We start from the raw sequence: 143,053 nt of genomic DNA, 5'->3' as shown, positions 1-143,053 counted from the left end.
AATATCTCAAAAACGTATTCATATTTGGCACGAGTGTCCACTTGGGCTCAGGCACAGTGACCCTCACAAAATGCTGTTTGGGCCGTTAGTGAACGCAGTATCTCCACAACACCTTGAGGGAATTTCTTCAAATTTGGTGAAAACATTCACGTGGACTCCAAGTCAAACTGGTTTGATTTTAGTGGCTAAAGGTCAGATATCAAAGGTCAAGTCTATGGTGACCTACCAAAAGATAAAAGTTTGGCCTTGTGAATGCAACATCTTGAGAACTCCTCAAGGGAATCCCTTCAAATTAGGCATAAAAATTCACTTAGGCTCGTGCAAGAGTTAATTAGATTTCAGGCGTCACGCAATGAGGGAATTTCTTCAAATTTGGTATAAATGTTCACTTGGATTCAAAGACAAAGTGATTTGATTTTGGTAGTCAAAGGTTGAGCTCACAATAATTTAACAAAAGATAATTTGGGGTTTGTGAGCGCAATATCTTGAGAACAATTCAAACATTTTGCATTCATGTCCACTTGGACTCAAGGATGAACTGATCAAATTGGTGCTCAAAGGTCAAGGCCACTTCAGAAAACAAGACTTAATGATAATTGATAATATCAATAAGATTTCAAACAAATTGTTAATTTTTATATGATTATTGCTAAACAGACATGTAACCTGTAACCTGTAACCTGTAACTAGTGGCAGAGGCAAACAACCACTCTAGTTCAGCCATTCTGGTTCTTCACTAATGGTCTAATATACTGAACATCAGTGGGCATGGTCAGTTTCCTGTTGCCATAGAAACTGAAAGAGTATCAGCAGCGAGTCATGATCAGAATTCCATTGAGAAAGTGCTGTACATATTTTTCACATAGGAGAAAAAAAACGAGGCTGAAGTAATCCCAAATACAGATGAGAGTGCGTTTGTGTGAGTTTGAAAGGAAATGGATGGTGCAATATTTACCGTTTTTATCAGCTCTCCGTAAAATCTGCAGTGAGAGATAGAAAAAAAAGAGGGTGTCAACAAAGGTTTCACATCATCAAAGTTAAAGCAGTGTGTGTGTGTGAGAGAGAGTGTGTGTGTGTCTGTTTGTGTCTGTGTGTGTGTGAGAGGATCATCGATCACACTCAAAAGCAGCGTGTCATTAAATTATTGATAGAGCTGTCCCACAGTCCAGAGGAGATGAAAGGCAGAGTGGCAATGACCACATCAGCTTTAAAAGGCTCAAACCACCAACCTCAAAATAGCATTGCCCACTTTCTCTTCTCGTCATGTTTGCACTTGTGAAACAGAATCCGAACAGGCTCTGGATATATTTACTTATCGCCGCCTGCAGGTTAAATCTGACTGAATGATCTTTTGTGGTAATTGAATAATCAGTCTTTGCTGCTCCTTTTGTTGTCCAGTTCCCAAACACACCCACTCCCGGTCTCAGCTGTTACCTGTTACTCATCTTTCATTCATCACCCGTCAATTGACTTCAGTACAATGTTTATTCATCTCTACAGGGCCACTGAGCAGCTAAGTAAGGAGTGAATGAATACACTGCTTATCAAGTCCCAAATATGTCCAAATTTCTTTATCCAGAACTGCAGCTATTGATTGGTCGATCAATAAGCAAGTAATCGGCGATAAGTAATAAGTAATTTAAGTCCATCTTCAAGCAAATGCACTGTAGCTTTTCAATTGTCTTTGACTATGTTAGGTTACTTATCGAGATTTATGAGACTGCTGAGGCTTGAGGACAATTTTCACTGTCTCTGTGAAGTTTTATGGACCAAACAGTAAATCTATTAAGATAATAATCTGTAGATTAATTTATAGTGAAAGATTTAATCAATTGCAGCCTTATGTACTCCTCCACAGCACTGCTCTTCTTCCTGTTCTTAACTGATACAAATGACATTTACGTTTCAGATAGCCCCTCACACTGATAACTCAGCTGGGTCTCATCATATCATCTCATTCTAATTAACTTGTTTAACCTTCATTAATGAGGTAAATTAATTAATTAAACTAATATTAGGAATGGATTTTTGCCTCTATTAGACTTGCTTGGAAAAGTGGAACCACAACAGCATCAAAATAATAAAGAAAAAACACACAGAGACACAACACATGCAACCAGGACGTAAGAAATGTATGGAGCTATATGACACACAGCAGACTGAGGCTGCAAGAAATAGAAGAAGCAACACTCTGCGGACCAGCTCGCCTCTGAAGAAGACAAGCAGTGGTTTTGTTCACTGTCAGTCAGTGCTGGAGGATGAAGCCCCTGTTCAACATCAGTGAGACATCTGATGTGTTGGATACGACTTCACACCTTTAATAAATCTCTGCTCCCATGAGTACATCCCCTCCTGTCTCTTTCAAACACTGAAGGCAGCCAACAGGTTTATGGCGGAGATATGTGTGGGAATGAGGGGGGATATAATTAGGTAGCAGATACAAGCAATGGCATAAAGCAAGGGAGAGAAAGCTCAAAAGGCAGAAACACTGGAAGATAGCTCCACAGATACGTATTTATCATAAGACTTTACAGTGAATCCCCAGCTTAGCCTACCAACAACAAATGTCCAACTTTTTTCGATTTAAATGTCTGTATATTTTTGCCTAATTTAATCTGATTTGGCCTGTTAAGGTTATCACCCTGACTTCTATCAAATGAGAGGTCTTCCACCATTTTATTAACTTGACATTTGGTTTTCAACAATTACACATTTCCCAGATAACCAGCCACCCATTTAAATCTCTGGTCAGGCTTGTCAAATTAATTTACTACAAGGAACCCTCTGAACCCTGCATACATTACACATACATATTAACTCAGGTGTTAAAAAACCTTCAGCAAATCTCTAAATTCACTGACAGAGATTTTAAAATTAAAATTAATTGCTTTCTATGAAATCAATAAGATGAAATTATAGTTTTACATTTTTTTTCTGCTACCACAGGCAATAAATTATTCTGGAATGAAGTCCTTAATAAGATTTAAGTTTCTGAACTTAATCAAAAATCAAAAGGTGCGCGGTTACCTCAGCGTTAATAGTGAGTATCAATTCATCTTGTTAAACATTAAACATTGTTTTACTTACATCAATGAAGATCGACATTCCCTTCTTTAGCTCCATTTGAGCGCTGGGCTCCTGAGACACGGACTGAACCTCCTCTGAGCAATCCATCATGACAGATGTGGCTTCACTGATGAGCTGCAGAGGAATGTGTCCACTGAACCTCTCTGATCACTCACTGGCGAGAAACAGCGACTCTGTGCTGCTGTCTGCCAATCTCCCACAATAAAACACCCAACTTCCGGGATTTAGTTTCACAATGAACTTTTTAAAAATAGCCTACTGTGATTTTTTTTTTTTTTAATTCTGCAGTACTTTCACTCCCACGTGATGAAACACGAATACTAATTTCACAACTCGAGAGGTATTCGTCAAACTAAGCCAACACACGTCGATGCTACATGCCCAGGCTTTTATTTTGACAGAATTCCTGTATTAGGGCGAACGGTCTGTATCTGTGTATATTGACACAGTCATGGTCAGCTGCTGCTGCTGCTGCTGCAATGAGTCCTGACCTGATATCCCCCTGGTAAAATAAACTTCCAACAACAGATTTCCTGAAATGACTTCCATGACAGAAACTAAATCTCTAATTTATTAACATGTTTAGAGACCGACCATGACCACAGTCCAATGAGCAACACAAATGGTCCTATGCATAAGTGCACAGATATAGGGCTATATATAGCTGAACTTTTTGTTAAAAGTCACAAAGGCTAATAAAAGGTCATTTCAGCCTGACTGAAATGAATCATTCATAATGTGTTCTCCATGCCCCCAGACATGTAAAAATGTGATCTGGAACATCTGTGACATTTTTAAGTGGAAGATAAAGACCAACCTTGTAAATATTTTAGCAAGGTTAGTCTCATGGGGCTTTTCAAGTTGGCACTTGCTCAGCCACTGTTCACATTTGTTCTCTTATTATCATCACACCATTAGGAATTTATTTAACATGACATTTTAGCTGATTTTTTTATTTTGAAGATGGAATTCATTAATTAAACAAAATATCAGTATTAGAGTTAGATGTGGCAAAATAGACTTGACTTGTGAAACTACATTTTCGGTTTATAAACCCAAAATTTAAAATGTCATTAATTAGATAAATGTGCATTATAGCTTGACGTAAGTTTGTCCCAAATGTAGGCTACAATAAGGATGTTTTGATTTGCACTCAATTAAACCTGATAATTAATTTGATTGTCAACTGTTAAATGTTTCTACACAGGTGGGGACAGTCCTCACATAAATTAGCTATATAGTGAAAGACATTACTATTGTTTGTAAAACTGTGTAACAGTTCCATCTAGTGGAGTGCTGTGAGATCACACAAATGTACATCTTCAACATAGAGCACAGACAAATCATCTTAATGCTGTTAAAGCTTTTAATATCATCAGAAGTCTTGGAGATGAATGAAACAGCTTTGTAAAAAGCCTTACAGCAGAGGCTACATAAAGTTTTTAAGGACTACCACCTAAAGAGTTTCTTTACCCACAGCTGGGAGAGCCAGGGGCTGAGTGGTGGTGGATGCATGAATGCACTCATTGTCTGCTTCACTCCCCTCATTATGAATTTATGGTAAGTACGCCAAGCAGGGATATTGCCCTCAAGCTATGATATTATACCGTATGCTATGCTCAGAGAAATAAAGAAGATTGTGTGTATGAGAATATCAAACTCTTTTGGATATATGAATCCTGTACAAGGTAAGCAAAATGTCACAATTTCTTTAATCAAAAAAAATATTCTTGTGACTTGTCTTCCTGAATCATGCCTCAACATTTATGTTCATACAACTTGTTTCCACAGTTTAAATTGACTTATTTGCTCTTAAACATTGAGCTTGTTCTTTATCTAAGTATTTCCATAGCCTATAATTCTTCTTGTAGCCTACTATATTTCTCTTTTAAATTTTTTTTCTTTATTTACAATTTCACTCATTTATTTCACCACTTAAGATTTTTTAGATTCTACATTAACATATTAGCAGCATTATATTTTGAGGAAAGTAACTGAGCAGAACTACTCACTCAACACTCAAGTAAACTCTTATGCTGTATGAGTTTATAAACCAACTACTGAGCTCAGTAGGCTACATATTATAACCCAAGAGTAGGCTATAATAATAACAATAAGTTGTAATTATAACAATATACAACAAGTGGTAGTATTAGTAATAATAATAATGTTTGTAATAACAATAACTGTGAAAATTCACACAACAGCAATTAATTGTCCACTGTCTCCACTGTTATTGATATTTCTTGTGAACGCTAAATAAATCATTCACCCCAAGTAGGCCTATCATGGTTTGGGGATGCGGTAATCAACAACTGTCGGTTGCATAATAGTTGGCCCTGCTCATGTGGCAGCGCTGAGGCGGACTGACTGACCGCAGGAACCGCGCATGCAAAGACAATTGATCCAAAACAAACTGAATCTGTCGCGGAGTGAGTCAGTCTCGCGACGACCGGCGGGATCTCTCTGATTGGTCCGCGAGGCGCAACGGTCGGTCACGTGGGCTGAGGTTACTTGGCATTCTGGAACACAAACAGTGTTCGGTGTGAGGAGCTCGAGCGGCGGCAGCAGCGGAGGAAAGGCAACAACAACACGCAGCGGACCGACAACCAAGCAAACTGCGACTTCATACTCGACTTTTGCTTCCCGTCTGCCGCTCTGTTGTCCGGGAGGAGAGGAGCTGAAGGCCGGCGTCAGTCTCTGATATGATGCAGCTGAGGACTTTATCCACACGGCGAGCTAGTTAGCTAACGACGGGAGTAAGTTAGCCGTGCAGTGATTTATGCTAGTGTGTTAACGTTAGCTGGACGGCGTTGTTGTTGTTGTCATAAAAAGTTGATGTCTGTGAATCAAGCCTGCGTCTAAACAAGTGTCGGATTGATTCGTCAGAGTGCTCGCAGCTCGTCTCTTTGCTGCCTCCATCCACTGACTCTGCACTGTCCTGGAGCGGAGGGGTGACAACTCTGAATATGGCGAGTGTTTCAGACAGAGACTACAAAACTGGCACCCTTAAGTCGTCGGACTGGCACGTTGCCCAGTTAGTGTACCCAAGATAAACACTGTTAAACTGGACAGTTCATGTTATGGCCAAGGAGAGTGACGGATTTCATCTTTATGTCTCACGACACAGTTGCTCTCAAAGTTGCAGAGCAATGGGTCGCCACTGCTGAAGCCATCTCCTTAAAACTTTATAAAAACTTGCCTCTGTTAAGGTCAAACAATTTGACACTGCAAGACATGGACTTGCACTGGATGTGAAGACTGTCTGACAACTTCTAACATCACAGCTGTCTCCAGGTGGGACACTTCACCAGAGACCCCTGCTGCCGGTCCTCAGAGCTGGATTGAGGGCCAACATGTCGGTGTCAGGGGCCACCACGACCGTGCAGCTCTTCACCAAGCTGGTCAAGCACGCTGTGGGCAAGGCGCAGATTCAGCTGAACCGCTGGCTGCAGAGGACTGCCACAGAGGACTGTGACAAGATCGACATCCTGATATGCAGCGCTTTCGACGAGAGGGGGGTCGGCACAGGGAAGTCGGATGGAGACCCCGAGGTCATCAGTGACACGGGAGGAGGGACGACCTTCGCCAGCGGTGGAGAGTTCAGACATCCGTGCTGTATCACCACCTTCTGCTTCAAGAGCGCCCTGCTGGCATGCATCCTGACTGCCGTGTGCTTCTCCTCGGTCGCCCTGGTGCGCCAGTACCTCAAGGACCTGCTGCTCTGGGTGGAGAGCTTGGACAGCCTTGTTGGGGCCATGCTGTTCATCGTTGGTTTGATTATTGTGTCGTTTCCATGTGGATGGGGATATATTGTTCTCAATGTGGCAGCTGGCTACCTCTACGGCTTTGTGCTAGGCATGGGACTTGTCATGGTGGGAGTTTTAATAGGGACTTTTGTGGCACACCTGGTGTGTAAACGCTTATTAACTGACTGGGTGTTGAACAAGGTTGGAAACAGTGAACAGCTCAGCGCTGTCATACGAGTGGTGGAGGGAGGAAGTGGACTCAAAGTTGTGGCCTTAGCGAGACTCACCCCCATACCTTTTGGGCTTCAAAATGCAGTTTTCTCGGTAAGTATGAAAAACACTATGATCACCTTTTCATTCTCAGTTAAAAAAAACATTAAATGTGTAATTTCTGTTATAAAATCATCCACTCTCTGCAGTGGACCAGCCAGGAGCAGAGCTCATTAACCTACTGGAGGACAGTTCAACAAAACCTGTGACCTTTTTGATAAAGAGAAAAAAGAAAAAGAAAGCACATTGTTAGGCCAGTTGGGCCAGTCGGCCACATGGGAAATCAGGTCTAACCAGAAACTTGTCTACCTGCGTATCCCCGTGTATCGTCCCCAGTCAGCCAGTCCCCTGAGAAAGAAAACTCATTCCTCTTGTAGATGGAGGAAACTGCTGCTGCTGCTGTGAAATGGGTTCTACTGAAGCCTAAGGACATCAATTATTATATCATAAGTGTCACATTTTTAAGTCAGAGTTTGGATTTTAATATTTAGGGAAATGTTTGCTCTGATTTCCGTATGGCCTTGTGATGTTACAGTCATCGAGACTAAATCATGGACATTTTTTTCCCTCTTGAAAGTAAATCAGAAGGCATTGGTTAAAGCAACAAACAGCATGTGACCTACATTATGAAACTAAGTAGTATCAGGATATTGCTTTCAGCTGCACTCCCACACTTAACCTGAGGCCCTTGACCTTCATGCATGGCATGAATAATTTAAACTGGCTTATTACCCTTCACAGTCAACTCATTGATACCTCCAAATGGGAAAAGCCTTGAGGGATGTCTTACTGTATTGTAGAAAATCAGCTGGGGGGTTACGCAACATGAAACATGTTATGCTGGTCGAAATTGAATGATTAATGAAGAATACTGACCCCGGGGTGAACTTGATGTTATGCACTCGGGCTTAGGTCTCCAGAGTACAAGTCATACTGCAAAATAAAAATAAAAAGGCCCTCAATACAACAATATCATGTGACAAACAATATCTTTCTCATGCTGCTGGAGTTGTCTTAAAATATCAGATTTTCAGATATTTTAACAAAATATAAATGTTTCCTAAAATGGTAACAGGGGATAAATTAGATTATCACAGAGTACTGGTCAAGTAACAACAGCAAAACAGCATCAGGTTTTGTTATGTACTCTACGTAAGTCATTGCAGAAGAATGTACATGACATATCTTTTCATCAGTTAACGAACATTTTGACCTGATATGAATCTGATCAGCATCCGCCTAAATACATTTTCAGTCAGTGTGCAGTGTTTTATCACAAAGTTTGCACAAAGTTGAAGTAGGCACATGGTGAAATTGACTTTCATAAGGCAAGTAGTTTGGAAATACGTCCAAGGATAGATTTAGCAAAAAGGACAAAGTTCAGTTTACACTAGTTGAGTTTGAATTCAGCCTACTTTGTTCTGCCTCCTAATGCTGGAGGCAGAACGCACATTATAAAACTACTGACATGTCAGAAAGCAGGGGGAGTGACCTGCAGCTGAAGCCATCTATCTTCGTATGCTGTATTTCACTGATTCAGTTTACGTGAATGGTAACATTTCTTTTACTATTCACTTCTGCTGTTTTGCACAACGTCTATGAAATAATGTTTGGTGAGAAAAAAAATAAAGTAGTGCTGTAGGAAAAACTGTAGCACAAACATTCAGCAGTAGATGCAAAGGGAGGGAGTGGGTGGGGGAGGGAGGAGGGTGGGGTGCTTGAAAGGCATTTACAGCCTAAAGCACGAAGGAGTTGATGCACAGGCCTGAGGCAGGAAAAAGAAAAAGAAGATGACGTGTGTTTCACAAGCACAGTAATTGCATGCTGCAAAACCAGTCAGTCTCCAAGAATGACTGATTTACTTCGACATTTCCCCACCACATGGAGATTGGTTACATGGCTTTGGCTTTTGACAGTTTTGTTTACACACGAATAAACACTCCAACAAAGGCACCACTTTGTTTGGTTCATTCAAATCTTGAGCTCTGTCCGAGCTGTATGTTTCCAGCTCTGGTAAAGTCATAGTAAATGTAAAGCCACGGTAAAGCCATAGTGTCTAGAGGTTTATTTTTTTACCCCATTTTCTACCATTCAACATGCATGAGGAAGCAAGACCTACTTCAAAGTAACATTACCCAAAACAACAACAAAACCTCACACAGTAATTATTAAAGAGGTGAGTGAACACCTCTCTGTTGACTACAGAAACTTGACATCAAATATTTTACATGTAATATTCAGTGTGGTGTTTTGTTGTGTAGGATTGGAGATGTTTCTATTTTATCTACATCAAGATGGAGTACACATTTATATAACATGACAGCAGCCGTCAGGTAAGTGAAGACAGTAGTAACATGAGATCACCCCAGGAAACAGCCGACTGTAGGTACAGGAACCACAGGCTGTCAGCCTTTGTGCTGCTCTCCTGTACTGACTGACCGACGAGTCTCAAATTCAGGCTGTAACATAAGAGTTGAGCAGTGAGCTGTCATTTGAATAAGATGCCAGAGACAATGGCGTTCTTTATGTTTAACGTGTTGGCATTGCAAATCAATGTTTGTTTTAAATAGAGGGCTGAAGGAACTTGTCTTTCCACAAGTTAATTATTTCATACTGCTGCGGGGTGATTTTAGTATTGAATTTCAACTCCCGTATTTAACAAGTTTGTGGTGTTAAAAATGAATGATTGTTGTGTATTAGTCCCTCGCTGTGGGCAGCAGTTTACCTGTAGAAAGACTTCTCTTTTTCTGGACAGGACATGAAAGTGTAGCAGATGGTTTTCTTTTGCTTGAATGACTTAAATGGCTTCTGTTTGTCATTGGTTGGTACTTTAGGCAGCATGGTTAGGACATAGCTCTGTGTCCAGAGATTGAAATAACCCCCTCCTGCCAGGATCTGGGCTGAAGCTGTAATAGTAGTCACAACATTGAACCTCACTGTGACGCTCTGGAGAGGTGAAAATTAGGTGTCAAAGTCAAAGGGACAGATTTTTTACACTGTTGCCCAGCTGCTGCCATCGCTGTCACTGCCATTATTGGTGCCCCTCAATCGGTTTGTCACTCTCGATTATAAGAAGAGGCTATTGGACTGTCTGGTAAAAAAAAAAAATACTGCTTTTTGTACAGGGAAAAAGCTTCACCTAAAAGGATGTCAGCTTTCAAGCAGCTCCAACCCAATTGCTACAAAAGTGGGTCAGGTGTTGTTGTTTGCCAGTTTGCAGTTTGACTCATTGTCATCACTTCTGAGATTGCTCCTTGTGATATATTTTTTAGGTTTACAGACAGGCATATGCATTTTTTCTCTATGAATTATTTTTTTCTGAGTTGATTGGCTCATACAATTTTGAAATCTCATCGAGTCCTGACTTACATGTCATCATATCATTTTGTCTGCTATCTGTAGTTAAACTAATTGTACCTCGGTCATTACATAATTTATGAGGATGATACTAATATGAGAGTTTAAAAATCATATTTATTTTCTTTGCACACCTGTAATGTAGATATTTTTGAGGAGTCCCTTAAATTTTTTCATAATATTGAGCTAATACATCTGAACACAAAATACAATATTATAGTTATATTATAGCCCCTGCAAACCGAATGGTGTATGGTGGAACTGTTTCTAAATGAAACTTTGCCGTTTTTGTTCTTCCATTTCACGTTGTTTATTGGCTGACATACACTCAGGTAACAATACATATACAACTGCAGCCTTCTTTTATATTCTAGAAAGCTACTAACTAAACCAAGGATGGTTTCGGTCGCAGAAACAGGAGAAAATCAGGCCGTTGACTCATCGCACAAACCCGAGTGTGAAACTGTTTCTTTCTAGCCGGAGCGGTAAATGGCTGAGTGTAGTCTTCACCAGGGAGTTTAGCCGACCCTGCCAGAAGCAGGCTAATAAGCTGAATCCCTCTCTCCACCTGCCTCCTATGCTTCGGTTTCATTTCCTGGCTTGTAAAGGGGTTTCAAACCCAGCTCGGACTTTAACTTTACCTTGTAATTCATCGTACCTGGGGGTTCATCATCAAGGTGAGCTGATATACGTAGTATCTTTATGGTCTTATTCGCTATAATAAAAGGTCGACCTAACCGTGGGTGGGTGCTTTGTAGGCCTGTACTGGCTCATGGTGGAGTTATGTGTTGTCTGTTGTGCCCTTGGTAAGCACTTTCTGTGGATGAGGCTACATTTCACTGTGCCCCCCAACCAACTGCTTCTTCCTCTCGAAGTGGCTGGCGCTACATTATAGCGGGTAACCTAAAACGACACAGAGACTGCAGCGGTTAGCAAAACAATGGGACAGCTCAGGAAAAATGGTTGTGAATCCTGTAAGGACCTAGTAGACATATCTGAATCCCCACATGTATTTTATTACAGCTTTGTGACCTTTATCAGTGCTGACTGGTGAGGCTCCACTGCTCTGCTGTCATAATGAGCTGATGAAGCAGTTGGGGAATTTATCAGATGATTTATTGGACCTTAACTACGCACACATATGTTGGTTCAGGACTGAATTAACACCCTGTGCTTCGCCCTTTATTACCGAGTGTAAAGCCTGCATGTGTCCAGATAAAAAGGGAAGATCACGGTGGCAATCCTGAAATGTACTACGCAGTCAAAAACACCTTATGTACTGTTTTGTTTACAAGCACAAACTTAGACCTGCATTGCTGCTTCTCTGGATAAATCAGGTCAAGCCTAGGATGGGAGGTTTTTTCACTTGAATTTGCAGATTATCTTGATACATGGGCTCGCAGAAACGAGGAGGAGGTTCAGTGGGAATTCTCTACGTGGTTATAAAAATACCAACGACCAGCCCTTCCCACGTATCTAAGGCAGCTGCATACGCTGGATGCCTCGATGGGGAAGAGAAGAGACTTCAGAGGACATATGCTTCACAACTCAGGGTTGATGGCTCAGAGAAAGAGAGTGCATTCCTCTTTTCTTGTTCCCCAGCTCTCACGGGCTCACATGCCATGTATCAGAGATCAGCTGAAGGCGTTTTGACTGTGTTGACACACACTGTGGACACATCAGCGCTGATCTTTCAAGGAGAAAGAAAGGCACGACTATTTCTGAGGAGAAATTCTCCATGGTACAGACAGAGAAAAAACAATGACATCAGCGCGACTAACCAGGTTTTGATCGAGCTAGTTTTGATAACGTGCTCTGTGAGGTGTAACTGTGGATCTTATCAGTGCGTCATGTGATACCAGGACAGGACAGGGTTTAGGATTTATCACTGTGAAGGGGGGGGGGGGGGGGGGGGGGGGGGGTTGTAGCACCAATGTTTTTCAGCCCTGATAACGTTTTGGCACAGACAGTGTCTTGCAGCAACACACCACAGCCCCTGACAGGCCGCTATCAGCCACAGCGTAGTCACGGTGCACACGGTGCCAAGGTCACATCCTCACACAGCCAACACAGACACACATCAGCGTATGTCATCACTTAATCAAAGGATCAAAGGTGGCTGCTAAGCAAGCACTTGTTTTTTTATTTAGGCGTGTGTGTACCAAGATATGAGATGAGACACTGACCGAGGTGTGTGATTAGTTAAAGGTGGTACATGTAGTCTGTTTACCGGTCTGAGCAGGATTTTACGCTGTGTTTGTTGAGGGTTGTTTTTGATGATTTGACCTCGGATTTCTCAAAAATACCAGTGTAGTTCTTAATCTCTTGGGAGTAACCAACATCATTTAACGATGAGCTAAGATAATTTGACTGGATTCATAGAAGTGATCCCTGCCTTAGTTGGAAGGGATTAAATTTGCTTCATAAGGCTGCAGAATGATGGATTTATGATTTGACTATTTGATTAACACTGCTAAAATGTTCTGTAAAATACCTTCATTCCTTCCTGTCCCGCTCTAGTGAGGTACAGTCTATAGGCACATTTCTGGAGTTGTGATCTCTAGCAAAGTGAAGATTTTCACTCTCTCTGTTCAATGATTTTGATCAAATAAAACAAAGTTTTAAACATGCTTCTTATCGCTCTCGTTTCCCCTTCAAGATCACAGATGTGTCCTTGCCAAACTACCTGGTGGCCTCCTCTGTGGGTCTGTTGCCCACCCAGCTTCTCAACTCCTACCTGGGCACCACGCTCCGCACCATGGAGGATGTCATCGCTGAGCAGAGCATCAGTGGCTACTTTGTGTTCAGCCTGCAGGTGAGTGGCTTATGTCGATAAGTTGACTTTGAGGAAATAACACACACACAAGACATCGCCCCCGGGTATCACATTTTGCTTTGTCTGGAAAGGTCAAACTCAGACAGGAGAGCACTAGTTGCTACAGTTCATGTGCATCAGACAGCTGCAGGTTTTCAGGATTCTTTAACTCCTCCTGAGATTATTGAGCGAACCTACAGAATTACTACTGACAGTTTTCACCTACTGAACAGCATGGTCCAGTTTTTTTTTAAAGATCCCTTTACATATCCTGCATGAGTTAGATTATGCAGCAGATCTTTGGCACATTTATTGACACTGGCAACAGAAAAAAACATGCCCTTTATTGACTCAACCCAAAAAGCCTCTGCCACCCAAACACAAGAGGCCACACACAGAAGTCTCCTAAGTATGTAAGTAAGTAAAGTTTATTTATATAGCACCTTTCACAGATAAAAATCACAAAGTGCTTTACAAGAAAATAAATACAACTTTTAAAAGACATAAAAATTACAATGAATAAAACAATACATGAAATTGAATCAGATCAGAAATGTAAGAGGACGCTTGATCGTGTTGTAGTCGTCTCTACAGTCTGTACTACTATAGGTGTATACACACCTGTTCCTTGTTCTTTGTCCCGTAAAGGATGTTATTTAAAAAACCTGTCCACATTCTCACAATAGTGAGAAGGAATGAATAGCACGCCCTCACATACCCTAACACACCCTTCCCTTACCGGTAAATGTTGTGTCCGTTAGATCCGTGTGTGTTCTCGTAAGGAACACAAACCTTTTTAATTACAAACGGAAAAAACCTTACGTATGTGTGCAAAATATGCCTGCAATGCCGTCTAGCTGCAAAGGTTCATTTCAAGCTGTCACATCACCCCCCTGACACCTGTTCAGCTCCATTTAATCCTCACCAGCACTCAGGGATCAGGGGTGGCATCTGTGTGAAGTTCACAGAGGTCAAGGGTCAGTTTAAAATGAAGTGAGTATCAGTGTGTCATGCAGAACTGAAATCCTCTTGCTCCAAAGTGACAACTGATCTTACTCAAACAGAAGGGTTTTTTTTTTTTTAAACATATGCGGTGGGAAGCTCCCATCTGGAGGAGCTGATATGGCCCAGTTATCTCTTACTGCTGTTTGTATGTACGGTATATCCAACCAGGATACAAATACAAACATTGATTTTTTTCCCATGGCTTTTTAAAAATGTTTTTAGATTTTGTGACCTGATATGGTTGCACACACAACCTATCTACATTTAATAAATCTCTAAAATGTATTAATTATTACTCAACTCAAGTTTAGTCTTTTTCTTTAAGAAAAGCTAAGCTAATGAGCTTTTGGCAGTAACCTAATTTATTTTGTAGAGATATGAGAAGGGTGTCAATCTTATTATTTAACAATTGGTATGACAGCAATGTTGAACAAATGTTAAATCAACATGATGAGTTTGATGCAGTGTTTAACGAGGATTTAAAGAATGGGAATAAGAGAGCACTGCTATCATATTGGGTGTTGGCGTTGGTACTGGCAAATGCCTTGAGTTTAGGGTGTTGTTAATGCAGTGCAGTAGATTCTGAGAGTTGGTGCATTTCCTAGTTATTTTTCTTCTTGTCCCAGAGATATATTTATTTGGAGAGCAAAACATTAGGTACACCTGAGAGTACGGGGCAGTTCAAGTCAGCCGCTACTACACACATCAGATAGACTGGAAAGCAATTTTGAAAATGATGTGGTTCTTCTGTGTTGTGCAGATCGTCATCAGCATCGGCCTGATGTTCTACGTCGTGCACCGGGCTCAGGTAGAGCTCAACGCAGCCATCGCCGCCTGCCAGATGGAGCTGAAGTCATCGCACATGAACGGCTCCTCCACCAATCACAGCAGCTTCACCTACTGCAGCAAGAGGGCGACGGCTGGCAGCGGAAACTGCATTAATGTGGTGTGACCTTTAAACGCTACATGTGATGTAGTAGCTCCTAAAACCGAACTTTATAAGACTGCGTTGTTCAAGGGAACCCGCCGAGTTTAGACAGCGTCCAAAACTCGTCAGTGGTGAGTTATTTCATCACTCCTGTGAGAAAAAACCCTGAATGCATCATAAGTCTTTAGTTTTTACATTTTATTTTACAAGTGTGGGACCACACACCTTTGAAGAAATGGTGTTAATGACATGGTGTTAATGCGGGATATCATTGTGGAGTATTCTTTATATTATTATAATTATTATTATTTTCATCAAGGTACTTCTTCAAGGTACTTCATTTACTCTGTTACAGGAGATGTCAATGAAAAATGATGATGTTCAGAGATATCAGAAGTGGCTTGAATGAGTGAGTGAGTCATTAAAAAAAAAACTAGCTCGGCATTAACTGCCTGCTAACACTATGAATGTGCAATCTGGAGCTTTCTAGAGAACCAAGGAATTGTTTTGTAATTTTAGTGTCAAAAGAATGGTAAGCTATGCACCTTTATCTCATACTACATCTGTTTTTTTGTTTAGATTCAGGAAAATCTAGGATTTGTTTGTTGACATCCAGTGCTAATTTAAGATATAAATAATAAGGGCATTATGAATATTTTTGAAAGATTTGGCTTTTTGAGTCCAGTTAATTTTTTTTTTTTAAGTGTCTTATTTTTGGACTACAGAGGGAGGGAACAAGCTCTCAGTGAGCACTACAGGCCTCTCCGACCGTGCGATTTCTGCTTGCCTACGATCACGTCAGCTGATTTGGCCTCGTCTGCCCGGAGATCATTTTAGTACTTCTGCAGTTTTGAGAGGAGCAGCAGGGGAGCAGAGCAGATTTCACAGCAGGAAACTCAGGAACGTTTTTCTGCCAGGAAAGTTGAAGTGCAGCGTGAGCGGCTCCTCGGTAGCACAGTCACATGTCCTGAAAGAGTCCCAAACTGAAATGATACTGAGACAAGCTTTCCTGTAAATGTTAATGATTCATTTGGTTTTTACATTACCTTCTTTTCTTTTCTCTTTTCTTTTGGTGGTGAGATTATCCATTAGGGTTATTACATAGTTCTTGCTTCAAATGATAGTTTTGACGATGCTGTGCAATACATCGGTGATGAAATGGCATGAATGTCATATTTCAGTGCTGAAACCAAACTAATCAGAAATGCTCTCATGCATAAAATATAACACAAACCTAAGTCTGTGTTTTTTTTAGGTTTTACTTACATTATAGGCAAGTAAGCTAGATGAGATCAAGAGGCTCTTATTTTTTATGTGCCATAATTTGATAAAGCTTATCCGACGCCATGACACTGGCCCCACCTGAGCTGAGGCTACATGTGACTTATGACTTACTTAATTTTATTACTTAATGTTGTTGATAATTATAGAAATGACCTGTGAAGATTTTCTTTTGTGTTCTAGCTCTTAATAATACATCAACAAAGCTCTCGTGCTGTAGGTTGGTTTGCACAGTCCACCACAACAGACAAACATTGTTTTCATACACATACGTTAAACTGGGAAGGGGTTTGGTTGGTCAGGAGGTGAAACAGATGTCTCTTAGAAGCTGACAATCAAACACAACATGGACACTAAGTGATGAATGTGATAATAACTTTTTATTTTTACATGAATTATTGTGATGCTGCTCCTCAGGCAAAAGTCTGATTGAGGAATAATAAGGGCTCCTATTTGAAATATCCATCTTTCTGTCCCTGTATTTGTTCACGAAAGTCTGTTTTGTATCACTGGCACAACTTTTTCATTTTCATTTTGATATTATGTAATATGTCCCACTCTTTTATTTTATGCCAGATTTCATGTTTGCCCGAACACATTCCATGCTGTCAGTCCCCTGAAATCTGTTGTGTTGTGTTCATGTTAAATGTTGGTTGAAAGGGCCCCTTCCTGTCTGAATTTAGCAATAATGTTTGAAAGTCAACAGCAAAAAAGAATATAGTATATATATATATATACACACACACACAGTATGATAGAAGTCCTACCAATAAGATCTCTAACTAAGTGTTTGGGAGCTTCTCTCAGTTCCAGTGTTAAAGATCGACTTGTAAGCATTTATTTTTCTTTTATAAAGGTAAAACAGAAAAAAACTGCATTGAATTGTTAGCTGATCCATGTCCCACTGTAAGGTTGAGTGTCAACATTCCCAGGTTTGTGTTACAGTGTCCAACCTGCCTTTTACCTCCTTCTGCCTCTGACGGACATTTCTGCGTTGCCTAAGATCTGGAAGAGACTCACCAACATCTGTGATCAGAACAGCTTTTTCCAGCTTTGTAGCACTTTCTTTGGAGAGTCCCCAAACCTACCAACCCTCCACTCCTGTCACATGAAAATCGTCTAAGTCATGTCGAAACATTTTTCCAGTGTCTTACTTGAATTGAAAGTTTACGTAGAGAGCGATGAGTGTGTTTTATGGCTGCAGGCTTTATGAAATGTACTCACTACTCTCACCTTTTCAAGGCATGGAAATGATTTTTTCTTTTAGGTTTTTTTTTTTTTGATGAGAAAATGTTGTAAATACTCAAGGCTTTCACCTGACAGCAGTGTCTCTACTTTCCAAACAAAGTGTGAAGTGTGTGTAGCTGTTCTGCTCAGAAGTGGGGGAAAAAGCGGACATTATGCCATGTTTAATGCAAAAATTAAATACAGTAAAACTTGATGGGCCACCGTGGAAAACACTTCATAATAAATTAGCATCTCGACTGGGATTTTGAAAAAAAAAAAAAAGATTGTGGAAAAATGAGCAGTTTTACAGCAAATGCTTTGGTTCTTTCTAGGTGGGCTCTACTTAACTTAGATTTAGTTATGCAACAACTGATTCCTAAGGGAAGTATATTTCATAGATACCCACACAAGACCTGAATCTGGGATGTAACTGCACATCTGAACTGTTATAGAGGAGTAAAGTGTGAGATCATTAACTCAAGGGGGCAAATTAAAGGTCAAGTTTGGTGCTATGAAATGCAATACTTCCCCATCTGTATCAAGTGCATTACACATATACTGTATTTTGTAATACAGAGAATTTTACAGTGTATAAATATTGATATTTATCGCTGTACGATGCCTGTTCAGTGTTATTTATGAGAGAGAAAATAAAACCTGTCAGACTTTGTTACAAAATGTTGGGTTGGGTCTTTTATGATTGATGTTTTGTTTTTTTGTTTTTTTTATACCTCCTTCTAGATGCTTCAACATAGAAATCCACACTTGTGACTTGTTTTGGCCAATTAGTATATAAAAGTACATACAATTAGTATAAACGGTGTGCCCAGTGCAAATATTAACTCTTGGCAGAATCTCACTAATACATATTCATAAGACCTGATCTTAAGGGGCACTCAACCAGTTTTACACATTATGTGCAGCAGCATTACTCTGTGTGTTGCTCATCCTGCAAACACGGTTATATAATGTTAACTGTTGCTCAGGAGGAGGCCTTAGAAAATTATATTAAATGCAAACTGGTGCAGAGAAATGTTTGATGATGTTTTTGGATACTCACAACTGAATGTTTCAACCTCCTTGGCGTTCATTTTTTCAGTCCATTTTTTAGTTTTAGTCTTTTGCGAGTCTCCCCAACCCTGTGGAAATGGAATATTAAATCACAGGAGAACCCCTTCAGTGTAGAAACGTACAGTCCACTCCTGTTTCTTTGAATAATTTACTGCAGAGGACACCTTATGTAATACAGAGTGAATTCCCATCCTTACTTGCCTTTACTTAAGTTTCTGCCGACCTTGTTATTTAAGATGGAAAAAGCCACCTAAGGTAATTGGTATCGGTGGGAAACTCTGACTTCTCGCAGAGATGTGTGGAAAAGCTTCCACTAACTCGACACTATCTTTAAGCTGCCAAACATTTCATAACCCCCAAACACACGCACATCATAACCTCACCCCACATCTTGGCATCTTGGAGTCTGGCTTCATCCCTCACTCTTCCAAAGTGACAGGAAGACAAAATATTCTTGCTCAGAAGGTTTCCCCTTACCTTGCAAACCTCTAAATAACTGTCAGTCCTCAAATATGCAGCAGAAGCGGCAGCAGCACTGCATGGCCAGAAATAATGCTGGCTTCTGGGGCAGTTTGTCACAGCGATTTTGAAGTGAAGTAGTGATGGATGTGGCGGTGGTGATGTAGAGTGGAGCACCACTTACGCTTGCCCTTGCCTTGCCTGTGACAAACTATCTGCACAGGGGGGGTGGAGGGTGTTTGTGCGATAGACATGGTTCAGATAGATTTTTTTGCTTGTGATCGGAGCCTGAGCCCCGGCCAGAGTCCATCATCAGTCCAACAGTCACAGGCCCAGACGGCTCATGCATTTTTATTGCATTGTCTTTTTTTTAAAAAAAAAGGAGCTGCAGCACAGATTCACCCACTGCTCTTCACACAACACGCCAATCTCTCCAGGGCCGGGGTCAGATCTGTGTCCGATCCATCATCGTCCAACCCTGCCTCAAAGGACAAATCTCATCCCAGAGCCTCCCCGCCAGCGTGCAGATACGTCCACACAAAACCAAGAACATTCATTTTGACGGGCCCTCAAATGAAAAGCCCTGGCTCTCATTGAGGGCTACGCTTTTGGAGGGAAAGCTCCAAAAATACATCTGTGAGGCTGTTGGTGCTTGAAAACACATCTGAGAGTGGAATTATAAAAAAATAAAAATAAAAAAGAGAGAGAAAAGAAGCAGGGTGAGTGAGATTGTCTTGGAATACATCCACGCCGCCCTCTGAAGGGAAACTTGTGGTGCGGATGTTTATGGATTTGTGGAGGAGGGAAACGTTGATGGGCCGCTGGCAGAGGGATCTTTGCTCAAGGCGGACGGAAAGATCACATGACTGCCGTCTTGGCCCGGACAGCTGTTGCCTCCATCTGTACCATCTATGACCTGCTGCTCTCCTCCTCCTGCTGTAGTGTGAAACCGCTCAGTGCACAAGTAGGGCAAAGCAGTGCACCTCTGGAAAAGCCTGGGAAGCAATTTATTTTCATATGCTTAACTAATGCATAAGTAATGCATTACTCATGATGATTTAATGCGTGAATTAATGCAGAATCTATCATGAATTCTTTTTGCTCACCATTAAAAGACTGTCATCTCTATGAGTTGATGTGAGAAGTAAAAATGTAATTGATTATCAGTTAATGACTTCTAGTTCAAGTATTTTTTATATACTTCCAAATTTGCTGAAATGCAATTCAATAGAAAGAAAGCAGAGCAGAGCAGAGAGCTGGATGGAAACATGAAAGAGTGCCTTTGTAAAAAAAAAAAAAAAAAAAAAAAAAAGGTGGTTACATGCAAATTTCTGCATATTGCTTCAAGATAAAAGCAGCTTTATATTGACTTATGATTTCTGTTAGTCAGCATTCATTTATTCATTATCCATTAAGCAGCAAGCACCCAGTCACATAAACCCACAGTGACTTTATTATCCCTCATAATGAGCAACAGGAATGCATGTTACAACCTGTTTTTAATGCATGCATTAATATATCATGTGATGCATTAATTAAGCATATGATATGACTTGCTACAAAGTGTAACCTCAATATACTGTGTTAGATTAATGTTTCATTTCTTATATTTCAGAATGTGTGCTGCAATCCTGCTCATCAATTTGGTGCTTTGTTGACATTGACTTTCCTTTTCCCTTGTTCAGGGTTATTTTTCTTTTCCTCATTAAAATCAAACATGCAGAAAAGTATTGATGTTGAAAGCCTTTGCTCCAAACTGTGTGTGCATATTAGCTAAAGGCAACAATACACACAAACAAGGGAGTACTTTATGTTTTCTATCCTTTAAAGTCTGTGCATGAACAAATATATATTCCCTTTCCTTTCCAAAACGTCACCCACAGAGAAATCCACAGAGAATTGGGGATTTGGGACTTACAGATTGTAAGTTTTAGGTGAACTCATTAGAGCTTGACAGATTCTGTCCATGTGTCCTTGCTGATCAGGAACCAGGGAGCGGGGGGACAAACAAGGGAGGGAGGGACGTTTCTGATGATGCCTGCTCCCAGGGAGGAGTCACATCTGTGTCCTCTCCTGAGGTCAGCTCTTCTTTACTGTGTGACTGTGCTGTTAAAAAAAAAAACAACAACTCTGCTGTCTGCTCACAAAACAAACATGAAAACACACTCTTAGACTTGAAGGGTGCATAACAGAGGGAGGTGAAGGAGACGTCTTGACAGTATGTTGGCAGGGGCCGTGAGGAGGTTTTTGTTCTTTTTGGCCGTGAGGAGGTTACCGCTGGTTGCCAACAGGGAGGTAACTGTTGGTTAACTTGTTTTAACCAACAGTTACTTCCCTGTTGTTTCAATCTAACAGGCCCTTTGTCACGAGACATTTTACATTATGCAACTGAAAAACCACACATGCTCCACTAATAAAACTAATTCAGTCTATTCATAAGGGCTGTACTACATTTAGCTTCAATACTGTCAAAACATTTTTAAGGGGCTCACTCATTGACCTAAATAGCACAGAGCCTGCTCTCTAGTGGTCAGATGCCGATATTACATTCAGCTTCACAAAAGTGTTTCCTGTAAGGAGCGTTTCACACTTTCACACACAGGGTTGTAAAAAGTAAAAGAGTTCAACATATATTCAATTGTTACTATCAATGCCATTAATTCCTATGTGACAAGAGGCCTGCTGCTGTTACTGACTTTATTTTTTGAAATGCAGTTCACAGAACAGTTACCTCACCATTTTCCAAGATCGAGAATAATTTTTTTGGTCGAACTTAAATACTCCCCAAAACAGAAAATAGAAATTTGAACATAATTTCCATGTGCAGACGAAGACAGGTGATGTACTAAATAAAAACTGCAGATTAACATTCTAGTTAAATTGCCATCTCAATTCAATTCAATGCAATTCAATGATTTCAATGTCAGCTATAAATAATATTCTAAAAACTGTCAAACACTGATATTTTAAATGTTCTTTCCATATTTATTTTTATATTCTGTATTAGCAGAGTTGAGCAAGAGATATTAGAAAATCAAATCAAAATATAAAATTTACAGGCAACAGACATCAGGTGAAGTAAGGACATCAGCATCTCTCTGCGGCCTGAGCCCACTGGCACTTTTAATTCTGACCTGACACACTAGTCCAGCTGCTCTAAGACAAAAGCTTTGACTTTCATGTTTGAGCTTGTTTAGTGCATTTCTACCCGGCAGAGAAACTACAGTAGATTCCCCAGTGATCACTGGTGTAACGTCCACAGTCCAGCTTCTCCAGCCCCACCAGGGCCATGTGGTCGGGGGCCAGACGTGGCACTCCGTCTTTGGTTGCTGGGCGAAAGTAAACCCGGTCGAAGCGGCAGCGACTGACGTAGGGAACGGTCTTGTTGTTGTTGGCTTTGGTGTCCCAGGTGTAGCGGCAGTGCTCCTGCTTGCCCAGTTGCTCCCACACATCACAAACAGTGGAGGGCAGGCCCACCTTGGCCACCTGAGATGAAGCCCAAATCAGATATTACCAAGTATGTACACACACTGCAGTTACATGTATGGACTCAAGTGCACTGACTGCATGTGACTGGAGAGACAAATGACTAACCTCAGGGTCCCTCAAGTTTGTGTCCCCTCCAAACAGGACGGTGACATCATCAGACGCCTCCCTCATCCTCTGCATCACCACTCGTAGCTGCTTCATCCGCTCCTCTCCGTGGCCCTTGCAGCTCTCAAAGTGGGACGTCATCAGACAAAACCTCTGGCCTTTGAAATCCACCTGTTTGCAAGGAAGGAAGAGAGTGTGAGGTTTACATCTAGTTATGGCACACTGAGTTGAATGATTTGGGGGCATTTGGACGAGTGTCTGTGCACAAACCTGAGCTACGAGCAGATTCCTCATCATCTGGGTGGTGGGGTAAGTTACTGTCTCGCTCTCCACCAGTTTGACTCGAGACCTCTTCAGCATCATCCCAGTGAAGTAACCTTCTTCACCACCTGCTCAGTGCAGAGAGGAGAAGAAGCAGTTTGAGCTACTGTAGTAGTAGCAGTAGCAGGGCATGTGTGCCGTTTGTGTCGACCATTTTACCATATTGTGTCCTACTTATTTCAGACATGGACACTGCCTTGTGAAATTCTGTTCCTAGATAATTAAAAAAGTACCTTCAATGATCAGGTAGCTGACCGCCCGTTTCTTCAGGTAATTGACGTAGGGTGGTATGAGCTCCTGTAGGAGCACCACATCAGGAGTGTATCTGCATTAGAAGAAGAACAAATAAAATACAAATAGTATTGGCCTTCCCTGTGAAGCTTTGAGGTACACGGTACCTCCAGGGGCACTGCTACACAACTGACCTCTGAGTTTAATCATGAATTCTTTGGCCCCCCTCACCCCAAGTAATGAGATATCAAAGATTAAAGAATAATAGTGAAGAAACATCGGCTTACAAGACTAAATAGGAGCACAGGCCTCTGGCACGCTCTGCAAGGTTGTCTGTATCAAGTCCGTCCACATTCCAGGAGATGACAGACAGTTTACCATCATCTTCCTCCGAGGGCTTGCGTGTGGAGGCAGGACTGTCCGCAGTCAAATCTATGCTGGAAATTTTTCAGAGATTTTAAATTCAGAATTATGGCCCACAACAGAGGAAAACGGAGCAGTGCAGTGATATAAATGTGGACAGTGACCCAAGGGAAGAGAGATGACTCACCAAACCTTTGTAGGTTTTTCCTCAACCTTCTGCTTCTTGGTTTTAGGGCTGCTGTCCTCCTCTGGAAAGTCTGCTTCAAACACTCTCTCCATGTCTGCTTCAAAGAATGAATTCAAAGCTCTCTGAAACACAAGTGACAGGAAAGATTAACTCTGGGCAAACTGCGTGAAATGTCAATGCTATCGAAAGCAGATGTTAAACATGATGGACTGACTCTGTCTTGGAGGTTGAACTAATCAGTGAAATTAACTGCACCAGTGTTGGAAATCATAGTGGCCACGACGAGCTATAAGAAGGTCTCTCTGTCACATCTGAGAGGCCTGTTGGTGTGACTACAACTTTACCTCCATCTCCCATTCATTTTCAGCCAGATAGCACTGAGCCACGGCGCTGTCAGTCCCCGCTATTTGAGCAAACTCATCGCAGAGACGAGCTCTGTTTTCTTCCACGTTAGACACCGAGGGTTTGTCCGACTCGGAGGTAGACGCCATCTTGTCAAACCACAAAATTCGCTTTAAAAGAAAAAAAAGAAAGGAAAAAAGAAAAGAAAGAAGAGTAAATCAATACGCAATCATTGCCCCCATGTTTTGTTGTTGTCTGCAAGGTATCCCCGGTGTACCAGTAAAAGGCTTCCGGGTGGAGTTGCTAATTAGCCGCGCGTGCTAACTAAAACAAACCCGAGCGCATCATGATTAAGATATACGAGTCATTTCCATCATGTATTGCAAATAACACATTAATCTTAATGATTGAGTTCAGCTTTAAGTTACATTCGCTAAAAACAAACAACACGAAGAAGAATAAGAAGTTTTACCCGGACGATTAATCGAACGCTGCGACTTCCGGTGTGAAGTAAACACAAGTTTGACATTGGTGTCGCGTAGTAGGGTTGAAAATGGTTTCTCTGTCCTTAAATTCGCTAAAACAAATAATGAGAGCCATGGTCGACAACCCAGGCTTCGACAGAGTGCTGCGTAAGGTAAAGAGACACATATGCTGCCACATTTTATGACCATTTTAAGATTTTTTGTGTGCGCAAACCAGTGCAATGAAGCTACTTACTGGAAAATGTTCCCCAGTGTCGTTTTGTCATACATCGCTACTTTGTGTTTATTCCCTTAGGTGGACGTGTTGTCTGCCACCCCGGGTAAGGTGGTGTGTGAGATGCGGGTAGAGGAGGAGCACACCAACCGGGGAGGCACGCTGCACGGCGGGCTGACGGCCACCCTGGTCGATGTCATCTCCACCATGGCGATCATGTACAGTGACCGGGGGGCGCCGGGGGTCAGCGTGGACATGAACATAACGTGAGTCTGTCCAGCAGTGTAAACCTCAATAATTATCTGGATGTATTCGCACGGTATCACCTGGTGTCATATACCCTCTATGTGATTTAAAAATGAACTTATTGATTGAGCACTACCTCCGAGTCCTACCACTACTTCCTGAACTTAATGCTGCACCTTTATTTCATGTCTTACATGATTGGACAAACTGATTAATCCAGGTCCTACTTTGTTGTCCTACTCGGACACACCTGGATTAATCAGTATGTCCAATAATGTAAGACATGAAATAAAGGTGCAGCATTAAGTTCAGGAAGTAGTGGAGCTGTGCATAGAGCCCATTCACACCCATCTTCAACTGTATTAACTGTTTCTTCTCAGTCCTCTGTCTAATATTTAATTAAGAAAGAATGGCCCCAGTAACCCTGTAAATGTGTGATCTCTGTCTGTCTTGAGATCATGGCAGATTTATCTCCGGTGACCTTGTTCAGTGTTTAAACCCAATCACAATAAAAGATTAACTTAATAAACTACAACTGACTGAGAAAAAAAATGTCTTTGTATTTCAGATATATGAATGCAGCCAAGATAGGAGAGGACGTACTCATCACTGCTCAGGTTCTGAAGCAAGGACGGACGCTGGCGTTTGCCACCGTAGACCTCACCAACAAGGCCACAGGGAAGCTCATTGCACAAGGAAGACATACTAAACACCTTGGCGGCAGCTAATCTGTCCCCGATCTGTGCCTGTTTGTAAATCACATTATCATATTTGTACTGTCAAGAAGAGACTGAGTGAAGATCTCAACTGTAAATAGTTTGTAAACACTCAGCCTTTTCACACTGTAAAAGAAGAACATAGTTATCAGTAGTGGGTGCCACAACTCCATAATACAACTCACTGGTAGCTACTAACTGGACCTGCGCTGTGTTGTTTTGGCTCTTGCATATTTGTCATTAATCCTGATCTAACTATGGCATTAATTGGTTCATGCACATGCAATAAAACAAATGGACAAAGAAATGCTTTCAGAATTTGCACTGTATTGGGATATGCTCAGCAGTATTGATTTGAGAATCATCAACAGAAAAAACCCAGAAGTTACACGCCTTATAACCTTTCAATTGAACACACTGAATCAACAATGAGCAAAATTATATGTACTATGTACTTCTTATTCTTTGACGAGCAAGCCTGCAGAACCCAATTTTAATTTGATGAGCATGGCAGGAAATTATCTTAATTTTACTAGGTCAAATTAAAACAAAACAAAACAAATCAGCTTTTAGCAGTTTTTGTTAGGTATGTTAAACATTAAATCTGTCACCACATTTCAGTTTCTCACCAACCCACATCCCAAATAAAACAAAACATAGAACATCAGATTTCAGTAGCTTAAATGAATAGTGCATGAACGGCTTGAACGGTGACAATGACCTTCAACATCTAACAACATGTCTCAACTGCGTGTACAATGCCTTTCAAGTCACTCGAGATTTTAGCAAAGGCCTGCCTAGCATGTTTCAGAGGAAAGCAAATGACACCAAAACATCTTTTTAAAGTCCAGCAAAAAAACTAAGGCGGTTTATAAGAAGCAATTCCTACACCATATGATTTGACAAATATTGTTCATCTTGTTATCTTTGCGTATACAGGTGTTAAAACACCTATTCACACCTGTCCTTGGTCAAAAGATTGTGTAAAGTTGTTCTAGAAACCCCAATGACATTACAAACAAGCTTTAACAATCCTTTCTTATGACAACAAGGATATAAAACACGTCCATCTGAGAACCACCGTGAAGACCTGGGTACTGTTTGTTCCTGTTTTGATGCAACATAAAGAGTTCCTTCAATGACCGGTGCTGTTGACAGTGCGGCTCCAAGAGAACAACCAACCACTCAAAATCAATGTTCGTGCAGGTTCAAATAAACAAAAATGAATGAGTGAGTAGGAGGGAATGGACAGGGAGAAAAAAAATGGGGGAACCAACAAAAATGGCAGAGAGAAGAGTGGGAACATTGGGAGCGTGAGGGGGGAAAAAAAACAAGGATGGGAACTGAATCAGCTTCAGGTCAGGGAGGGGAGAACGAGTAGGTAACAAAAAAGGAGAGATCCAAGCACAAGTTCAAATCTTTGAAAAGGAAAACGGGTGGAGATGAGTACATCAATTTGCTTCTGAAGGCTTAGGCAGGAGGGAGGGGACAGGCTTTTCCCTATGTGGCTGGGTGGAGCAAGAAGCCTTAATCAGGCATGTATGGGCGGAGGTGATCCTCGATGTCTCCCACACCCCAGCAGGTCAGCTGGTCCTGGGGCAAGTACAGGCAGAGGCTGCACAACTTGAAAACTGTGGCCTTGGTTTTAGGAGTCTGCAAGAGAGATGGACAGACAACACCTGTGGTAAGATCTGTCTGACACTGCATGAGGTTTCAGCCGTTTGAATCTGTTACAACAAGACTTTTGGCGAACCGACTAACCTGTAAGTGCTGTCTATCCATGAAGAGAAATACAGACTGACTTGGGTTGTTCATGACCATTCCAGCCTTGTCCTTGCGACCCAAAGCATGCAAGCACTGCTTCTCGTAGTCTCCATGATGAAATTCAAACTTGGCCTGTCAGAGGAAAGACGTGTGCACAAGAGTGAAATATTGTTGACATCCATACTAGGGCTGGGTGATACATTTCCATATCTAATCCATATATATATATATATATATATAAATATAAAATACAATTAACTGGATTAATCTTTCTTTTTTTGCACTATGCACTATGTGTGTAGTGTCTTTAAAGGACAATTTCAGGCACATTTAACATGGGGCTGTAGTTTCCTAATATTTTAGGTCTAAAAGAATGAATCTGAAGATTTTTTTAAATGTCTCCTGTTACGCAGTAGTTCTGTCTGAGTGTCCCCACATCGCCACAGCAGCGTATAATGGAGCAGACGGATCTTTGGCTGTTTACATCCCACAAAACTGCAATTTTTTCACAGACAACGTCAGATGGCTATTCAAACATACACCGAGGGGTTTGTTCATTTCAAGAACGTGGACTTGTTTGTAAACTGAGCTGTAATACCGAGTCTAGCGCAAGAGTCAAGTTGACACGCTCCTGTTTGTTTTATCAACAAAGGAGTTTCATCTCAGAGGCACGATGTTTTTGTAGCAGTAACAGTAATTCTGGCTATTGTTTATTCTACCTGTAAACATACTGAGCGCGTCAACTTGACTCTCACGTGAGAATTTGTATTCTGACGTTGTCTGTGAAAACAAATTGCAGTTTTGTGGGATGTAAATAGCTTAAACAGCATATTAAGCGTAAGATTGGTCAGCTCCCATTATACGCTGCTCTGGCGATGTGGGGACAGACAGAACTGCTGCAAAACAGGAGCAATTAAAAAGAAAGTTTTCATATTCACTTTTAGACCTAAAATATTAGGAATCTATAGCTCCAGGTTGAATTAGCCTGGAATTGTCCTTTAATGCGACTGAGTCTTTGTGTCTGTTTTAAATCATGATACATTTTGAGGGGGGGAAATCTGCTCAAGTTGGGACTATGTATGTGTTTTTGTCCATTTTGCTCTACACTGATCCAGATTTACAACCTCATGGAGAACACCTGTTGCAGTGGAGTAAAAAACAGGCTCCTGACATCTGTGTAATCTGGTAACAAGGTGTCAAGTTCTGACCTGAACAGGCCTGAAGGGTTCATCATCGGCCCCCTTCCATCTGGAGAACAGCAGACAGACAATCTTCTCAATATCGTTGCGCGGCCAGAGGATGAAGTCCATCTCCTGCGTGCAGCCTATCACATCCTATGTTGACACGAGGGGGGAAAAAAAAAGAGATAATGTATTGACATAACTAAGTGTCTTCTACAACACATTGCATCTTCAGATGATTCACCGTCTTACCCTTCTCATTGACTGGTATCGGGGCGCGTGTAGTTGCACAACGTCTTTTTGCAGGAGCTCTATGGAACTCTCGAGAGAGTAGCTCGAATCCCGCACACCTCGTAGGATGTTTTCTTCATAGTTGTTGGTCATCACTGGCACCACTTCAGCTACCTCGAAAAGTGCAGACTTCTTCTTCTGCAAAGACAAAAAAGAGAACAACAAGACAAACCACAAACATTAGTTTTTGTTAGACTTGATATGGTAAAGACAGAGTCTGAGTGGGACATTTTAAATATGTATACAGGATGGGGTCAACAATGTGTCAAGAACTGTGATCTTTCATTTTGCTGACAAACCTTTTCCTTGAAAACGAAGGCTATATAAATCTTGAAGTCAAACTGATCAGCCAAAGATTCCCTTTTCTTCCGAAGTTGAGCTCGAAGTCGATTTCGTGTTTGATTTCTTCGTGAAGTTGGGTCCCCCATGGTTAGATTTTGATGGCAATGTTCTTCTCGCGCAGAATATTTTGGCTACACTCTCGAGTTTTGTACTTATACGTTGGATAAAGGATGGAGTTAGCTACCCTTTGCAGAGACGACCCATGGAACAACGCTTGGCTAGATCTGTGAAATACCTACAAACTACCAACTGAAAAGGTCAAGAAATCAGAAACAAGACTAAGTCATTTTAGTTTTTTTTTGTAACAGGGCAGCGTTGAGGAGGGGAATGATCAACAGGCTAAGACTACATCTCCTTATTACTTGATCAGAAATCCATGTTTTAAGACATGACTTTTAATCCAAATGAGTTTTTTTTTTCAACCTGCCATTGACAACGGATTACAACGAGGATTTTTAAATGAAACAGCAACTCAAATCTGACTAACTTTGAATCTGAAAAATGATACTGAAATCAACAGAAACGACTGCTACTATAAAAACCCATACCGGCAATATATATTTATTTTATTTTTTTTTGCTAGTGAATTTGAGGACTACAGAGACTAGCAAGCAGACAAATATCCTATTGTTTGGGTCATTTCAAAGTCCCTCATCCCTCATGGCTGTCGTTTTGTGTTTGTTTTCTCTGTAGAGACTGCGTTATGTGCGTGTTTACAGAAGGATCGGGGATACAGACGAACATGGCAGGTAAATACAGATGCCAGGAGATGTTGGCACCGGGTAACATCGAAGACTACTACGAAAGTAACTTGACATTTCCTTGACTTTTTTTTTTTTTTTTTTTGACTTTACAGCCACTCATGTGGCCCACGGCCCGCGGTGCTGCCACTGCTGATAGTCATGATGTGGGCGTATTTTTAGCACACTAGCTAAGGTGAGCTAGCAAGCTAATGTAGGCATTCAACTTTTTCCCCGACACTAACTAGTAGTGATCCAACGATATAGCTACATCTTATCTTCTGACTGATTGGCTTAATTGAGGCCTATGTGTGGTTTGGCTAAGCTAGCGTACAGTCATCTTTCCACGCGTTTACATCTTCTCGCTTGGTTCAATGTGACTGCCAGTGCTGTGAGAGTCACGAAGCCGTGCAGCGTTGACTGACTGACTGACTAACTGGTTGTGCTCGTACTCGGCATTTTTTTTTCTTTTTAGCGAGGTATATTTTTTTGCTTCAGTCGTGTCTTGTCAACAACAACAACTTCACTTCATCGACAAAAACTCAGCCAGAGAAAAATCAGTAGCCACGTTTGAGAATGGCGAAATAAACGTTGAGCTTTGTAAAAAAAAAAAAAAATCTCGTCGTTTTTTTTCTTCCACGCCTGAAGTTTCGAGGTGTTTTCTGCGCTTGTTTTTCTTTCTCTTCTTTTTTCCTCAGTCGTCACAACCTCCGACTCGCCCTGCCGCATGCCATGTCAAGATAAATCGACAATCCAGCTGAAATCCTCCGTTCTTTCAGTCGACGAGTGGCGCTTTCTGTCTCCCGGCGGGCCCATATTTAACGGCGAGTCGTCCAACGTTTTTCCGTTTGGTTTCTTTGTGTGTTTTCGGGCAGCTACTAATAACGGCACACACACACACACAACTGGTCGGTCGGTCCACAGCCTCCCCAAAATGGCTGCGCACACAGTCAGTCAACTACAAAGATGTGACGTCGGTTGACATGTGACCGCACGAGGAAAAAAACAACAGCCTTGCGTCTTTTTATTTTTTATTTTTTATGCTTTATTCCTTTTCATTTAATTATTTTTTGTTTAGCTATTTATTTCTATGTTAGCTTTTGTATTCTTTACAGGTTTCTCTGGTTCATTTCTTCTTTTACTTTGATTGTAACTTTATCTCTTTTGTGTATATCTTCTCTTGTTGTGTTGTTCGTCTTGCCTATGCACCTTGAATATGAAATAAAGACATCTAGATATACATATAATGTATTGCTGTGTTTGATATAAATAAAGGGGAAGAAAACACAAAAAAATAACAGCATGGAAAAAAAGAAAAAAAACCCCTCCTCGTCAGTGAGTGGCGCCTTTACCACGTGACCTGGTGGGCGTATTTAAGCCCCTGGCGCGAGATCTGCACGGAAGAGAATAAGGCATTAACAGAAACGAGCTGGTCTTCGTCCACGGTAAGTTGGTTTTTAAACGTCTTTATGTTATGTTATGTTATTGTCTTAATTTAGTGCTGCCCCCACCTACTGTAGATTAAGTATTACTATTAGTTAACACGGTGATGGCCCAGCTCTGGCACGGTTAGTTTTTAACGTTAACGTCAGATGTTAAACATGGTCAACAACATGTAGCCGCGGACGGAGGGAGGCAGCACAAAAGGCCATCCGAGACTAGTCTTTTTAATCAGTTATGGAGATTGAATTAACGTAAAACAAAACAAAACAACATGTTTTATGTAGCGTTTAAAATTTGACGACGTTGAGCTGTCGTTAAACTACGGTAACTTAGCTTATTCTGGCCGCATTTAAACTAAAGCTTACTTTAAACTAGGCTATTTTCGATTGGCATAACAAAACCATTTATCCATCTGTGGTTTTTTAATTTAATTTATGTTGATAATTTCCCCATTAGGTGTCTAAAAACAAAATGAGTGTCAGCGGAAAGCCAAAACGCAGCCACCAGAGGTCTAATGAGAATATAAAGGTGAGTAATGATTTGCTCTCTGATCATGTTGAGGTTTGATTTTCAACAGGTGATATGATGTCTTAACCAAGCAGGCCACTGTGCATGTGATTGACAACTAGAAGATTTAATCATTTGCAGGCGAGGCTGCCATGATGGAAGCAGCTGTATCGGAAGAAGGCACCATGTTCAGTTTAGCTGCTTGGGGTTCAGGTTTCTGGTCATTTCATGATGGGAGCAGGTTATATTCTTGCTTAGACGGAGGTGATACCTGCAGTGTATTAAGGTTGCATTGTAATGCAAGGGAAATCTGACTAAACAAGTAGGCTATGAGTTGTGGTGTTGGACTTTAATGGCTACAAAAATATCAGACAGTATTTTAATTTGCTTTCTATATGGCTGTGTTAAGTAGTTTAACACATTGCCTGCCTTCCCACAGCTCACAATCACAAACAGATTAGCCTTGTAGGCATGGCTAGCAGTGTTAGTGAAGCTGCAGCCAAACATTAACAAACTGTGCTTGTTGGCTGCTCTGTAATGAGCCTCGAAGAGAAACTTTCCCACGGCTGTTGAAAAACTTTGGGCCCTGCCCCTGTTTCCCACACCTGTGGGCCTATTGCACATGGCAGCAGTGTTGTTAAGCCACTTCACTTATGCCCTCTACCATGGTGACAGTGTAACTAAAGTAAAGCGTGCAAAGTGATGCTAAGCCCTGGTGAATAGAGGCTTTGAAAATGAGAACACAGGTCATGGTAGTTTCCCGTGTGACTCAGCCTTGAGTTTCTGAAGACTTGTTTGGGACGGTGTTGGGATGTTCCCTTTGTTTTACAATTTTAATCTGATTTGTGATCTAGTCAGATAGACGGTATCATTAACTTTTAGCCTTTTTCTTTTTTCTTCCAGACCTTTTTCACACCATCTGAAAAAGCAATGGGCCCCCCCAGGCAAACCCTGCAGACCCTTCAACTCTCAGCTGCCAACAAGGATATGGGGAGGTCAGCTCAGGTATGTAGTGACTGGACAGCAGAACAACAATTTGATTCAGATATTTCTGTAACAGTTGGTATAGAAGTATTTCTACCGACTGAACAGCGCTCCATAGTCATCTTGTGTCTTTAAATAATAAAAACTTTTCCCTGTTTAGGCAGGGAAGGTCATCCCCAAAAGGAAACAGTGGAGCTCAGAGCAAAGTAGAGGTCCCAAGAGGGTGAAAGTAGAGGTCAAATCCACTCAGACAGAGGCAACTCAGTGTTTAACAGATGGCATGTCCACTGAAGCATATGAACTTATGGTCAAAGGTAGGTGGGACTGCTAATCGGTGAGTTAATCACAAAATGATGGGGTCTGAGCCGTTCACTTTATCTTGACCTTCAACCTTCTGCTGTTGTAGAAACACCCCCTTCCACCTACTGGAAAGAGGTCGCAGAGGAGCGACGGAAAGCCTTGTACAACGTGCTGCAGGAGAACGAGAAGGTGAGTTAATGACTGAGAGGCAGCTAATGTTTAGCTGCTAGTTGAGCTGTTCCCACGCTCCTGTCAACCTTAGTTGGCTCCAGTACAGCTGGCACTGGATTTTAAAGTAACTCTGCACCCAAGTACACACATTGTACACACAACTTTAAAATAAATTATTCTGACGGTGCCAGTCCTGCTGGACTTGAGCTTGTTTTCTTTACAGTGGCTTTTGGGAGGCGTTGGAAATTTTGAAGTTGGGCCTTAACAACTTATTTTTTTTACTTTGTTTACATTAACTGAACTCCTGTCCATGATGCTTAAATATATATTTTTTTTCTGTTTCTTGAACCAGTTGCACAAAGACATCGAGGCCAAAGATGAACAGATCACAAAACTTCAGAGTGAGAACGGAGAGTTGCAAGAGCTGGCGCAGCATGTACAATACATGGCTGATATGATTGAGGTGAGATTCAAAACACAACGTTATTGTGTTTATTGATCACTAAAGTGTATGTATGGCACATAATTTTTCAGTAGTATATCTTTTTGTGTGACATGAACTATTAATGAGACATGGCCTAGGGGCGTATGCATAAGTAAATCCAGCGATCAGTAAACACGGGCAATAACACTGGGTGATGCTTTGGTACTTGATGTAAACTTCATGTCTTTTCTTTTTATAGAGGCTGACCGGGAAGTGCCCAGACAATCTGGAGGAACTCAAAGACATTGCGCTTGACGTGGACGAGGATGAAGTGGCGGGTCAGAGTGAAGATGAAGACTCTGATTACGATCAGAGTGACGCAGAGGAAGATGAGATCTCAGACCATGAACAAGCAGACGCCTCAGGAGAGGATTAACTGGCGATTCTTGCATGTCATGGGACGTTGATTGTTCTATACAAAAAGCCAGGCCAGTGGCTTTTAGCACAGTGTGTATTTGACGGCAACAAAGTAATTTTATGTTCAGACTGTGAAGTGTTAATTTTAAGCATTGAATACAAACAGATTTTTATTTTTCACTGCTTTTTGTTTTTTGCTAAACTTATTAATTCTCAGTCAAGAGAAATGTTAAACCAACCTTTCATGGAAGACATTTTGATTTTGTGCATGGTAAACCTAGAAAAAAGATGCAGGTTCTTTTTCACTCGTGCTGGATGTTTTGTTTGGAGGCTTGAGGCAGTATGTGGCCTTCAAGAGGTTTTTTTGTTTACTGTAAAAAATGTACAATATTGTATCGCAGCTATGTGTATAAAGCATCTGTAAAATAAAACGCCTGCTTTTTAAAAAAACAAAGCGATTGTCTTGTGACTTCAAGTCAAACCATGAAGTGCTAAAATAAAATCTTACCACTGGATATCTAAATCAAAGCAAAACAATGCTGTAACAGTATAGTGCCTGTTCATGTCTGCCAAAAATATTTTTTATAATTGTGTAATCCAATCAGCCAGACAAAAAATAACCCAAAATAAAATATCCACAAGTTTTTTTTTTAATTATGCAAAAATAAAATTTATTGCAACTTTTGATGAGCAGAAGAAACACTGCTAACCACAATGGAGAGAGTAGTATGCAACTAAAAGGATGAGCACTGAAGCTATTGACCACAGAAATGGATGAAGTTCAACTTTAGCAAAAGTGTACAAGTTATTCTTAAAACCAGTCTCTAATAATGTGCACATTTTGCCAACTTGTACTTTGTGGTGATTAGGAATTGAACAAATCAATTTAACACTGGTCAACTGCAAGTTTGTAGAAAGGAAAAAAAAAAAATACACATGCTGGTTGAGTGGGTGAATTAGATACTAGACCAGAATACTGTTGCTGTACTTAAAATGTGGACAATGTTTTGCAAAAGGTTGTATAGAAAAAAAAAAACATAACACCTTCAGCTTTTAGTAACAACTTCACACATTTACAGATTATAATACAAAAGAAAAAATACATTTCATAAAAATATTACCGCTTGTTTTTAACATTATGGCTTTTGGACTGTGCAGTTAGAACCAAATGTGGCTAGATTCATATATTAAGGGTTTGTCTCGTTTAAGTTGTGCTTCTAAATATAAGTCTGAGTATTCTGGCCAAAATGCAAATGTTGTATTGAAAATACATTCTCCAATGAATTATGAGTTTTTATTATTAAAAGACAATTTTAAAATTAATTTTGCCTTTGGTTACAGTAAAATCTAAGTAATAAAGTAACATCTCTAATATAGGACGTCCCTTTCCGTTTGGGACCTTTAAGGGAAAAGAAATCTATAACACTATTAGACTATGAGCAAATCTTTATCCTTCCAAAATAATAATTCATCTAATATAATTCTTTCAAAATAAACTCCAATTAAAGTTAAGCATGAAAATATGGTAATAACACAGAGGCCTCTTTAAACAAACTATATTTCAAGTCCTGGACCTGATCCAAAATAGAACATAAATATACAATTCATTTACATAACAATGTCATCTGCACTATTACAGTATAATTCCAAAGAATATTAGAATTACATGGAGTAAATAATAAATAAGATGTGAGAAGTTTTATTGTCTCACTAGACTCAGTAGTACAGTTACAATGAGAAGAGTTGGAATTATAAGCGTACCCCGGGTCTGTGTTCCCACAGTGCAGACCCAAGAAGTACCGAACAGAACACTTCATTCTGCAGATTCTCATTATAAAAGCTTAATTTCTATTGGTGCTATTAGCTCACATACTGTATGAATGTGCAGTTAGCCCAAAGTGAGGCTACACCTATAGGATCCTCCTCTGTCTCCTCTCTGTACAGTTATTGAGAAAGTGCATTCTCACGCGCCCCAGCTGAATTTATTGCCCTCGACCGGCTCCACACCTGGTAGGAAAAATACATTTACAAAAGCAAGTATTTGTAGGAACCCGCCTGCTCGACCGCAACAAGGCTCAAATGGTCAAGGCTGACTTTATCAAATGTCTTCTTGTGTCAGCTATGTACAGAAAAATTGCACTTGTTCAACTGCGAGTATGAAGAAACTCAGACATGAACTGCTGAGACAGTGAACCTCGAGCGCTCAGTTGTTCCTTTCTCTCCACTGAGGTCTAAATCCATTCAAGACTGTAAACTGCTCTTTACCCACTTTACGTCACTTACTCCAAGAAGCCATTCTCCACCTATTAATGGTCCTCCCGGCCACATAACACACACTTTCGACCATACAAGAATCCCTGAAACTCAAAATGGAACGTACTAGAAAACACAACTTAAAAATACATTTTTGAATACAACCACATATATTACACCGGCTGTGTAAAATATGCCATATTTACATGCCATACAACAGTGCAAATCATCCAAAAGCACCAAATAAACATCTCTAATGCAAAACCACCGACTTTAAACATGTGGTAAACAGTGATTATACAAAGATCATAGTTAAGTATATTGCGTGACACAACGGACTCTGTAACAGCCAAGGTGACGATTAATCAGTGAGTAAGTGATAACAAGTGTTGTGTGCGAGTGGTGGCTAGCTTGTTGACAGAGGTTGTGTGAGGGGTGAAGATGCATTGCTCAAATTCCCAGTTTTCTTTGGAGCAGCTTCCAGCGGCTTCAGTGTCCAGTCAAATTCATGCTCTCGACTTAAAACTCACCGTGACCAGTCTGCCTGGCTCAGAAAGCAGGGGGACGAGGGGTGGGCGTGGGGGTGTGGGGTTGTGCGAAATTGGAGGTGAAGGTGTGTAGGTATATGCGTGCGTGTATGTGTGTCTTTGTGGTTAAGACAGTTTGTTTGGTGTTAGTTCCTTTTAGGAGGCAGTATCAGTAAGAACAGTGATCTAAAGCGGCTGCGTGGAGATCTAGAGGTCGCAGATCAATAAACTGATCAGTCACTAACAGTGCAGTGGGGGTGTCGAGCTGAGGAGGCAGTGCGTCCCCCAGCAGGGGAGTTATCTGTGGTATTCTCAGTGGCACGGTTGTGCTCAGAAGGCCGTGGTGACGGCGTTCCCTCGCCGTGTGCCCAGACGGATGATTTCCCCCGGCACCGTGTCCAGCTGCTCGTAGGCCAGCCGCCCCTCCTCACCTGTGACAACACACACAAAGTGTTATCGCTCTGCGGTGTCAAATAACTCACTGCAACTTGGACTGCAACGGCATGCCTGTGCTGTTTATGTGGACAACACATTTCTGCTTTACACCACAATAAAGGCAACAAATCATCTTTAATTATCTGAATCTCAAGAAAACTGCACTTGGTATTATAGTTGAAGCTTTGTATAATTTCATACATATGTTTTTGTGTGATTTGCAGATTTGTTTTTCAGTGATCAACCTAGCTGAGCAATATTTGACTTAAATACATTTTTTTACTCACCAAATGTGAGCAGGGTTTCTATGGCGACATGGCGTAGCTCCTCATCAGCTGAATCACACAGCGCTACCACCGCCCTGATGCTCTCTACTGCCTGCAGACACAGGAATATGATGGACAAGTTAAAGATCAGACCAGTTTGATCATAAAAACACATTAGAAACACATTTCTTTGCATCAAGCCTGGATTAGAAGTTCTGTCTTTTTCTACTTTTTCACGATGACACACAGAATATTTTTTCCAAGACACACGTGCCAAAACCTAAACCAATGTCACGGGTATGGATGATGCAAGAGGCCACTGACCTGCAGACAGCTGAGAGCCGAACAAGCCGCCCTCTGGCTCTGAACTCCAGCCTCCGACAGAGCCTGGGTGTAGCACTCCACAGCCTGAAAAGTGAAAACACACACAAACATGACATGCTGAATCTGTCAAGACAGACTGTCTGAAATAGTCTAAGTGGTATAAAAACACTTGTGCTCTGTGTGCAGCTCCACTCACCCTGGTCCTGAAGTGGCTGCGTGACGCTCCAGATGAGAGGTAGTCGGCTGCTGCCTTGTTGACCTGAGGGTCGTCTGCAGTGAGCAGGGAGGCCAGGGCCCTCAGGGTGCTGTTTTTAGGCCACAGGGACGTCACAGGCACCGTTTCCATCTCGGCTTGACACTGAGAAAGATCCCCACTGCAGAGCGCCTTTACAAACACCTCTGAGTATGAGAAACAAACACACACACAAATACACATTAAAGGTCAAACCAGGGATTGTAGAGCAACAGGAGCCTGGGGCCGGGTTCTGATCTACATTATTTCGTCTTTTATTCAAAAATATTTAAAAAATTGACCAGTGCTTATATTAGTTACTAACAAAAGGCAGGGTCACTGAACTCGAAGCAACCAGCTAACGGCCAGTAACTGTCTGTGAACCTGTCACTCAACGTAACCACGCCCCCATTTATGTACGAATTTTAAGCCTAAACAATACTAAAACGGATGTGGTACAAACCCCCCCCACCCCCCACAGTGTTCACGGAGGTGGAAACTATCGGTAGAGACCAAAAACAAAACATGAACCAGGCTGTAAATATGTTTTTTTAAGCTGTAAAGTCGGCTATTTCAACATGGCGGTCAATGGAGAGTTGCTCACTTCTGGTCCCAGCCCCGAGCGGCAGCCGAGGAACTGCAGTTTTTTGAACGCGGAAGTGGTATTCACTTGTTGAACCCACAACTCCCCCCTTGGTCACAAGTTACAACTTTAGCTCACCCTCTCTGGCCAGGTGAAGCAGGTGTGTCTCTATGTCCTGCACTTCGTGTTGCAGGATGTAGCTGTGGAACTGAAACACAGTCAGGACGTCCTGGGACAGAGCAGAGGCCAGAGGGTCATGTGACGTCACCAAGTCGCTCCTGTCGACCATCTCCCCCACTACAACACCAACCACTGGAGACACGGAGAGGATAAAAATCAGCAAATATGAGACCTGCCCCCCCCCTCAGTGACATTTAAATCTGGTACTAATTTACAAACTAAATAAGTGACTCAGTTGAAACCAGATGAATTGTAAAGTATAACCTCTGGCCTGTTTGCAGAGAGACAATAGGGATGATGAGCCAACCTGTGTCAGTGCCGTGTGGGTGTCTCTCCTGCAGCGCTGCCGTGCAGCGCTGGTTCATGTGTTTGAACACTCTGTCCAGTGTGGTGTGGAAAAGCCCTGCAGACCCGCTGCACTCCGACCACAGCGCCATCAGCTCCGGGCGCTCTGCGAGGCCTGGGAGGACTGAGAGAGAGAACAGCAAGTCAGACGCTATACAGACCTTCAACCCTGCTTGTGTATGGTAATACCTTTATCATGCACTTAGGCTGCTCAGAAGTGTGACATGAAGATAAATCGCCTACAAATCTCTTCATGGTCTAGCCCCACTCTATATTTCGGGACTCTTAACCCCCTACTCTGCACCGAGATCCCTCAGATCTGAAAATCAAATGTTGTTAAAAGTCCCACGGTCTGGGCTCAAGAAAAATGGAGATCGTGCCTTTACTGTTTTAGCTCCCCCTCAGTATCAGATCAGCTGAGTCTGTGTATCATTTTAAAACGCTTTTAAAAACCCACATGTACAGATTGGCATTTGTGCAATAATTCTAATGTTTTTCACATATTTTGATTTTTGTTTCTATTGTTTTATCTATTTCTATTATTTTATCTTATGCTTGTTCACTGTTTCCTGTATGATGTTTTCTTCCTTTTTGTCTTAATAGGCTTTATGCACAGCTCCACAACTTCCTGAACTTAAGCCAGCTCCTTTATTTCCTGTCTTACATTATTGGACAAACTGATTAATCCAGGTGTGTCTGACTATTGCTGTGAGACACACCTGGATTAATCCGTTTTATATTGTCTCTATGATATTGTATTTTTGTGAAGCATCGTGGAACCCTGGTTTTGAAAGGTGCTTTAGAAATAAAGTTTATATAAATGTTGCCCGATACAACACATGCAGAGACAGTGACGCCTACCATCAGCGGCAGATGTGATCGCTCCCAGTCTGTCCACGCTGATCTCTGCCAGTTCTTCTAACAGCTGCGTCTGTCCGGACAGTTTGAGGAGCAGACTGCGACGCTGCCACACGCCCGTCCCACTCGTCAACAGCTGAGCAACGACAAACCAAACGTTAGACAAATGTTGAGTTTGATTAAACCATTTAGACGTTGCCCTGTGCTAGACGGAGCTCTACCTGTATGAGGTGATTACAGTACTGCAGGTGGATGACGATGGCCACGTCCAGGTTCTCGTTCCCCGTGGTAAGGGGGAGGGGACTTCCAGCCACGCTGTTGCCTACCCCCGTGTCTTCTGTCAGGGCTTCGCTCAGGTGTCCCCTGGCCTCTGGATGCTGGCCCCTGAGAGGTGGACACCAAGAAGAGTCACCACCAGGTGGCAGCAGAATCACACAGAAGTACTGTACTGTACTGTACTGTACTGTACTTATAATCAAATGGTTTTCATTTGACCTCTGCTATTAGGACAGATTCTGTCAAATCAAACACTAGAAAATTACATATTTAGCCTGAGACATTTAAAATTTTTTCTAAATGAGCTGCAGATTTGTTTTACCAGACAAACATCTTTAAACTATACTTTGCACAACTAGAAACATTGCTTTAGTCAACGAATAGCAGGCATTAATTGAACATTAATTGTAATTTGTGAAGCATCAAAAGCTCAAATATCTTTCTAAGTGTCATTGTCAAGATGCAGTGTCTCTCTCTACTCTGTCTCTTTCTGTCTCCCACTCACCCGATTCTCTCTCCATCTGCGTCAAAAAGCGGAGACCTCTGTGGGGGGATGCTGAGGACGGCGTTATCGTCCCCAGTGTCCTCGTCGTCGAAGTCAGAGGTGTTGAGGAAGTCGAAGCTCTCCAGGGCGCTCTCCACTGTCAGGCTGAGGCTGGATGATCTGCTTCTGTGGCCTGGGAGACGACACTGTGGAGGGACAGGTGGGGGTGGGGGGGTTAATACAGTAACTCATGATTTGGTTTGGCTGGATTTTATGATGTACTATATCACACTTTTCTACTCTTTCTACTAAAAGTCCTTTACAGTACTTTCCACATTGACTCACACACCCATAAACACACTCATACACTGATGGAACAGCTGTTAGGGGCTTCAGTATGTTGCCTAAAGACACCTTGACACACGTCTGGAGGATCAAACCTCCGACCTTCTAGTTAGTGGATGACCTGTTCGAGCTCCTGAGTCTCAGAATTAGTGACTTTAGTTGTTAGTTTCTTAATTTTACATTTGCATTTTGTTGAAATTTCATTAATATACAGTAGAGTTCATCAGATGCAGTACTGGAGAGCGGTTTCATGAGATAAGGAGAAGGATTGAAGAATCATTTAATATCTAGTCATCACTTTGGGTGAGCAAAGAAAAAAGTAAAAAAAAAAGTTGCAAAGTAACGTTCGCTACTTGATGTGGACGACACATCAGGGACACATATTGGTTCAGTCACCTTGAGCAGGTCCTCCAGCCGCATCACTTCCTGCTCCAGGTCCTGAAGCTCTCGGCAGCGGTGAGTCAGAGACTCCAGCCTCATCAGCAGGCTGTGGATGGCTTCCTCCAGACTGCTCTCCAGGAAAGCCCTGCTCCCCTCTCCGGCCCAGCTCAGGCTTCCTCCGCCCTCCACCGTGGAGCTCCCACCGGGCGGCTCGATTTCAGAGGAAGTCAGCCTTTTCACGAGCTGCCTGGTCAGGCTGCCCGCCTCCTCTGTGTCAAGTTCCACAGGTTTCAGTTCGTCGGCGTGATCCAGGAAGACGTCCTCCGGAGCCACCGTGGACAGGTGGCTGTCGGAGCACAGCGACGGGGCCGCCGAATCACAGTTGGAGCCGGAATTTCGCTGGGACTCTGTGCGCTCCCACTCCGAGTCCTCCGCCACCTCGGCTTCGTCGCTGCCGAGGCTGGCGCTGGTGCCCCTGCTTCCTCGACTACCCGTCTCCCCATCCTCTTCGTACTCCTCCTCTTCCTCCTCTAAATACTCCTCTGCGATGGAGTCCTCTCTGGGCGGGAGCATTTGTGTAGATGATGGCTCCATCTCTGGAGGAGTGACGGTGATCTCTGGGTTGGACTGGCCGGGGGAGTGGGAGCTGGGGGCGGGGCTGGGTGTGGAGCCCGAGGTGTCGGAGAATGTGAAGGAGAGACGCTTACATTCGGCCACGCCACAGCCGCCGTTCTCAAAGACGTCATCTGGTAAAGTGGACTGAAAGCAGAGACAGGGAAAATGAATATAATAAAGATAAAGACTGAGATGTTGCTTGAAATCAGTGCATGAGGAGAATCTCTCTCAAGTGGAAAAAAGAATCAGATTTTCACTTTTCTCTCTAGATTCATACAACCTGACCTGTTCAACTGAGATCCAAAATCTTAGCAGAGACAAGTCACAAGAACACAGACGGTTTATAGCATGTCATGTCATGCAAATAAACATGCAAACAGCCACACATGGCATTCAGCAGCCCACAGAGAGGGGGCTGGACAAGCCCCAGTATGTCCACACCAGCAGAGAAGTACATCCCCATCATGTCAGCGAGGCAGATTGCACACAAGAGTCAGGTTAGGAGGGTCAAAGGGGCCACAGCACACTCACATAGACCTCCAGACTGGATTTGGGCCTTGGCCGCAGTGAGGCCAGGTCACCAAACGAGCGACTGCGCCTTAGCTTCTCTAGCAGGGTGTCTCGGAGCATGTGCAGGAAGGAGAGGCGCTGGCGCTCCGCGGGGTACGGCCGCCACTTCTTTACACAATTGCGCGCAGGCAAATAGGACAAGGTGTTGGGTATTTGAGTGAGGGCAGGTGAGTGGGATACAGGAGGGATGGATAAACGTGTGAAGTGGGACAGAGTGTGGGTAAAGGGTTTTGATGTGGAAATGCACAGTGGAGGGGGGATAGCAGGGAAATTGGTGAGGGTTAGTCAGGGGGTAGGGCCAGCATTGCTTACAGAAATATGATGCATCAACAGAAACACTGTGAGCCATAATCAACATTTCCTGATAGTGCAGAGCAGCAGACAGTAGCACAGGTGTCGTGTGTGTGAGGTCTCAGAAATGAGCTACATCAGCCTCTCACTACACCACTGACTGGCTGTGTGTGTGTGTGTGTGTGTGTGTGTGTGTGTGTGTGTGTGTGTGTGTGTGTGTGTTAGACTCACAAAGAAGGAGGTGTCCTGAAAGGTGGGGGTCTCTGGCGTTCCCTGGCTGTAGACCGACACTCGCCTCTGGAGAGCCGTGGCTTTGCTCACGTTGCCCGACGACAGAGTCAGATCCTCGACGTCGAAGGGGCTGGACGGGCGGAGTAAAAAAACCCAACAATAAGCACTTAATGTGATTGCACTTTGTGATTTACCGACTGTAAAAGTGAGCGTTGACACAGCAGGATTTATTGTCCTAGTCAGAATGGCTGCCGTAACGTTCGTCCACCAGATGGCAGGAGAGCACAACTCATCTAGACGCTGAATTTACAGCTACGCCACTAAAACAACAGCAGCTGTAGGTGTTTGAGGGCGGCAGAGTCAGACCGCGTGAGAATAAAAAATAGTCTCTTCAAAGATAAACTCAATATTCAACCCGTCATGGATTGAAAATAAAATATGCTCAACCCACTAAAGGGGGTCAGGCGACTGAAACTTTGTCAGAGTGACGGTGAAATAAGAAAAACAACAACTTATATCTCCTGTATTTTGAAACTCACTCACAAATTTGATATATTCTGCAGAGCTGTGGTCATTAAACGAGGCATTTCACTCACTTACAAGATCAACAACAGTATGAAGTGACCACTTTTAAATTATTTCTTATCATATGAATAAACCTTTGTTTCATACTAACTTTTTCTGAGTAACAGCATTGAAAAATGGCCAGAAGTGTTTTTACTGAACAGGAAAGTTGACCAATGACCCTTTTATATAAAATGAAAAGCAAAAAAAGGAGACCGCACACATCAGCTCCCTTATGTGCAGATGTATTAGCACATCAGTAGTAGTAACGTTTCGAGCTCATAGCTCTTCATCAGACTAACTCATACAGCATTAGACGCCCCGCTTTAAAACCTGCCCCCGAGGGTCACATGGTGAGTCACATGGTAAAAGAGAATGTATTGATCAAAACCCCTCTTGTGCAGAATCAAAACATACAGAAATAGTCAAAAACATCCAGAAATAGTCAAAAACAGTTGGACTATTTCTGACTATGACTATTTTTGACTATTTTTGACTATTTCTGGATGTTTTTGACTATTTCTGTATGTTTTGATTCTGCACAAGAGGGGTTTTGATCAATACATTCCCTTTTACCATGTGACTCACCATGTGACCCTCGGGGGCAGGTTTTAAAGCGGGGCGTCTAATGCTGTATGAGTTAGTCTGATGAAGAGCTATGAGCTCGGAACGTTACTACTACTGATGTGCTAATAAATCTGCACATAAGGGAGCTGATGTGTGCGGTCTCCTTTTTTCGCTTTTCATGTCCACATTTTTGAGGCCAGCACCTATTGAACTGGATGTGCGCGACCGTATCTACCCTTTTATATAAAATGCCATCACTTCATTATTCACCCTTGAAGAACAGTTTGTTAATGTGTGTTGAAAGGTCAGTACTTACTACCACGTGACCTCCAGGTTGAGTTTAATGGTGCCCAGGTCGTTGACATCCACAGCCACCACTTGAGGCATGGCAGTAAACAGCTCCTTGGTCTCACAGATCACACTTCCCACTAACATGTGAGTGGCCAGACCCTTCAACTCTGTCACCTGATGAGACCAGAAAACAAAAAATCTTTACTCACTGAATGTGCCCGGAAAATGATTTTTTTCCAGTTCCTCTGACCCTGAAAGCACTGCGACAGGTCAACTGACTGATGATAAATTGTTGTTGTCATTTTGAGTATGGTCCCATACAGCCTGTGTTATCATCATCAACCTCTGACAAGATGTGTCTACAGCATTTAAAGTTGGACCTGTGATGAGCTTTGAAGTGAAATCCTTGTACCCACTTGTGGCATCAACGACCAGACACAAAACGAGGAGCAAGACTTCGCTCTGCTAAATATGGTCATTGGTATTCAATTCAATTCAATTCAATTCAATTCAATTCAATTCAATTCAATTCAATTCAATTCAACTGACTTATTTATCTCCAGGGGGTAATTAAAAGCACATCAGCAGCAGCATCAGTGTCAAGAGGTGTAGAATATAAAAACTATGTAGAAAAAAGAAAAAATTGAGTTGGATGCACCCAATAATGATTTTCATCATCAATGAATAAGCTTGTTGCTCTCTTGATTAATCAATGTTGTATATAAAATGTCATTATAAATTGAAAAATGCTCATCATCTTTTTCAGCTACATAATTATTTCAAAAGTCAAAATTATTCGATTCATCATCATGTGACAGAAATATCAAAAAGTCATGACAAGCTGGAATTCATATTCATAATGAAAAAGAATGATGAATTAAAAAAAAAAAACCTTATTAATGAATGATCAGAATATTCATTTAATTTTCTTCCTGTTGACTGAATGAGCTGAATTTTTCATTGTTTGTACTGTGACGCTCAGTATTTCATGCCCCAAGTTTGATTTCCTCCCTTGGTTCCCACACTACCTTGATGTTGATGAGGTCAGTGATGAGCGGCATGAAGACCATCTCATCTCCATCCCAGCTCTGTCTGGAGTTCACTTCAATCTTCCCCTTCAGCTTCCACCGCTGACGGCCGTACCGCATGAAGATCTGGAGGAGTAAGAGGGAAGAAAAGAAATCTTTACTAAGTCTGAAGTCTGAGAAGGAACAAAAAAATTGACAGTCTCGATCATAACATTGCTCAATACTCCAGAGTTTCCAGTCTAATCTACCAATTAAATCTGCTGGAAAACAACTCCAGATTTTTTACTTGAACCAAAAAAAGTAGAAATGTTCCCTCTGTCCTCACTTACATACTTACTTACAAACATATGCATTTCAACATGAATATAAAGTTATTCTTAACATCCCCGTGTTACAAGTAAAAACACAAACACAACTTGCCTCATACTGGTCTCCAGGACACAGTCTTGCAAAGCCTGCTAATCCTGTCAGAGAGAGGAAATGGATTAAAAAAAAAAACATTTAGAGATGATAGGAGGAAGCAACCTGAAGTCACTCTGAGCCAAGTAACTTAAGTGTTTATGTAATGATATTTAAGTAATAATGACAGTGTGAGGGCTCAGAGTCCAGTGCACATGGATTTTAAGGGATTTGTCAATGCATTGACATAAAGTTCCATATGATTTTTAACACATGATGAGATTTTGAAGAGACGTGCTCCATGGTTTAGTTAGTAAATAAAATATGATGATTAGGCGAATTGTTTAGGTCAGTGGGTCTTCCACTGATCGCCCCTTGCTGCATGTCTTTCCCCCTGTCGCTGTCTCCCCATTTCCTGTCTCTCTACAGCTGTCCCATCAACTAAGGGCATAAAAGCCCCCCGAAATACTTACGGTAATTATAATATGATGATTAGTTGTCAGCTTCTCACCAAAACATACTTGTGACCGTTAGTGAGTCAATGCTCAATACTTAAGAAATAAATCTCAGCAGGTGAAGAACTCTTATCTCACCTTTCATTTTGATATGAAACTCCCCGAGCAGGTTCTCCAGTTCGCTCTCAAACGTGCTCATGTTCTGCAGAAAAGAGAGAGAGAGAGAGGGAGGGGAGCAGGGAAAGATGAGACTAATCCTACAAACAGCCATTTGTCTCACAAGACAAGAACAAGATCAACAACAGTAATCAAGTTATCTCCAGAGGCTGTGACGAAGCCAAACATCGCTACGCTGCGGAGGAGGCAGCGCGGCCCCGAGCCCTCAGGACAGGTGACGACAGGTGTGTGTGTATAATTAGGACTTAAAGGTCATTTTGCAAGTATGTGACTGACATTATTAGTGTTTACAAAATCAGTGTGAGCACTAGTCTGTAGCAAATATTGACACACTGCCACATGCCTTATCCTGAATGTAAAATCTGAACCACTGTACCTGCAGCACTGAGGCTGAGTTATATGAATTATATCTCAGATGCTTCATTTTTCTGAAGAATATTTTCATTCTTTCTGTCACTCTTGTACAGCGAAACGTCATCTACCTCAGTGTATTCCTTGTACCGGCGGTTGACCTCTGCGATGCTCTCCTTGGTGCCTTTAGTGGAGGGAGAGGAGGAGAAGGCCTGCTTCATCCGACTGGCACCTTCCCTCAGACGGCTCTGGATGCAGAACGCCTCGTACAGCTCATCCACCTGAACGACACACACACACTTCCAGCGTTAATAAATGTACCAAGGACAAGCATGCATTCATACGTGTACAAACTTTCTCATTCATTAGTAGAGAAAGAGAGAGAGAGAGAGAAAAAAAAAACTTTTGCACTAATGAAATGAAGCAAGTCTTTGAAGTTTGAAAACCCTCCATACATTACGCCAAAACATCCCTGGGCAGGAGGCAAACTCCCTAAAAACTTCCAGCTGCCATCTAAATTATTCTGGCTGTGTTCACATCTCGCTGGGATTCATTCAAGGATGCCCAGCGCAGCTCCAGGCCTGTGTAGTATTGAGTAATTCAGCACTGATATGGCTTTTATCAGCAGGTCCTCGACAAGAGCAAGAAGCAGAAAGTGATGAAATGTATGACAAGAGGCTGCAGAAATTTACACAATGTTCAGGTTGAAGAAAGAAGCAGTGAAACTGGTGAGAGAGAAATGACAGAAAGTCACAGCGAGAAGCAGGTCCAAGACAGAGATAACCTGAGAGATAAACCGAGGGAAGAAGAGTCCTGAACTGAGCTGACAGCGAGCAGATACAGCTGCCACGTATCAGTGGAACTGCAGCCTCCGGTGGCAGACGCCTGTGCCGTCCCGGTCTGCGACAGGCCCCCAGTGGGACTCTCCCAAAAGCCGCGGGGACGACAACAGACGGCGTTTAGAGCTCATTTGGAGACGTCTGCGTGACTTGAGTTTGCAGCACTAGTCTGATCTAAACCAAAACCCACGGGGAGAGGGAACGAGTCCATCAGCGTCCTGCTGGCCTGCTCGCTCAGTGTGGGCTCAAATGTTGGGATGTTTCAGCTGGAGCGAAATCGTTAAGATGAGAGGATGTTGTTTGAGCTTCTGTGACCCGCATCTACTTGCTCTGTTTTGTATTTACTAGACTGATTGTGTTTTTCAAAACAGGTTTTATGCTGTATTCTTTTCTCCTCTAATGTTTTGTCTCATCATTATGTTGCCGTTACGTGGGCATTGTTATTCGTTTCACTCTCTTGTTGTTCTGTAAAAGCACAAAAAGGCAAACTGCTATATATATCAAGTTATTATTATAACTGTGGCATCAAATGATCTAATTAAAAAGGCAAAGTTTTAAGGTATTAATATCTGACATTCCTTTTATCAGTGTCTCTACTTTTGTGTCTCCTCACCAAATAAAACTTTTTGTTCACTATTGTACCTGGTGTCAAAATCAATACAAAAACAAAACTTCAGATCTCTAAATATAAAGTAGGTGTCCAACTCTTCATACAGACGGAAACAAGAAAAGATTTGAGGACTGACTGATTGATTATTTATGCTGCGTCATGCCATTTTTTTCCTCCTCTGAAACCACAGTCCATCAGCAGTCACGGTGTTTAGTGTCCTGTCCGTTTTGCTTTTTCCGACTTCCTGAATGCACATATGATCGGAGCGTCAGCCGGGCAAAACAAAACACCTCCGGTGAGCCTCATCAAAGGGAAACATTGCAGCCTGCCTGACGAGACCGCTGAAATATTGATGCCTCGCGCTCTTTATGGCGCTCATTAGGGAGAAGCGGGAGAAAATGGGCCATTCTGGCTCCTGCCGTCCTAACAGCTTCTCTGAGTGTTTGTTTGTGCATCTTTGTGTCTGAAACTAACACTGCCAGCATGTTTGTGAGAGGAGACTGTGTCTGTCTATGTGGACATGTTTACATGCGAATGGAAAGCATGTTTCAACAGTGGGGGGGGGGGGGGGGGCACATGGGTTTACGGTAAAAAAAAAAAAAGAGAAAAAAAGTGATGTCTGCAGTAATGTAATGTAGCTTAGAACTTATCTTATGACAACAACAAAAAGACATGGAGCCACATCCCACCAGCTCCACGTCAAACAAACCAGCGCCTCTCAGCCCCCTCATTCCCCTCAGCCCCGAATGGGACCCAGCCCTGTCTGTCTGTCTGTGGTATGTGGTGTATGTGGCGCGGCTGCAGCAGCTGAGCTGAGCCAGCTCTCAAACACTCTCCAACCACAACTGTTATTCTCAGCTTTCTGATTGGGTTGGAGCTGGTTCAGAGCTTTCGACAGCTTTGAAACACGTTTGGTTTACTACAAGGGACAACAACAGCAGTGGTGACCGCTGATGAAGCTGAGAGTCATTCAAAACAAAGACACATTCAACCAAGTGACCTGTCGTATTGATTAAGTTGATTAATATGATAAAACTGAAGGAGAAGATGCCTACTTTGGGTGCCACTGGAGAAAACGGTGCACCTCTGTGACAAATTTCACAAACTGGGGCTGATGAATGGCCACTATTCTTCTCGGGCAGTCAGTAATCATATCATTATCAGCCAATTAGGCTAATTTTTGTCCCCAATTACAATCGCCTCTTGCTGCCTTCAAGGAAATGTCCTTTTTGAAGGTCAGCCAAGCTCCACTCCAGAGGACAGCCATCAGCATATTGCCGTGCCTCGGGCACATTTCACCCCAGAAACACGGGGAACATTAGAGGCAAAACACAAACAAAGAAATGGGAAACCTGCACACAAGCAGATGGAAGGTGTGTGGAGAAAGAAAAGAAAAAAACACACCTTTTGAGCATTGAATCCGCTGGGTTGTCTTTTAAAAGTTTTTGAATCTTGTTTATATGGATCTATTGATAATATTAACATGGTGAAATGATTAGTCTTACATTAAGTTAAAAAAAATGTTGGCAACAACTCAAATCAAATGTCATAAAAGTGCCAGTGGTTACAGCTCCTCAGTGGCCAGTGTTTATTGGTTTTCACTGTCTTCTATGTCACCTTTGATTTTTTTTACTATGTTCTGCCATTTTATAGTTAAAAACTTAAATCAAGAAAATAATCAGCTGATTAATGATGAAACTCGTTACTTCCAGAAGTCCAGAAAAGAAACTCCATCTTTAAGACAAAGCATGAGTAAAACTCTACATTTGAAACCTCCTCACCATAACAGACTGTTTAGTGTGACCCATGTGCTCATTTAAAGGGCTGTTTCAACACAGACTCCAACCTGGTTAGAAAACACATCTGCGCCACCATCTTAATTACCTTTCACCAGACGTTGACAAATATTTAATGTAAATTTATTCTGATTTCAGTCCTTATTTGGACTCGGGGTCTCTGTATTAATTACTGCTCAGTGGGATGACAAAACCGGTGAGGCTCAGAGACCCAGTGAGGGATTATAGCAAAATCTTTACATGGGAATCAATTATGACCCGGGTGTGAATAACACAGTGTTCAGGTTTATTAAGCATGAAGTCTCTATTTTGGCTCCAGTTTTCTTTTGCATCCTGAAATAAGCTGTGTAAAAACACTACTAATGATATTTTGGGTTCTACAGTGCAGCCAGAGTTAAGGGTGATGGTTTCTTTTTTCATTATTAAGAATTACTGGCAGTTTTAAAGGATTGTCTCTGTATCTACTGTACATCTGGATTTAAACTGTGGGATTTTGAATATGAGCGATGACTCTTTAGGATATGGAAGGAATCCTCTTAAGATACGGCCATTATTCTGAGTCGTAGGATAATGGTGCACGCACACACACACACACACACACTCTTTCTGCCGGGGGGCGAGTGATTATAAGCAGATTAAAACAGGCGGGCCACATCAAACAGCATCAAACACACAAGCCCCTCTCTGGGGGTCTGTGGGCATGTGTGTGTGTTGGTGGCAAGATTAGCATTCAAGGGGAGCAAAAAATCCCTGTAATAAAAATAATCACATGCATAGTATTCACTCCCATTTTTGGATTGAATTTGGCACATGGTACACACACACACACACACACACACACACACACACACACACACACACACACACACACACACACACACACACACACACACACACACACACACACACACACACACACACACACACACACACACACACACACACACACACACACACACACACACACACACACACACACACACACACACACACACACACACACACACACACACACCATCCCATACAGGACATCATAGGGGTTGTATTGTGCCACCTGCTTCCTCCATGTGAGCCAATTATGGCTCGGACATCTGCAAGCAGCCGGTAGCACCACCAGGAACAAAAGGGTGGGCTGATGCGACTCCCAAACACACACACAGAAAAACACACACACACACACACTAACAACTTGCTGATGGATGATTGTTAAGTCATCCCTCACGGCAGCTGTCCAGCACAAAGAGACACGCCTGAGCCTGAGCCTGAGCCCAAACCCTCACAAACACGTACAGACTCACTGTAAGTCTCAGCTGCTGACACACTGAACGTCTCCTCATAGCTGCTGATTGACTCACCGTCAGGGTTGGTTTTCTCTAATGAGGTGAAGTGCACTGCACTCGTTGCCCTCAGAACAAATTAATGAAGTGCATATGCGCAACATACAGTTGTGACAACTAACGGTGATTTACACACACTCGTTCTCATGTCAGGTCAGGTGTTTTCAGTGTCATGCACACAGGAGTCATTGTTGCCCATTTCCTGTATGGCTCTACCAGGGAAACATTTTTCTCTTTATCTCTGTAGTGCTCATCACTCCCGCTGCAGAAATATAAAAGGTGTTGATGGCTCCTTCTTCCCTCTACAAAGGCTAATCAGCACACAAAAATCTACCTCGTTTTTCATCCCCGTTGTGCGTCTCGCTGACATGTCAAGGCCAGAAGCAGTGCACTGAAAGCCCCATTATACTGTCTTTATAAGGCTCATACTGATATTGATCTGGGGAACGGGTTATAAAAATCTATACATTTTTTAAAACAAAAGAGAACAAAAAAGAAAAACCTACCTGTCATTGCTCTCTGATGAATATTGATGACACAGTTTCTAAATGACTTCAAATGAATACTCATTGGCTGACACATACAAAGACATGGAGATAAGTTCAATAAGCCAGTGTCAACTGACGTACACAGTCAACATATTGATTTACTCACGCAACTAGGTGATAAACAACAGACTCATCGGTGTGAAAGTAAGTAACAGACCAGATCACTGTGGAAACTGAATAACACATGTATTACGACTATTCACCTACCGCAAACACAACTACAACCGCTCTTTGTGTAAGGATGAGGCCAACTCTCTCTCTCTGTGTGTGTGTGTGTGTGTGTGTGTGTGTGTGTGTGTGTGTGTGTGTGTGTGTGTGTGTGTGTGTGTGTGTGTGTGTGTGTGTGTGTGTGTGAATTAATTTCCTGACCTCAATGCTTTTGTGAATGACCAATTCTCTTAGCTGGGCACTCTACAATTGATCTCACTCGATAGCTATCTGCTGATGCTGATGTTTGGAAAATCGACCTGTCCACTCTTTCTCTTACTGTGTGTGTGTGTGTGTTTGTGTGTGTGTGTGTGTGTGTGTGTGTGTGTGTGTGTGTGTGTGTGTGTGTGTGTGTGTGTGTGTGTGTGTGTGTGTGTGTGTGTGTGTGTGTGTGTGTGTGTGTGTGTGTCAATTTCAGTTGACAGCGTAGGGCTGCTTGTGGACTTGGGTCCAGCATGCATCTCTTTCGCTGTGTGGATCGTTCTCTGCCCTATCTAAATTATAAATAAACCGTTATTAATTTCTTTGTCCATTTTTACAAACTCTGTTGGAAAAACTCTACATTACAGAACCACTTCATTAAAGTCAAACAACATCCTTTTGTGCACAGAAACTTCAGGAGTAAAACTACAACTGGCAGATCCAAATAATGACAAAAAGTCACTTCTCAATCCAAAGATTAGAGAAGTTTTAAAATTATTTCGTACCCTGCAGAAAGTCAGAATAGACAAGGGTTTAACAAAAGGAGCGCTGGTATATATTTAGAATGAAAGAACGCAGTGAGCGCTAGATTTAACTCACTTTTTAGTTGTGTTTTGACTTTTGAGGCCTTTTGCCTGTCTGGCAAGATAAATCAGTCTCCTTCACTATTTCAAATATTTACAAGTGCATTCAAATCTATTTTTGTGCGGAGCCACAAAGAAGAGAAGAGCTTCAGAATAATGTTGGATGTTAAAGAGAAGGGATCAGAGTGAGTGTGTGTGTGTTTCCTTTAACTGCAGCTTGCGACAACCTCACAAAAAAGGGTTGAATCTGCTCAGTGTATTTTTTCCTTGTTATTGAAGTCAAAATGTTGCACGCTTACACACACACACACACACACACACACACACACACACACTGTCTGAATCTCTTAGACAACCTCACCTATTTTAAAATGACTCAGAGCTTCTTTTTCTATGTCCCCTCCACATCTCCTCCTCTCGTCTTTTGTGGAACCTGTTAATCGCCGTAGCCCACTAACTGCCCTGACCTAGATACACTGTTGCCTTCAACCCTTCAGAAAGACTTGTGAGACACAAAAGCGTCCAAGTGCTGCGTCTGTGCCATCCGTCCCCTTGTTGTGTGCGTGTGTTTGGCGATGGATATAGTTTTTTATCGCCTCTCAGGATGTACGTGAACATAAAGGGTTAACGTCGCCCAATAGATGGCTTCTCTGAGCTCCTCGGGAGTTCAAAGGCTCTGTCTTCCGGTAACCATGGTAACCTTTGGAGCTGCACTGTTGTTGGGGCGTGTGCGCTCTGATTGCCTGCTGTCGCATCTGAGTTGACGCACAGCGAGGAAGGCCGTCACCGAGCCACAAAGCAGGACACGGAAGAAGAATCACAGAGGAGGGGATTAGTGGCGACCTGGAGGACGCTACAAAAGAACATACTGGAAGGAAGTTTTCTGACCTGGCCACCGAGGCGGGGAAGTTTTTGACTAGACCTGCTGGAAACATCACTAATGCACCACTTAATGAACCTGGAAGCAGCAGGAACACTGTCCTGACCTGGCAGCAAAAATCCAGATGTGTCTGTACCACTTTTCAGTGCAGGGGTCACGGGCGGGGCTACAGCCAATCCCAGCCGACATAGAGAGCCTAAGCGGAAGCGGAAGAGAAGCTCGCCATGGGACCTCAATTCAGAAAAAATCTCCATGTAAGTGAATGGGAGTCAAAATTGTATTTCTGGATCCAATTGAATTGTGTCATGAGAAAATGATATGACCTTAACCTATTTAAAACATTGCGTTTCATGCCAAGAAATCAGCAGTTTGTCGTAAAACAGCAACGGAAGAATTTATTTTGTGTGAAGACGCTCTACTACGGACTACATTACAGGATCGGGTGTCCCACAAAAAATACGTCACCAACTGACACGTGAAAGGGCGGCATGTGGTGTGTGACGTCACCTATGCGACCTGTAGTCTTTCTGGTTACTGATTTACTGATAAAATGTTGACTCCTGTTCACTTACATGGAGATCTTTTCTGAATCGAGGTCCCATGGTGAGCTAACTTCCTGCTTCCGCTTAGGCTCAAACAACCGGACAATCACCTCTACTGCTAACTAGCGTCTAGCTGTAAACTCTTGTTTACCAAACTGATACAAGAGTGGTACGCCTATCAATATTTTAATTGCAATACTCTTGGGAAGAAATTGTCAAAATGTCAAACTATTGCTTTAAACAAGGTAGAAATGAGCATCATTGTGTTTCCTGACTGAGATGTCCAGAGGAAACATCTCAACAGCACTTTTGTCTTCATGCAGGAAACGGATCAGACTGAAGACTCAGTGCTGAGCTCAGACAAAATAATAACAACCCCTTAAAAATATCAAATAATCACACTGGTGTGCTTACCTTGCTCATGTGAAACTCCAGACGTCTCATGTACCTCTCAATGGTTTTGATTTGCTGCAAAAAGACAGAGGCAGCACAAGATTTAACGCAGCTCATGAGGATGTGGCTGCATGTGGTTTACAGCTGTGAAAATAATGGTTTTCATGTCCTTACCACAGGATATATAGAGGCACAGTTTGCAATCCTGTCTCTCCTCCCGACCCACCAACCATTTCCCCCTCTCCCATATTTCCTGCATTATTTCTCAATCCCTCCAGCTCTTTACTTCTCTACTGTCCTCCCTCCTTTATTCTGCCTTCAGCTGTTTTTTTTATCCCTCCTTTCAACTCTTTTTTTTTAACATCAAAGATTTCCCAACACACCAAACTTGGAGTGGTTATTACAGTAGACCCGCCCCTCCATCAACTCACCTTGTCAAGATCATATAGCACTCCCTGGAGAGAAAAGAAAAACACACACACACACACAATCACACAGTTAGTATAGGGACAGCACAGCTCAGGCTGCTTAAGTAATGCAAAGCAGACTGCTGCTGACATCAAGAAAAGATCCTATTAAACACTCCTACCAGTGACTCCACATGCAGTCTGAGTGTGTGTAGCAAATTAAAATGGGTTTACTATGTGTGAATTGATGTCACTGACCATTATCATTTAAATGTGATTAAACAGGTCCGAGACCACAATACTGACATCAGACAAAATATGTGCTCCGGTTACTTTACTGTACTCGTGCACAGATACACATAAGAAATAAAGTGTTTTTAATTGTTTGCGATGTAGAACTTATACATTTCTAACTTAAAATCAACTGTTTTGTTGTACTTATAACTGAGAAGCTTGGATTTGATGTTTCTGACAGCTTCAATATGTCCCATTTGAAATACAGAAACCGCTGAAAGCCTCAAAAGAACAATGTAAAAGTACAGTAAATGTAAATGAATCTGTGTTGTAGTCTCTCACCAGACGAGAGTTTCTCTTCATGTCCTTCATCAGAGACATGAGTTTGTCCAGCTCCGTCTGATGAACTTCCAAATATTCACTACAGGACAGAAAAAGAAAACACTTAGGGCCCTAAACAAATGCATAACTTATTGATTAATGTGTAATTTATTATATATCAATTACTAAATAACGTGTCAGAATACAGTAAAAACAATAATTTTGTATTCTGCCCAAAATATTGAAGATGATGAATGATCTGACTTAAGATCAATCACCTTTTATTGAAACACCAAAACATTTCATCCATAATTAGAATATTAGAAAATGTATTATCTGTTATTTGTCTGATCAATCTAATAATCATTTCAGCTCTTTAAGCAAAATAATTGAACAGATTAAGCTCACTGGAGGTTAATGAGGATAAAGTGTATGTAATGACAGCAGTATGGGGTAAATACTGTACATTGGTATATAAACATTTGTGCAGTCCTGTAAATATATGGAGCAGAAAATGTCAACAGGCTGTAAACGTTCACATTAAAGTAACAAATTATTAACACGTATGGACTGAAACCGTTTCCTCACAGATTCTCTCGCTTGCTTTAAAAGGAGATAATTACTCTGGCGAGGTTACGAGCTGCAGAGTGTGTGTACACAGTGTTAAGTGAACACCAGTGTATGGATTACTCACTCCAGGCCTTGTTTGAGTGCAGTGTAAACCTCCTCCAGTCTTTTGGGCTGTGGATCTCTGGAGCTGCTGCCTCCCTTGTGTCCCGACAGGTGAGGCTTCTTGGGCTTGGACTGAGGCTTCTTCTGCACCGCCGAGTTCCCCATGAAGGAGTTACACCTGTACAAACACACACAAACAAACATGATAGTAAGCGGCAGCGCAAAGGAGGGTTTATGAATTTGCTGTCTTCTGTGCAACGATGTCAAACACTGTGCTTCAAGACATTTACAAAAACTCTCAGTTCACAAGCAGGAGAGCGAAGGACCATCTCAACTTAAACATCTGCTTTGCACTACAAAGTTCATACAGTGGCTCAGACTACAGACTCAGACAACACTAAATCCCACGTAAAATATTTATCACAGTATGCGGCCTGCAGGCTGCCTGTAATGATGCAGCATTTGATGAGATTTCTGTATTATTTTTCGGCATCCTGAACTTGCCTCTGAGCTGCTATCTGTGTGAATTTATCTCATTTGACAGATGGAGAGGGCTCATTGACTCTGTTCGCACTGAGATAACTCAGTCATACAGCACTGACGCTTTGATGCAACTACTCAAACTCCCGGCATAACCTCAGCGCCGAATCTCTTCATCAGTCACAGGGTTGTGCTAAATCACAGGTACATGCAAATACACGCAACCACATACAAACATGGCCCCCCACCACCCCCCACCCCCTCACCCCACCACTCGCTTTTTCTGTTTGACCTATGTTAAGGCTGCCATTCATCTTCTGCTGGAGTGAAGTCACACACACACACACACACACATGCATCACTCTCTGGGCCATAAATGACATTCAAGTGTTCTTCAGTGTTTTCCTCACAATCCTCCAGCAGTTGGCTGACTGAAGGGGGGAGGCCAGTGCATTCATTAATATATATGTGTAAGCATTGCAATATTTAAACTACTTAAATTAGATTTTTGATTGAAAAACTGTTGATCTGTTATCTTTTTTTGTGATACATTTTATGTTCATTAATTGTTAATCTGTCAACATCGTGGTGTTTAATGTCAAAGCAGGGCTGCAAATAGTGAATTTATGTTCATAGTGAGAGCACACAAGGTGATGTCCTTGTTTGTTCTTATTGCCCAACTGTATAAAATTCAGTACGTTTTTAGTAAATTATCAATCAAAATGTCAAGGACTGTCATAGTTGCCAATCAAGAACGAGTGACACCATGTCTAAGCCTTCGTTTCTCTGTTTCTGTAGAGCGCAGCCTCCTCACAAGCCTTTTTCTCTTCACATCATTTCCATTTTAGGTCACAATCATCTCACCCGCTCATGCACATTTCAGCTTTTAAAGCCATTACAGATTTAGCTGACAAATGACATTTTCCCCCAGACTTAATGAAACGATCCTAGAGTCATCTCAGGGACATGGCGACAACCGTCTCCAGCGCTCGACAAGTTGGAACGTGCCACGTCTTGCTGCGCGCCAGGAAAACGCAAGCACAAGTTGAGCTAAGCTGCCACAAATGTAGGGCAACGCTGAATGAGAGCGCTGAGTAGCCTTGGGGTCACACAAGCTGTGGTGCAGTAGTGTCTCTTGGCAGCGACACACACACACACAGAAACACACATGCGTATATACTAACACGATTCCAAACTGACTTCTAATTGTGGATTTGCACTCCTGCACACAAACTGCAGAGTGTGCAGTATGCATGGATGCGTAAACGCGCACACGAGACACACACATGGGTACACTACACACATGGAAGGTCTTTTTGCTCATAAACACACACATGCACCGAGTCGAGTGGCCTTGGAGGGTCTGTAGCGCTCCACCTCGCTCATTATCAGAATTGGAAGTTGTCAGCCGCCCGTCAGTCGCCCCCACAACCCGAGTCATTCCAGCCAATTACACTGTTCAGTGTCTGAGCAGCGAGAGGAGCGCCACAGTGTCTTCAAATAGCTTCTCACAGCGGGACCAGACACCAACAGCTGAGAGTCTAAAATCCAACAAGATATTTCCAAGATCTGAATGATGCGAGCATGACAGAGGGCTTTGTCTTGGAGCGCGAGCCGTCACACAGGAAGTCGAGGAGGGTGGAGAAGCAGATAAAAACTCTTATCTCTCATGACCTCTATTGATCTCTAACTTCTCACGAGCAGCGACTTACGGCTCTAACTGAAACTGTGATCAGGAAACTGAGTTAGTTGTGCAATGATGCAACAGAGAGATCATCACTCTTGAAGAATTCAGTTTCTGTACAAGGACGTGCTGAGTCTTGTTGTGAAAGTTGGTCATAAAGGAAACAGATAAATTATGTTTTCTGTGAGTGAGTGAATAATTAAAGACTATGATGTTGCATGATGGGATTTGTAGGATCCAGTGTTCGGTCTTGGCTTTGCTGTTTCGATCCAATGTTTTTAACTGTTTTGAATGACTCCCTCTTTACAGGAGTACCACACTGAATCAGAGGAACAGCCATTGAAGAGATTGATAATAAAGCAACTCTTTAATACCTGATCTGCTGTTGAATATTGATTTGTTAACTTTCAGTTTCATTGTCATGTTGGGGATCATTAACTTATTTTCCAAAGCTTCACCTCCAGATCAATACCTTTTCTGAGTATGTGAGTACTTTGAGGAAAATCAATTCGGTGCAGGTTTTTAGAGCAAAGTGTCTCGATCGCACGCTGAATTGTCATAACAGAAATGAGTAACATCAGTTGACTACAGATTAACCGTTGTAAAGATTTCTGCTCACCGCGAGCGTCGCTCCTGTAGCGTGCTGAAGCCTGCGAAGGACTGACTTCGGATTATGCCATTGGGCCCTCCGGGGGAGTGGGTGCCCGCCGCCATGATCTCTGGGATGTGGGACGACACTCCTGGAGAGAGAAGAAAAAAAGGACACACGACTCTGTTACACACAAGTTCATTGACAATATTTAAACAACAAGTGAGGGATACTGGTCAGTCATACATCCTGAGAACAATAGAAGCACCTTATGAACTCATTCAGTTAACAGCGACACCTCCATGTGATCACAGAGGTTAACTGGAGCATTGTGCAGTGTAGCACAAAGTAGGCACTGTTGGTGATGCTCGCCATGAGCGATGTGGACAAGCAGCATTCAGAGCCTGTGCTAAACATGACTCCTGTGGTCTGCCTGTCACCACTCAGCTGTGAACATACCTCTACTGTGACCACTTCATCATTTCAAACCTCAGACACGGGTCACTTAACGACTCCTTCCACTTTCTTTGTGCACATTTGCTACCTGAACTTAGACTTTGCCTGCTCTGAAGAAGTAATTCATCAGCTGTTTATGAAGCCCTAGATGTGGCACAAGTTTAAGTCACTAATACAAAGGCCATTATCGCTACTTTGAAACCTAATTCTACATGTAATGAATTCCAGAAAGACCACCCCACCGTCCTGTGGCTGAGTTATCTAATCAGCCTCTCCTGCAGTTGAGACATCTTTTATCACTGAGTCTATATTTAGCTGCAGGAGCCTGTCAGATTTCAACCTTTTTTTAAACCTGGGGATGCAACATGACTCACGATGGGCACTTGGGGAACAGGCTGAAAATAGACACAGAAAACGTCCATCTATAGCTGTCAGATAATGACTTAACAGAGATCAAGAGCCCAGAGAGAAGAATCCACTGAGATAACTCAATCACAGTTTCAACCAGCATGATGAGATTTAGTCCAGATCATGGGGCAAAGTGTGTCTTTAGTGCCACAGCGGCCCGTCGCCTCATGATACCACAAAAAAAGAAGAGATTGTCTCATCTAAGAGGAGAATTAAAGCAGGGTGTTATCATCAGCTGGTATCACTGCCCCCGTTGCCCAGCAACCTTAAAAACACGTAGCTTCATTTCACAAAAACATGGGGTTTTAAGGCCTGTGGTTTTAACAGTTGTACCTTTAGCTTTTTTTAAAATTCAAATCAATGTCTCTCTGTCCATGTTCTTTTCTTCCATTAACGGCACGCAATGCATCTTGGGATTTGAAGGAACTTTTGAAATGGGGCAGTCACATGATCGCTGTGGTGCAGTCAGTCTTCAGCTGCAGCCTCTGAACGATACGACCCCCTTAATTAGGACACAGCTAGGGTTAGATTTAGATCATTTTGCGAACAACCCTCAGCTACAAGAGCTAATCTAACAATCTGAGGACAACGTTTTTGCTTGCTCTGATTCAATAGTATTTGATTCTTGTTTTGTCTCTGATGTAGCCTAATATAAAACAATCAGCTCATCACTCACTGGCTTAGTGGCAAACGGCCCTGCTAGTTCAAGGGCCATCAGGAAGTAACGCCTGGAGGAAGAACTTTTTGGCACGAGTAAAGTGAATTAAGAGATTATAAGTAAATACAGAGCTATGCACCGGCTCAAGTGACCAACATGCCGACCTCGATGTTGACAGTGAGGCGACTGTAAAAGCCGCAGCCAGCCAGAGAAGTGTCATTCCAGCCTTGTTAATCTGTATCAACTGAGCTGAAGGAAAGTTTGGAAACACAGAAACGCCTGGAGGAGATGCAGAGAGACACAGATTTGTCAAATCAAATTAAACTTTACTAACAAGCGGAAGAATCGGCCTGTGAAGCCTCAGTGTGCAACTCTGTTTCTCTTCCTCACACAATCTAGTGAAAACATCCGGCAGAGTTACCAGTTTAACAACTTTGTCAAAGTGAGCGACAAGCAAAACACTCATTTTTTTCCCGGTCTGTTTTGGTGTCACTCTGTTTGCACGTGCCCTGTTTTATTTTTTTCTTTTCTCCACTTATCCATCCATCTTCCTGTCTCCAGAGGACAAACCATGTCACACACTCACTGCAGTGCTACAAGTGACTGAACTGGCAACCTGATCTCCTCCGTCTGTGTGTGACAGACAGAGAGCAAGACAAAGACTTGACACGGGGCTCGGGAAAGACTAGATCTGTGTTTTGCAGTGGGGGGACAATAGGCTGGTGAGACTGATACTGTTCAGGCTATTAATAGCAGATAGCTTACCTTAACACTGAGGACCCTGATACCTGTGACTCAGAGACAGACAAACATGTATACGTGTTCTATACTGGTGATAAGACAATATAGGAGAAAACTTTTTTTTTTCTTTTTTGTGCCACCAGGAGTTAAGATCATTATCAGGACGATATTAAAGCTGCACAAATCAATAATTCTTAGTGTAACATTGCCATGTGATATGAAACCTGTTGCTAGGGAATGACCGTTTTCCTCCAGCTTTTTAATTCACTATTTTGGTTTTCAGACAATTTCTTCTCAACTGTGTTTTCAGCAGAAGCAGAAGGTTGTTCTGATCAATGCATTATAAACTTCCTGCAGACTGACAAAGTTAGAGACTATGTGGAGAACAGAGTGGAGCATTTATCAGCTAAAGACCAACACACGTCCATCTGGAGTTTGTGAAAAACAACACAACTTATTGGATTGAATACAACTCTCGAATGGCGTAGTAGTGCCAATCAGTCCAATTGAATTGTATTGTTGCTCTGTGTCTCCTCCATTCAACCCTAGCAACTTGTTGAGGAGAGAGAAAGTCAAATGTTGCCTGATGTGTTTTAAAAACTAAACACTAGCTGATTTTTTTCTGATTCCAGTGTTTTACCTTTCCCCCCAACTGTAGTTCTGTAGAAGTATAGTCTATGGATTGTCAATAAACCCTGACACTGCTGTCGGGTGAGGCTACAGATACAACAGAGCACACATCTGACTTCCGATTTCCATCAGAGGCTTTAACTGTGTCGCACGTTTAGGCACCAATAAGCCTCAAATTGTAGTAATTGTTGCATTAGCAAGCTGTAACTCACATTGAAATATTAATCTGGACAGCAGAAAATTGTGCGATAACATGATGTGGTCATATAACTGTGATATGACTCTGCTGACAGACAGTAATTACTAATATTGCATTAGCACCTCGCTCTCATTACAGCCGACAGCAGGAAAAAAGACTGTGGAGGAGAGCAGCAATTTGTTCTGATGCTGCGAAGCCTTTCAGCTCACTCTGGTCTCTGGATGTGCACCAGCTCAGTTCTTTGCCTTGTTTGTCTCTGACTTTCTGACTCACTCTTCTAAAAGAAGAGCAGTGGGAGGCAAATGACGGTACATTTTGTTACCTAATGTTCCCCCGGGTAATCGCAGGACAGTGACACTTCCCCATCATTTCCTGAGGATTTAGACGAAGCTGGGTGATAAGGAAACAAGAAGATGTGGACACTTGGGAACTCAAATCAGCACACAATGATACCAGATGGTAGATACTGTTCAGTTTCACGTCCCTTCAATGCCTTGATGTTCCCAAACGGTGCAAGCAGTGCGATGTGCCCATGATGAGGACTCGAGGGAATAACACTGAGTACCGTCATCAGAGAGCACATGCAGAAAACAGCTTAATATTTACCTCAGACTTACAGAGCCTGCTCACTCAAATCTAACACTGACTGTTGGGTGCTGAATGAAATTCATTCAATGTTTGTCCTACATTTATTTTCAGGGTTCACTCACCCACTGTTGGATAAATGTGGCACTTTATAAAAAAGATAATCATCTACTCTCTTCTCTCCCTCATAAAAAAAAAAAATCCAGTACTTTTATTATCAAACATGACTCAACAGAGTAAATCGTCTGCAGCATCTAAGTTGTAGAGGTTTATTGAGCTCTTACAAACAACCTGAATGAACAAAGATGTTGCGTCTGCAAATCAAAACTGAAATGAAGTCATTCTCAGTTGTTTTTCAAACAAAAATGTCACAAAGGTTGCGGTTGCAAAGCAAACCTTATATGTTTTGGCTTTTGGTCTAAAAAAAAGACACATAAAGACATCATACTGGACTTTACCGCTTTACCTCTTAAATTTATTTTGGGACAAAAAGATCAACTGCATGAATAATCTACAGATAAACAATAATGAAAATAGCTGCTAGTTAATCCGATAATGTTTTACCAGTAAAATGAAAATGGCAATTTACTGAGATTTAAAGAAACTATACCCTGTTTTTTTACTCTCTTGTTGCTGTGTCTCTGTGGTGGACACTTTGGCATGAGTGGCATGTTAAACTTTCACACTTCTGGGTTTTCCCAAAACCTTTCCCACAACTCAGCATGGCCCTTGAACAAAAACTTCACATTTAAATGAATACCCCCTTCACACACACACACACACACACACACACACAACACATTCCCTCACAAAGAGCTGAGTGCAGCACTGAATCATAGAACAACTTTTGCCTGCACTTTTTCGTGTCACAAGCAAAGAACACAAGCTAGTGAAAGGGGGACTGGCATGAGAGAGCAGAACAACTCATGTAATAGCAGTTTGCCGCAAGTGCATTAATGATTTATTGCCAGGCCTGACAAAATGTGTGTGCGTGTGTGTGTGTGTGGTCGAGGCCATTAAAGAAGCAGTTTTTGAAATGCGATGAGATAAGTTATGTTTGCATGAATATTCATTGTGGATATTGTATTGATATTATAATTTTTTACAGTCACAATGTTTGTGATGCTCAAATCAGCATTTTACAAAACTAACAGGTGACAGAATAGAGAAAAAAAAGTTTTCTCCTCCATTTATCACTTTGCTTTACAGAGGGTTCTTCCAGCAGCAAACTAAGGAGAGAAGCGGGTAGTCTTCCTAAAATTAACCTGTTGACGCCTGTGGCTATCTGTGTTGTCACATCACCCTTAACTTGCAGGTTGTAACGGTGCATGTTGAGTCTTTGTTTCCTCTGCACTCACATAGCCACAGATTCAAATGTTTCTTGCGAGCGACACTGGGAGTCACTTTCTTACTCTTTTCTTGACGCTGTATGAGCCATTAGCGCTTTTGTATTTTCTGCACAAAGTTTTGCAGTATGCTAAGTTTGCTCTGCAGCAGCGTATCTGAATTCTCCTCACTGATAATCACATCAGTCATTCTGAGCTACTTGTCTGCTGCTAAGTGTTCCCGCACAAAACACACACTCGCACTTTGCTCATTGTGCCCACTTCACTCTCCTCTTTTATACAGGAGCCTCGCACAAACTCACAAACAGCTGCGCGCACACACAGACACACACCACACACACACACACTGTTAAATCATGAATAATCCTCTGAGTGTGTGTGTTTCTTTCCAAGTGTGTACAAGTGTGTATTTATGTGAAAAAGCCAGCCTTAGCCCACAGTGCATGTTAACAACAGGAGCCTAATTCTTGATGCCTGTATAAATTAGCCTCACCATGGCAACAGCAGACAAGTAAGTGTCTTACGTAAAACAATGGTTATGAGCCAACTGCCAAGAAGTAGGACACACGCCCTCATGTTACCGGGCCGAGGCTTGTAAAGCACCAATCCTTCATTTTTTGGGAAAAAAAAAAAAAATCTATATCGAGATCTTTTCCAGACAAAAAAATGTGGCCACAAAGGCATCTTGAATCTTTTCTATTTTCATCTATTTGTATTTAATATGACAGGAGCTGCAGATAAAAATAGGAACAAATTAAAGAATAAAGCAAGCCAGAGATGACGAGAGCTTTTATACAAGATGAAGAGGATGAAAAGATGCAGATGTCTGGTTATGAGACAAACAAACAATCAGCAAATCCAAAACGAACATATCCAAGAGATTATAGTTATAGTCATCAAATAATGTTACATTTAACTCAAAATAGACTATGTTCCATCACACTCTGCAGGTTGCAAGCGTGTGCCTGAAAGCTGCTCGGTTATCCCTAGTGCTACACACTTAGACACACACACACTTGTGTTGATGCCTGTGTGAACTGGTTCAGTGATGAGGATAACTGCTGGTAGAGCTCCAAACTGGGATAAAACTGGCTGCTGCTTCCATCTCTCAGCCAAAACATACAACACTGCTTCGGTCTTGTTTTTTTGTTTTTTTGCCCCTGTAATCCTGTTCAAAACTGAAAACAACAGGGTGAGACACCTGACACTGTCTGCGTTTGTTACTTAAGCACAGCAGCTTGTTTTGCACCACAGTCAAAAAGAAAGTAAGGTCTATTAAGCCTGCTCATGTTGCACTACAAAGTGACTGCATGCAAATGAAAAGTTCCCCATAAATATTCCCTCAGAATGAGCAAGTTCACGTTTAAGACTCACAGTAAGACATCCTGAACTTTCAACATAATTCCACGCATGCATAAGATTCATGTTGAGATGAAAGGCGGCATGTTTTAATCCCACATCCTTCACATCCCATTAACCTGCTCACCGTTTTGGAACGAACATGTTTCAAATCCAAATGTCCCTGAGGACAAATCGTGTGACATTGACAAATCAGCCTGCAGGGCTCACACAGGAGCCTAATCACACACACACAGTCATGTTTATGAAAGGTGACACCAGAGCCGCGTACATGTACGTAGATTCACATCTAGATTCACATCCGGAGAGATTGTGATATTGCTTCTTAACTGAATTCAAGAAGGGGCCATTTTCACTTTAACAAGGCAGAATGACTTCAGGAGCACGAGCTCATTACCCTCAGCGTAGAGGAAAAGAGGAAGGACTCACTCATCTTTGCTAAGAGGCTTCTCAAAGGCACTAAAAAGACAGAGAGGAAACAGTTGTTGGATGACAGTGCACAGCTGAAAAATACCAATATCAGCATGTGAGTGAGGCGATGGATGAGACACCTTTATTAAGAAGAATGGTTCAGCTATCAGAGCCGACTGAAAAAGGATCAAATCTTGGATCAATGAAGAATCATTTGGAGTTTACTGAACACTATTTTGACAGGATGTAAGAGATTAAAACTGCTATAGTTCACAGTTTTATAATGTTATCACATGTAAAAAAAAAAGTGGTTTCGTCTATTCGACTTTCTGTTCCTTTCAGCTGCACTTGGCAGACTGTAATGTGTCTACTTAGCGATGTTTACTATATATACCATTAGAGACGTTATTTTATTGCACACCGTGCAATTAAAATAATAAAGGCGATGAATTGAACGGTGCTTAAACATCTTTTGAGTTCACTGCAAAATTCCCATTCTGGCCCATTCTTGCCACTCTCATCAGTTTTGGCTGCAGCAGGCTCTTTTCACTGATAAAACTTTAAAACCCTACCGAGTACTGCTTACTTTGCAACAAAGAGCTGACAGACACAGTTAGCAAATCGCTGGTGCACAAAGTGAAGCACTTCATAATACCAAAAATACAGCTCAAACAAGAGTGTAGATTTGACTTACATTTATCAATTGGCCATGAATATGACTACAGATGAAGCAACTGCTCAAGTAAGCTTAATCAGCTTAAAAGTAATACAATACATCAGTGGTGGGTTTTTTCTTTATTTCCACTGCGTGTGGGTAGAAAGATTTGTTTTTAGGGTCAAACAAAGTCCATGAGTAATTCATAAATAACAAGTGACACTGAAGTCGCTCGTCTTCACAACTGTAACCTCATCTTGGTACCGGGTAGTAAAATATATCCACATGTATAAACACACACATACACACACACGAAAGAAGATGTTATAAATAACACGTTCTGGTGACAGTCAGGAATTCACCAAAAGCTTTGAAGCCGAGAACAGAGACCCTGTTATGGCTGAAGTCACCTTGACTCCATCACCTGTGGGATGATGAATGACACATATCCCCCCGACTACAGATGTAGAGTTACCAGCTTGTGTTTCCAGGAATCCCATCACATAAAACACACTGAACACCAGTGGAGAACATAGACATTTCAACAGGTCCTGTGTGACACCGGTATGTGGTGACGATACCTCAGGTACAAAAAGAATCAGTCAATAGTCGTCTCTACAGATGTGAACAATGCCCCTTTGTCAAAGCACAGTGGTAGAAAATTCCTGAAGGAATGCAAGCGCTTGTCGTGGATCGGATTGTTGTTTTTGTCAAAAACAAAGTAACAGATGACACATTTTTGAAGTCAGCCTGTGTCAGTGAATGAATAACAGCTCATCTGGACACAGTGACTTACATACTGTATATGTAAACTTTGTTACATGACAAACTCCTCTCTTCTTCATGAGGAACACAAGTTTTTTTAAACAAAGTTTGTTGAAAAAAACACATCCTCTTAAAAGATATTTTGAGGAATACACTTAATTACTTATTAACCCATTGCCTCATAATATCGTATTAATTAAAGCTAGCAGTTTCCTCCTGTTTCCAGTCTTTGTGCTAAGCTACATCTTCTAGCCACTAGCGGTACCGTCAGGTCAAAACCACAGACATGACGTGAGAGTGGTCTTGAGGTACTTGCAGAACTATTTCTTTTTAACCAAAAGTATTTTCTTATCAATAATAAATAGTGAGGGGTAAGTCTGAGCCCTGTGTGTTTTGTACAAGCAGAAGAAATTTAATAGAGCACCGGCCTCCACCAAGGCCACTGTCAAATTGAGAGAGAAAAAATCCAATTTACAGCAAATTATTTTCCCTGACCTATGACCCATCCCTCCACTGAGATCAGTGCAAAACACTTCAGCAGTTTTTGCTGGAAAATAAACCAACAAAGAGATATGGGTGAAAACATAACCTTCCTTGGGAGGTGGCAACAATTATTTTTTTGTTTTCTTCTGCTTGGCTGAGTTTATTTTAGGCCACAGTAGAGTGTCCTCCTCCTGCGTATCAGGACACTCTGTGTACAACAATATTCAAGCTGCCTGCTGACTTCCTGACCTAAATAATCAGACTCCTCTGACCTCAGACTTCATCTCGTGGTGAATTTACCAAAACAAAAGACACAGAGCATTTCGAGGGCAACCTTATACACTGGCCTAGAAATAGAATTAACCAGAATCATCTGACAAACAATTCAGTCATCTGATGCAGCTTAACAGTTTCATTACCATCCAGACAGGAAACTGGATGTGACTGCAGCGAGTGCCAAACTGTGGGAATCGAACAGAGTCTGCTGTGTGTGCCTGACTGTGTATATAGGCCAGTGCCAGCTCTGTCACATGAAAGTTGAGACAGGTCAGAAATATTTCCAATAAGCTGTAGAAAGACACACAAGCCAACGTCACCTATGACACCTTCACTTCTCTGATCCGGGCTGTAGAGGTTTAATCTTACATGCTTCACCTCAATCACTGCAGGTAATTATATTCCTCTTTTGAGCCGCTAATGTTCAACAAGAACCAAAGGTCATTTCTGTCCACATCAGTGACATTTCTCCTGTGTTCAGAGGCACCTACTGCTCTCTAACCCCCAGTGTGTGTGTGTGTTCAGATTTCCCCACATATCGTTAACATGCGATATAGTCACTCTGTTCTAATTATAGGTCATCAGTGAGTGTCCTCGTGGGGCCGCGTGTGCAGGAGAAATTAAGGCCAGGATATGCAGTGGCATTTAAATGTACAGATGACCAGATGAACCGAGGTGTGTCTGGACTGGAGTTACATTCAGGCAGCTGCCACTGACATTTCAGCAGCGGAGACCGGCATGTAATCACTTGTGACAACTGTAAGCCACACCCGTAAATGCACATTTAATGGACTCCCAAGATTATTTTTACCACATTTATACAATATTAGGCGGTAGAGTATAAAGCAGCAGCAGCAGCAGCAGCAGCAGCAGCTGATGAGAGAAAGGGGCTTAAACCAGCAGCACATGATGCGTCGACACACACTGAAAACAAAGTTACTAAACGCTGCAGGCAAATCAAGCAACGCTGCGACCGAATCATTGACACCGCTGCACAGCCACGGCCTTGTTTACTTTCAGCTACTGATGAAGATTTGTCATGCAGAGTGCCAAAGTGGGACATCGTGACACCATTTCAATACGACTCACTTCACTTTATTTCAGCAGGATGAGCCACTCGGTGTCAATGCACGCTTAGAAAATAACAATTAACAATTCAATAATAACACAACAGCAATAGCAAACGCACCCTGCTCAATCACACACACTGATATCCAGATTTCAGTTCACATTTTGAAAGACTATTAATGCAGACCCATGTAGATTTGTTAAATTGATCCGCCACTGTGACTGAGAACTGGAGAGATTTACAGCAGAACGTCTTGAAAGTCTTTGCTGCTGAAAAACAAAATCATCATGAGCTGCAGTCTGGAGACAAACCGGCATAAACTTAAAGCCTCACAGCTTCTATCACAGGTGTCATGTTTACCACTTCTACCTTTTAGTGGTTTAACTTCTCACCTGGCTGCAGCGATGAACAGGTGCACTCCAAGACACAGAGGCATCGTTGCCAGCTTCTTACAACTGTGGTCAGAGGAATTTAACTTTAACAATGTCCTATATTTCCCAGAATTTCCCCTACGAGAACTGCCAGATTATTCTGTTATTCAGCCATTTGTTATACATGACAGCAAAAGACATTATCAGCACATTAAGAGCAAGAACATTATCAACAAAACAAACATCTTCAAGCTGCGTTGGGATTTGTAAATGTCTATGTAAAATATTGCACCAACAAAATGAGGAAACAAAGTCTTGCATCAAACGTCACCGTCGGCGATGTCTAACTTTCCAAGTCCTTCAGGGTGGATTTCCCTTCACTGGATGAGAGGATGTCTTCTTATCTCCACTCATATTCATAGGTTTTCCATCTCTTCTCTTTAAAATGTAAACCACACGAAATTCACTAACACACATATTACTCCTACTGTATATTGGTTTTCTCTTAATTTGGGTCAGCACGAAAACCAGTTTCCCACTTGCTCTACTTCCTTATTTTGCCCATTATTATGTGTGAGTCTGATTCAAAGTGACCACCTATGCTGCAGCGCTGGAATGCAGTTACCGTACAAACAGGATTATGCCGGTTATTTCAGCTCCATTTGTTATTTTTAGCGGCAAAAGAAAACAGTCTTTCCACTGATAGCAGCTACTGTGATAATACAAGCTCATAGTGGTGTACAGCTACGTGTGAATTATCCAGCCATGGGAAAACCAGCCAGCTGCCGAGTTTGCCACGATTCATGACTGCGATGTATCAGCTGGGGAGGAGGCAGGACAGGGTGAGGTGCTCCCTGGGCTTAAGGAAACAATTGTATTTAGAAACTGGGAAATCACCAAATACCAAGATATAGAGCCAAGATGTTCAGAAATGAGGACACGGCTCTTAAGATTTGAGCTGTTTTTCAGATGTAAACAATAAAGAGTGTATGAAAAACTGCACTAAATATAATATTTGGTTTCAGAAAGCAGCGATTTAAGCTATACAACTGTAGCTGATATGTCCATGACAGCAGACAAATAAACGTAGTATGGTCTACATTCATCTGTGCTTCATGTCTTTTGTTTCTATTGCCTCCTGGTTATAGTCATTTCATAGTACGTCCATAAATGCGAACTATCCCTCACCAGCAATGCATTAAACACTGTGGGTGTAATTTACACACAGAAGTCGCGGTGGATTTCTGTCCCACTCATTCCTCCTGGAGCCACGACTAAACCATTACCATACTGTTGACAACAGAATAACAATTTACAGAGCAGCTGAATAAAGATGAAAAAAACCCACTGTAGGAGAAAAGGGGGATGAAAAGGGAAAATGACAGAAAAAAAAGACACTTTCACGTGTTCCTAAAATTACCTCTCCCTGGAAGAGAAATCCACTGTAGGGCACAATTGTTCCTTCTCTCCCTAAACTGAGGTTTCACGGTTAAATATTTCAACTAACTGTGGAGATTATCGTGCTGTTTGGAGTAGTAAAGACAGAGTAAAGAGAGAAAGTGGGGAGCGGGACCACTGAGAAAATATGACATGCATTTTTTAAGTCTGCAACCATGACCACTTGTGGGGCATTAGATTAGAAATTAAACACTCACAACGTCACACACACATATGAGCTCACTCACTACTGAAAAGCTGTACCAATTAGCATTAATTATTTAGATTGTGAAAGTTGGAGGGTTCAGCGGAGACTCGTGATGGGAAAAGAGAATGAAACAAACAAAAAGACAACAGACTTTAACAGCGACAGTGGAGGCACAGAGTCCCAGTGATGAGAACAGGGATGATTCAGACACAGATGAGAGAAACAAGCCAGTCTGTGCATCCGTGGACAACGCTACAGTAACACAGCCACTTTGATGCTCTGTCATCCATTGTGCTGTTCACTAGCCCGACCTCTCTGTCGCTTATACACACTGGAGAGAGGGGTGAATCTGTGCAGAAAAGGTCAAGAGTCACTCAAAGAGTGCGTGCTGCAGCCTTAGTACTTCAACCTTAGACCATGTCCATATTATCTATCTATCTATCTATCTATCTATCTATCTATCTATCTATCTATCTATCTATCTATCTATCTATCTATCTATCTATCTATCTATCTATCATAACATTTAGTATTGTTCATCTATCTATCTGAAGAATCTATAAACTCACTGTGGAAAACTGAAGATTTAATGGTCACAACCAAAACACTGGATCCTACAATTCACATGCTTTCACCACAAAAATAAATAATAAAACTTGCTTTCACAGGTAGAGCCCCCAACCAGACTGGGAATTTTACTGAAGTGCCCCTTTGAAAAGATGAAATTAATTATTAAAAACGTCTTTATTAAAGATTTATTTTCTGTCAATTTAGCAATAATTTAAAAGTAGTTGCATTTCCAGCAACAACAGTGGAGTTTTGGGGGTTATGAAGGAACCCAAAACATTATCATCAAACTGAGCAGCTGCGACCTTTAAGGCAAAATGTTGTTGCAGGAGGAGAAGTACAGTTCAAAGAGTGAACAGTCATCCTCACGATGACTCGCCTCGGGACGAAGGAGCGGTGTCATTCCACCCTTCCCTCCTCCTCGATTCATCTGTCATCACACAGCTGTGTGTCGCGGCCACCCCGAGGCAGCTGGGTAACGGGAACACCCACTTCCTTGTGCTTTAAAAAAAAAAAAAACCTGACTTTGTGACAGAAGGAAACCAATCACACAGGTGCACTGCAAACAGCCTCCTCACAAGAAGATGCAAAGGTGTCACGGACTGTATGTGAAACCCAGTGCCAAAACAAAGTCTGTCAGAACTGTACAGCAGGTCAACAAAGAAACAAACATCATGACACACACACACACACACGAACCAATAATGTGTCCTCCAGCTGCTGGACACTGCAGAGGGAGCCACCAAATACCAAAACAGACAGATTATCAGCTTAGGACACTAAAACGCTTATGGCAATCATAACGCTGCTACAGCTCCCAGCTGCCCCGACCAGAGGTGTGTGTGTGTGTGTGTGTGTGTGTGTGTGTGTGTGTGTGTGTGTGTGTGTGTGTGTGTGTGTGTGTGTGTGTGTGTGTGTGTGTGTGTGTGTGTGTGTGTGTGCCAGTATGTCAAATATCATGTGTCGCTCGCACATAACATAGCCTACAGCATGTGCCATGTGGTGCATGTGGCCAAGCATAGCATGGTCGTGCAGTTGGAGCAGATTACACACACACCTTCACCCCCCAAACACACACACACACACACCCAAGACTGCTGCCCTGATCTGCTCGGAGACAACAGGAGGAGGGGTGAGGATGGGTTCAAACCCCGTTCCATAAATTCTTCGTCTGTATCTAAGAGGGAGAGTAGAGGAGGGAGGGGAGGAGGGGGGACAGATGGGAAGGGAATAGAGGAGGAAGCAGAGGAGAAGAGAGAAAGGGAGGGGAAGAGAAAAAAAAGTAAAATAATAAAGATGGAAAACCCAAGAGTAGACGTGCACCCACTCACCCCAACCAATGCCACACACACACACAGAGCTTTGCACTCATTAGTCCATTAGCAGCACATAATTGCTCTGGTTTTCATTTTTCATACATCACTACTTCTTACTCATGTGGTCTGGAGAAAACACACACACACAAGCCTGTAGTTGTGTATGTGTTGCCTGCACATGCTGACTTTCATGTGATGTAACCGCCAGTGGTCTCCTCTCCTCGTACGATCTCCTCTCTCAGACACAGCAACTGTCTGAGCCGAGGATTGTGGGAAAGCGGCGCTGTTTAAGCCACCAGCCCCGAAAATCTCCGATGCCTCTCGAGGCGGCTCATCCCTCAGTAACTACACTATAGGCTAATGCTGCTGTGGCCACACTGAGTGATGCACAGCTCAAAGTACTGACAAACACACACACACAGGGAAAGAGTGAAAGAAAATAAGACGTAACTTGTGCGAACTGTCATCGTAATCCATCATATATTTGCTGAGGCACTCACCGTGAACCTCATGACAGTACAACGGGATCACAAAGATACATCCTCTGGGGACCATAAATATGTCAGTGTGTCCAGTAGTGTTGATGTATCTCACAGGATGTGTGAAAACTTTGATCTGGGGCGGAGACGACCAAACGCAGTAGGATCTATCCTCTGGGGTCTGCGACTGTGTCTGGATAAATTTCATGGTGATCTATCAAACAGTTGTTGACATATTTCAGTCTAGACCAAAGTAGTCGGGGGGGGTCGACGCTCCCTTGGACCACGTCGCTATGACTGAAAAAAAAAAAAAATCCGCCTCTTGGACTTTAACGTCTTCATCTCTTCTCTCCCCTCCCCAGAGATACCACCTCCGCTCCGCTATCTGGTCGTCTAAGTGTCCCAGTCCCCCTTCCAGTCCACACCCTGCCTGCCCCGGCCCCTCCCTCCACATTCCTCTTACCCCCAGTATAACAACCACAGCCCACCTTCTTGACACCAGAAATTCCCCCAACAAACATTAAATACCTCCCACTAACCCCTGGAAGCTGTGATTGTGGGATGTGTTGAGACAGGCAGAACAAGGCCAGACCGTCATCTTGAGACCAGATAACCTCCGACTCAGAGCGAGACAGCACGGACCCTCTAAGTCAGATTACTACACTACAACCCAAGATTTCACCTACAGGTGTGAAAAGTTGAGCGGTAACAGTTGTGATGGGCATATAAAATAAGTGACTTTTATATCTGTAAGGCGAATGACCCATTTAACCACAGAGAACATTAAAGTTTCATCAAAAGAACCAGAACCAGCTCAACCTCTTGCCGGTTAGATCAGAGCAGCTTCCCAGACACAGACTGTGGGGTCAAGTTAAAATAGGAAGTCTGGATCATGAAAACTCAGCGGGAGATTCGACTTCATTATTTAAGTCGTCTGTATCATTAAAGTCTGACGGAGCATCCAGAGCGGCAAAAGCCTCCAATTGAAATCATTTCTCTCCCCTTCCCAGCGGAGCGCTTTGACTTTCTGCAGCCTACACGCCTCATGAAATAACTATCAGCTGTGAAAACTTTTAAGGAGGCACTCCTCTTGTAAGAATGCAAGGCCCATGCACCCACTACCAAAACCACACGTATGCTCTCAGATGGAAAAACATATGTATCTGCATGCAATGGACACACACACACACACACAGCGTCCCACCCACACAAAGGCAATATTCCCGGGAACTGCAAGTGGGTGTTTCCTAGGAACGAAAAAGGTCAAGTGCTCACATGTGAGATGTCGATGGGCTTTAAAAGCACTGAAGTCTTCATCGTGGCTGCTGGAACAATGCACCTCCAGGTCATATTTCTCCTTCCTCTTTTAGTTTGTCAGTTATAGAGACTTCAAAATCTGCCTCTGTTGAATTAATTCACTGGCCAAATTAAAATCAAGAGCTGATGATGGTACTTGAGCAAAGGTAGATAGAGTAGAAGTTGTGGAGAAAAACGAAAAATGAACCTTGTGGTGGCTCTAGAGGAAAAAATCAAGTCATTAGGACACGTTGTCTGGGAACCGTGAGTGTCTGTATCAGATTTCATGGCCATCCATCAAGTAGATGTTGAGATAAATCACTGAAAACTTTGACCTGCAGACGACACTAGAAGGAGAGTCAAACGATTACCACGGTCACATCATCGAGGAACCATGACGTGTCGAGATGACCGCCGCATGTTTCCCATCCCTGGCCCAAGAGACGACATGAGATGTTTCCTTTAAACTCTCTAAACTGTGTCCCGGAGCAAAACAGTTAAAAAAAATAATTGATCACAGATCAAGAGACAAGATCATCAAGAAAAAAGTAATTGTTCTAAAGAAATATTTGAGCTGCTGTTTGGTTGCTTGACAAGACAAGTCTCAGAGTTTAGTCAAATGAGTCAAATTAAGATGCTTGATAATATCATCGCCATGGGGTAGAAACTGAGCGAATACAGTTTCTGTGCTGATCATTATCAGGTTGTTGTTTTGACCTATGTTGATAAGTTGATGAGTCAGTTCCAGTTCCTGCTCCTCAAACTGGAAGATTTGGTGTTTTTCCTTGTGTTGTATGACAGTAAACTTTTAGGATTTGGGACTTTTGGTCGGATAAAACGAGGCATTCAAAGACTCTGTGAAACTGAAGTTCAGAGGCAACGCTTAAGGCTCAATAAAGAAAATAATGAAAATAAGTGTTAGTTGTTTGTAGCCTCATGTTACCCTCCTCTAAAGTGTTCAGGTGATGCTGATGTTAATTAAAAATCACATCCACTTAACGTCAACATCATGGTGTTGTGTTTTAGTAGTTTGGAGAGGGGGGGGGGGGGGGGGGACCCAATAAAACAAGGGAACGTCTGAATTTCCTCCAAACCACACAGTCATAATTTCTTTAATGAGACTTTGGAGAGAAAGAGGAATAAATGACTTTGTGTGTGTGTGTGTGTGTGTGTGTGTGTGTGCTTGTCCCTACATGTGTGAGGCAGAGAAAGTGGGAGATGGAGAGAGAGAGACAGAGAGACAGACAGAAACAAGAGAGGGAGAGGGAAAAACAAAAAAAGGCCAAGACCGAGGGAGCAGATGCGGGGAATGAAAAGCCGGCTGGGGTAAAGTAGAGAGAAGGTGAGGGAGAGCCTGTGTGTGAGAGTCTGGGAACAGACGCCGGTCCTGCATCCCTGCAGCCCGTCTCGGCTTGGCACAAACACACTGCCCCCTCGTCTCCAGCCCCCTTCAAACAGCTTAACCACGGCCCAAACAGGCTGGCAGGGAAGCAAAGCACTTCCACTTAACCATATCAAAGTCAGCCTGGCGCGGCACTGAAAGAACATTTAGCCCTGAAAAACGCCTTTTTTTTTCTTTCTTTCCCTTCCTCCTCAGAAAACAGCATGAGCAGCCGAGGGAAAAGCCTCGCTGCAGGCTGCGATGGTTATATGGGCGAAAGATTTTCCCCTCGTTTTGTTTTTATTTTCAAGTGCACTGAGGCTGAGAATTGAAGGCTTGTGATGTCGAAGGGGGAGGAAACTGTTGTTTTTGATCAACTTGGACTACATGCAGCTGAAGAGATAACATCAGCTCAGTTGGCAGGATTTTAAAAAGGAGCTGGATTTTTTTTTTTAAATATTAACACTTTTCTACCTCCCCAAAAAAGTGGTTTGCAGACCATCTGGCAGGTAGAAGCGCTGATAACGATTGGAAATATCTCCTGACAGAACAGAGGAGGCTGCTTTCTTCACAGACTAACCCTGCTGCTGCTGCTGCTGCTGTGTTTATCTGCTCTGCTTCAGCTGCCAGATCCACTGTAGGTGGTATCCATGAACAACACAGGACAAAAGACCTGATGCCCTTTGACCCCCTCGTCCTCCTCAACAAACCTGGAGGGGCATTTTTAAAATCACTGACCTGGTTTCTTTCTCTCACATTTCACATGCAGCATCACGAGTGTGTGTGTGTGTGTGTGTGTGTGTGTGTTGTGTGTGTTTGTGTGTGTCTCTCTCTGTCATCTGGAGGAGCACACACCCACATGCACTGATACACACTCACACACTGACAGAAAGCTCCACAATAACATTCAAAGTTGTTGCACACACGTCTCCAGCAAAACACAAAACGCCTTCAAGGGTAAAACATCACCAACAAACTGTAGGCTACATCATCTGTCAACAGGACTCACTGACAAGTCGACAGCTCACGACAAAACACATCAAACTGAGTGTGTTGCAGTCACCAAAATCTCCACTGTTTCATTGCACTTTTTGAGTCCAACTTTATTAAAATGACAGGAAAGCGTGAAACCAGCATACAGACCATGATACAGACCATGATACACCATAAGATTACCCCTGATTGAGCAATAGGTTCATATGAGGAAACTGCTTCATAAAGGAGCCGGTTTGGTTGTTTATGTGAGTTTATCTTAGTGAAATCAGCCCACGCCTCGCTCTGATCCACTAACCCACTGCCCCGGAGAACAAGCTTTACTCCATTTACCCCGGAGACAGGAGGTCCTCCCCCGTCCCCCACCACCACCACCACCAACACCACAGTCCTCACACCTCGCTAGTCCACTTTCACTGAACGCATTCAGCTCTCAGGAAGTTGCGATGCTCGGACTTACCTCTCCAAAAAACTTCACACAAGTGGCTCCTCAGTGGCGTCTGTGGCCGTCTACCTGCGCCTCTCCATCCATGCGCAAACAGAAAACAGTAAAAAGAAAAAAATAGAGAGAAAGTGCAGAAATCTCACTGCGGCTCAGGATGCAAATTTAAAAAAAAAAAAAAGAGTCTTTCAGTTCCCCAGAAAAGAAAAAAAAAGATGAGCCGATCGCCCAAATGAGCAATGGGTGTTCGAGGTTTTGTTTCCCTGATCGAGTCTCGACGCAGCGTCCGTTCACACAGCAGCAAACACTGAACCCCCTTCACACACATTCCAGTTTGCGTTAGCGGCGCTCCTCCCGTTCAACGGCGCAGCCAATCAGAGGCTGAGGATGTCACGGGGAGGGCGGGGTCGCTCTGTTTTTGTATTCAACCCCCCCCCCCCCCCATCCTCAACTCTCCCTTGTTGTGTGTGAGTGGTGGTGGGCTTCTGCGCGTCCACGCGTATGTCTGTGAATGTGCACGCCACCTGATAGCATAAATTAGACTTGGAGTGTGCCCTGTCTGTCCCTCTCTTTGTCTGTCTGTCTGTGTCTCTCCCACCAAACAAATCATGTCACATCAAGCTTTATCAGCAGCTTTACATTTCCTTGAGCGTATATCCTCCTGCTTTCACAAGGAAACGAGCTAAAATAAGAGGAAATTTATTATTTTATTTATTTTATTATTTTTTTCACAATAATAATGAATCGTATTAAGATGTTTTTATGTATGAAGTATGAAAATTGATCTTAAAAACAGACACTGTCCATAGGCTCCAGGCGACCAAAATCCTCGTTTCTTGGTCCAAAAAGTGCTGACATGACCTCAGCATCTGCTATATCACTGCTCACACATGCAGAGTTTTTAGTGTAGTACTGTACTGTCTGCTACAGGCCTTATGGCTGGTCCGTCCTCTGCTCTACTTACACATGAGTCCAGCCTGGGGGAGTGAGGGGGACCAAATTTAACCAGCTGTCACCTTATGAACTGTCTCTAATATTTCTCTTTGCTGGGCCATTTTTGGACGGAGAAGCCTTCCAGCCTTTTAGGTGTAAATTTAGACCTTCCAAAGTTCGCTTTGACAATAAACACAACTCCTGAATTTAGTGGTTGAATGAAGTTGAACTTTGACCTCAGCTGGATCGTTCTGCGACGAGAGCAAATGTACGTAGAAAAAAAAGGTGAATTTGTCCTTGTATAAAATTATGGTGTGATTATCTGTGATCACACAGTATAAAACAACAGGGGAGGTGGGCTTCTTCCAAATTGCAATCCGTTCACCTCCAGCATATACAGGTTCACAGTGAGTGTTTTTTCCCTGGACAGCAAGCGACTCACAAATTAAATTACATGCAAGGGGAGCCATGAGAAAGACAAACGCCTCCATCTTTAGAAACACACCGGTGCTGCTGTTCGAGGGTTGCAGGAAAATACATCTCTGTGGTGCGACTTATGAAGAGTGACTCGTCTTGAAGCGCTCCTGCCAGCATAATTGCCCTCCATAAGTGGATATGCTGTTCCGCCGAGTCCATACAAATCCAATTCAGTTCACCCTTCCACGAAGCAAAGGGAGCATAAAATGGCCTGCCCCTTTTAATCCATCAGTTTGGTATTAGTAGAGGAAGGGATTTCATAATGACTCGTTGATATGATTAATCTCAAACACAGGCTTTTTTTTGTGTGTGTCATGCTGCTTCAGTGTGACTACAGCTTCAGCCTGAAAATTAACTTTGTGCCTTCAATTCAGACTCAGAGAGAAACATTTTTTTGTTGAGATGAGAAATCTGTCCCTCGAGGGTTACTGGTGACAAATCAAAGCTGGTAAAAGACATAACGGCTGAGAAAATGGCTTCAGTGGTAGAAATCAGAGGTGGACAGAGGAAGCTGCATACTCTGTTTAAATGATGAAGTGAGCAAAGGTCACTATAGAAAACATCAGATTGAAATCTCTGGAAAAAACTTAAGTTAGGATAATTTTTGCCAAATTGCCGTTTCCAAGATGAGGGAAGATCATTCACACTGAGACATCTGCTCATTGAGCTTATTGCTGGTGCTTAAGAGTGAGTGAGGAAGTCAGTGGAGAGGTGCACAGAGTAACAAGTGAAAGAAATGCTTGTAAAGGAATAGTTGCATTTTTGGAGATCCTCTGACACACTTTGTCTGACATTTCCTTGAAGTTTGAAGAAATACTCTGCTCAAGCTGCCAAATAACTTCAGTCACTCACCTTAAAAACCTGACCCTGCAGAGCTTTTATACCCAAGTCTTTAATTTAATTCCACACTTTACTTTCTAAAAAATATAAAGCCACAGTGACAACAGTGACTTTTTTTTAGCCACAGGCTGAATCGGTCTTTCATCTGCATTGTACAATGAAATAACACATTCAGGAAACTATGAAGGGTTTTCATAACCCCCTCAGCTAACATTAACACTCAGACACACTTGCACATGTACATGCACATGCACCCCTCTTTCTTCTTCCTAGACACTCAGCTGCTGAACAGCTCAGCCTGTAATTATGGCTGTCATCCACAGCCCCTGACTAGCAGCTATATTTACAGGAGAGCCGGTGCACACATGCACATACACACACACAAAGAGAAGAGCACGCACACACAGACTGCAGAACAAATACACACATGCACACAGATACATAATCAACTATTTATGGACATTGCAAGAATCACAGCAACAGGTAATTCAACATGAACAAACAGTAATGTCAGAAGTGTATGGACCTTCTCTCCTGTTTCCAGATCAAAGAAATTCCAAAATGACAGTGAAATTAAAACCAAAAAAAAAAAGACCTAATCACACAACTGAACAAATGCTGATATTGTACAACTACAAAACATATGATGAGGAAAATCAAAAATGTTGATATTGTTACACAAAATCAGCAGTGCTTGTAAACTGTTTGTCGCCGGGAGTTTATTCATACCTGCTCTGGTTATGTAATATCTGCATCCAGAAAGTTTGCTTTCTTTCATAAAACACTGAGAGCAAACATCTGTGCCGATTTCTTAATCACACAAAGTGTGTTTGCAGCGATATCCCTGCTTTCCTCCTCCAGTCCCTAAAGTGGTCCAACTCAAACAAGTACTTACTCTCTTAAAACATGTAAGACTAACAAAATGTTGCTCAGTGTCTGAGTTTGATACATGAACCTCAATAAAACTATTCATTTTCTTTGCTCCTTGTGCACAACCAGATGTAGATCACTGGACAGTGGACATACATCACCAGCACTACAGCTACATGTATATGCCCCCATTCATAAATTCACACACATAAACATACATTTATGTTATACTGAAAATGGAAAATGTCACTAAAGCCTCAGTGTAGCAGAAGACATTGGTGTAAATATATAGCCTACTATAAATACATTTTATTACATCTGTTTAATATATACACTCATTCATACACAACACTATGAATGAAACCACCTCCCACTGACCTCTGTACTGGCCACCACTGCTGTTGGTCACCACCACTGACCTCCTGCTCCACGTGTAGCGTGGCATTGAATCACCTTCCTGTCACTTGCACTATCTTCAGTTATATTTCATTTTCATTTTTTAAGTCTTTATTCTTTCCTCTTCCCCTTTTCTCTCCACATTTTGTTGTCACTGCCCAACCTCGTCTGACCACTAAACCAGAGTGAGTCAGAAAGGCCACATGACTGGAGGGCAGGAAGGTCAAGGCTAAGGGATGTACAGGCACAGCTGACGCTATGTGTGTGTGTGTGTGTGTGTGTGTGTGTGTGTGTGTGTGTGTGTGTGTGTGTGTGTGTGTGTGTGTATTGAGTGAGAGTGTATCGCACTAAAATATCAGAGGAAAATGCTGAGCACCGCCTCCTCTCAGGTTACTGGTCTTCTTTAGGTTCACTCATTGTTGGACTTTCCCTGTTGTAAATGCCAAAGTGAAATACTAACATTTTTAACTCAACTCTTCATCTGTTTATGACAGAAATGCTTAATAAACACACATGCACGTATGCGTCTCTGAATGCAGAGGTGTGTTTACTGTGTTGCTAACTAAATTATACATCAAAAGCTTCAGTATGTCTGTACTAAGTTGCACATTACCCTGTGACTTTCTGAGTCAGAGTTGAACCAATTACAGGCTGTGCATAAGGCAGTGGTACAGTCAGCCTGTAATGACAGGTTGTGTGTTGCAGGTAGAGTCTCTCCCCTGAGGGGCTCGAATTCGCGTCATAGCAGACGGCAGGTGAGTGCCAACAACATCATCCCACTCGTGATTACATTCAGGAACCTGGCAAGGCAACGATATGTGATATGATTTCCTTTTCAAGTCTTGTTTTCTTAATCTGTTTTAAAGAATTTGTTTCTGATTTTCAATCTGCTTGAGGCACCTCTGCAGCTGCCTCTCAGCTTTTTAACATCATTTAGCTCATTGTGTGGAAAGTCAGACATGTAGCACACTGAGAGTCAAATATTTCTCCAAGAGGTTGGTGGAGACCAAAACTGAGCGATATCGTGAATGTGTACTGGATTTACATTTGTCTGTTGGCCTGAATCTCAAGAACTCAAAATGATTGCTAATGCTAATGTTGCTCTGTTTCTGCAAAAATCTGCAACTGTTATAACAACTTCATAAGGTGAATTTAGGCTGTAAAATGTGATATGGCAAAACTGGAACTGGACCATTCAGAAGCATCTCACTGTTGACTGTAGGCTATGTCCAAAGGTCCATGGTTGACATAATTGACAATGCATATTTACTCAGGAGCCGTATCTAAATAGCTAACAATTCTTAGTACTAATATTTCCATTATATCCATGTGCCCTCATATAAATAATGATACACTGTCATGGATTTAACAACCAGCTGTGAATCAGGTAGAAAACATCAGCTGAGCTTCAAACTAGAGAGCTCCAAATCATAAAATCACACACAGGGAACAACTTTCTGCAAGTCAATATTTTTATTTTTACTCACTGAATCTCTCTCATACTGTACTTCTGCGTTCAATTATAATTGAAACTTATAAGGTGTATGGCTTATACAGTTTATAAGGCAACACACTTGAGCCCATGCAGCTGCCCAGGTTGCCCCTTGATGAAGAGCCACGGGTGGTCCGTTTCATTTTGTGCTTTGAACCAGATTACCTCATTGTGAGAGAGGTTTCAAACCACTAAGCGTAAACCTTGCATGCCCAGCAGTGTTGCCAGCAGCACAGACTGTCATGGTAACGGTGTGAGAACAGAAAAGGAAAGGTTAGCAGTGCAGTGAATCTGCCCTCTCAGACATAAGCCACATGTAAACATCTGTAACCAAAAAAGCTGAGCTATGTTCACAAAGAAAGAAAGAAAGATTTCTTCTCTTGCATCAGCTGTTGCACCATTAAAAATTCACCTACAGCTGGTTTTCTCTCTGTTTCTATCCCATTCTTTCTCGTTTTTTCTGTGAAAGCTGCAGAAAATAATAATAGTTGGCGTCTTTTGGCTAAAGTAGGTCAGTGGAGCCAACTGTCAGAAGCAGGAAGAGAGAGATGCGGAGCCGTAATATGCCAGCTACAGTAGGTCCCCTCAGGTCAGAGCTATTCCCAACACAGAGCGACCACTGACGCACAAACTACACCACTACTGTCTGTAAGTTGTATTGCTGTGGACAGAGACGACAACTGTGGCCAGACAGTGGAGGTGTATGTGTGGGTGGACTGTCAGTATATTAATGTTCAAGTCGCAAGACAACGCTTTTGTGTGTGTGTGTGTGTGTATTTGTGAGGTTAAGAAGGGACGGGTCAGTGCATGTGTGTGTGTGTTTTACAGTAGGGCAAACGCTACACACTCTTGAACCACATTATCCCATGAAATCACTGACAAGCCTGTTTCTCACTAAGAGAGAAGGAAGGAAAAGAAAGGAGTCTCTACAGCTCGTGTATGTTCAGCCTCAGTGTGTGTGAGCCTGTTTGAACTTGACGTTAGTAAGGAGAGTAATGTTTCCTTTTGCCTGAGTGATTAGGTTTAATAGATGAAGACCCAGTACACAATACTTAATCATGTCACCAAACCATACCACATTACAAGGAAATTTTCACTATTTCATATTATCTCATTATTTTATGTATTTGTTGTGTTTTAAAGTTGACATGCCTGGACAGGATAAACCACATCATTTAATAAAATGTTAGATTCAAACTTTTGATTTGACTAAACCAGATTGACCTTTTGAAACTCTGCTAGTAAACATCTTAAAGCTGTTTCTCAGCTGTCTAATTAAAAGCTAACATCTGCATAAACAGGAAGTCGCTGTAGCTTTGTATGTTTGCATGTTTGAATGTTGTGACCTCTGCATACAAACATATGTGTTTACATTGGGTCAGCATTTGCAGTGTTCCTTCATAAAGGGGAGAACAAAAAACGTTTCTTTCTATTAAGTGTATCATCAGCAAAACCTTTTCTAGTTTGAGGTGGGATGTTGTGAATTTTGTGATACACAATTTCATATCTTTCTAATATACTTCATAATTACAGTAAACTGTAAATGTCAGGTCGGATATTTTTGACTTGGTGACTCATTGGCCTAATTTACACATTATGTTTTGATTTCATTTGGAGAAACACCCGATATAATTGTAAAATTGGCCAATTTTGAAGCAACCTCAACATCTATTATAGTATTTGATAAATGCATGATAATCAAAGGTGCATGAAAGCTCTCATCATAGAAGAACAAGGTTTCAGTATCTCTAATACACTTAATTCCTCATAGTAACACCGTTCTTCTTGTACATCTATATATATAAATACTAAGCTGCAGATGGTTCCCTGTACGAATAAATCATCTCCCTCCCAGCTTTCCAGTTGGTGGAGCAGGACTCCTGAGCCTCGGTGGGCACCGTGTCAGCTCAGAGGAGGATACTGTTTCCTGGTCTTTGCGGCACACAGCGTGTACAGACAAGAGACTGGGAGAGAAATGGATTTGTGAAATCTGACCCGGCTTCTAGTCTTGCAGCCTTCTCCTTGAGCTCTGGATATCATGCTAATGCCTCGTGTATGTGTATGACTGTGTGTGTGTGTGTGTGTGTGCGAGTGAGCTTGTGGTGGGGGTGGGGGTGCGTCCCCTGCTTCACCCTCTAGGCGGGAGATGAAAGCTGGTACAGTAGAAGTGAGACAGACTTCATGTCATCAGCATGATAAGATCAGAGCTGCTCAGGGCTCAAAAATCAAACAATCACAAAATATTTGGCTATATTTGGTTTAAAAACATATAAATTACGATCATGTTGTGTTAACAACGACCTGGCAACATAGAAATAAACTATTTTCCAGTAGCTCGACAACTTTGCAGGAAATGTTTTAGACAAGGTACCTCGTCTTCATAGCGTTAATGCTTCTTGGATTACCAGAGGAATGCTTTTCTACTTGTTGCCAGAAAAGTTCCTGTGCAGTGAAAAATGAGACGTAAATTTGGTGTGTCACATGCCTCCTTTAAAATATGCCAACATGCTGTGTTGTGCCTTCACATTTTGTGGTTTATTTGTTCGCTCCTTAAATCTCAGGTGTTAAGATAAGAGCATTAAAGAAAAGCTGTGGAGTGAAGGTTTTAAGAGCAGCAAGGTGAAAACACTACATCAAAGCTTTAACCACATTCAGGTGTAGGCTACTGTCAGGATTACACTGTTAGGTTTATTCAAATATGCATCTATAACTCATCTCGGTAGCTTAAAAACTCTCTAAGTCTGCGTAACAGGAGAAGGAAACGCCCATTAAAATCTGATCAGTGATTGACATGTCAGTGCACCAGAGTAAGATTTTAAAAACCTGACCAAAAAAAAAAAGAAAGAGAAGAAAGAAACACAAACAAAAGCTGCTGAGCCCTGCAATTAGTGGTTTTGTCGTGTAATTGGTGGTCAGGGGCGGAGCAGAAACACATCCTATTGCTCAAAGAACAGGAACAATATGGGACATTCCTGCATGACAGCAGATAAACTTTTCCAAACCTAGTACAACAAACTGTATCAGATGACAGCGATCCAGACCAGGTGAAACACATAAAACTGCAAATCATCGACATGCAACACATTTAAAAGGCTCTTCACGTCGACATGACAAAGGAAGCCTTATTTCTACAAGGTTTCGCGACTATAAATATCAAGATGCTGCGAGGAAACCTGCCGGCCGAGTCCTGTGGTGTTAATGGCTGAGACATTTCCAGGAGCTCCACTCTTGTGACTCAAAGTAGCTTTTTATGGTTCTTGACCTGACCCAGTTAATCAAACACTGGTTTGTTTATACACCAAACATCGACCCTTCAGTGCGGCCACGGCACCATCGATCTCCTACTCAACTGTATTTTGCCTGTCATTAAAACCTTACAGCTCCTTACTACTGCTCTCCTCAGGGACACACTAATCTCTTGTACTCTGCTCCCTGCTTCCTACTTCTCTGCTGACCACATGAGTAAACTATCAGAGCAAAACCAGACTCTTTGAATTACTCTTAGGGAGGAAGAAGGAGTTAAAGAAGCTATTGTGTTTATTTTGGTCTCTTTTTCATTTCAAAAAGAGGGCTGTGCAAGTTTATGTGTGGGGGGTTAAAGTGTGATAACAGGGGAAGAAAGCAGAGTTGTGTTTGTGTTAATGTGTGTAAAACCACTTGACTGTAGTTTCTGTGAGCTCTGAATACAAAATCATTCAGGTCATATAGGAGTTCATGCAGAGCAAGGATGGGTAAACATCGGCACTGAGCATCCTATCCTCCTCTAACATTTGACAGAAATTTCCACCTAATTTTTATCAAAGCTCAACACAAATCGTGTTTCATCTTGTCGAAACCACAAAACTGTGAATATTTGCAATTTTCATATTTCAATCTCTCACCCTCTCTCAACATTTGACCTTTACACTTGTGAAAACACTCATAAATAAGCTGCTTTTAGAGCATCTAAGACAAAGTCCTAAGTTTTTCTCTGTGCATGATCTGCAGCAACTGCAGCAGCAGCAGCAGCCAAGACGCCTAGGGACCCCAATGACCTGAAAAGCCAAAATGTTGATCCATGTCAACCTATCTTTAAAGGGTCAGTTGACCCAAATAATAAAACTTACAAACAAAAATACATTTTCTCGCCTACTTCTGGTGGTAGCCGGTCACTGATCTGAAATATCTGTTTCTGAGCTTTCTAAAAGTCTGTTTTATCGACTGTTTCTAGGACCGAGAAAAAACAGCTCAGTGGGCACAACATACATATCGGTCCTTGTGAATACCAGCACCTTCAATCATGGCACAAATCAGCCTACGTTTCTATTTACTGAACACCTCAGTACAGTCAGACCTCTGTGGTGAAATGTGTATATCTACAGTAGGAACCACATTCACAGAGACAGTGGCTACACTCCAGTCAACGTGTGCCCCAAATTCCATATTTTGACAACGGTAATCTGCCTACAGCGACTCCCTTTTCATGCCTCTGTAAAGCCACCGCTTTTTGCCTTGTCTAAAATGGGTGCACTGGCTGAAACGGGGAAAGCACATTGTTCCCATGGAGTAAAGATAACTGAGGCTTTTTGCTAATTTATATGACCTGAGCTGGAGTGGCTGAGTGTGTGAGCGCAGAGGAGAGGCAGATAAAAGGAGGGAGAAAGCATGCTTGTCGCTGTCTGTCGGGCCAGGCCAAAAGTAGAGCTCCTTTTAGTCATAATTCAGTTTTCTACTGACAGCAGCACAATGATGACAAGCCAGCCATGATATATAAAACAATTATTGTCACTGTGCAGAGCTGACAGCTGAAACATCAGATAGATCTCCTCCCCTTTTATTACAGTAAGTCTTACACGTGGGTTGTGTGCAGTTGTGTTATTAAAAGTGTTGTGCTTACTTCAGGTCTTTTAGCCTTTATCTCTCTTCATTGCATTCTGTGTGTTTTATAACAAGTTTTATACAGGTTAACCACAATTAAAAAGATTTTATGACATAAGAACAGTTAGATGCAGGCTACCATTCAGGAAGAATGGTTGCTCCTAAAACGTTTAATTTTGACACCATTATTACGTAAAGGTCAAATGACTCAGGTTCATGACCAGATCCCATAAACTATTCCCATGCCCATCAACCATGGCTGTGCCTGTATTACTAATCGGCAAATATTAGCATGCTAACAGGCTAGACTAAGATGGTGAAAATGGTCAACAATACATCATCAGGATGGCAGCATTGTCATTATGATCATTACAAAATGTTTATTTTAGCATAAACCCAAAGCTAGCTGCTACCATGGCAGTAGTTTTTCTAAATGCAAAGATATGTTTGTTTGTAATCTCCATACAGGCTGCATGTCCATGACTTGAAATTTGTTCAATTTCATTTCACCTTCTTATGTTTGTTTTTTTTAATTGAAAATTTAATAGAAAATATTAAAAGACTGACCCAAAAAACACACCATAATTCTCTATTTCCTGCACCAGGAATCATCTGGAAACATCTAAATTTCACTGTGGCACTCATTGTGAGATCCAGACCATCATAGTAGAAACCTCACAAACCTCAGAAACAATCACAATCACACACACTTCAAAGTGAGTTCATTCAACGCTAGATGCTAATTTTGTGCATACTAAAGCTCAAAGATTCACACATCCACTACTAATGTTGAAACTAATGATTTGGAGAGAAAATAGGCCAGTGGTGGTAAATTTGCATTCACAGCCAATAAGAATCAAACACTTAAATATTCAACACAACACACAAAGTCTAATTTCCATGACTAATCCAAAGAGCTAATTAGAACAGAAAATATAAGTGATCCATATTCTGCAACCTTCAGCTGCGTCTATGAATAAACACACTGATGCCTGCTGGCCAGCCTCTGCCTAAAGCTGGGTGCTGCGATTGGCTGGTTTGTTGCAGAGAGTCATCTGGCTGCGTACCTCCTGGCTGTGGTGTTTAAAGAGAACGTCACATCTCAGTCAGAAGTGGGTCAATGGAGGCATTAACATACATTACACACCAAATGATACAATATCTGGGAATATCCCTCCTGCCCACTGTCCACTGTCATCTGAGGAGATGCAGCCGAGCACTTAAGGCCTGTATGGAGCTCAGATGAGCTATATGTTAAAAAGCATTAACACCACGGTGTTGTAATTTGCACAGTGTGAGCAGATTATGTGCAATGAAACACTTATCAGTGCAGGTTTAATGATAATACATGGCAGAGCACTTAGAGCTGTGTGTGCGTGTGTGTGTGTGTGTTTGTGTGTGTTTGTGTGTGTGTATGTGTGTGTTTTGAGAGCTGAAGAGAGAGTTGTTTTTTTTTACTGGAGAGGAACAACTGAATCTGTGAGGCTGGTTCAAAATACATGTAACTGAACATTTTGCCACCGGCATCTGTGTTTCAAACGGTGTGCAATCTCATCAGAGATAAAGGCATTTTGGGAAAATTTTGATTTACAACCAAATCTTTTCTACTAAAAATGACACAACATTTTACCATTTTACGAGAGCTTGTGTGCTGAACAATCTTTGGCAGATATTCCCTTGGTGAAAGAAAAAAAAAAAAAAAAGGTTAGCTAACTGGCTGTAATTGTTTTTCTTTTGTATCTCTAACAACAAGAACGTTAAGTATATTTTCCAAAATAAACAATCTTATCATAATAGACAATATTCAGTGATTACATAACCTCTCTTTTTTATTTCGTGAATAATCACTAGTCAAGTCCTGTTGATTGACGGTTTTGCTGCTCATCTTTCTTCTGTACGTAACAGTAACAGCTGGTTTTAGAGTAACAAACAGTAACACAATGTACATGTTGAAAAGAGTCTCTTGTGATGCATAATGCTTGGTTAAAAACATCTGCCTGTTATACAAGAACGCCCACACTGCAGAGGGCACAGCTCCTCTCTGCTTTCTAAAAAAGGGTAAAAGTTGAAAAATCTATATACCAACTATCCACAGAGCTTCTATGAAAGGGGAACTAGAGACAAAAAGCATGGTGTATTAATCACACTGACTGCATAATGGCTTTCACAGCTGCCATACACTTCTACTATCTTCTTCGACAGTAAGATAAATAAGTTCCTGTTGATTTTTTAAACACCAGAGCATGTGTCAGTGCTCGCTCAACCGTGCAGCAAACAACCACACCTACTGTACACAGCTGAAGAGATCCCTCACCACTTCAGCCATCTCTTTTACCCTCTTCTTAACCCTGATCTCAACCACAAGTCACAAGCCGCTCAGTGTGACCGTGCTGTAACCCTCCAGCAGCTGTCGGCCCTGCAGCCCACCTGTAAACCCACGCCTGCTCCCTTCCACTACACAACAGACCCTTTGGCAAAGCCTACCGTCCTCGTAGAAGACATCCTCCGCTTCTTCACGCATCATCTCATCCAGGTCATCCTCTGCAATGTCGGTCATGGCCATCACTGTTCCTCTTCTCCTCCTTCTCACCCCCTCGTCTCTCTCTCTCTCGGCTGACTAATCGGAGCTTCAGAGAAAGTGACTGGGCTGTAAAATTGGATCAACACCGGCCTGGCCTCTTCGCTTTAGGCGACGGTCTGATCACCGGCTGGCTCCTTGCTCTTCGCTCGGGTAGGAGAGGACTGGGACTGAGCTGAGCTTCAGCTCCCTGCATGAGAATGTGTGTGTGTGTGTGTGTGAGTGCCAGGTGAAGTGTGTGTGAGTGTGTGTGTGTGTGTGTGTGTGTGGGTGTTTGGGTGAGAGAGGACTCCCAGCGACCTTCACTAAGTTTCAGCAGCAGCGCCGATTTCATAATATCCTGTGTAAAAGTGAAGTGAGAGTGTGCTGTTTGGAGAGCACTTGTATGAGTAAGTGTGCGCATGTGTTTGTGTGTACAGTATGGGGAGGGTCAGTGTGTGTGTGTATGTGTTCATGTGTGTGTGACTCCATATGCACAGTGTGTTATCTCTGCAGTGAGTCAGCTCGAGCGCCTGGTGATCAACAGGAATAATTAGATTTTGTATTTTGAGCCAGCAAGGACATGCAAAGAAGGGTGTGAAAATGTGTGTGAGTGTGTTTGTGTGTGCGTGGCATGTCATCTGAGATGTGAGGTTGGCCCTGTACTTGTCATTCCTTCACAGCTCACCAGGAATCATGGGACCACGTTGATTGCTCCCTCTATTTTTTCACCCGGCCCCGACAAGGAGGCCTCGGTGTCGCTGATAACGTCTGGTGTCGTCTGCTGCTGCTGAAAGTTTCCATGGCGCCGTTAAGGATGCGGCGGGTAAACATACTCACCTGCTCCGACGCAGACACTGTGGGGGCACCTCGCACACAATCACATGCGAGACGTTTGCTTTAGACTACATTACCGTCACACTGCTGAGCTTCTGTTTCAGATACATAAACACCAGCCAAACTCTGCAACAGCTCAGCAGGCTGCTCAACACCACGTATTCCTCTGTCAAAGATATTTCTAGAAACTCCTAGAGCGAAACATATTTAGTTTACTGCACATTTTCCTCACATTACACAAAGAAAAATTGGCAGCTACAAGCCACACAATGTCTCTTTGCACTCCAAGTAAATTTAGCTACACATCTTAATAATATTTTCTATCATGTTTTTTTCTTGTCAAACAAAACAAATAAAAAGAAATGTTGCCTTATTTTGGGCAAAAAAGCAAAGCTATTACTTGTGACTTGAATGCATTCATTAATGTAACAGTCTAATATCTAACAGGACAAAACCTTTCATATGACTGAACCATGTCATATTCTACCCAGTAATAACAGCAGCTCTTTATCTATTTGTTTCTCTCCTGCTGTCTTTGCTCATGTACATTATTTAAATACAGAAAGTTTTTCAGTTTCATATGTCAAATAATGAAACAAGTTTAAACTTTATTTTTCCTATTAAATGTAACTTTTGCAAATTTAATTTTATAAAGATGTTGTTGTCTGTGGACCCCAGGAACAACAGATGCTGCATCACCACACACATAAGTTAGAAACAACTGTTTTTCTGCTTGAGTGCTCTATGCATTATTGCTGAGGCCTATTTGATACAACTGGACACCCAAATCAAATTCGGTGCAATTTGTGAAGAAAAATCCAAACTCTTGTCGTGTGTAATGACAAACCTTTCGGCCAATCATGGGCAGAGTGACTCTACTTTTTGACTTTGAAATAGTTTTCATCAAGCTTTTTAAGAGGTTTGCACCAACCTCAGGAGACCCCTTAACAGTCTCTCTCAAGCATTTCATGTCCAGACCCAAATTATTGGTGACAAGTCCTCTCTCATTTTGACCTTTAATTTGGTCTTAGATAAAAAACAAAAAAACAAAAAAGAGCAGCCAGAAACAGACCTATCTTCCTCTTTTTCACGCTGTTCCTCCATCTGTCTTTACTGTGCAGTTTCTCTGACTCACATCCCATTTAGACAAACCCATTCCCAACCAAAATAGAAACTAGGCCTCAAGTTGGTTCATTATCACTTTTCCTTCAGACTTCCTCTCCCCTGCCACCACCTCCCTTCAAGGCCGAAGCTCGAGGGAACGAAACCTGGAGACAAACTCATTTTCACTGAGACTGGTCCAGACAATGCAGAAACATCACATCTATCAGGAGGTGGGATGTGGGTCTGAAGAACATTTTTACTCAGTTGTTTTCTATAATTTTCTGTATTAAGAGCTCTGCTAACAAATTCCCTAATGTCTGAGGTCATCGAGGAGGGTGCCGTGAGAAACTGACAACAGCTAGGTGTTTGCTTGCATTGATTTGACATGATGTGTGTGTACTCTTTGTGTCTGTCAGTCTGAGACAGGAACCAAAACTCACAATGACTAAAACTGAAGTAAAACTACTCTAAAAAAGGCACTTGGAACTGCTTTGACCACCACAGCCCAAAACACAGCAACAAACAAATGAACTTACTGAATGTGAACATCTTTAACTGGATTTCTTACATTTGTCTTGAGTCAAAAGCAGTAAAAATATTTGTATATATGCATCAGTGTGTGGATTTGTTCGTGCAGCTACTTTACAGTATGTGAAACAGAAACAAAAAAAATCCAATTTATACAAGTTGTATATAAACATAGAGAACAGCTGTATGAACACATCTGTCATACACAATTTAAGCTGAATCCTACAAGAACATCTTCACATGACAAAATCAAGGAGAGTCAATCTGTCAGAAAACTTATTCTGATAAACAATTAATCTAATTTATTTATCATATCCCAGGTTCTCTCAGTTTTCTGCTGTTCTCTTGTTGATATCATTGTACACTGATTATTTTGTGGTGCATGGGGCCAAATAAGTGACCTGAAAATGTCAGACAAATAGGCACATCATTGACTAATGATTCTGTTCATCAGAAAAGATATGCAAATAATCACAAGTTGAAGCCTCAATGGAAATAAGCATGCTTGTATAGGGCAGATCCCTCTAGTCTGTGTATTACACTGAGCAGGGTGGGACAAGAAAACACCCAGCTGACAGTATGGAAAGAATCAGCACCCACAGATTTCACTTCTCCAAGACGAGAAATGGCAGAAAAGAGTTCACACATCTTAAAAATTAGTGACAGAAAACAGCTGAGGCTCTACTACAGGACATTAATCAAGTAACTAGCTGGAAACTGTCTCACCAAAGCAAAGGGGCAGCAAAAGGAAAATAAAAGAAAGTGGTGAAATAAAAAGAGCCATCTGGAATCAGACGAATGTCTCCTCAAGTGAAATTAAATTATGCCCGCAAATTATTTCCATAATATGCCTCCAAAAGTTTTATTTGCTTGCAAACGGAGCTACATTAAAAGTTACACTTAAAATAAGTGCTCACTATCCAATCAGATGGTTCAGACATCAGGGATATTTTGACTAAGAACTCTACACGATGTTGGGAAGGAGAATCACTGGTCAAACAGGCAAGTAAACAGAAAACACACTCACATACACAACAGTGACAGAGGCAAAGCCCACTGTCTTCTGCAGATATGCCCCACTCCCATCTGTTCACTGCTATAATCGTCACATGTTCTGGTGACTGTATCGTGATTTATGTGCAAAATAGAGCCGCAATTTAAACCCACACAGGACACTGCTATGAAAAGCCACAAATCTGCGTATTCACACACATTTAAACAACTTCTCTTTCCTTCTGATCATGAGCTTGAGGCCACAGCTCCACAAAAGAGGGTCACGTTTGGGCTGCATTTGCCCTGCTGCATTTCAATGACTGGGTTACATTGTTGTCAAACCCCCTGCTTCGGGAAATGCAAACGCATGCTGCTGAGGCTGCTACCACACAATGCCACACACATGCACACACGTAAACACACACACACACAAACAGACACTAACACGTCCGTATAATAATGCTGAACATTCACACACAATGCCACCAAAACACGACGCAGACAAACACACCACACACACACACACACACACACACACAGTTGTTACTCCAGCATTGCAAAGAGTAGCACAATCAGACCCGCTTGGTACAATGGTGTTGTTTGAATGGGGTCAAACAATGGAGCTCTTTGGCATCTGAATCGAGCCAGATGATGAGTATCCCAGGAGGCTGAATAGGCGGCCTCAGCCTCCTACACACTCACTCTTCTGGCCTTGACAATATGCATCAGTACACCGCCTGTTACTGTGGACTAAAATATCAGTCATTAGCATGGAGGCAGCAACTTATTAGCATCCAGGCTAATTCTATGGTGCCAGCTAATTTGCAAGCATGCAGCCTCTTGCACAAATAGGTACTCAAATGGCCGTATACGACACTAGAAAACTAGAGAAAGTAACTAGCACACAAGAGATTTCCTGCATAGAAACTTATTTTTTGATTGGCTAGAAGTCTCGTACGACCACTGCATCTCCACATTCAGCAAAGTTCACAGAAGATCGAATCAAGTTAACGTCTTGCAACACATAAGTCACCATGCCCTTCAGCATGTAGATGTTCTGACCCATGAAACTCAGTATCAGGCTACCACAATAAGTGCACAGTACTCAAATCCTTCTTTAATATCTGTTTTTTGTTTTGTGAGTGTATTTTGCATGAATGTGAGGTGGCACAGGTATAAAGCTCGCTCTGTGGGAGGTGTCTCTGGGACCACATGCTGCCATGATCACACACAGGTTAGACCATATAGTTTAATTTAAACGGACATCTTGCACCAAAGTAAAATAATTAATGTTCGAAATAAGATTTGGGTCATTTATGTTACTTGCTCACCAGGGAGAGCAAAAAAAAATATTGCAGCTATTGAGGTCACTGAGTTCATGTCCTTATTTTTTCAGTTAATTTGTGGCTTAGAGCAACATGGAGGGTGTTTAAACTCTAAAAATAAATACTAACACTTGCTGGATATTTAATAGGTTGGTTCATTAATTTTTTCAACTCTGCATATTAAAATTTGAGTAGCTTTAGTCCAATAAAATATAAATAAATTGGGGCAATTTTCCACTAGAAGTTTATTTCCTGCTTAAATTGAATGGCATTTTGTCAACTTTTTTTTTTTTTTTTTCCTTTTTTCCCAGATTTCTTAAATGACCAAAACTGTGTTGTAAGTAAAAACATAATGCTGGTTTATAGGCAAAGAACATGTAAAGAAACACTGAAGCAAGCAATGAAACTATAAAAAGTACAGGCTTGGATTAAAGAGGAGAACACACCCAACACACAGGATATTGTTGCTACACAAGAAGCCAATTCATAAATCTTGTGGAAACTAGATTTCCGAGTACAGGGAAGTAGGAGGAGTATAAGTGCATGCTGCACAGCAGGTCACCCCAGGCCAGCTCAGAGATTTCAAGTGCATGAAAAGTCAGATGTAAGGCAGGAAGTTTAAGGAGGAGACGGATGAGAAAACTACTTGAAAAAGTTCCTGATGTCAGTGCGACTTCCTCTGCCAAAATCATGACAGGCAGGTGATGGGAGAGGACGGAGGATAGAGGCATGCTGTCCTTTTTGGAAAATGGTGCAAGGACTCCTCAGGTCAACTCATATTTGATAATTGCCACAGACTAAAGTGAGTGAGAGTCTGAGAGAAGGACGGAGGTTGGAAGACATAAGACAAAGAGAGGCGCGTAGAAAGAGACCTCAAAGGACTTCTTCTTTTCTTCCTATCATTCCCATTCTGCTCCCTCCACCCAGGCTACTGCCTCTTTCTCTCCCTCTAAGAAGGATGACAAAATGGGATGATTGTGAAGGGGTGCCTGGTTACCCTGGTAACAATAATGAGGGCATTGCGTGGTAAATCCAATTTACCATGGCACTCTCTGAGTCATTCGAGGTGCACGTGTGTGAGTTAGTGTGCGTACATGTGTGTATGATGCGCCGCCGCTGCATGTGTCTAATGGAAGACGACTGTAATGTACTGTACTTTAGCCCACCTCACACATACTCATGCAAGTACACAAACACACACAAACACACGGTCAGCACCGTGCAATGTCTTTACAATACAGAAAATATCACAGGGTGGATCTTCATGCTGCTTCTTTTATCCAGATCTCAGAGAGCTGAGAGTGGGTAGAATGAATAAAACAGAAAGCTGCTGCAATCAGGGCAAACCTCTGATTGAAATGTCTCCTGAAAAGCCAGAGTCAGAAGTATTTAACCCAAAAAGGAGTCAGTGCAAACACCAGAGTCAACAAACTTACTAATGAGCCTCCATACGGTTTCTCCTCAAACTTCCCAGTTTCTCAGCAGCTTCTCACGTTATTCAGCCAAATATCAGTTCAACCTGGACAAACATGCAGCTTGTGATCGTTTTAATCCACGTTCTGGTTTAGTTTGCAGGAAAAAGCATGGTGATGATGAGATGAAAGTTATGTTAATCTGAGACAAAGGTTCAGGAGATACTGTAAAGTTGTGGATATACCTACTGAAAGCATATTGATATCTTTTCATCCGTATATGGTTGTAAGTCCTGACTCTGCGGTGCATTATGATAAAGGATAATCCAAGCTTGTGCCTCCTTGTCAGTGTGAAGCCCAACTCCCTCTGTGCTGCCACCAATTTCTATTTCCGTGCCCTCTCCCTGTCTCTCCCTGCCGCTATTGTATTTTGTCTTTCTCTGTTCCACAATTGGATCCTTTTCTTTTGCTCATTCACTCTTTGCCTTTCTGTCTCTGTCCCCGGGTGCCCAGAGGGCATCAGACAATGGCAGCAATACAGCCGCTGCTCACCAGCTGTGCAGACTGGCACGGCAGAGATGGCAGTACCCATGTTGTGCCCTGCTGCTCCCGGGTACACCTGGAGGGAGCAGATAACAGGAGGCCGAAGCACTCAACCTTATCTGAACATTTGTCTCCATGGCCCTCAGTATTAGATTTACAAACTGATGTACTCAAGACAATATGGAGGGTGAGCTCATGAAGACAGTTTTTTTCAAGGATTTGTTTCAGATGGTTTAACTGGCCCTTTGCTAATGCTCTGCCTCCCAAAAAGCAACCATGCTTTACTTATTAGGAGTTTGGAGGGGGGATATCTATTCCTTTAACCAAAGAACAAAGACGCAAGAACAAAAGTGGACGGAGATTATTTGCTTTAAGAAACCTGCATTTGTTAGCTTCTCTAGCCAGCTACAGTAGCTTACGACCTCAGGGAACAGATTATTAACTGTTGAGTGCACTAAAGGTTGTGTTCAAAGTAAAGCCTGTTTCACAATGCGCACATGAGCTATGTATGCTACTGTAGATGCTACAAAAGATTATCAACTAATGTTAGCAGCTCTGTCCTGTGCTGTTTTGGATTTGGGGAAACTTTAAGATGGTCAGGATGAATATGGCCTCGTCTCAGCACCATGTTATGCATACCATCACATACTTAAGAGCCCTTTTTACAACACATTTTAATGGCAACATTAAAAATCAGCATTTTCAACCCACCCATGAAGCTAATGTTAGCTTCATGCCACAGCTACACCTGATCACAGACATTTGAGGTCCTGTATCAAGATACAACTAGTAGGCTATTTCTTTTCTTAATAATACTGTTACCATTATAAATTAATGTAATTGTTTTTGGAGGGAAACCCAGTTGGGCTGATGATGGTGATCAGATCAGACTAGCGGATAAAAACAAACGACAAAATCAGCTGCTGATTCAAATCTGTAGGCCTACGTATCTAGTGTTGCGTATTGTTATATCTGGACACTTTACACCTGATGTTAAAAAAAATTCTACCATTACTGCAAACTGCATTTATGCAACCCAGTAAGCTGCAACTGTAATCCTGGACAGCAGGAGTTAGTGAACAGAAATTGTGGACACCCTCACATGCTACATCCATCAAATCACCCTCATGACTGGGCAGATTTCTGACAGTTAATATCACCCCACGGCCCCAAGCAGTTCATTTAGGTGTTACATAATCTTGTTCTATTTTTGACAAGTAACTGATGGGGGTATCCAGAAACCAGAGGGGGAGGGTTGCGGCAGGGTGGGGCACCAGTGGCAAGGGCTCTAAAAACCACAGTTTCCTATCCCACGCCACCCACCCACCACATCACTGTGTCCTCTGTACTGCCAACACCTGCCTGCTGTAAAAATGGAGAAGTCAAATTTCAAAATCAGAAAAACACAGGCAACTGATGCAATGTAGTAGATGGACAATAGTAGTCATGGGTATGACAAATTAAACCGTCAGTTTTTGATCTGTAAAACTTGTGGCACAAATGTACACACAAATATTAATCAAATATGAACCAATACCAATAGATAAAATCAATGCAATGAGAGGTGAAATGCATTCAAAGATTCAAACTAATTTTACCATGTGAACAGGAAGGGAGGATATCATAACACAGCTTCTGAGAAACAGGGTGGGGGCATGGAAGGAAGGTTGGGCAACAGTGTGTAAAATAACATTAGGTGCCTATTGCAGCTGCATTTCTCTGAGAGTACAACAGAGTGCACACACGGCACCAAGGCCATAAGATAGAAATAGAAGTGCAGGGTTTATTCAGTTGGAGGATGACAGAAGCGGTCACTGTAAGTGTTACTGCCCCGATGGTCAGGGGGAGGAAGAGGGGCAGTGGGAGCTGGGCTGGAAACTATAGTGACAGCTCGTCACTGTGCATGAGGGCATCTGGAAAAAACAACTAAAGAAATCTCTGTATGTGTGTTAGTGTGTGTATGTAAGTGTGTGTTTACACTTTGTAGCTGTGCATCACTCCAGAGTGATGACATCTGCTGTGACTACACATCTGTCCTTCTCCCTGCAGTATTGAAATGTACAAACCTGATACGACCTACATACAGATACATTTTGTCAATGGGTGGTTTCAGTTCCTGAAACTGGATTAAAAAAAAAAATTAAAACACTCAAAGCTGCAATGATTTCAGATATTCTTTTCAAAAGCTAATATAAAAGTAGCGTTATTTATTTACTTGATGGGATTTGATTTGGACATTTTAAAGAGTATTAAGATGTGACAACCAGACTAAACGATCACAATGAATATATTTAATGTCTGATTCTCATGTTTAAGTGAGTTAAGAGAAAGCAGCACAGACTCTCCCACAACGCTGCCGAGGCGAATCGAGGCCTTCTTTCCGGTTCATCAGCATTTGAATGTTTCTTCTCATCGGTGAAGCCAGCATGGGTTTAACTAAGGCCAGCATCTCACTCTATTGCACGCAAGAACACACACACACTCACACCACACACACAATTATCCCAGCCTGGCATCCTTCTGAGGGGAATGGACACTCAATACAGCCACATCCTGGCCACCATGAAAACCCAGGAGTTCTACTGAGAAGCACAAAGAAGAAACTGGCAACCCGATCCAAACCCAGTGACATGGGAACCATGAGCTCATGAGCTTGTGTGAGCCATATACTCAGAGGATGCCAAATCTTCCAGCCTTGGCCATGAGACACTGAAACTAGCATAAAGTCTGACCAGTCAACCTTAAGATATTCAGCAAGAGCAATTCAATTTTGTCTCACAATGAAAATATTGAAATGATGAGATGGTTGGGGGCTTTTTTTTGTTGTCAATGTGGAGTCTCAAGTCCTTGATGAGGAATGTGAAAACGCAGCAGAGACCGATCTGGCAATTAGACAATAAATCCTGAGATGAGAACCTGGACCTCTTCTGAGAACGGGGACGAGACAGAGCCAACACATGTCGAGGTAAACCGTTTTGTAACATGGACTTTTTAAGGTCTTCCAGCAGTATAAGTTATCAAAATAATTCTTCCACAGAAGTACATTTTCTCTGGCTTTTTCTTCACCTCCAACATCGCACTTTTTGATCGAGGCATCGTGAGCGAGGATCACAGACCACAGCAGCCACCGGGAAAGGTCGACCTGAACTTTTCTTTCATTAGCTCAGGACTGTAAAAACAACATGATACTCCATCGATTTTATTTGCTCCTTCCATTATACAGAGAGGACAAAGGTCAGGCTGGGTTACAGCGCAGCGCCCGCGAGGCTGCTTGGTATTAGTGTCTCACTCGGTGCTGCTTCATCACCGTGGGTCACTTCATCCTGAGCTCTTGCAACCAAATGCCTCGCTATTTATCTGTGCATAAAAAGAGACCAAAATCTGGATTTTTTTTTGTTATACTTGAAAGAAAAATAGATACAGTATGTCAATAAAAACAAATTGCAGCAAGGTGCAGTGGGAAGCAACTTCTGTGTACACAAGGTATGCAGCTTTGGGGCGCCGTATAGCTCAGTGGGTTAAGCAGGCACCCCATATGCAGAGGCTACAGTCCGCTCTGCAGCTGGCCGTGGTTCAAATCCCGAATCTGGTGGCCCTCTGCTGCATGTCATTCCCCCTCTCTCTGCTTCCCTGTTTCCAGTCTCTCTCAACTATCCTATCAATTAAAAAAAAGGCAAGAAGCCCCCCAAATATACTTAAAAAAAGAAAAAAAGTATGCAGCTTAAATGTCACTCAAGTTTCCAACCCTGTGTTTTGTGATGTCACTGTGACCTTGACCTTTGACCTTTAGCCACATCATTCTAAGCCGTTCATCCTTGAAGAAATTCTCTTGAGTCATTACAGAGATGTGATGTTCAAAAGAGTGGGAGAGTGAGTTCACCCAAACTATGTTTGGTTAGTAGCATATGGTGAGCTGCATATGAAATAAGATGTAGCTTATATGTTTAGACCTGAGAAATGGGTCCATTTATTAGTTAATTGTTCTTTGTTGAAGATTTGGACTCTAAGACATAGATGTTTGGGATGGTTTGAGAGGGGGTAGACTAGTTTCCTATAACGGTTGTAGTCACTTGAATGATGCAGCTATCCTAGTTTTGTGAATTCTTTTATTTTCTAATATACGCTGCAAACAAATGGTTGCTTTAATGGAAAATAACAATTGCAGAAATGTATTGTTTGTAGTGTTGTAACAGAAGTGTTGTGATGAATAACTGAAAATACTGGCATATACATGCTGTCAAACACGAATAGAAATGAGAGCAGTAATAAATAACCGAAACACGTGCCCCTCTCTGGGACATGAAGGCGGCATTTTTTTTGTTCTCTCCTCCCTCTGTCTCTCACTCTCTCCTTGTCTTTCTCTCCTTCCATTAGTCGTTCTCTCTGTGTTCATAAGCAGCCCACGCAGCAGCCCTGCTTGTTGACTTTATTGTGTGAAATTACAGAGCGAGGGCCAACACGACTCCACACTCACATGTGCCCTGAAAGCTTGTGAATTGAATTGTTTTCTGGGTGAAGAGAGAGAGAGAGAGAGTGACAGGGAAACGTGCAGATAAGCAGTAGAGAAAGAACAAAGTGAGAGAGAGGGAAAATAAGTGTGTGACAGAAATAAAGAGAAAAAGGAGGAAGGGAGGAAAGAAGGGAAGAAAGTATTGGTGAGCGGTGAGAGACAATCATTTCCAGCTACAGCTGACAACTGGAAAATGAGCCGAGGCGATATGTAATCTCCTCTGATGTAGTTTTACATCCCAACACCGCCTCCTGCATCAGTGGCAACAGAGGCTACAGTAGTGAGGAGGCGCGTTGCTATGGAGTGGGAAGATTTTCAGAGAGTGAGCACCATTACAAATCTGGTTGGAAAAGAGAGGAGAGAGGAGGGATAATGAAGATCTGAAGGGAGGGGAGGGGAGAAACGAGGGGAATGGGAAAGAGAGAGAGGGAGGTCGCAGGGCAGGAGGACGATAAGTGAGAGGCTGAGGGAGAAACAAAGAAAGCAATAAAGCAAATGCAGAGGGGGCAGAGGTGAGGGACGGAGAGGTGCAGGAAAAAGGAGGATGACGACAGAATAAAGGAGAAGAGAAGAGAAATGTGCGTGAGTCAAGCAGGTCACGGAAACAGAACAACACAATCTGATAAAGTGTTTTATTTTAATCACCCCCATCATGGTTCAAGTAGAAAAAAAGAGAAAAAGAGAGTTTGACAGGTTATTAGCGAGAGGCACCTTTGACTGTGCACGTGGGTTTATGCATCGAGACAGAAGAAAGTGTCGGTTTCTGTCTTTTTCAGCCTTTGCATTTTTAATAAAATCAGAGGGGTGATCCTCGGAGCAGCTCTTTGCCCTCAGCGAGGTGTCAGAAACAGGAAGAATGAATTGCAGCCTTTGGAGGAAGGAAGAGGAGCTGTGTTTTTTTTTTTTCATCATCTCAGCCACACTACAACATGGTCAAGTGGAGGAGAAGTGCAATCATGATATTGCCTCACTTCCCTGTGAGATTAACACACCAGTAAGTGTGTGTATGCTCACTGGATTTTTTTTGGTGAGTTGAGCGATGTTATAGGGAATTATATTATCAAACTGTGGAGGCCCCCTACTGGTGGCCACTGGGAGCAGACGGGTTTGATCGGGAAGAAAATCAACAACAATGACGTCATTTTAACTTTTAGGAGGATCAATTTTCAAACAGATTATCAAACAAAATAGTAACTAACTGGAAATATATTGTCAAAATACTGCACTGAAAATCTCTCAGCAGGGGCGCAGTGGCCAAGTGGTAAGGCGTTGGTCTCGTAAACCAAAGATCATGGGTTCAATCCCCATCTGTGCCTTCACGTGGGAGTATGTTTCTCTGTGATCAGCCTGAACTATGGAAGATCAAACTAATAGAGGACTGGTGAAGCATCAAAACAGTGACAACCCATATACCATTCTTCCTCAGACTGAGAGAAGAGAGAAACATGCATCCAGAAAGCTTTTCATTCAAACATTTTCCACACACGTCTGCAGGAATTTAAGCTACTTCCAGGGGCGTGAGAATGATGGTGAAGCACCATCCCCAGAGCCAAATACCAAACAAATGTCAGGTTGAGCTGTGGCTCAGGTGGCTTGTTTCCCATGCCATTATCCAGCTGTGTGATCCAACCACAGTCTCCAGTTAGCAGACTAAAACAGGAATGTGGAGTGCACACCCTTACTGTGTCCTCCTCACAATATAATTGAAATGAATGGCCTGACACATGCAGGTACTACATACTGTATGACATTATATAACGCACTCCAGTGGTTAACAACCACCACGGTCCACTAGCCCTATAGGCACTGACAAAGGACGAGTGGGCAGTTAAAATGACTCACTTCTGAGTAATATTTGTAGATATGGATAACGGTCTAAATTTAAGTGTGTTGTTGCCAAGGTGAGATGACATGTATTTAAAAATATCTGACAACAACTCAACAGAATAAATTAAAACTCAAAACCTCAGAAATATGTAAGAAAGCAGGTCCATTAGGTAAATCAATGAGCTAAGAAATGTATTGTTGTACCATTAAAGAAAAACAGACACACTCAGGCATAATCAACACGTAAGATAAGACACGGTCAATGTTATTGATCCTGGAGGAAGTTAACTGATACAGCCACCATAAAAGCACTCCTGACTATAGGGTTAGGGTCAGCATCAGCACAGTTCAACTACAGTATGAGTGCAGTTTATCTGCACAAAAACAACAACAAGCCTCATGAAGGTGCCCTTAAGGTTATTAATGATGTCATTAACTGCAGCTTTTATTTTATTTAGTTGCCATTTTATCCTTTGATTTGCCTGGTGAAGCTGATGAAAGCCCAGCGTTGTTATTTATATCAGTGCAACCTTGATACTGCTGTCCGATTCGCTGTGTTTGACAGATACAACTTTTGTTGCACATATATAAAATGCAGCTCAAGGCCTCAGCTCTGTGGTGACCTGCACTAAAACCCTTCAACCTGTGTCCTCTTATTAATATATTCTGAGCTAAGCAGCTGTGGACAAAGCCGCTCATACTTTGTCTGAGGAGTCGATCAATAATCTTCAACTGAGTGCATCCTCTCTAAAGTACAGGATAAAGAGACAATGCTGCCATTAAAAGGACTGTATGGAAACATGGGATTTTAGTCATTTCCTTTTGCTTTTATTCTTTGCTTAAACCTTATTTAATGTAATTGTTATTTAATTATATAGCATGAGTGCCATGTATGGAGTATACTGTATGTAAAATCGGCTTATGTTACCAATACAGAACATAGGAGTTGTGTCTGAATGCAAACTGCATAACTGTGGCTGAACAAAGACATTTTAGCTGCTTTAGTGGTGCCCTAGTTTGAATAAAGTTCCCATTTTACCAAAAATGTCTGAGGTCTTAGTCCATGTTGCATTCCTTTATTTTTAATGCCACCGCTAAGAGCACAGGAAACCAGAGGTGATTTTAGGAGTTTAGTTTGAGGTTTTTATTTTATCTTATTTATTTACTGTGTACAAGCAATGGAGAAAAAACTTTGATAATGCATCCTCTGGTGCAGCACAATATCTCCATGCTGTTTGTTACTTTTCAATTTCAGCTCATTTTATACATAATTGCGTTCCCTCGTTAATGTTGCAGCAGTGTGCCGGTAGTTAGCTCTCACTGGTTTCACGGCATCCATTAAACATCAATCAAAAACTACCTTCCAGACTAATGGAGTAATGGAGACAGACGTGCTCTCTCTTTTAAAGCTGCAGTGTTTCTTGTCTTTTCCTCCTCGTAACCACTCAGCCTCTTGCTGCCGTGGTTAAAACAACTTACTGCTGAGCACGCACTAAGTGTAGCTATAGGCCAGAGCAAACACTCAACGTACTGTATACTCTCATAAAACATGCAGCTTTTACTCTTTGTACATATGAAAATATACTTTATTGATCATCAGTGGAGATGCTGATGTGGGGTGGTCATCTCAAAGCAACACCAGGACCAAACACAACGCCACTAGCCCCAGTTGGCGTGGCCACACGAGTGCTGTAATCCACTCTCCCCACAATCTGATCTTACACAACCACACAGATGCTGTTGCAATTAAACATTCACTGACTGGTCAAAGTCTGATCAAATGGACCACAGTGTCAACTGATCACTGCATCTGTGTGTGAGTCCAGTGAAGGGTTACTGAACATGCTGGACACACACAGAGCCCGATGGATGACAGGGCCTCTGGGCCACAGCCTTCGTTTGGAGTCAACAACTCAACAATAACAGAAAGTGCAAGTTAAAAGACTCACAACAACCTAAACAAGAAACACAATGACCTCAGTGAGACACAAAAAAGATGGAGGCAAATGACTAGAGATCCAAAACAATCACAGAGACTCACGTGACACTCAATTGTGTTTCCTTTAGTTGGGCTGTCTAGTTCCTACAGAAGAGGGAAGAATGAGTGTTAATCATTCAGACACACCAGCTCTTCTGACTGGATTGATTAAATGCTCCCGTCAACATCATGTGTGATATTCTATTTGTAAATCTTCACTTCAGGCTTAAGCATGAGTCCCACAGTTTATGATGCATCCAGACAGGACCCGTGAGATCTTGCATCAAAAATCTACAAACAGTGAGATGTTACATTTTGCTGAAGCATCTCCAGCTGTCAGTCTGATCTGACACCTCCTACACTGAGGGGGGTTTGTACAGTAAGCGGCTTCTGATTGGTGGAAAAAGAGGCAGAGCCGCTCACTGAGTCACATTAAGAATTTAAAACACAGGCACTGGAGTATTGTGCAATCTATTAAATCATCAAGCACCATTAGAAACAATAAAAACATTTCTCAAATGTAGCATGAAGCACATGAGGATTTTCTCAGAGCAGCAGCAGCAGCAGCAGCAGCAGCACAGTCAGTAGGAGTCACCAACACTTCACTTGAAGAGACAGTGATGACTTCACAGAGCTTCTCAAGTTCCCTGCAGCACTTAGACAATTAAAAGCGGAACCACAAAAAGAACACAAACTATCTAAGGACAGAGAAAATCAACAAATACAACTCAAGGATATACTACGCTCACATTCAGTTCACCTGATATGAACTTAAACAACTACTCCACAGTCACATGTTTCACTTACGCTTGAACTCCCTGTGGTAGACATGAGGCCTCCAGGGTCGGTTTCGTATCCAGTTCAGGCGTCGAGGTAGCTCCATGATGCCCGGCAGGTGCCAGCGTGTAAAGGCCACTCACCCATCACAGAGCAGCAGCTCAGCTCCTCTGCCCATCCCCAGGACAGACAGCCGCTCCCGAGCATGAGTGGTGCCAAGTAGCTACACACCGAGCAGCCTGGACCTTTTTTTTTTTTTTTAGGGGTAACACTTCACTTTGACTGCAGCCTGTCGTCCACTCTGTGGGAGAGAGACGTTACAGTAGCTGCCGTGTTGCTCTGCTCGGCTGCTTTATCTTTTATGCATGAGTCAGTGGAACCCAACTCCCTGGGTTCTGGGGAGGGACACAGCCAGGCCTCTCTCTCTCTCTCCCTTCCCCAGGAAAGAGCACCTATCGCCGGGCGGCATCTGAAGCAGAGAGAGCACATCCTGGTGAAATGTGATGCCTCTGCAGTGAGACCCAGAGGGGGAGGGAGGGGGCAAGGTGGCTGGATGCTCTGGAGGTGGGGCTTTGCCAGCTACCTGAGGAGGTAAGAGGGTGAGTCAGAGACGCCATGGACAGTCTCCAGTGTGTACACACAAGGTGACACAAACACTAGTCTATAAAGTATTTATTTTACAACACATCTAAGTACACTAATGATAAGCTGTCAAAATCTGACTACTCTCACAGTTGTGCCAGGTCCAGGATTCACTGCCATACTGAAAATGTATATTTTTTCTTATGAGAAACACTAATTCTATTTAAGCATCATTTTACATTTAAGGCCACAAAAAAGCTCAGACAGGATTAGGAGGAAGAAATATAAAAATTGACACTGACCAAAATGTTTAAAAAGGCATTTTTGAGGGTTTCTGTGTTACTGTTGTGTGCAGTTTCAAGAACGTTTTTACTGCAGGTTGTTTCTTTATGGGCAAAATCATTAATGACTGGAATTCTTGATATAGTGCTCTTGTAAAGTGTTTATATGTTTTTCTGGCAAAAAAAAAAGGGCCAAGGATTATTTGATTTTCAAAACAATTAACTTTTTGTTCAACAACTAATTAAAAAACTGTTAATATAGACCTCCATCTGTTCACCCAACTTTCAGCCGCAGCAGACTGTAGGAGCTGCAGTCTGAGCAGGTTCAAGTGTTGGGAGACCATGACCTCTAGTGGCTGTCGGCCGCCCGTTACAACCACAGCTCCGACAGTGAGGTGGATCAAGTCAAAACCATTCAAGTGTTTACAGCTCACATTCAGTATTTGCCTTTATTCATTTAAAAACACAATTCAGACACACATACACACACCCCCTCCCGTCCCTGGACGAACAAGACTTTCTGTGTGCTTATACGCTCGTCTTGGCATTTGGTTTATCCAAAATAGAATTGATAAAAACATTGAACAAAGCACTTAAGACGTAATTCTACAAATACACAGCTTCAACAACAAACACAACCCAACCAGAAAAACACACATTTGGTACCTAATGTAACACAACAAATACATGTTATACTTCAACATTCAAGTCCTGTGTTCTCTCAGTATATTATAGTTGAGAACATGGCAGTATATGGAAATAGCTATAGGGAATATTTGTAACTGCAGATATTTAGCGATTTTCTTCTTCACACACAGCTGAACAGTTCAGTTTACGTGGTGACTTAAAACCCAGAGAAACAAATGTCAAACAAATATCTGTGTGCTTGTTTTGGCTGGTGCTGTTGCTGGAAGTGCTCATGTCAAGACACTAAATATGGCTCTACCTAAAGCCTGATTGTTTCCATTTGACCTCAGCTACTACAACATCTGGCTGGTGCTGCCACTTCGCTTGGAAACAGCTAAATCAAAATGACGTCGACCTGAAGAACTTTTGGCAAAACCTACGACAATGTGTCAATGTGATTGTGCTTGAGACACTGAAGGCACGTACAGTTCATGAGGACTGCAGTACTACAAACACCAGCTTGACTTGTTTCTACAACTATAAATTTCCCACCAGAGCGCGGAGACACTTTGCTACAGGCTCAGCACTCCGTGGGCAGAGACATGGTCCGACTGTCAGCCTGTTTAAGGCCTTTGGTTACACACCGAATAAATGGTCCACGGTGACGTTCCATTCAAAAGGCAATATTACATTAAATATCCTACTTCTGATACAAACTCTTAAGACAAGAGTGGGTTAAAAAAAAAATACAGATAATAAATATCAGCAACAACGTGTGCACATCAGCATAGTTGATCCTGAGGTCTGTGTGACTACAAAAACCCCCATTGTGAAGAATCTTAACCCACAGGATGCCTGTACATCAGCTTAATCTAGAAATGGTCATGACAGCACGTTTGAACCTTTTTTGAAATCAGTAACACAACAATCCTCTCACCAGCAAGGAGCTTGTAAATGTGTGAAAGTAAGAAAACAAGTAACAAATGATACCGAAAGTAAAAATAAAAGAAACACACAAGTTGTAGCCAGTCTTTTGAATGACACTTTGGGGAAAATCTTGGAAGTAAAAAGGTTTTAGCTACTGTACCATTAGGAGGCAGCAGAAATCAAATAAAGCCATGAAGATGCAAACAAAGGATTTGGCTGAAAGTAAACAGATCAGACGAAGATACACAGGATACACACACAGATTGACGTGAACTTAAACAAACTGCTCGATGTAACAGCACTTTTGTAGATAATTTCCTTCTCTTTTACTGGCTAACTAACCCCTTACAGGACCCTGACAACATTCAGTCTTTAAGTTCAGTAATGGGTCAGAATAAAGCTTCCTATAAACGAGGTTGTACAACACAACAGAAAATGTGCAAAAGAGTCGTGCTCTGGACTCACTCTCTGGTTGTCATATTAACTGTATAGCATTTCATATATAAACTCTCCATTAAAAGAGAAACTCATAGCTGTAATATACATATGATCACCACACACACTGGTGAATTACAAATCTGATGTTGATGCAAACCCATCAAAACCAGTATCAACATTTCCCACCTGTAGCGAGCTTTGTTTTTAAAAAAGGTCATTCAGTAACAGTAACATGAGATGACACGTGTAAGGCATGTAATGGACATTTTTCATCTTCACTTGTGTGTTGTCTGTAAGTACCTCCTGTTTGTGAAGAAATCACCGCAGCTGCTTAGTCAACTCATTCTGGACCGGGTCGTTGTAGTGTCACCCTCAGGGTTTCCTGCAGCTTTCGTGTGTGTGTGTGTGGGCACATGTAGACAAAACTGTACCACGGACAAAAACACTGCACCGTGCCGCACCATGTGAATGTGCAGGAGAGTTAATCTTTACAGTGCTCTTTGTTGGAGGCTTATATACAAAATGAGTTTTCTGTGAGTGAAATCTTGCTGTTATTCTTATGGCTCATGTCTGAGAGAGGAGGTGAAGGACCAGAGTTGTGTTGTCCAGGTTCCTCTCTTTCAATCAATCAAACCTTTCTCATCCAAATCCTGATTGTCTGCAGCTTCCCTCATTCATTCGTTCATCATCTTCACATCCTTCGATACAGTACTTCAGAGTCCTTTGTTTGCTCTGTTATTCTATCTTTTCTGGGTCCAAGTTGTCCAGATCAATATCAGGCGAGGCCACACAGCACATGCACATTTTCTGAGTATAAACGGAGATCTTATCTGCAGTGACAGAGGAAAGAAAGACGGATACCAAAATCAGGGTTACACATGACATGACATGAATGGTTTGCTTGGTTCCTCGGCTACAGCGCTTTCTGTGCATTATAGAAGCCTTTTCCAGTATGTAAGTTGTGTACAGTAGCCCAGTGGACTTTGAAACTCTGATCTCAATCCCTCTTTAGCTTTCAAACATGTGTCTGGTCTACAGTATGTACAACTCAAGACTAGTAAGCTACTTTAAAAAGTTATCCATAATAACATCACACGACCACATTCATTCACTGGGAGGCCATACAGATTACTTCCCAAGACTTGAGATGTTATTGTGTAATTGTATTTTAACTTATGATTTACATAAAAAAGCACAGTGAGGCCCCCCTCCTCTATCCCCTCAGGAATTTTGTAAGAAAAATCCACCTCAAACCCTTCATGGTTATTTATTTTATGCTTTATGTTTCTTTCCAGTAGATCACATATATACTGCCAGGTATTAAAATGTTGTTTGTGATATTATAAGCTTATAGAAAATCATATATGTTTTACCCCACAGGTTTCTGTATAAAGAGTTAAGAGTTCATGAATTTTATAAAATACCTTCACAATTAAAAGCAAACAAAATATCAACACAATGTCGACTAAACCGCTGCTAGGACACATGATACAGTATTATGTGAGGGATCTTACCGATCATTTTCCCGACGAAGGCCGGTCTGGAGCTGGCCGGCAAGTAGATGCAAAAGTAATAGACTGGTGCACCAGACAGTGCGACAGCGATTCCTACCAGAGAGTTGATGGTGTCGCTGTAGAGGGGCACCACCACCAGGAATACGCTGCACAAGCAGTAAACGATTGGGAAGAACAAAGACAGCTGCAGGGCGTGGAGAGAGAGGAGAGGGGGAGGGGGGTTGATGACAGGGACCAAGAAAGATTTAAAAAATGAAAGGGGGAGGGGATGGTGGTAAAAAAAAAAAGTTGGAGAAAAGTAGAGTGATTAAAACAATTACATAAACAAATACGTTATTATTAGTTTAAACCAGATCCCTCCAGTGATTTAATTGTAGCTCTAATTGCCTTTAAGCTGCTCAGACGGCACGCAGTCCAATAACTTTTACAGTTGATGAGAGAACCAAATAAACAAAGTTATCAGAGTCAAACCATTATGGACTCTTAAAAACTGTCATAACTAAAGCCAGTGCTGAGGGCGGTCAGGCCTATAGAGGTACTGTTGGTGCATAAACAAGTGTAAATAAAGGGAAATGTGCTTAGAGAAGCATAGATCCACTTTATTACACTGGTCTGGGTCTAAGTGAAATCAGGTCCTATCAATTAGTGATCAATTCTCAAGTCTAAGATTGATTTCTCACCTCCACAAATGGGTTCAGTTTTTTACATTCAAGTTTTGTTGGAAATTCTAACATCTAAGACACAACATGAATTTAACAGTTAAGTTGTGTTCTGTCTTTCTTTTTTGTGACTATGACAGTAAGAGCTTAGTGTTTCTGGTAATGGCAAGATTACTGTTTGTATTTGAAGTTTTCTTCCACTTTGTCACAGTTTAAAGAAAACAAAAAAAAACATGACAACAATCACATCTTTTATATATGTTATGTTATGATGTAGAGTCCCAGAAAACAACACTTTAATTTCTTCCTCTGAAACTTTTAAATGTGAGTGGTAATCATCAAGATGTTCAAGTTTCTCCAAGACAAGTGAGGCACAACAGTGTTGAATGTCAAAACACAGGGTCAGGCCCATCAGCCCCCTGCTGCATCGGTTTTGTTACCTTAACAGGTCGGTGCATATCAGGAGCCTTGATGCGAAGGTAGATCTGGCTGGCGATTGACATGCCAATAAACAACCAGTAATTAAAACTGAAGTAGTTGATTAATTGGAAGACATCGGGCACAGACAGGTAAAACAGAGACATGCCACCCTGGGGAGACAAGAGCACACAAACACAACAGAAAAGAGGAAAACATTGGTTGAGTTTGGTAATAAAATGCATCAAAAACACAGAGTTCTAGTGATAAAACATCAATTTCTACAGCCCACTAAAATATGTGATACTTACGTTGAAAAGCAGGGCAGGAATTGGCGTGAAACGCTTAATGTGGATCATGCACAAGACATTAGGCAGGTGACCTTCTCTGGAACCGACAAAGAACAACCTGCAGGAGGAAACAAACGGTCTTAACATTCAAGACACTGCTGTCAGAAATAGACACTTGTGGAACAGTAAATTATGGTGGTTGATCCGTTATTACGCAAAAGCTAAAATAGGTCAGAGTAATTTCAGGTGTCGACAGACCTGGAGGCAGCAATGATGGAGGAGTTCAGTCCTCCGTAGCAGGAAATGGCCACAGACAGTGGGATCAACCAGCGAGCCCAGCTCAGGGTCTGATCTGCAAATGTCTGTAGAGACGATCAACAAACTGTTTAATGCTCACATTCATTTCTCGATAACAGTGGCCCTCAAGTGTTAAAACGCAGCATCAGAGAGTTAAAGAGTAAAAACTACTGAGTAGTACACAACACCAATCTGAGTAGGTGCTACAGTAATGTGTACCTCTTAAAAAGATATTTTAAATTATCTGACTAATATCAGTATGTAAACACTCCAACATGTTCCCTGCCATTTGTCTTGTGATGTAATATTTATAAAGGTCAGTGTAGCTCCTAAAAACACCCACTAACATTGTAGAAGCCCACAGAGATACTGTAGGTCTGCATATACAGTATGTAAGAATATGGGTTTAATGTGTTGAAACATCTCTTTATTTTCTTAAGAGAAAAAAAGTACCATTGGGAACTCTATGTCTTTGGCAGACAGAGACAGAGCTGCTGTGAAGCAGCCAAGTATTATACATAATACATGGAGGATTACATAAGATCATTCTTTGACAAGTGGTATCAGGTCTATAGCTGTTTGAACTGTTTGAACTGGGCTCCCTGTATAAGTGAACAGTCAGTGCCTAAAGCAACAACTCAACATTGATTTTATCACATAACGTACTTTAATACTAAAGGCTGTTACACACATTTGGCCAATGTCCCTGAATGTCCTTTCTAGTCATGACTCTTGGTGAGAATGTACTTTAAACATCTGCAGCAAACAGGGTTTAAGTTTTATCAGCTCTCAGTTTGGCACCGAGTTGTTGTAAAGTCTACTCAGTAGACAAGGCCAGCAGACTGAACTTATACAAATCCAAATCATGTCAGCATGAAAATATCTTCTGTAGCCCTCAACTTCCATTCAGTAAACCACAGGGCCAATGGCTTGTTGACTGTTGGAACATAATTGCGCCATTAGACTAAATACTCAAATAAAAAAGATTATCAAATACCACCGACAACAAGCCTGAATGTAACTCTTCCTCCACCAATGCACTAATCGCATAACAAACTTCCCGATGTTCCTGTGTGGGGCGCTAACCTCTTTAGCTAAATGAAGTTCCTGTCATCATCTCGACTCTTACAGTCCCAGATAACCAAAAGGGAGCATTGGACCTAGTGCCAGCGGTTGCCTGCCAGACTGACAGCAGAAGACAGGAAGGAAAGATCAAAACCTGCTGCCCCTGCTGAGTCTGAGCAGATGCTGTCAATTTGGATAAGTCCTGTAATGCACTAATAGGCTTAATGGGCAGATATTAGTACTGTGTGCACATGGTCGGACTGCTGAGTGGGTTATTGCTCATACAGATCTTCCTCAGTGCACAACATGTCTGCACTAAGTTAACGATCTTCAGATACTCACCACAGCAACTGCTTCACTGCTGAGCACTGTGTCTGCATCCATGACGACGTAATAAGCTATGTTGGTCAAGATGTAGATCACTGTGACAATAGGCATGGAAATAGCGATGGATAAGGGCAGATTCCTACACAGGAAAATGTAAAAAGTGGTATAGGTTCACTTAAAGCACTCTGTGTAGCATGCAAACATTTCCTACTAAATGAAATGAAGGCTTGATGACTTGGATGAAATTCATAAGTACGATTAGTGAGATTTAAGATTTAAGCATTCATAGATTTACAGCAGATGAAGCTTTGTAGTTAAGTAAAACATGTAGTTAAGTAAAGGAAAGACCATCAGGAATGAAAACAAGGCAGCTTATTGTCAAATCTCTCTGAAATGTCACACTTTGTACCTCTCTGGATTCTTGATCTCCTCTGTGATGAAGTTGAGTGTGTCCCAGCCTGAGTAGGAGTACAGAGCTGAGTAAAGGGCCAATGCCATGTCACCAGGGTCCAGCCTGGACCCTTTGAACGAGTCCTCGAAGTTCTGATCAAAACCTGCCCAGACAAAAGGTTCATACATTAACACAGTATTCAACTTTTTCCCCTTCATCATCCAAGATATAACGTAGGCGACTTATCCACGGGTTTCTAAAACTGAACTGATCTAGATTCTAAATGCATTTCATACACAGTTTCCCATCAATACCTGCTACAACCACTTTAGTAATAAACAAGGACAAATACACATGTGCCAATTAAAAAAATAGTAATTTCAATATAATTTTCATCACATAGTTTACTTTATGAATGGATAGAGCATATAATCCCTCCAGGCTGTATCAGTACTGAATGTGGAGGTGTAGTAGTCATTGGCAAACATTGAAATATTGACTTTTACATGGTTTAAACAAGTTGCTATTGGCCGATCAGTGCACTGCGGCAGACTGCCATTTATAGCAATCTATTAATCATTCAGTGAAACCGATTCAGCCCTAAAAATTGCAGTACTGCTACTTTCTTTGCAAAGTCTGAGCAGAACGCTGCGCTGCAGCGCTGCTGACAGACAGACAGACAGAGTTCCTTTGACATCTACCTTGTGCCAGCTTAACCAGCCCGGTAATGATGATGACAATCAGAGCAAGGACCTTGGCTACAGTGGAGACGACCTGGAGAATAGCACCCCATTTCACTTTCATGCAGTTCACAAATGTCAACAGACCTGAGGGAGAGAGAACAACAGTTACCTTTACATTTAAATCTCTGCTAATATGATAAACAGGCTTTCATTTTCCACACTAAATAAATAAATTCTGACAGCAATTCAATAAAACGAGGAGCTGGAAATACAAAGATATATTGTAATGAGATACTGGTGCAAATTCTGGTAACTAGAGTCAGAGGACAAGGGTCAGATATAGATAAGGTTGTTGCAACACGTCTCAGATTATGTTCAAACCATCGCAGGGATGAATCCCAAAACCAAAGTCTGTAAAATATTTCTATTCAAATCCTATGTTTTCAGCCCTTGATATGATTTCATTTTTACAGGCTCAAAAACGCCTTATCTGTGTAGCCACGTTGGGACATTCATATATTATATTGCTGCTGGCCTCACCAAACATTCAGAATGGGAAAAAAAAGATTCTTGTTGAGGGTAGAGGGTATTTCAGATGGACATCGTATCTCACGGTCATGGATATTGAAAGTAAGTGAAATATCTTAATAAAACCTTTGGTATCAGGAGGAATAACTGGTGTCCTAGACGGCCGCCTGAAGCTGCAGTGGGAGTATCCACTGTGTTTCCAAAGGCTGGATGTGTTTATACATATAATCTTAGTGTGTATGTTAAAAATTGTCAGTAAGCATGTACCCAAGTCAGTCCTAACGTTTCATGTGCACAATTGAAGGATGTCATTTTTAGTATGTGCATGTATTTTCTACATTTTTTCCAATAGTTACTTGATTTATATGTTTAAGTCATTGCATATATAATCTGAGTTCATGTTATTTTCTATAATGAGGCCCTGATGATCAAGACTCCAGGACACTCGTAAGTAAAGATATTAAGAGGAGAGCACACTTTCTCATTATGAAGGGTTTTTCCCCAAGAAGTAAATACATGCTTTTAACTATTTTGGAATATAGAACAATGCCTTGTTTTATTGTTAATATCTTTATGTCTTTTAGTGGTAGAGACCCCAAGTACTGAGATAAAAATGCTCTCAGTATTGCTCTCCTTCAGCAGTATTGCTCTTTATTCTCAAACTCTATGACACTGTAGAAAACCAACATGTGCAGGACAAACTTTAAATGATTCAATAATGCTGGGAAATATTTATCCTGAAGTCTACGAAGTCTGTTTAGACTTGGAATAATACCTTGAATTATAAATATACCAGATATTCTACGGGCCTTTGTTTCGGGACCCAGACATTATGCAGACAAATTCTGTACAAAATCTGAGGCAGTGTTACAACCACTTTCCTCGATTTTATGTGACTTGGAAGGAATGACCCACAAAACTCGAGTGATCTACATTTTATCTGGGCTTTTGGGAACTAGGTGAAAAATTTTAACCTCAAGCAAGAAAGCAGTCCGTCCTGTTCATGTGTCGGTGACTGACTTTGAGCCCCTGAAACTTGCCGCACAGGCAGAGATCCTATCGCAACACACCTAACAGGTTTTAGGTTGTATCACACTGATGCTTTTCTGAAAAGCCCTTATTTAGTGGCATCACAAAGCTTTGAGGGTTGTCACACACTAAGTACAGAAGCCTCAAGGTGGAGTTCAGAGAGAATCAAGAGGTATAAAGTGTAGTTACACAGATATCCTCCAAAGTGCAATCCAAACAACATCTAGATGAGCAGCGTGTGTTTGGAGTCCCTAAAGCTCACCACATAAAAGTGTGTCATCTAATTAAATGGATCCTGGAAGGATCAGCATGCACCACCAGTAGTGTTGCTAACAACAACAACTACAGAGACAATTTCAACACAGTGTTTCCTGAAAACACACAAGGCTTTTCGCTGAGCTTAATGAGAGCTTCTGTACTACACTGTTTCTCCTACTCTCAACAGTCTGCATTTGACCTAATTGAACGTTCAATGAGGTTAAGAGGAACCAGCAACGGCTAGGGGAGGACCTAAGCTTAAATCACACTTTCACTGACAGCACCACATTGCACAACATCAGGATGCACAACAGAAAAGTGTTTAGTAATTCACAGCATATACTGTCTAACGCTACAATAAACCACTGGGGAACGACTATTTCAGTGGCTCATCTGAAGACAACGCCTATGCAGTTTTGGCATTTGCACCACTGTTTAGTAAACATGAACCTACTGTATGACAGTCCATGGCATTATTAAGCAAGCAAGAGACGTTTACAATAAATTATTAGATTATTAAATAATCAATAGATGATTATTTTAAAAAAGGGGCAAAACTTTAATTAAGATAGTAGTAGCCTACTACAGTAGCACAAGACTAAAACTCAAAATACTCCCATTCCTTGTTCTGTTTAGAGCATGCATATGTAGGCCTATATATATACAGTATACGGTATATAAATATATGCACATGTAATTATACATTGTTGCTGTCACTTTACAAAATACGATCCGCTGTCAAACATGAATGCACCAACTAACCTGTCCCCTTTCATGTCATGTAACGCCTGCTGTAAGCAATTACTGGTAAGTAAGTGGGTTATTTTATTGGTACAACATCACAAGCTTTTCAATAATTCATCAAAAAAAGTACAAACGTTTAAAACACAGATAGGGAAATAACGCTATTGAGTCTCAGACTAACTCTGACCCAGACTAACCAAAAGCCTGTCAACACACAACAGCTTAAACAGAGCATGATAAACATGTATGTTAGAGGTTGATGCTTACATATGATGGCGGCTGCGATGAGACGGACAGCGTTGTAGGGGGCTACACAGGTGCGGTAGAAAGGCTGGACCAGGTAGTTAGAGAAGGTCAGGGCTATCACTGCCTGACAGGCGGGCTCCACTATCAACAGTGATGTCCAGAGTCTACAGAGGTTTTGATACACATTAATCATTCCAAGGCCTAACATAACATTTACCTACATTTTAGTAAAAACTAACAATAAATAATGCAGGCCATGACATTTCAAGCAAAAATCTTAATGTCAAAGGTAGCAAGTTTGACAAGATTATGTCCTGACTGTGCCTCATGTCTGCTAAATAAGTATTGAGTTTCTATTGTGTGTTGTTTGCAGGATTATGTGATTAAAGCATCTACAGACAGAAAAAGTGAAACGGCTACATACCGAATAAAAGCCAAGAACCCTCCAAAGGCCTCCAGGATGTACGCATAAGAAGCACCGGATTTACGGATGGTGGTTCCCAGCTCAGCATAACATAACGCTCCAAACACAGAGAATATCCCTCCAATGGCCCAGACCACCAGGGACAGGCCAAATGAGCCTGTGTACATAAGGACTCCCTGCAAGATGACAAATAAACAGATACTGTATACACCAGAAAAAAAATGTGTTGAACTTTAGTGTTAGATGTTAACTGGTTTGGTGCGAATAAAAGAAAACAACCCTTGCGTGTTTGCAGGTGTAATTTGAACTGTGCAGGCGAAACAATGGCAACAAGAACCGAACCGCACACAATGATAATTTGAAAATGTAGACTCAACCTGTTAAACAAACCTTTAACGACTGCTCGATAAAAAATTATTTCAGATTTAATGATGCCTGAATAACAGCATCTGTGTTACAATCAAAACCAAAAGAGCATGAAACTATCATCATTTTGTCGATCTAGGGAGGAATTGAAATCAGGGCAAATAAAGTCCTCAGAATAACGAAGCTCCTACCTTTGGTGACACGAAGATGCCAGAGCCGATCATATTCCCCACGATGAGACAGACCCCATGAAGGAGGGAAATCTCCTGCTTCAGCCGCACACCGCTGCCCTGAGACGCCGAGTCTCCCTCAGCAACCATCGTGAGGGATTCGCTGCCTTCCTCAGAGGAAGGTAACAGGACAGTGACAGGGGAGGGAAAGAGAGGACAGACTGATTCCTGGCAGCACCAGAAACTGAGACAGGGTGAAAGAGTGGAGTGATCAAATAGTGGGCAAGATGAACAGAGAGGTGTGGACCAAGCAAAAGAGAAAGGGAGGTGGGAGGGTCACTGGAGGAGTACGGCTCTGGCTGTTTCACACAGCCATTGTTGAATCCAGGGAGCACTTCTCAGCTGGAGCAATCTGTAACAAACACAAGGACACGCAGTCTCACAGAGGTGTCCTAGCCATTGCCATACACAGTTATGTCACCTAATGGACGATGCACATAAGAAAAATGAATAAATGAGTGAGTGGATGGATTACATTAACGCCTTACTGGGTTTATGTGGTGCTTTGCATTTGAGAAGCAGTAAGTAATGGCCCGAGCTGCTACAGCAACCACAAATCTAATATAAAACTGCCACTTTGACGACCACAGTGCAAACAATGCAAAAATGTATTCAGCTATTACTGATTACAAAATCTACTGTATTCAGATTAGTTGAGAAATCGACTGTGTTTAAAATGCTTGATGCAATGCTTAAGCATAATGGTTCTGGTTCAGTGTCTGAGGAGTCAGAGGAGTTTATTTGAGCACAGTTTGAGCACTCTGCAAACCAGGCTGACAACATTTCTGACATTATTTTCAATTTTTGCATACCATGTTGTTATCAGACTGGTTATCGATTTCCATCATTATTCTACAATTAGGTTAGATGTACATCTACAAAACCTAATTACCTCAAAAAATAACTAACCCTAACCCTAATTATAAGAAAACTTACATAACCAACCATGTATATTCCATACTATGATTGCAGAGGATGTTTTATATTCGTGCCCATATGGAGCACATCATTCAAACATTCATTGTATTGAAGTCAGGAGTTATCGCACCAGGAAACCAATCAATGAAACCAAATTGGAGGTGCAATTTTGACTTTGTTATTCACAAGAAGCCTCGGCTGATGTGAAGCGTGCCTTCTGCCTTGTGAAGAAGAAATCTCAGGAGACTGATGAGGAATGAGTTGTCAATTTGCATAAAGCTGGAAAAGGTTACAGAGAGAGACACAAGGAAATTGACTGTCACTGCATACCAACACCAAAACATCAACTGAGCTGTGAAGTACAGCGAAAGGGCGAGTCATAATTTGAGGCTCTGCTGCCTCTCGACTTGAAGAGCTCCACATCACAGAGTGGAAAATGAATCTGCAGGTTTATCAATATATCTCACAGGATAATGTCACAGCCCTCTGCAGGCTCTCCACCTGCTGAAGCTCAGTTTTAATCAGCTGATGCAGCAGGACAATGACTCTGGACATCAAAGTAAATCTGTTAGGGACTGACTTCAAACAAAAGAAATCTGCCTTAAGTGTCCCGCTCAGAGCCCCGACTTTAAAGCAATAGAGGCCGTGGAAGCACATGAAGAGAGCCACTCATACCAGACATCCTGAGAATATGACTCAGCTGAAGCAGGTCTGTAGGGAGGAATTCCTCCTGAACATCTGCTCCACCCCACACACACCCATCAGCACCAGCGATGTTAATTAGCAGTGTTCAATAGAGACACAAAAGACTAGAAGTGTTTCATTGTTATTTGCTTAAGGCAGCACAATGTGTTTTGCACCGCTCGTCTCTAGATGAAAATCAGATCAAATTTCATGACAAGATAATCCAAAAAGGTCCTCATACTTTATCTTGCCATTGTATTAGCAGGATAATATCACAACAAACCTGCCGACTGAACTACTCTCTGATGGAAGCTCTACTTGAAACAATGTAATCTATTACTGACAAATTAAAAGCATAACCACAATGTAGTCTTCCATCCACAATAGCTTGAATAGTTGTAACACAAGACAGATTTATCAGTGTTGCCTGTATAAATAAACAGCTGTAACCTGATGACAAAGAGAGTCAGTCAGCTAAAATATAATGCCTGGTGGTAAATTAATATTCTCTTTGACTATGGATAGAGTGAGAATTTTTTAAAAAGTGATCAGCATATATTAACTTTGATTGGAAAGTTTGACATCTGACCATAAACAGTTGTGCTCAACAAAAATGCTTATGTCTTCATGTCAACATGCACGTGTACAACAGTCAGTTGTCAGACTGACTCACCTCATTAAAAAGAAAACTGTTCTCACTCTATCCATAGTCAAAGAGAATATTAATTATATTTTAGCTGACTCTCTTTGTCATCAGGTTACAACTGTTTATTTATACAGGCGACACTGACAAATCTGTCTTAGCAGTAGGAGGGATCTTGTGAGGGACAAGCGCCATGTGTCCCATTACTAGACCGGTGAAATTAGGTTAGCAGCAGCATCTGTTTTGCATGCTTCAACCAATATGGCTGCTGCTGCTGCTGTTGTTGTGTTATCTGTTCACCAACTTGAAAAAGCTTTTTCTCTTCATAACAGAGTGCAAGAGTGTGTGTGCTTACATGATTATAATCGACACAATCTCAACTGCTTTTACTGCTGCTGTCTACTCCCCCTCCATCTCCCCCGGTGAACAGAAACAGATAGAGAAGTTCACTAACTTTGTCATTCACTCGACAGATAGTTGCAGCTTCCTCCTTCACACTTCAAACTGAGGAGAGCACTGTCACAGGATGGACGTGACGTGATACGTGGGGGGGTATGACGCTGCTATGAGGTCACGATGCGTCTCGTGTCGGCCGGTAGCGACCATAGGTAGCGACACGACACGCGCACCCGCCTGCCTGGAAACTTTTGCCTTTGCGCCAGTTCAAACAGTTGTGTCACTGTCTATAACCACTGTTTGACTTTACATCAGCCTAAACAATCACTCTGGTCCCTCCGGCTCCAACTCACCAAATCAGCGCGTTGCTGTTCTGTTAATGATTAGCAGCCCTGGTGGTAACTTAGCAGCCTGGTTAGCAACTGGTAGCGCTGATACCGGGGATCGATTTACCGCGTCTCGCTCTTTTTGAATTGTGGCCCCTCTCTACGTTAACATCCACTCACCAGCTAGTAACAATGCTTTCTTAAAAAAATACAGCCAGGCCCAAGCTACTGACACACAGCAACATACATGATGCTGCTGCGGCGAATGCACACATGCTAACGTTACCGTAAGTATGTGACATGTGGCAGCCGTTATTATCAACCGGTTCTTCCTTGTGACATTTAACGGCTAACTTACCGACAGACTCAAAAGCACGAAGAGTTGTGTGAGTTAAAAGAAAAACACACAATATAAGAGACAGTGGTTACCTTTGCTGTGTAAAGTTACTTCCTTTTGTTTTCTTCCAGTGGAGGAGGCAGCAGCAGCAGCAACATGTGCCGCCGACTGATGATGTCCGTGACCAAGTTAAGCTAGTAGCTAGTTCACACACACAGGCAGCAGTCAACATCTGTAGCTACGCTGCTGGGCTGGCTCCTCCTCATCCTCAACCGGCAGAGGATGGTTGGCAGTGGCACAACCCACCGACACATGCACAGAGGAACATGAGAGCAGCAGGCTCAGGCTGTAAGTAAACACGACACGACTGTTTATCTTCTTCAGTGATATTGCCCCGCCATCATCGAGACATACCAACTGCATTAGGCAGAAGCGGATATATTATATTTACCTTGGAGCAGTGATGCGGTCACACAGGTGTGCTCCTGTTATTTGGCAAAGAACCACAAGTCCACATAGGTAGAAGGTAAAATAACCTTCTAATTATTTATGTGGGAATCTGAGTTTTGTTAATTAGGTATTTAACCTAATTAAAGATGTCAGTCAAGTTTGATCAATCAAACAATATTGATAGTAGAATAGGCCTACAACAATTGATCAGACAAAAGACAATGAAGCACATGAAGACCAATTTTATGTTGAACCACCCCTTACTGTAATACTTTGAGCATCTACCTGCCCAAGGCATAAGCGAACTAAGCGCCTGCTTAGGGCCCCCCCAAGAGCAATTACAGTAACAACAACAACAACAAGAAATAAATAAAATATATATTTTTTTGCATGTATGAGTAATGATTTCTATATGATCAAAGATATATTATTGTACAAAAACCACAATTTTATGGCAATAGAGTGCTGCTGCTGATGTAGCCGTATATGACTGCCTCTCTTTAAATGTCAAAGCTCCGCTGCACCAGTATACTTACAGACATTTTTTGGGGCAGGTGCTGCAGTGAAAAATAAGGGCACTTTGAGCGGCACGTGGAACGGCCGGCAGCGTGAGATTTTAAATAAGACAAACATTTTAGGCACATGTTGCACATAATTGCATATTTATTTAATTGAAGAGGATTTAGCATTTCTGCCGAACAGTTGTGTATGAACTTAGCATTTCAAGCTTATGCTTGAAATTTATTTTTGCAGAAAACAACAACAGTGTTTGTTGTCCCCTTTCATCACTCCTATAGGGAAAGGATTTGAAAGACCAGTAGACATACTGTATGACAACAGCATTAAAACCTGTTCCATTGTGCAGGCCTATAGAGTCACACACTGAGTAGACAGGCCACCTCTAGAATACAGCTGATTGCACTACATGTTTATAATGCACATTTATCTTGACATTAGAAATGTGTAAACTCAGCACCAAGCACCTTTGTTACAGGTGATACATGTCTATGTACACGTGCATATGAGTACTGATTTTGAATCAAACAGAGACACCCAAAAATTCACATCCCTTCAGTCTTTTGAAAAAATAGTATAAAATCAGCTAAATGTAGCAGTTTACTTCAAAATGGTTAAAATATATTGCTGCTGAATAAATCTGCAACATGTGATGTGCATTTTTTGGGGGGAAATATGGCTCCTGATATAATAGTCTGTAGACATCATCATCATTCAACTTTTTCACATGGTCTTGTGTTAAAAAAAAGCAAACTAAAAATCACAAAAACAATTGAGAATTGTTTTGAATCGAGAATCGACTTTGAATTGAATTGTGCCCCTAAGAATTGGAATCGAATCGAATCGTGAGACACCCAAAGATTCCCACCCCTAGTTTATATGACCTATTTGGGTCATATTTAAGATGCTTCTGTACTGGACTGTATTATACTGAACATTATGTCTTATGCATAGCTACAACTAAAACATTTTTTGTAAGACTTACGTTTCATATGAAATCGAAGAGAGATGGGGAAACACCTACCATTGGTTGGCCATCCCGTCATGAATCACTAACGTCTAGACAGGAGCTTTATGTGACAGGTGTCACATTCATGATCTGCAGAAGTCACACATACACTAAGTGGCTGTGGTCACATTAGAGAAATCTACAGATTGTTGCATTTCAGTAGAACAGGTGTGTCGTGAATTCCAGTTGGGTGGTGGTTGGCTTCATGTCATTGTTCATGTAGCCTAGACATTGAGCTGTGTGTAAGTCACGTATCACTTGGATGTGAACTGTTTCAGAGAATGTGGTTTAGCTGCCTGATGGAAGCAAATCTGTGAAAACCGTTGTCTATGGAAACATCTGCCTTTTTTGAGGGGAGTCTCTTTTTAACCAGAGCACAGGCTGTGGCTCAACCCTCAACCACAATTGAAACAGACTTACAAAGCATGTCTCTGTCAGCACATGCAGTGGTGGTAGCAACAGGTGTGTGTGTGTGTGTGTGTGTGTGTGTGTGTGTGTGTGTGTGTGTGTGTGTGTGTGTGTGTGTGTGTGTGTGTGTGTGTGTGTGTGTGTGTGTGTGTGTGTGTCTGCAAACTCTGCCTCCCATTAATATCTGAAAGCACAGCTATCAAGATACAGATGAGTGGCCTGAAAGAGGCTCATGGTGAAGCAGAGGAAGCAACCTAACCCTTGGTCAAGGCCAAAAGATTTTGCTCACGAGACCAGTTTCATACACTCCAGCCATTCTTGCCATTACAATTATAGGAACATCAGTCAGTACTAAATGTGCTTTTTTATGTGAAGCAAATGTTGTCTGTTCCTTTTATTGACAATAAACACCTGACAATAGGATAATAGCCGCAATGAGTTATAGTAGGTGTGTGAATGATCAACAATCAATATTATTAGAAATAGAGGGGCCCAAAATCTAATTTTGCTTAGGGCCCCATAGAGGCTTGGGCCGGCTCATCATCTAGCCTAATACTTCAAGTAGGCTAATAGGCCTCATTATAGATTTTGAATTCATATTTATTGTCTGTTGGTATTTTATTTACATCTTTCCACCAAGTCTGTAATTGCTCTGTAAAACACTTTTAGGGTTGTTCTTTTAATTCAGTTTGTTCAATTGCACTGCACTGTAATATTTTAATGTATGTTTAATCCACTGAGTTTTATCTTTGGTGAGGAACTTTGTAAAAAAAAAAAAAATTTTTTTTGAAGTGTCAAATACAGTTTTTTTCCCCTCTCCATGCAACTCTTTTACCTACATCTACTTCAGTTGTTCTACCCAAACCTGTAACATTGTTAGGCTACTATACAACTAGGTTAATCAGTCACCATTCAAGCTGTCTGGCACTGCCCCTGACATTCATGTAAAGTTTTGAATAAACAGAAGCAACCCTAACTGCTTTGTTATCAATGCAAACAACGGATGTTTGATAAGGAGTGTCACTTGCTTTGGTGTGGAGTAGTGTGACACTTCATGTTGTTCACTCAGTCCTGGAGTTGGAGATCATAAACTATGCTAAGAATTTAAAACTGGTACGAATGTGCTGGAAATTTGTGAATAAAATAGAACAAGAGTTGCTGATTGTCCGTTGAATTATGTTGACTATATGTTGTAGGGTAGTTTCTCTGAAGCCACATTCCTCCAGTTCCTGCAATTGAGATTTGCTGCCATCTAGTGATCGCTGCTTTCATTATCCCACCCATTTATTTGGTATGGAGGCTATGATTTGACACTAGTATTTTTTCCAGCAATTAAGAGATGAGAACTGGTATGATTTGACCCATGGATTGTGAGGATGGATTATATCGGAGGCTATTGGAGTCATTACATGGACTATATAAAGACTTGCCACTTGGTTGTTCTGCTTCAGTCTCCTCCTGGAAAAGCATCATTTTACATGACTTGCAAGGAACTATCAAACCCAAATGTTATGAAAATGTTCAATATATAAATAAATATATAATTGTAATAAAGTATCCTCCATCTTATTGTCCTTTCAAAAAAATTCCAACGGTTTCAGCACCATGGACAGAGTTTGTGTACCTGCATGGCCACAGAAACAAAGAGGGAAACACCCTCCATGTTAGCCTTCAAAGCAGAGCCTGAACTCTCCAGAATAAGAGGACATCGGTTTGTCAGGGCTTTAGCTAGCAGAGGGGCGTCAAGGGACTATGGTAGCCAGTATGGTCTAAGAGGCACATAAACGCTCATTACAGAGCCAGTGTCAAGCCAATCAGGTCACATGTTAAGACTTCCTGTTATCAACTTCAAAATAAAGCATTATAAATGATGATGCAACTTGTAATTATGTGTTTTAGAGAATAAAGCAATACTGGATGTCATTATGTCAAAAATTAATTAAACAAGATGATAAACAAATTATAGTCAGTAAGGAAAAAGCCGTTGGATCAGTGGTTTGGGAAGGAAATTGAATAACAGGGCAATGAATCTGTCTGTTTTCCAGCTGCAAGATCCTTGAGGGTCTAGGACAAAATCACCCTAATTCGTAGCCCAGGCTAATGAAAAACCCTTAAGTTCAATGGTTTACTATATCCTTCGTTATCTATAGGCTATGAATGTTATGGTATAGACTACTATAGTCCAGGACACAGGTTTGACTTGTTCTTCTGTACCGATGGCTCAGAGCTGGACGTGGACTCAAGTAGACTGCATTGAAACTTTGCAACAAGATTGTTTTATTGGTCTTAGTGCATGTGTGTGCATGTGTGATGTAAGCATAAAGCCATCATTCACCCAACCATCAAACCCAAAGCTAACATGGGATAACACTGGGATAATTACAAAACTGATCAGACATAGCCTATTGCAGAATGATTTTCTGTCAACTAATCAACTAGTAGTTGCAATTCATTTCAAAGTAGGTAATTATGCCATTACCTACATTTAACTGTGTCACTTCACGTCCTCATAATGGCACATTAGCACTATTCATGCTTTTATTTTGAAAGTAATGCCTGCATACTTCCGCTTTGGGTCTAGTTATTTCCCGCGGACTTCACGCAGCTCTTTCCAGACCACCAGGCGCACCAGCAGCCCCAGTCTCTGCTGACTCAGTGCCTTACCAGCAGTCCCTCCACCCCGAGATACAGCATCCAGAAACCGACGCACACTCCTCCGGTCAACCCGCCCCGGCACCACCGTTACTACAGAAAAATGGCTAAGACCGCAATCGGTGAGTTTTTCACTTGTTATCATTAGATTTTTATTTATTTATTTATTTTTTAAGATCTTTTTTTCTTAGATAGCGGCTTCGCAGGTTTGATGATGCTGAGAGGCTGTGGCGACACCCATAGCACAAAAGGATGCTGAGGGTTTGGTGAGAGGGAGCGGCCAAACTCCTTTTGCAAGTCACTTCTGAAAAACTGAAGTTGCAAAAATGAAGAAGCATTTAATCTTTAAATCATATTTAGGAAATATAGTTTATTTACCTACATATAAATAGATGCTGATCACAATTAGCCAGGTTGTGATTCAGATCATCAACCATCATGGGTGAGGTGACGCATTTTTTTTTAAATTTTTTAATTTTATTTTAATCCACTTAAAAGCCAGCGGATTAAAAGAGCAAGAATCATAAAAGCCGATGTTTTCCCCCCTCCCTCCTTCACAGCAGCATTTTGTCGATGCCTGGCTGCCGCACCTGCCCCTCACAGCCTGACTCAGAGCCGTGCAGCATAATGCAGCGCCAGCGACCCCACCCAACATCTCGGCTCCCTTCAAAGCCAGTCAGCCAGTCAGCCAGCCAGCCGCTCTCCAGGGTGGCAAATATTTCACCGTGACAAATCCTCCTCATCAAAAAGAGAGAGAAAAAACTGGGCCATCTTATGTAGCTGTTCACTAAAAGCCAGTTGAAGTGATTTTTTTTGTGGGTGACCGCTAAAGGCATGAATGAGAGAGAGGAGAGAGAGAGAGAGAGAGGGAGGGAGGGAGGGAGAGAGAGAAGACAGAGCATCCTCCTTATCCAGAATTGCTTTGCAGTGGAGGGAGGAATTTACGACTGGCGATGAAAATGAATGTCGTCTCAGGCATATCAGCCTCCAATCCTGTTAGGACGGTTATTGATTGTAAATGTAGGCCTATTATGTTCAATAACTGCATTATTATCAGGCCTCAAATAGGGGCTTTACAGCATTTTGGTGGGATATATGGAGAAATAAAAATGAGTGCATGTTATGGCAGCTGGAAGGCCTTGTATTTGTGTCAATCCATGAATTTTCATATCAAGGGAGGAACCATCCAGGCCTATAAACACTAGATGTGACCTGTAGGCTTTATGTAAAAGAAGTAAAGGGTAATCATAATTGTGTTTGTTTTAAGGGGTGTAGTGTGTGTGTGTGTGTGTGTGTCCAGTCAAGGGGATAGTGTGTTTGCTTTCTGGTTGACTGGGCACTTGATGGATGGAGGGACATGCAGACAGACAGCAGTACGGATAAGGGTAAGGCATGGTGTCTGGACACCGGCATCCAAACCCTGACTGTTATATTTATTCCCCTCTCCTCATCCTCATCCTCCTCCTCCCCCTCCTCCTCCTCCCCCTCTTTTCCTCCATGATTTGAGCTGTGGACAGGCAGGATGGGATGGGCAGGAGCAGACAGCAGGGAGAAAGCAGTCACCATGCCAGTCAGCACTCGGCAGGTCGTCGAGTTCATTCAGACTTCATTTTATTTACGCAAACGTGAGCGCTCTTGATATTGTAGAACACACATGAGGAATTTAATTCATGTGTCAGATAGATGAACATTTTACTGCGGCATTAAGGGGCCATCACGCAGAATAAATAGCACTATGCGGGTTTATTTGGGGGGATTTGAGGATAGTATTAAATAGAGACGGGCTCTGCGCTAAAAAAAAAATGGATCAACATTTCCCCTAATAAACTAATGCTCAGAACCACTCCCGTGTGCATTTAGACCTCTAAGCACTTCTCCTGATCCTTATCATGCAGTCTTGTCATATCCAATTAGGTGTGGTCATTCAGCCAAAGCCCTAAAATCAATTCCTTTGTGCACAGAAACAGAAGCAGCTTGGACAACAATGCCATCAATTTTAGGCAAATAGTTATAGTCCGAATCCAACTATATTTCTCATCTTAACATCTCTATCACTATTGTCATCATGGGCCATATGCATAACGCTCCAAAGTCCCATAATTCACCCTGATTTATCATCCACTCCCATCGATCAATGCAGCACACCCTCATTACTGGTTCGGATGACTGTTGCTCCTAGAGAGGCTGAGAGGAAGAGGTGACATCAATCCAGCAGTGATGGTAACACCATTATGCTCATGGTCTGTTTGTCACCAGTGAACATCAACATCTGGATAAGACACTCCAGACGTTTCAGCATTTGGGTCATTTATACATCTTAGTTATCTCTGCACCATGGACATGTGGCCTGGATTTTGTGACACAAAAATCATTGTGCAATTTGGATTTACTGATCTACAGCTGATTGATTAGTCAATGAGGGGAAATTTAACAGGTAATGATTTTGAGATTGCTTAATCATTCAAGTCATTTCTCAAGCAAAGTAGAAGTCTTATGTGATAATGAACAGAATATTTTTTTGATTTCTGGACTGATTGTCAGACAAAACAAGACATTTTAGGACACAACACTAAGTTTATGGAAACTGTGATAGGTATTTTTGATTTGATATGAAGCAAAATAAAGGAAATCAGTGAAAAGAAATTTAGCTTGTATCGTTATTGGGCGGATACATGGTACAGTTCTGCAAAAGCTTAGCACTTACGAATCGAACGACTGAACCTGCCTTTGATCACCATGGGTGCCATAACATTTTCTTTAATAGCCAATTTTAATGCAGTAATACCTTCATAATTTTATGATTGCATTGTTGTCGGGTGGCCCTGTAAAGGGCCTGCATGCACCTAAGGCAGATGCCAAGCCCATGCTGCTGTGGAGCTATAGATCTGAGAAGGGCAATAAAAGCTGCACCTCACAGGGTCATATTTTGTGGGTTGGTCTTAACAGGCAGTTTGCTCATAGCCTTTTTCAACATTCTCTCTCATATATATATTTCACTTTGTGCCTTTTTGCCCAAAGTCACTCTATTCTTCGAGCACCAATCTCGGTTTAAATTTTTTATAACGCTGGTGTTTTTAAGACAAGATGAAGGCAGGGAGGAAGAATGTGGTTGAGGGAAATAAAGCAGGAAAAGTACCAAACAGAGGTGTGGCAGTTTGTGCCAATGCAGAATTGCAGCTCCCAAGAGATGCAGAGTGTGTGGGTGAAAAATAGCAAAACAGAGTAAGATGGAGAGAGGATGGGAGTGAGAGGGAGAATAGCAACAGATGAACCGGGGGCTTGGAGATGCAGAAGGTGGTGGGGGGGAGAAGAGGGGTGCCTGCGGGGGAGGAGGGACAGAAGATATTGATGATCTGTACTCTTTGGCTGATGGATTGAAAAAGGAAGTGCAGTTTGCTGGCTGTGTGTCTGTGGTCGGGACAGGAGGAGCAGCTCTCTGAGAGCGAGGATGGAGAGCTGACTGGTTGAAACCAGCCTGCTTGAATGGAGCGGAAGCTCTAAAGCGGTGTCATCCCTGTCTGACGTTAGATTGTTTCATCTCGTACGCTCATTTTGAGAGGAAGAAAAACGCGTAGGACAAAGTGGGACAACATTTCTGAACAGACATATTTGGACTTCTCCTGACAAAAGATGCCATCTAGGATCATTTATCACTTTTATGAGTGTCAGCTACAGGGAATGAGCTTATTACCACTGCGGTTACAGGAGAAAAAGATATTTTCTCTCTGGGGTAATAAACTTGCAATATCATATTTTTGCAGAGTAGAGAATCTCATATTTTTTTGATTAAGGATATAAAAGCAATATCCCTGAGGCTCTGAGTTAGACAGTTACAACTCAGTTTAAATCACAGTGAATGCTTATATCCTCCAAGATAACAAAGAAATAATATTTCCTCCAATATAGACACAGTAAAAATCTTGCATGCTTCAAATATCTAAACAAACAGCATAGAGGTACTACTATTAAATTTATCAACTACTCACTCAGCAATACAATTAATTTGCACGGTCATTCTCAAAAAAAGATAATAAAAAATATTCCTGAAGAGAGAAAAAGCTGCAACAAGAGCTTGGCAACCACTAAGCAAGAATCAGATCTGCTCAGTAAGCACTTAACCCAAATTACGTGCTCCACTGAATTGTTAACTGTTTGAGTCTTGAGCTGTCAAGTGGGGGTGTGTGTGTGGGAGAAAATGGCTGCTGGGGTCTTGACATATACACAGCCTCTAATGAGTGTGTGACAACCCTCCAAAAGCTCTCCTCTCCCCCTCTTGTCAGCAGAAATGGTGCGGTCCACTAATTACAAATTAAAGTGCCATCCACCTGAGGTGGCTGCGTCCATTAGGCCGTTCCTGGGGGCAGGAGATGGCGGCTTTAAGTCCCACTGGGAGCTGCCCCCCTTTTCACTGAATCTTAATCCTCCTGTCTGTGGTTTCTGTTTATATCAGGAAGGTGTTAGCATGTTTATGAGCCCCACCCAAACACCCAAGCCTTTCCACCCTCCCTCTCTTGCTCTCTTGCTTTCCACCCAATCTTTCAGCATTGACGCTCCTTTCATCTGAGAAAACATCTCTTACTTTTCAGTTTCTCTACCCGAATCCACCTTTATCTCCTTTCCAACTCAACCCCTCTCTCCTTTCTTCTGTTTTTTTCCACCCCTTCCATGCTCTCACCCTCTCCCACTTCCTCCTCAGGGAAGGGGTTAACAAGGCCATCAGAGAGTAGTGAGAGCTACATCTGAGAGTTGATCACATTACTGTGGCGTCTGCCAGTCTGCAGGGCAGAAAGCGAGACACAGGGAGGAGAAGAAGAGGGAGTGAGTGGGGAATAAGAGTAAGGAAGAGGATTTGGATTAATCACTCTCAACACTGTACCCCACCATGGAGAGGCTCTTTCACAGTAAATCTCATTTCTGGCTTTGCAGCTGTAAGCCTTCTGCAAATCATGAATCAATGTGGCACATTTCAGCCCTGCAGGCCTTGTGTGCTCTAGGTGATGAATTATGCCATACTATGACAGTTGGCATGCAAATCTGCACCATGAGGCAGTGTACCTTGACAGAACACGGCAGCCATGTGCAAAAGCAGAATATTTCACAAGCTGCAGTGTGTTGCAGATATTTTTTGCCGTTCTCCCTGCAGGGACTTGAGGCTCATATTACAAAGTAGTAGCAGCCAAATACACAGGAATAAAAAAAAAATCAAGGTGAGACAAGGTTGGTTGTTCCTTTCTTTTTCTTTTTTTTCTTTTTGCTGTCTGCCCTTTGGAGCACTTTGTCCCGCCCTCTTGAGCAGGTTGCACGTTGCCAAGTACAGCCAGTGTGATTTGGTGCCAGCTTTGCTTCAGCGTTATTAACTTTTTGGACTATAAATGGACCATGGGATGGACAGTCATATTGCTGTGTTATGCTGATAAGCTAAATCCTCGGTTATTAGTCTGTGTATACATAAGCTGCAGTCAAAAAGTGATAAGAAACAGCCCAAAGATTGTTCCAGCATCAAACCCCAAACCCTCTTTGCTTTTCAAATTACCTGAAAAGTGCAAACTAATCTCTGATGTTTTTTTTTTTAGGAGTTAGTCGGAGAATGGCTGAGAGGCAATAGGGCGTTGGTCTGGCTACGTTAATAAATAATAGACTGAAATGAAAAGCATAGCTAATGATGTGTGGAGAATCCTGTGGGGAGGCAGCATCTTGGCTGGTGGGGAAATTAGGCCAAGTAAGGACACATCCATCCCGCTCCCCTCGCGGTGCAGCGAAAACAAAGGCCACAAAATCTCCAAGAAACCTAGGGCAGTTCGGCTTCAGTAGACAGCCTTTGATGAGGTTTTCTTTTTGAAAAGGATGCAATGAATAATTATTCCTCAAAAAAAAAAATCTTGATCAAGGACCTCCTGTGGAGGTGGAAGTAGGTTAATGATGTTTCATCTTTTTGTATGTTAGTGGGTTAATGATGTCTCATCTTTGAACATGTATGCTGGCAGTTGCAGCTGTAAGTGTGCGACAAACTAACACACGGACGTCTTTCTGTTTACTCCCTCAGCTTACAAAGAGAAGATGAAGGAGATTTCAGTTCTCTCTCTCATCTGCTCCTGTCTGTATCCTGAGACCCGCAAAAACATCATGGGTGACTTTGACGGTATGTGGTGTAATAACTCCTTTCATATTCCTCACATTCGAATGAAGAGTGACAAAGAGCTAACGGTGGCTTTCTTTATTTGTTTCTCATTGATGCGCGCACACGCAGACATGGACATCAAGCCCATAAACAAGCGAGCCTCAGGCCAGGCCTTTGAGGTCATCCTGAAGCCAACCTCCCCCGTGTCTGATTCTGCCCACTGCATCACCAACCCCCCGAAGAGGGACCTCTCCCTGGAGGACATCCAGAAGAAACTGGAGGCAGCTGAGGACCGAAGGAGAGTAAGGATGTTTCCAGTCATTGTCATTGTGCTCAGCTGCCAAATGTCAGATTGTTTCAGTTTTTCTTCCACGATACCAACAACACAACTGTTATATAACCTACCACGTTTACACAATATTACTGGAATAGTTGACTTCTCAGGACATCTAATTTGATGTGTGGTGGTTGTTTGGTCAATTGTGCGTCACATAGACTACTGGTACTGCCACGAAAAATCTAACCTGACACCGGCTAATTCCTGCGTATCATTGATCCGAACCGTCAATACAGGCAGTCCCCCATCTGGCAAATCCAGCAACCCACCAACAAATCAATCACCCAATCAATGGCATAGATTTTATAACACCAGATGTCCAATACTGTAGGTCAATATACAGTCCGTTATAGATAAGTTGGAGAATATGCCGGGAGAAGATGACGGACGTAAGGAGAAAATTCTGTTGCATCTATATATTTAACGTGTTGAACCACCTCTGAGTCATGCTTCAATTTGAGGAAAAATCGATGACTAATATTTTTTAAATCCCTGTCTTGCTATCGACACCTTTCTCCCTGACTCATTTTCTCTGCTGCCTGCCCCCTTCCTCCCTCTCCTCCTCCTCTCCCTCCTCCTCCTCCAGTCCCAGGAGGCACAGGTACTTCGGGCCCTGGCAGAGAAACGGGAGCATGAGCGTGAAGTGCTGCTGAAGGCCATGGAGGAGAACAGCAACTTCAGCCGCATGGCTGAGGAGAAGCTCCAGCTGAAGATGGAGCAGATCGAGGAGAACCGGATGGCCTACCTGGCTGCCATGATGGAGCGCCTGCAGGAGAAGGTGAGGAGCACAATTTAAGATCCAAGTCCCATCTCCTTTATTCAATTTGACTTAGTTAAAAAAAAATCTTATTTATTATTTAACTGGTAAATGTAACATTAGGTTGAGTTTGTAAATCCTTGTTTTAAGCCTTTTTACCATGCTGCAACATATTAATATTCTCAAACTGTATAATTCGTTTGTCTTATAAACAACAAGGCTAGAAGTCTGTGATTTACATAACCATGAGATATTAACATCACAAACTGAGACAGTTTTAGATGCCAAACAACATTTTGACTGACAATCCTTTGTAAATATATTCAACCAAATCATTTAGTGGTGTTCACATCATTTAGAATAAGAGGGAAACGTCTCACTACGTTTAAAATAATTAACACTACGGAATCAGTGATTTAGTGTTTAGTTTAGATGTTTTCTAATCTTAGGGACATATCATTTGTGAATTTTAATTAAAATCTTCCCACTTAACATAATTAATTTCAACATATGCTTGATTGGATATGTCGACCATATTTCACTACTTCCAGTCTGTGTCACTCTGAAGAGTCATGCGTCAGATTTGTTGGTTGTGGTAGCTGCACATGCGACAGCTGCAGTTGATTTGAATATGCAGTAACAACTGTGACCTGATGAAGATGGGGGGGACAGATGGGAGGAGAGAAAGAAACGTTTTTGAAAAAGTGACACGCATGAAAAAATTATGAGGAAAAAAAGACAAGAGAGATGAGCGCAAGGACGGACGGTACATCTGGAAGCACTGAGGGGTTTGACAAAGACATGTAGGTGCAGTCCAGTGCCTGGAGGGCAGGAGAGACAGGAGGGGGACAGGCAGAAAATGAAAATGAAAGAAGACGTCACTGCAAAAGTCAAAGAGGAGAAATGGTGCAGTGAGCAAAGAAAAAAAACAACCTCAATCTGTGTGTTTGTGTGTGTTTCCAGGAGAGGCATGCTCAGGAGGTGCGCAGGAACAAGGAAATAAGAGAAGAGTTGACAGCGTGAGAAGCCCCAACTGGTTCTACATCCCACCTCTAACCCCCCCCCATCACCACCACTCCCCCGACCCTGAGGAACACCCCCTCCCTCCTCCCTCCTCCCTCCTCCCTCCTTCCTCCTTTGTTCCCCCTCACCACTACCTTATCCCACATTTCCCCACCTACGCCATACTCCCCCCTTCCCCTCCTCCGTCCACCCATACTACTATGAAACTACCACAGCCTGAGACACCACCCTCCAGACAGCGGGAGGTTCAAACGGGGTTGGGGGTGGAAAACAAAAAAGTGAAAATGATTTGCAAAAAAAAAGAAACAAAAACAAAGAAAGAAAATTAATGTCTCCCACCCACTCTTCCCAAAAAAAAAAAGAATGTTTTTGCTCTTGTTTCAAATGAGAAGAAAAAAATCTAATTGACAAGTGACAGTGGGTATTGGTTTTTTGTAAATACTTCTTTTTTTGTTATATACAGTACGATACAAGCAGCAAAAGTATTGATTGCAGTGTGCCATTTTTATATATAAGTTTCCTCTCCCTGCATATATATGGATGTAATAATTTGTTCATTTTCATGTTTTTTTCTGTTTGTTCATTTCAGCCTGAGAATCTTTTTTTTTCTCTTGTGTGGTAACAGGCTTAGGTGTTTGTTGTGAGTTTGCCAGCTAGCTGATGTTCGCTGTGACTGCTTGCGTCCTCCCATGCGTCGCATCCTGGCTCCCTCCCCCCTCCCCCCCGTCCCGTCCCTTCAAGTGGGCACTTACTCATTTGACCCCCTCAGATCTGGAAGCAAAAAAAGAAAAGAAAAATTGGATATGTGTTTGGTGATTTTCCATCCAGTTTATGCCAATGTTCCAATTAGCGAGGGACGTGCGCAGGAAAAGAGTTGGCATCCAGGGGAAGAGGGGGACAGTTTGCGTTTTGGTGGTGGGCCGCAAGCCGTCGCTGCACATCCACTCCTGTGAGGTAGATGGTGACTGTACCACAGGAGAACACTATAGCATTTAATGAGCCCATTTTCATCCTCCTTCCCTCCGTCTGCAGCCTCTTCATCTCTCCACATACTATATACATACTGTAGAAGCACTCACTCACACGCTCTCCACATGGGCAGGCATTTAGCCAATCACAGCACAGAGCTCAGGAGGAGCTCGCTAAAAACTCTGTCCATCTGGCACCGGAAAGCTCAAATAACATCCCTGACCAATGGCGGGCCTCTTATATTCCTAAAAAAAACAAACTTCCAAATCACATTTCAATCACATATTACTGTAAAATAAGGCACGGCTGAGGGTAAAGTGCATCCTAAGAAAGCACCTGAGTTCAGACTTGTTACTGTGAATCTTAGCACTGGAGACAATACAAATAATTTCCACCTTCCTCCATTTCATAGAGGCTAGAGTAGTGCTCGACATCATCGGCACCTACTGGAACCATTGCACTTCACTCCTCGACACTGTAAATGCCACTGAACGGCTGGCACGAGAAAGATATTTAAGCCATAACAGGTATCACTGCAACAATGATTCATGAACACAGTATTTCCATCTGTAAAAGGTGTATATGAGTGTATTAAAGTATCAGAGTAACCAGGGGTGTTGAAGCCTGAGGTTGAACCCTGTCGGTCACACACGCACGGTTGGCCCATAGGTGTGTGCGTGAGTGTGTGTGTGTGTATTTCAGAAAGGGCGGGTCGATAAACCAAACGTTTGTGCCATGTGAAGTAGAAACCAACACAAACACCGTCACAGTGTGTAACAACTGATCACCACAGACAGTGACTATCCTGCCTGCCTATCTCTCTCTCTCTCTCCTCTGTCCATTTGTGTGTTTCCCCCTCTCCACATATATCTTTGTGAGCAAGCAGTGGTTAATAAAGATTTGGGGTTCAGTGAATGAAACTGGTTTGGAGAGTCGTTATTTTAGAGATGACACCGACAAAAGCAACTGTAACTATTGTTCATAATGATTCATTTATCTCTTTTCAGGGCACCGGCCATTGTTGACAGCAGCTCACTGTTTGTTGGCTGACTGACCCACTTCAGTGATGCAGAGTCATTGTTATAGTATTAATTACACCTGTGCCTCCCCTGCTATGACAAGACAAAATCTGTTGTGAAACAGACCCATTCACAGAAAACACACACATTTACCACTCTTTAACCAGCGGATGCTTTGTGATAAGTGACTTTAAAATTAATAAAATGCCTTAATTTCTCTTGATTAATTTTCAGTCAGTTGAGTAATTAACTAATCAATTTCTTATTTCACTAATTTCAGCTCCAAATGTCCTAAAACAGTTTAATCATATTGACAATGGGTGTCTTTTTAATTTGAGGGCCTGACATTTTAAAATATAAAGCTGAACTATAATAAATCTGACTTTATATACATAAATGTAATATTTACATCTGTCACTGTATTTAAGTACTACTATTTTGAGTAACGTATACTTAACTCAAGTACAGACATTGCACTTCACTTGAGTATGTGAGTATTTCCACTTTCTACTCTTTGATAAAGACATAAACAGTAAAGAATTATTATTCCTCTACCAAACTATACTTAAAAGTATAGTCCATTTTAGTAGATATACATTTTTGTTTCATTTGTATGAAAGCAAATGACAAATAAAAATGTATTAGAATATTAAAATTAGCTCCAACTTTACGTGCTACAACATTATAATACTGATCAAGGTAATAAATAATAATCTAAATAATGGGCATTAATCCAATAATTTCGCATATATATTGTAGTGTGCTATTCAGCAATATTAGTACATTCAAGTTAAATTTGATATTTAGTATTGCTACTCTATGGTGTGGCTATTTTCAATGAGATAAAGACATCCCATATTTCTATGGATCCTAACAAGTTTTTTTTCTCCACAGTGTTGAAGTACCATTTACGACCAGCAGGGGGAGACAAAAGACAAGTTGTCTTGCCTGAAAATGTGATGGACCTTGTGCTTTTGGCCGCAGTGAGGCTTACATCACTACCTGGCCCTGCATCATCCTCAGCAATAGAGGAAAAGGTTCAGGAGAATGACGAAAGAGATCAAAGGGGAAAGAGAGAGACAAATAGATGAAAGAGGGAAGGATATTTTGGCGAGGGACAAAGATTTGGGTCCAGCAGACGAAGAGACGGCGTGTAGGAGCCGAGAACAGAAGGTGCAGCTGGTGCAGGCTGAAACGATGGCAAGGAGACAAAACCGTTCTCTGCACACTTCCTTTCTCACAGTTTCTCAGTCTCTCTCTCCTGCTCTCTCCTTTTGGCCTCCCTCTCCTTTTCCTTTCTTCCCTCCATCTCCTACTCTCTGCTCAATCCCTCCTTCCTCTGCTTCTTCATCCTCTTCCAACCTTCCCTCCCTCCCTCCTTCCTCCTCCTCTAGTTCCCACGGAGCGCATGGGGCCAGCCAGGCTGCTATTGTCCAGGATATCCCCTCCTTGTTAATGGTTTCCTGTGCACACACAGAGGGCTGCTGAGAGAAACAAGCAGCCTCATCTGATACCAGGCGTCGCCACGTACTGCGAGTGCACACACACACACATTATGCACACATGAAAACAACTACGGTGCATGACCACAACAATACATTCAGACACTCTTGGACAAACAGACATGCAAATGCTCACATAAGAAGAACACACACTGATAGAGCCACAGGTGATTTATCAGAAGTTTTTTATTACAGGGAAGTTGTCATCACGACCAGCAACAACTTTGAAAAGCTGAAAAGTCTGATTTGTCAGTGCTCGCTTGTGTTTTGTAAAACCATGAAATATACAAACTCAGAGTGATGCTTATCAGGAGAGCCACAAACATCAGGGGGGAAGCAATGAGTTAGAATTTCTAAATGTCTCTAAAGAGAATAACGATGAAAACAAAACAGTTCTGCCTTGTTTTACTGCTTTAACTGCTTTAAATGGATAAAGCATGACTCCCTCTTTGTAAATATTGATTGACAACGCTGCTCTGCTGAGCAAACACAAGAGACAAGGTCATAAAAATCCTCCTAACATCATTTACATAAGAAAAAACTGGAAAAGCTGGTAAAAACAGGTAAAACATGTGTGAAGCGTTGATTGTTAAGAAGAATTTACTGTAGAGAGGAAACATAACTTGAGGAAGTAAGCTTAAACAATAGAGCGCCATCTGAACATCAAGAGGTTGTGGGTAAATCATGGTTAAGTTTATTTCAACCAAGCTGGTAGCTAACTTCTGTTCCCAGTATTTAGTCAAACAAACACCTGGTTTCGGTTATTCCACCCCATAAAATGCTGTAAAAAGGGGGTGACTCTACCACCTCCAGCCCTCCTTTCACACCACCCTCTCTCTGTATAACCAGGGCATCAACACTGGGTGTTTCAGCTCGGGTGGGGAGGGGGGAACAAAGGGGGGGACAGTTTCGCCCAGGAACTTGACGGACGGCAACTGCTTGACCATCTGGAAAAGCCATTCCTGATAGGCTGACAGCAGTGGGTGAAAACTTCTAAAGGGGTGGGCAGGAACACAGACCAATCAACACAATAAATCACTTGTGCTGCTTTTTAGTCGTGGTCTCCCTCCTCGCTGTTTTCTCGTCTATACAAAACACAATACGTTAGCAAGAAAATACAAATCCTATAGCTATGCATATCCTCTGTGGGATGTCAACATCATAGAAAAAATAGTACTTTCTTAGAAGGGAAAATAAAAAGTCTTGTTCTTGACAGTCCAGCTCAGCTGGGTAGTGAGTAGAGTCTATACGCAGGCTGTGTCGAGGTGCTCACTTCAGTCAGAAAGCTCCTATCTCCATCCCCCAGGGTCTGTAGGGTTTCCCCACGCTGGATGTCGGGACTGGGGGGCTGATGGTGGCGGCGGGAGAGATGAGGGGGAAGGCGCTGAAGGGGAAAGGGAACGCCGAGAGGGAGGAGAGGAGGGGAGGGGAGAGCTTGGATGCTGACGAGGGAACCAAGGCGTGGTGCAGGACGGTGGTGGGAGCGGCGGTCGTTGGGGGGACGCGGATCGGCCCTTGATCCGAGTGGGGGGTGGCGTTACTGCTGCGCCTGCCCGGGATGTGAGTCTCTGCGGCCGACGAGGACGAGGACGACGAAGAGGAGGACGAGGTGGACGAGGTGGACGCGGACGACAGAGGGGTCTGCGGGCTGCTGGTGGTGCTGCGGGGTAAAGGTGCCAACGGTGCCCCCTGCTGGTGCTGGAGGAGGAGGGGGTGGGCGAGGTGGGCAGGGGGGGATCCAAACGCAGACCCCCAAGCCAGGTGGCTGAGGCCGGAGTGAGCCTCCCGCTGGCTGGCGTAGTTGTTGAGGTGGGAGACCAGGCGGATGCGCAGAGGGTCCGTGCTGTCCAAGCCCTCGATGATGCTGAGATAGCGGGCCGTCTCCGCCAGACACTCCCTGAAGCCCAGGCCGCGGTAGTCCATCGCCAGGGCGTGGGCGTCAAAGTAACCTGAGGGGAGAGCAAGACGACAGCTGATTAGTTACAGAGTCAGCTGATGTGCAAGTTTGTCCAAAACAAGTTTGTCCAGATTGGAAGGAGCTCTGACATGAATCAATATGCCCTCGGCTCTGGAAGCCTGACAGAGTAAATAGAGTAAGATTTTATTTGCCAGGTCTGTTGGAAAAAAACATTTTCATGATTCAGTCATAACCTTCTTTCTTAGATTTTCATGGAAACCAATTGGAAAATATTTCATGTCCAGATTTTTATCCCCAGTGTGTCAATGCAACAAGTGTGGGGTGTTTTATTCACCTTTGCCTCCAGCTGCATGAAGCATCTTCAGATGGTCAACAGTCATCTGCAGAATCTCTGCTTTCTCCAGTTTGGCTGAGCCCTTTAATGTGAAAGGGAGAGAAAAGGGATCCAGTTAGATACAAACCAGATGGTTACATTATGGACAAAGTGTTTTTTTTTTTATGTTTGCTGGTACAAATATTACACATCTGTTTGATCTCACCTGTTTCTCAAAGGCGCTGGGGACCAGTCTGCGGAGCTCGCTCAGACTGTTGTTGATCCGGTCCCGGCGCCGTTTCTCAATGATCTGAGGAGACACATCAAACGTCCTTTAGATATTTACAGAATAGTAGCGTATGAAGAATCAAATGGATTCCTTTTTTTTCTTGGTAAATATATTAATAAGATTCACTTACCCCTCGACGTCTCTTTCTCGCCTGCACCTGAGTTGATGTTGTGGGAGACATGGAGCCGAGAGGAGAGCTCATGTCACTAAAAGAGGTGAGAAAAAGCGAAGATTTCAGTCGTAATCTTGACTTTAGGTTTCATAAAATAAAAAATAAAAAACATTTAAAAAAAAATACATAAATCGTATGGTAGTTCACTTTTACAGCCGTGTTGCGCACTTCACTATCCTCTAACCTGAATCTCATAAAAAAAAGAAAAAAAAAGTGGGAAAAAAAAACCAAACAATTCAGAGCCAATTAAACTCCAAACTTACCCATTTTCATCTGCGCTCTCCTTCTCCACCTCTATAGTCTCATCCAGCTCGCTGTCCGAGGAGCTAAAGTCGTGATTCCTCTTCATTTTCAATGGTCCACAATAGTCCCTCAGTGTGTTCAGTCCTTGTCTGCCAGACGTGCGTCTGTCCAGGTTTGCCCGCAGCGCCTCCGTTTGAAGCGCGCAGCTTTCCCACGGTGTCATTTCAACGCTGCTGTCGGCCAATAGGGGCGGGGACCGGGACAGATCCAGCCAATGGCGAAGCGGCCGTGGGTTTGACTGACAGCGCAGTTGGCCCAAGCACATCCCGGTGCGCTTTGACAAAATCTGAGAGGAGGAAAAATATAAAGAGAGCTCACTCTGTGGGTGTTTCGGAAGAACAATTTATGCCTGAGGTTTGGTCTCACTCAATGAAACCCAAAACACAACCATAACTCATTCTTAAAATACACACAAACACACTGTACTATCTGATGGAGCTATAAAACTTATTTATGAACGTAGGCCCTATCTTAAAGACGTCTTTGTTTCTACAGAAATGTTTTTCTCCCTTTTAATTTAGTTCATCAGGGTCCAGACTGCAGCTGTCCCGGGGTTTATTTTATCACGTTACACATTCCAGGTCGTTTCTGGACATTTTAAGTAGGCCTACTTGCTACTTCTTGAGAGTTGAGATTCCTGAGCCGAGAAGCAGCAGCTCAGAGACTCCACCCGCTGATGAAGCTCATGTAACAAGATCAAAAGCTCCGACTGCTGCGTGAGCCCTGTTGCGAGTGAGTGAGTGAGTGAGTGAGTGAGCGAGCGAGTGAGTGGGGCAGTTTTGTCAACTAGCTACTGTTTCCGAGGTCACGACCTTTCACCCTCTAACTTTTTCTTTTTTTAAACATCTTCATCCCTCTTTGACTCTTTGGCCCTCCGTTTTGGGGGCAGGGTTTGGAGTGACTGCTCTTCAAAACCGTAGAAGATCTTTGGCAGAAACTTTGACAGCGGTCCAATGGACTTTCGGTCCGTGACTGCCCCCCTTCCCCCCCTCTCCCCTCTCTCCCCTCTCTCCCTTCCAC

The 143,053-nt window shown here is 42.2% G+C and overlaps 10 protein-coding genes across 12 annotated transcripts in view; 4 read left to right on the top strand and 6 right to left on the bottom strand.

Annotated features, from left to right (window-relative positions):
- The window catches only part of necab1 (N-terminal EF-hand calcium binding protein 1), a 25,968-nt gene extending 22,785 nt beyond the window's left edge, over positions 1-3,183 (bottom strand). Inside the window, exons 1-2 of the mRNA XM_083981719.1 lie at positions 3,088-3,183; positions 956-980 (exon numbers count right to left, since the gene is read on the bottom strand). Of these exons, the coding sequence (XP_083837845.1) occupies positions 956-980; positions 3,088-3,177 (115 nt within the window). The 5' untranslated portion in view covers positions 3,178-3,183. The remainder of the gene's footprint in view (positions 1-955; positions 981-3,087) is intronic.
- A 2,458-nt stretch (positions 3,184-5,641) lies between these two features.
- tmem64 (transmembrane protein 64) lies at positions 5,642-18,370 on the top strand. The gene is made up of 3 exons (XM_083982823.1): positions 5,642-7,160; positions 13,123-13,278; positions 15,044-18,370. Exons 1-3 carry the CDS (start codon positions 6,444-6,446, stop codon positions 15,233-15,235), a joined length of 1,065 nt encoding a protein of 354 aa, XP_083838949.1. The 5' UTR covers positions 5,642-6,443; the 3' UTR covers positions 15,236-18,370.
- Positions 18,371-21,959: 3,589 nt separating this feature from the next.
- tdp2b (tyrosyl-DNA phosphodiesterase 2b) lies at positions 21,960-24,559 on the bottom strand. The gene is made up of 7 exons (XM_083981777.1): positions 24,290-24,559; positions 23,946-24,067; positions 23,683-23,832; positions 23,398-23,489; positions 23,114-23,232; positions 22,844-23,014; positions 21,960-22,735 (listed from the first exon to the last, which is right to left on the bottom strand). Exons 1-7 carry the CDS (start codon positions 24,434-24,436, stop codon positions 22,454-22,456), a joined length of 1,083 nt encoding a protein of 360 aa, XP_083837903.1. The 5' UTR covers positions 24,437-24,559; the 3' UTR covers positions 21,960-22,453.
- Positions 24,560-24,784: 225 nt separating this feature from the next.
- On the top strand, positions 24,785-26,219 carry acot13 (acyl-CoA thioesterase 13). Its single transcript, XM_083982433.1, has 3 exons — positions 24,785-24,924; positions 25,068-25,252; positions 25,801-26,219. Exons 1-3 carry the CDS (start codon positions 24,841-24,843, stop codon positions 25,958-25,960), a joined length of 429 nt encoding a protein of 142 aa, XP_083838559.1. The 5' UTR covers positions 24,785-24,840; the 3' UTR covers positions 25,961-26,219.
- A 61-nt stretch (positions 26,220-26,280) lies between these two features.
- cUnh6orf62 (chromosome Un C6orf62 homolog) lies at positions 26,281-31,212 on the bottom strand. The gene is made up of 5 exons (XM_083982432.1): positions 29,484-31,212; positions 29,146-29,322; positions 28,921-29,046; positions 27,710-27,844; positions 26,281-27,601 (listed from the first exon to the last, which is right to left on the bottom strand). The coding sequence occupies exons 1-5, from the start codon at positions 29,610-29,612 to the stop codon at positions 27,476-27,478; spliced, it is 693 nt and encodes a 230-aa protein (XP_083838558.1). The 5' UTR covers positions 29,613-31,212; the 3' UTR covers positions 26,281-27,475.
- Positions 31,213-31,660: 448 nt separating this feature from the next.
- gmnn (geminin DNA replication inhibitor) lies at positions 31,661-34,945 on the top strand. The gene is made up of 7 exons (XM_083981974.1): positions 31,661-31,711; positions 32,166-32,237; positions 33,120-33,221; positions 33,361-33,514; positions 33,607-33,689; positions 34,024-34,134; positions 34,355-34,945. The coding sequence occupies exons 2-7, from the start codon at positions 32,181-32,183 to the stop codon at positions 34,529-34,531; spliced, it is 684 nt and encodes a 227-aa protein (XP_083838100.1). The 5' UTR covers positions 31,661-31,711; positions 32,166-32,180; the 3' UTR covers positions 34,532-34,945.
- A 231-nt stretch (positions 34,946-35,176) lies between these two features.
- ripor2 (RHO family interacting cell polarization regulator 2) lies at positions 35,177-91,064 on the bottom strand. Of its 2 annotated transcripts, none has more exons than XM_083982303.1 (22): positions 90,745-91,064; positions 59,895-60,015; positions 57,134-57,289; positions 56,461-56,539; positions 55,909-55,932; positions 55,499-55,552; positions 47,672-47,821; positions 47,151-47,214; positions 46,579-46,622; positions 46,159-46,284; positions 45,156-45,304; positions 43,709-43,838; positions 42,017-42,760; positions 41,297-41,481; positions 40,737-40,899; positions 40,519-40,651; positions 39,620-39,781; positions 39,271-39,444; positions 38,514-38,716; positions 38,318-38,401; positions 38,015-38,105; positions 35,177-37,723 (listed from the first exon to the last, which is right to left on the bottom strand). In XM_083982303.1, the coding sequence occupies exons 1-22, from the start codon at positions 90,821-90,823 to the stop codon at positions 37,623-37,625; spliced, it is 3,216 nt and encodes a 1,071-aa protein (XP_083838429.1). In that variant the 5' UTR covers positions 90,824-91,064; the 3' UTR covers positions 35,177-37,622. The 2 variants fall into 2 exon arrangements, with proteins under 2 accessions (XP_083838429.1, XP_083838430.1); XM_083982304.1 differs by lacking the exon at positions 90,745-91,064 and adding an exon at positions 78,414-78,685.
- A 16,912-nt stretch (positions 91,065-107,976) lies between these two features.
- LOC310993557 (Y+L amino acid transporter 2) lies at positions 107,977-122,476 on the bottom strand. Of its 2 annotated transcripts, none has more exons than XM_083981943.1 (12): positions 122,371-122,476; positions 118,936-119,326; positions 118,379-118,554; positions 117,976-118,118; positions 115,168-115,293; positions 114,485-114,629; positions 114,091-114,214; positions 112,645-112,748; positions 112,408-112,504; positions 112,120-112,269; positions 111,021-111,204; positions 107,977-110,336 (listed from the first exon to the last, which is right to left on the bottom strand). In XM_083981943.1, exons 2-12 carry the CDS (start codon positions 119,062-119,064, stop codon positions 110,242-110,244), a joined length of 1,473 nt encoding a protein of 490 aa, XP_083838069.1. In that variant the 5' UTR covers positions 119,065-119,326; positions 122,371-122,476; the 3' UTR covers positions 107,977-110,241. The 2 variants fall into 2 exon arrangements, with proteins under 2 accessions (XP_083838069.1, XP_083838070.1); XM_083981944.1 differs by lacking the exon at positions 122,371-122,476 and adding an exon at positions 121,575-121,614.
- A 4,940-nt stretch (positions 122,477-127,416) lies between these two features.
- On the top strand, positions 127,417-135,548 carry stmn2b (stathmin 2b; the record flags this gene model as incomplete). Its single annotated transcript, XM_083981786.1, has 5 exons — positions 127,417-127,435; positions 133,357-133,452; positions 133,561-133,733; positions 134,355-134,546; positions 135,489-135,548. The coding sequence occupies 5 exons, from the start codon at positions 127,417-127,419 to the stop codon at positions 135,546-135,548; spliced, it is 540 nt and encodes a 179-aa protein (XP_083837912.1).
- Positions 135,549-139,212: 3,664 nt separating this feature from the next.
- hey1 (hes-related family bHLH transcription factor with YRPW motif 1) lies at positions 139,213-142,176 on the bottom strand. The gene is made up of 5 exons (XM_083981587.1): positions 141,994-142,176; positions 141,689-141,764; positions 141,496-141,579; positions 141,291-141,372; positions 139,213-140,987 (listed from the first exon to the last, which is right to left on the bottom strand). The coding sequence occupies exons 1-5, from the start codon at positions 142,077-142,079 to the stop codon at positions 140,317-140,319; spliced, it is 999 nt and encodes a 332-aa protein (XP_083837713.1). The 5' UTR covers positions 142,080-142,176; the 3' UTR covers positions 139,213-140,316.
- Between the last annotated feature and the right edge of the window lie 877 nt (positions 142,177-143,053).

The sequence above is a fragment of the Trachurus trachurus genome (assembly GCF_905171665.1).
Source record: "Trachurus trachurus genome assembly, chromosome: 11".
Classification (NCBI taxonomy): Eukaryota; Metazoa; Chordata; class Actinopteri; order Carangiformes; family Carangidae; genus Trachurus; species Trachurus trachurus.
The sequence above is the reverse complement of the archived record's forward strand: the minus strand, read 5'-3'. Positions and strand labels throughout refer to the sequence as shown.

Coding starts and splice junctions, on each gene's coding strand:
- cUnh6orf62 (XM_083982432.1), bottom strand. CDS start 29,612: ATGGGGGACCCAACTTCACGAAGAAATCAAACACGAAATCGACTTCGA. Junction 27,845..28,920: donor AACCCTTCAGGCCTGTTCAG/GTCAGAACTTGA, acceptor TTCCTCTGACAG/GCCAAGTTTGAATTTCATCA. Junction 27,602..27,709: donor TGGATAGACAGCACTTACAG/GTTAGTCGGTTC, acceptor TCTCTCTTGCAG/ACTCCTAAAACCAAGGCCAC.
- hey1 (XM_083981587.1), bottom strand. CDS start 142,079: ATGAAGAGGAATCACGACTTTAGCTCCTCGGACAGCGAGCTGGATGAG. Junction 141,373..141,495: donor CCAGCGCCTTTGAGAAACAG/GTGAGATCAAAC, acceptor TTCACATTAAAG/GGCTCAGCCAAACTGGAGAA. Junction 140,988..141,290: donor TCATGCAGCTGGAGGCAAAG/GTGAATAAAACA, acceptor CTCTCCCCTCAG/GTTACTTTGACGCCCACGCC.
- gmnn (XM_083981974.1), top strand. CDS start 32,181: ATGAGTGTCAGCGGAAAGCCAAAACGCAGCCACCAGAGGTCTAATGAG. Junction 33,222..33,360: donor ATATGGGGAGGTCAGCTCAG/GTATGTAGTGAC, acceptor TTCCCTGTTTAG/GCAGGGAAGGTCATCCCCAA. Junction 34,135..34,354: donor ACATGGCTGATATGATTGAG/GTGAGATTCAAA, acceptor TTCTTTTTATAG/AGGCTGACCGGGAAGTGCCC.
- acot13 (XM_083982433.1), top strand. CDS start 24,841: ATGGTTTCTCTGTCCTTAAATTCGCTAAAACAAATAATGAGAGCCATG. Junction 24,925..25,067: donor TCGACAGAGTGCTGCGTAAG/GTAAAGAGACAC, acceptor TTATTCCCTTAG/GTGGACGTGTTGTCTGCCAC. Junction 25,253..25,800: donor AGCGTGGACATGAACATAAC/GTGAGTCTGTCC, acceptor TTTGTATTTCAG/ATATATGAATGCAGCCAAGA.
- tmem64 (XM_083982823.1), top strand. CDS start 6,444: ATGTCGGTGTCAGGGGCCACCACGACCGTGCAGCTCTTCACCAAGCTG. Junction 7,161..13,122: donor TTCAAAATGCAGTTTTCTCG/GTAAGTATGAAA, acceptor TTCCCCTTCAAG/ATCACAGATGTGTCCTTGCC. Junction 13,279..15,043: donor ACTTTGTGTTCAGCCTGCAG/GTGAGTGGCTTA, acceptor TGTGTTGTGCAG/ATCGTCATCAGCATCGGCCT.
- LOC310993557 (XM_083981943.1), bottom strand. CDS start 119,064: ATGGTTGCTGAGGGAGACTCGGCGTCTCAGGGCAGCGGTGTGCGGCTG. Junction 112,270..112,407: donor TTCCTGCCCTGCTTTTCAAC/GTAAGTATCACA, acceptor TTGTCTCCCCAG/GGTGGCATGTCTCTGTTTTA. Junction 111,205..112,119: donor ATATGCACCGACCTGTTAAG/GTAACAAAACCG, acceptor CACGCCCTGCAG/CTGTCTTTGTTCTTCCCAAT.
- ripor2 (XM_083982303.1), bottom strand. CDS start 90,823: ATGGCCATGACCGACATTGCAGAGGATGACCTGGATGAGATGATGCGT. Junction 56,540..57,133: donor GCACTCAAACAAGGCCTGGA/GTGAGTAATCCA, acceptor TCTGTCCTGTAG/TGAATATTTGGAAGTTCATC. Junction 38,106..38,317: donor CGGCTCTCAGCTGTCTGCAG/GTCAGTGGCCTC, acceptor CTGTGTCTGCAG/GCAGTAGAGAGCATCAGGGC.
- tdp2b (XM_083981777.1), bottom strand. CDS start 24,436: ATGGCGTCTACCTCCGAGTCGGACAAACCCTCGGTGTCTAACGTGGAA. Junction 23,833..23,945: donor GAAAAACCTACAAAGGTTTG/GTGAGTCATCTC, acceptor AAAAATTTCCAG/CATAGATTTGACTGCGGACA. Junction 23,233..23,397: donor CAGCTACCTGATCATTGAAG/GTACTTTTTTAA, acceptor TGCACTGAGCAG/GTGGTGAAGAAGGTTACTTC.